At 45.3% G+C, this 143574-nt stretch overlaps 1 protein-coding gene across 7 annotated transcripts; it reads left to right on the top strand.

Annotated features, from left to right (window-relative positions):
• The first annotated feature begins 36624 nt into the window (after positions 1-36624).
• Positions 36625-143281, top strand: SUSD6 (sushi domain containing 6). 7 transcript variants are annotated; one of them, XM_033187597.1, is made up of 6 exons: positions 36625-36876; positions 84133-84333; positions 131584-131781; positions 132785-132923; positions 136850-137277; positions 139123-143281. In XM_033187597.1, exons 2-6 carry the CDS (start codon positions 84213-84215, stop codon positions 139146-139148), a joined length of 912 nt encoding a protein of 303 aa, XP_033043488.1. In that variant the 5' UTR covers positions 36625-36876; positions 84133-84212; the 3' UTR covers positions 139149-143281. The 7 variants fall into 7 exon arrangements, with proteins under 7 accessions (XP_033043488.1, XP_033043492.1, XP_033043489.1 ...); XM_033187601.1 differs by lacking the exon at positions 36625-36876 and adding an exon at positions 37126-37247; XM_033187598.1 differs by lacking the exon at positions 36625-36876 and adding an exon at positions 58431-58549.
• Positions 143282-143574: the final 293 nt, after the last annotated feature.

Raw genomic sequence — 143574 nt, 5'->3', positions numbered from 1 at the left:
GTGAGCTGAGATCTCACCACTGCACTCCAGCCTGGGTGACAGAGCGAGACTCCATCTCAAAAAAATTTTTTAAATTAAAATAAATTTTAAAAAATAACCTTGACATTGTCAGGTAGGCTATGAGGAGAAAGAAAAGGGTTTTAAGTGGGGGAAAGGACATTATTTGGTTTTTATTTTAAGAACATAACTCTGGCAACAATGAAGTGGAGGCTTTACAAAGGCCAGGGCCAAGAGGAGGCAGGAAGCCCAGTTAGCTGAACACTGTGGTCACCCCAGGCAGGAAGGATTGGGGCCAGAGAGGAACAGTGGCAGGAGGAATATGGCACATCGTGATGGGGAGGGCCAGGGAAGGATGGTTTCCTTTTCGGACCTCCTGATTGAAGTGGAGCTGCTTAGCAGGTGACCGGTAAGTTGTGTCAGAGATCTGGACTAGAGCTAGAATTAGGACATCGTGACCATATACCCGGTTCCTAAAGCCAACAGTGTGAGTGAGATCACTCAGGGAGGGCAGGTGGAACAATGAGAGAGGCTGACAGGGCATGGGTGGGGCTGCTAAGGGAAAAGGAATGCACGAAGAACACCAGCAAGGAGTGCAACAAGGACAGACAGCAAAGTGTGGTCTTGTGTGAGCTACCAGTGGGGCACTGTAGAAGGACAGTGCGCCCCTCATGTTAAGGGCTGCGAGCTTTCACCTGGAGTCAAATACTCACTGAAACTGGCAGTTGTGAGTCTTGGGTGACATGGTAAAAACAGCTTAGTATTGCACTGGGGCAGATGCCAAAGTGCAGGAAGCTGAGGTGCAATGGGAGGTGAGAATTACTGATGCATTTGACGTTCGGGTAGTAGTGTTAAGAACACGAAGGCTTTGGAATTTTACCCTACTTACATACCAACAGGTGAGCCTGCCACCATTCTGTAGATGCTGGCAGAAGACAGGAGACTCCTGGGTCAGAAACCACCGACTTTGTTACTCATACAGCAGGCAGCACGAGGTCATGCTTTTGTGGGCTCCCCTTGCTCCACACGTCCCATGGGTCATAGACAGGTGGTGAATTAGGTAGAGATTAGTAAACCCTAAACTTTTCAACAGGGCTACTAGCAAACCTGCTCAATCATTGCCCCAGTGACAGCATTATCTTTATTATTCTGGACTGCAAACAAATCTCCCTTCTTTGCTGGAGGGGTATTCTATCTCTATCATCCTTGAAAAGTAGTCCAGCTGGGCATGGTGGCTCATACCTGCAATCTAGCACTTTGGGAGGCCAAGGTGGGAGGATTGGCTGAGCCCAAGAGTTTGAGATCAGCTTGGGCAACATAGAGAGACCTCATCTTTACAAAAATTAATAAAATTAGCCAGGCATGGTGGTGCACATCTGTAGTCTCAGTTACTCTGGAGGCTGAGGTAGGAGGATTGCTTGAGCCTGGGTGGTGGAGGCTGCAGTGAACTATGATTGCACCAGTGCACTCCAGCCTCTCACTCTAGGGAACAGAGTGAGACTCTGTCAAGAAAGGAAGGATGGCTGGGTGACTCATGGCAGTGACTCATGTCTGTAATCTCAGCACTTTGGGAGGCCAAGTTGGATGGATTTCTTGAGTCCAGGAGTTCAAGACCAGCCTGGCCAACATGGTGAAACCCCGTCTCTACTTAATATACAAAAATGTGCTGGGCATGGTAGCAGACACCTGTAACCCCACCTACTTGGGAGGCTGAGGCAGGAAAATTGCTTCAACCTGGGAGGTGGAGGTTGTAGTGAGCTGAGATCGCGCCACTGAACTCTACCCTGAGTGACAGAGTAAGACTCTGTCTTACAAAAAAAAAAAAAGGAAGGAAGAAAATAGTCCTCTTTATAAGACATTTAGAAATTGGCCGGGCACAGAAGCTCACGCCTGTAATCCCAGCACTTTGGGAGGCCGAGGCGGGTGGATCATTTGAAGTCAGGAGTTTGAGACCAGCCTGGCCAACATAGTAAAACCCCATCTCTGCTAAAAATACAAAAATCGGCTGAGTGTGGTGGCACACACCTGTAATCCCAGCTACTTGGGAGGCTGAGGCAGGAGAATTGCTTGAACCTAGGAGGCGGAGGTTGCAATGAGCTGAGATGGTGCCATTGCACTAAGCCTGGATGACAGAGTGAGACTCCCTTTCGGAAAAAAAAAAAAAAAGGATGTAGAAATGACATGAAAAATTGCTCTCAATAGAGAAAAGAAGCAGTTGGTCACAAAGCTAGTAAGAGGTGGGGCTGGGATTTGGACCTGGCTCTGTCTGATTCTGAAGTGGATCAAATGCACTGTATTAATATTTCCACACCAAACTGAGTGTCTGTAGACATGCAGATTCAGATGGAGATGAGTAGGGTGGGCAAGTTGGCCTCTCCAAACCTCATTTTCCCCCTCTTTGCATAGAATCTTATTAAATTGCCTCCCTCAATGGTTAATCATGGCTGTGGAAAAACTATGTAGACGTTAACTTTATCCTTCGGTTTTCACATTTGTTAAATAGGGACAATAATGCCTACCTACCAAGAGTATTATCAGAACTGGAACAGCTATATGCAAAGTACCTAGGCCAGCACGTTGTCAGTAAGCAGTGATACAGTGGTTACTCTCTCTTTCTTTCTTTCTTCTTTTCTTTCTTTCTTTCTTCTTTTCTTTCTTTCTTTCTGTTTTCTTTCTTTCTATTTTCTTTCTTTCTCCTTCCTTCCTTCCTTCCTCCCTTCCCTTCCCTTCCCCCTTCCTTCCTTCCTTCCTTCTTTCTTTCTTTCTTTCTTTTTCTTCTTCTTCTTTTTTTTTTTTTTTTTTTGAGATGGAGTCTCACTCTGTCATCCAGGCTGGAGTACAGTGGTACGATCTTGGCTCGCTGCGACCTCCACCTCCTGGGTTCAGGTAGTTCTCAGCCTCAGCCTCCTGAGTAGCTGGGACTACAAGCGCACACCACCAAGCCTGGCTAATTTTTGTGTTTTTGGTAGAGATGGGGTTTCACCATGTTGGCCAGGATGGTCTCGATCTCCTGACTTCGTGATCCATGCGCCTCAGCCTCCCAAAGTGCTGAGATTACAGGTGTGAGTGCCACTGCGCCTGGCTGGTTACCATTTATTTTGATAAATCTTATCTTACAGACATGGTGAGAATCAACATCTGCAGTATTTGTAAGTTCTTAAGGGGAAGCCCAACAAATGTTCTACCTCTGATTAAGGAATGATTCTTCATCTGGGAAGGTCATGCAAGGAGAGGGCAGGGGAAGGGGCCCTTGAAATAGGACACCGACCTATGCAGCCACTTTGCTGGAACTGACTTGGCAGTCAGTGCGGTGCCATTGAATTGTCAGGTGTCTCCCACTTCTCATCTTTAAGTGCTTTGGACATTTCAGGTAATGGATTTCATTTCAGGTTGGGAGCTCTAGACTGCCATAGTTTAAGAGCGTTAAATCCAATTTTATTATAGTAGTCCCCAGTAAAGAGAGCAGCCCAATTTGGGAACACTCACCTGCTTCTTATGAATGGGGATAGCGGACATGACGATAAAAAATATGGGCTTGGGAGGCAAACAGATGGGGCTGGGTGCAGTGGCTGGCACCTGTAAACCCAACACTGTGGGAGTCTGAGGTGAGAGGATCACTTGAGCCCAGAAGTTCGAGGCTGTGGTGAGCTAGGATTGCAACCACTGCACTCTAGCCTGGGCAACAGAGTGAGATCCTGTCTCAATAAAAGAAAAAAAAAAAAAAAAGGCGGATAGGTAGTTCTAATTTCAGCTCCTCCAGGCTGTGTGATTTTAGGTGTTTCTTAACCTCTCTGAGCCTCAACTTCCAGTCTTTCAAAAAGGAAGGCACAATATGGACTGTTACTTTGCCTTGCACAGACCCTTACAGATAATAACAATTAGGTACACCATTGGGTTCTTTAATATTACTAGCTCACTAATCTAGACAAATACCCATGCAGTGTAGACATTATCATCTCCATTTAAATTCCTTTTGCACAGCCCCCACCACCCACTTCAGCTGGGTGTACTCAGGCTCATCCATTCGCCTTCCTCTCAGTAGAGTTGAATTTGCAGAACAGAGGTTTTTTCACTCTAAAGTTCTACATCAGGAGTTGATAAACTATGATCTGTGGGCCAGATCCACTGCTTGGTTTTTGTAAATGAAGTTTTACTGGAACACAGTCATGCTTAGTTGTTTGTATCTTATCTATACTGCTTTTGCACCACAATGGCTGACTTGAGTAGTTTGGACAGACACTGTCTGACTCAACAAAGCTTGAAGTATTTACTGTCGGGCTCTGTACAGAAACACTTTGCCAACCCCTGTCCTAATGACTGATAACAGCTTGGGCCAGTTATCAATGTATTGCCTCATAGCTCCAAATTCACCCTACAGTACCTGCCTCGGGGTGATGTCCTGTAAGCGTTTTCTGCCTGAGAGTGAGCCCAATATGAAGGCTTGCCAGTAGGAGGAACCAGGGTGATGTTGCAGGAGGAAGGGGCTGCTCTTCCCGATCCTGCGTGCGGTGCTGTTTGCTTTTTCTTGCCCCTGCTGCGTGGTTAGTGGTACTACAGCTGTGTGGGAACATCTGTGGTACTCTGCTCCAATTGCATCTCCAGATCAACCCCTTGGTGACCTTGTAGCCCTGGCCCAGGCCTGGTGACCACCTTCCAGTGCCTTCCTGAGGTGGACACCAGGTGTTCCAGGCCTCATACCCACAGTGGCGCTCTGGCTCCCTCCCACCAGCCTCAGCTCACCTATAGTTTCCTACTTGCCCAACAGCATTGGAGTGGCTCTGCCCTGGGCAGACTTCTGTGCCACCCAATGGGCTGTAACAATACTTCCTCTAAGGAGGTCTGAATTCCAATCTTTTTTTTTTTTTTTTGTAGAGACGAGGTCTTGAACTCCTGGTCTCTAGTGATCCTCCTGCCTCAGTCTCCCAAAATGCTGGGATTGCTGGCATGAGCCACTGCACCCAGCTCCCCAGTCTTGAGGAGGGAACTCTCCTTCAGCCCTGGGGAACTGTTAGAGTTCTCTTTATATCTTTTTTTTTTTTTTTTTTTTTTTTTTTTTTTTTTTTGAGACGGAGTCTCGCTCTGTCGCCCAGGCTGGAGTGCAGTGGCCGGATCTCAGCTCACTGCAAGCTCCGCCTCCGGGTTCACGCCATTCTCCTGCCTCAGCCTCCGAGTAGCTGGGACTACAGGCGCCCACCACCTCGCCCGACTAGTTTTTTTTTGTATTTTTTAGTAGAGACGGGGTTTCACCGTGTTAGTCAGGATGGTCTCGATCTCCTGACCTCGTGATCCGCCCGTCTCGGCCTCCCAAAGTGCTGGGATTACAGGCTTGAGCCACCGCGCCCGGCCTCTCTTTATATCTTTACATTTACTCTCCTTTCATAGCTTCATACCTCTTTGTGTTAGGCTTCTCTGTGTAAATTGCTAGGTGGTTTCTTATCTTGATTGGACCCAGAACTATATACAGCTTAATGTGTAACCATTCCCAATTTCTGAGACTAAAGCCTTAAGAAGAAATTTAAGACACAAACCAGCAGGTAAAATGTAATAGTTGTTAAAAGTAAAGTGTTTTATTTCATACTTTAATGAAGTAACATATGTTCATCAAAGGAGGAAATTGAAAAGTACAGGAAAAGGAAGGAAAAAAATCACGTGTAGAAAAATCATTGCTGAAAGAACACCACTGTTACATCTTGGTGTGTAGGTGACAGGGACTTGCAAGCTGCAGGAGTACAGGTTCTTGTCTGTTTCTGCTCTCAATTGCTTAGGGTCCAGTACGTGGTAGTCCTCCTGCTGGATGCATCGAGAGGGAATGAGATCTAAGTAGTGCTACTTTGCCCACTGTGTGTACCATAAAACTACCTAAAGTACACTGAGCCATTAAGCTGCTTTGGTGAATCTTCAGAGTTAGGCTTCTTAAGTAGGTGATGCTCATGTTTAAGAACTGTGTCGTGGGACAGGAGAGGCCCAGCCTGCCCTTAACTGTGGAGCTGCATCAGTGAGGAGATCTAGAGGGAGCCTTACGATTAATCCAATGGGCTTTTCTCTCACTCTATGAAGGGCTACAACTCGTTCCATCCACCAGCCTTTTGTATGATACTGCGGAAGCATCCTCATTCCTGAGTATGACCAGGCACCAGGGGTGCTGCCCCACAGGCATCTCCTCTGTGAAATGCTTATGCTTGAAAGAACGGGCTGGTGCTCTGCCTCTCCTGCCGGGCCGTCCGCCTCTGGCATAAGCCACTTCTCTGCTCAGTCCCTTTAGGCCTTTTCCATTTCAGAGAGGCTAAATTGGCATTACAGCCACTGTTCCCACTGGCCTCTCCCCTGTGCCCATGCCTGCCAGCATGCATGTATGCACGCGTGCACACGCACACACACACGTGCACACATGCGTGCTGATGTATTTCTTTTCTTTTTAAATTTTAACTTAACTTTTATTTTATTTTATTTTTTGAGACAGAGTCTTGCTCTATTGCCCAGACTGGAGTGCAGTGGCACGATCATGGCTCACTGTGTCCTTGACACCCCATGGCTCAAGTGATCCTCCCACCTCAGTCTCCCAGTAGCTGGGACTAAAGGCATGCACCACCATGCCCACCTACTTTTTAAATTTTTTGTAGAGATGAGGTCTCACTATGCTGTCCAGGCTGGTCTCAAGCTCCCGGGCTCAAGCAATCCTCCCCGCTTGGCCTCCCAAAGTGTTGGGATTATAGGCATGAGCATTGTGCCTAGCCCCCCTTCCTTTTACTTCTTAATGGACAATTCTAATTTAAACCATTATGCACCATTGCCTTCCATGATGCCTTAGACCAGTCATCCCAATGTATATATTTACACATTCAGAGATGAATCATATTCTACTTCTGGAATATGCATGATCACAGGCAGAATATGTATCCTTTGGGGATCAGGAATTTACCTTTGTGTGTGTGTGCTGGGGATCAGGAATTTACCATCAGGCTCCTTTCAAATTTACTTTTTACTTTTTTTTTTTTTTGAGATGAATTCTTGCTATGTTGCCCAGGCTGGCCTCAAACTCCTGGAATCTAGCAATCCTCCCACCTTAGCCTCCCAAGCAGCTGGGATAACAGGAATGAACCACCATGCCCAACCATCAGGCGCCTTTTTACCAATCCAAATGTGTCAGTCAACCACACAACAACAACAAATGCATCGAAAAGTTATTGTTAAAATGCACCAAGCTTAGCTAGGATATCTGGGAATACTGAGAAGGGGAAGACAGGGCCCCTTACCCTGAGTGCCAGTTGGAGCAATAAGACTCAAACACTCAAGAAGATAAATAAGAGTTAAATCCATTGCAAGAGCTGATAATCAACCTAAGACAGTGGTCACAGGCAGAATGTGATGAATGCATTACTAAGGAGCTATACAGCACTAGGTGAGTCCCTCAACCTTGCTGAGTTTGATTTCCTTTCTTGATTGTATTAGTTTGCTAGGGCTGCTGTAACAAAATGCCCCAGACTAGGTGACTGAAGCAATGAAAATGTATTTTCTCACAGTTCTGGAGGCCAGAAGTCCAAGATGATGATGTCAGCAGCTTGGTTTCTTCTGGTGCCTCTCTCCATGGCTTGCAGATGGCCACCTTCTCACTATGTCTTCACATTTGTCCCTCTGTTTCCTGTGTCCTAATTTCTTATAAGGATAGTAGTCACATTGGATTAGGGCCCACCCTAATGACTCCACTTTAACTTAATTACTTTTTATGTTTTAGAGATGGTATTGCTATGTTGATCAGGCCGGTCTCCAACTCCTGGATGCAAGCCATCCTCCCTTGGTCTCCCAAAGTGCTAGGGTTAGAGGCATAAGCCACCACATCCAGCCTTAATTACTTCTTTAAAGGGATGATATGGTTTGGATCTGTGTCCCTGCCCAAATCTCATGTCAATTGTAATCCCCAGTGTTGGAAATGAGGCCTAGTGGGAGGTGATTGGATCATGGGGATGGTCTTTCATGAATGTTTTGCATCATTCTGGTGCTATTTCTCGTGATAGTGAGTAAGTGAGTGACCATGAGAGCTGGTTGTTTCAAAATGTGTAGCACCTCCCTGCTCTGTCTTTTCTGCCTGCTCCAGCCGTGTAAGACGTGCCTGCTTCCTCTTTGCCTTCCACCATGATTATAAGTTTCCTGAGGCCTCCCCAGAAGCCAAGGAGATGCCAGCATCATGCTTCCTGTACAGCCTGTAGAACCATAAATACAGAACTTCCATAAATACAAAAAAATTAGCTGGGCATAGTGGCAGGTGCCTGTAATCCCAGCTACTCAGGGGGCTGAGGCAGGAAAATCTCGAACCTGGGAGGCGAAGGTTGCGGTGAGCTGAGATCGCACCACTGTACTCCAGCCAGAGTGACAGAGTGAGACTCTCTCTCAAAAAATAAATAAATAAATAAATAAATAAAGAATCACACATGTGCTGGGAAGCAAAGGGACTGCTAGGAGACCCTCTGATCAGGCAAGAGATGGGCATGACCTGAACTAAGGCAGCAGCAGCGAGGATAGAGAGCATAGGGAAAATAATGTGAATTTATGAGAGAGAATCAACAAAATTGTTGAGTGATTAAGTGTGGTATCAAAACTCCTGGGTGAGACGGGCACAGTGGCTCATGCCTGTAATCCCAGCACTTTAGGAGGCTGATGTGGGCGGATCACTTGAGGCCAGGAGTTTGAGACCAGCCTGGCCAACATGGCGAAACCCTGTCTCTACTAAAAATATAAAAAATTAGCCGGGTGTGGTGGCCGGTGCCTGCAACTCCACCTACTTGGGAGACTGAGGTAGGAGAATTGCTTGAACCCGGGAGGTGGAGGTTGTAGTGAGCCAAGATGGTGCCACTGCACTCCAGCCTGGATGACAGAGTGAGACTCCATCTCAAACAAAGACAAAGACAAAAACAAAAACAAAGTCACCTGGGTGTCTGGTTTGGTCAACTGGATAGGTGTGGGGAGGACAGGTCGTGCTGTTTGCTGAGGTGTGAAGTGAAGGAGGAAGAGAAGCAAAGATGATGAGATCCACCTTCACCCTGTTCAATAGCCGTATCTATCAGGTGTCTAACCTAGTGGTTAATAGCATGAGTTTCAGAGTCCACAAACCTGAAGTCAAATCCCAGCTTATCAGGTCCTGGCTGTGTGGTCCTGGGAATTACTCAAACTTTCTGAACTGACATTTGTTCACTATAAAATGGGTATAGTAATATCTCCCTTATAAGGTTGTTGCTGATAATTAAAGGAGATTAAATATGTTCAGCACATAGCACAGCGTACCCATGCATCTGGAACGTAGTATTAATGCAGTAAGTGGAAAGTCATTATTATCATCACTACATTTAGATGAAATGATGAGCAAATCCAAGCTTTCTTTTGGTTGCTTTCCTGTGTATTTATAGATCGTGTCTCTAACTTGGATTTCAGTTCCTCTGCTCCATTTGGAAACACTGCCTTCTACTTTTTATTGCCATTTGTTCCTGGAGATCGGAGTTTTTCCCTGATGCTCAGCTCTTTGATAGGGCTGACTAGAAGGCAGGATTGTTTTGTTTACTGGAGGCAAATTTTGAGAAGGGAACTCAATGCGCACTCCACACTTTTACCACCAGGTGGCTTCCCTCCTCTGGTCATCTCCATGTAGCTCTGGTATGAGAGAATCAACAAAATCAGTGTGTGATTAGGTATGGTATCAAAACTCCTGGCTGAGACAGGCGTGGTGGCTCATGCCTGTAATCCCAGCACTTTGGGAGGCCAAGGTGAGCAGATCATCTGAGGTCAGGAGTTCGAGACCAGCCTGGCCAACATGGCAAAACCCTGCCTCCTAACAACACAAAAAAATTAGCCGAATGTGGTGGTGTGCGCCTGTAATCCCAGCTACTGGGGAGGCTGAGGCAGAATTGCTTGAACCCGGGAGGCAGAGGTTGCAGTGAGCCGAGATTGCGCCCCTGCACTCCAGCCTGGGTGACAGAGCAAGACTCTGTCTCAAAAAACAAAGAAACAAAATACATCCATAAAAAAGAACTTCAAACATAAAAAAGGAATAAATAATAACCCCCTACAACCCCAAACTTACTGAATTGTAATGTTTTATTTTCTTATCCAGTTCACCTACTAGACAGTGACTTCCGTGAAGAGAGGACCTCTATTTTATGACATTTCCTCCCCAGCCTTTGTCTGACATAGATATTCAGTAACAGTTTGATGAATAAATGGAAGTACACTCAGTCCCCCTTCTCTGTTCATACTCTTCTGCTTTCCTCCTTTTTTGGGAGATTCTCCTCATCTACGCCTTCAGTTTTTGAGAGGCAAGCAGGGAGTCAGCCATGGGCACTCCCTGACACCGAGAACTAGTGATGTCTCACCATGACACCCTCTGACACCAAAGCTTGGTATACTACAAACAGCGCGGGCTTGGAACCACATACATGTATCCAAACTTCAGCTCTTTCTTTTTTATTCTTATTTATTTATTTATTTGAGACAGAATCTCACTCACTCCGTTGCCTAGGCTGGAGTGCAGTGGTGGCATCTCACCTCACTGCAACCTCTGCCTCCTAGGTTCAAGCAATTCTTCTGCTTCAGCCTCCAGAGTAGCTAGGACTACAGGCATGAATCACCATGACCGGCTAAGTTTTGTATTTTTAGTAGAGGCTGGGTTCACCATGTTGGCCAGGCTGGTCTCGAACTCCTGACCTCAAGTGATTGTCCTGCCTCAGCCTCCTAAAGTGCTGGGATGACAGGCATGAGCCACCATGCCTGGCCTTTCTTTTTTTAAAAAATGAACATGGCAAATTATTTATTGTCTCTGAGCCTCAGTTGTATTATCTGTAAAAATAAGAATTATAATTGCTTTGCAGAATGGTTGTGAGAATCAAATAAGATACCCAACTGCTTGGCATAGTAGGTGAGCATTCAATGTTTATTTCCTTTCCTGTAGGTTTTATGTTGATTCTGGGAAAATGACTTCATCCTTGGGGAGGAACGGCTGTTATTCATTATGCAGCTGGAACAATGACAATATGGATCTTTGGGAAACACCCGCTTCCCCTGCCCCAGCATAGGAAATGGAATGTCAGCCTCCCCCACTTACCCAAGTCCTCCGTGTCCAACTAGGCCAGGGAAAAATGAGAAGGGGCTGCAGTGCCTCTGCACTGTGTCCTCCCAGTTCTATTTGTCCATTCTTCCATTCATGTATTCATTCATATAACACTCCACATGGCTGAGTGCCTACTGTGTGCAGGCCCAGGGCTGGGTGCTCGGACTCAGTGGTGAACAGACAGACTTGGCCACTGTCATCACAGAGAGTTTGTGGATGGAGGTGAGATACCCGCACACCTTGCGACAGCCTTAACTGTAACTGGTAAGGGCTATGGATAAAAAGTGCAGGCTCTGGGAGGGAATGACACAGGGATCTCACTTGTTCTGAGGCCTGGAGGGCTTCCCTGAGGAATTGGTGCTGAAACTGAGATATGAAGGACACATGGGAGTCAGCCACGCAAAATGGGTGGGGAGAAGAGAACGCCTTCCATCCTTGCACTCCCTATTTACCCCCTTTCCCCCATCAACTTGTGGGGTGCCTCATGTGGGTGCCCATCCCACCGCTCCCTGCCACAAAGTTCTACCTGGGCCTCACCCCCAAAACCTCCTAGCTCAGCCCCTCCCTTCCCCTTCTTAAATGGCTGCAGGAACTAGAGTCTCTTTCTCCTCAAATAAGTTGTCCTAAGATGACAGCAGAGAAACGCGTCCCCTTCACAGAGCACTTGCCTTCTACTCAAGGACGCATACAGATGAAGTCTCTTTAAAGAACAGAATCTAAAAACGGAGATCTCAGGCACTTTCTGGCCAGAGTTTTGGGGAATCTGGCCAGTGTTTTGCTGACTCTACCCTGAGCGTAATCTCCTGCCACATGGGTCCATCTTTCTTCTCTCCCTATGTCACTGCACTCCTCAGCCTCTCCCCACCAGAGCAAACAGGCAACACCCTGAGTCTGTCCTTCCTGCTTTGACACAGACAGAGGCCAGGGTCCAGAGCAGCCCAGGGCACCAGGTGAAGGTACACAAGTGTTCCATCGCTGGGCAAGAGGACCCAGCCCAAGCAAGGAAAAAGATGAACTTGACGTCAGCCCTGGGCGAGGCCGGCCAACGATCGGTGTGTGAGCCTCAAAAGGAAAAGAAGGAATCATGATGAATGGAGTCAGGCTGCTTTCATTTTCTTTTCTTGAGTAGGCTGCAGAGCCGGGCAGTGCTGGCAACAAGAAGCAAGCCCCTGTAGACCCTCTGCGGATGGGATGGGGACGCATACGTCCGATCAGACTATAGCCAGATGGTGGCATCTCTAGTGGCAGTGTTGTCCTGAGTGCTGTGCCATTGAAGGGATATTGATAACTTGGATGTAGATAGAGTGATCAAAGATGACACTAATCTGGGCAGACAGATAATGAAAATCATCATAGTTAGCATTTATATGTCTGGCCCGTTTCACTTTGCCACACACTTTTGTATTGTGTTTAATTCTCATGATGACTCTAAGAAGTGGGAGTGATGTCCCTAGGTGACAGATGAGGAAACAGAGACTTGGCAGGGTAAGCAACATACCCAACGTCGCATAGCTAATATGTGGTGAGTTGGGCTTGGAAAACCGTCTGAGGGTCTCACCAACACTTACAAACTCCACTCCTCTATCCATCGTCCATCCATCCATCCAACAAAGATTTATTGAACTCCTTCCAAGTGTTGGGTGACATGTGAGGTAAGGCAGACAAAGTCCTGCTCTCATGGAGCTTACATCCTAGGAAGGAGACTGAGAATAAAGAAGTCAACCAATTTTTAAGAATTTCACAGAGGCCGGGTGTGGTGGCTCAAGCCTGTAATCCCAGCACTTTGGGAGGCCGAGTCAGGCGGATCACGAGGTCAGGAGATCGAGACCATCCTGGTTAACATGGTGAAACCCCGTCTCTACTAAAAAAATATAAACTAGCCGGGCGAGGTGGCGGGCACCTGTACTCCCAGCTACTCGGGAGGCTGAGGCAGGAGAATGGCGTAAACCCGGGAGGCGGAGCTTGCAGTGAGCTGAGATCCGGCCACTGCACTCCAGCCTGGGTGACAGAGCGAGACTCCGTCTCAACAACAACAACAACAACAAAAAAAAAGAATTTCACAGAAGTGCTATAAAAAATAAAGTCGTGGCCAGGTGTGGTGGCTCACACCTGTAATCCCAGCATGCTGGGAGGCTGAAGTGAGAGGATTCCTTGAGCCCAGGAGTTCAAGATCAGCCTGGACAATGTAGTGAGACCCCGATTATTAAAAAAAAAAAATTAGCTGGGCATGGTGGCATGCGCCTGTAGTACCAGCTGCTTGGGAGGCTGAGATGAAAGGATCGCTTGAGCCCAAGAAGTTGATAAATAAATAAATAAATAAATATGAGGCAATAGGATAGGGCCACTTTACACTGAATGACAGGGGAAGATGTCTCTTCAGAAGTGACATCTGTGGCAAAAAGGAGCCAGGTGGGGAGCATCTGGGGAAGGCCCGTAGGCAGGGGTAGGTTTGGCATCTTTGAGAAACAGCATCAACTTGAATGGATTAAGTGATCTGTGCTTCTAGGCTGAGTTTCAAGAAATTGATTAGGATCAATGTCAGGTCTTGTGCTTGGGCCCAGGGTACTGTGGACTTGCTTAGACTGGGCCTGAGTGAGAGAGGCTGGAGTCTCAGTTGGTCTGGTAAAGTTCACATGATCTTGAGTTGCACTGCGCTGATAAAGTAGTGTCTGGGGTGGAGAAGGGGATGGACTCTCTCCCCTGTGTGCTGGTCGGACCCACCGGGAGATCTGCATGCTCCCAGGCCGCACATGGACAAATTAGACTGTCTGGCCTGGAGAACTGCCACCAGGACGGTGAGCAGGATGGGGCGGGAAAACCACTTACTCCTGGCAGAGGAGATCTGGGGAGACACAAGCACCGCCTCCAGAAAAATCTAGGGTCCGTGGGAAGGAGTTACAAGGAATGAGATTTCTTTTACTTCTTTCTTTTTTTTTTTAATTCATTGATAAAAGAGATATGTGCAATATCTAAAGTAGAAATAAGTATTAGAAAAAGGAAAAGGAATCATTTAAATCCCATATCTACTATAGGCAGTCATTGATGACATCTGGCATAATTTGTTTTCTAGGCTTAAGAAAATATACTGGGGCCAGGTGTGGTGGCTCATGCCTGTAATCCCAGCACTTTGGGAGGCCGAGACTCTGTAAGAAAGAAAGACGGGGCAGGGGGGGCGGTGGGGAAGGGAGGGAGGAGGGAGGGAGGGAGGGAAGGGAGGGAGGGAGGGAGGGAGGGAAGAAAACATGCTGAAATCATACTGTGCATATGCTGATTTTATTGATGTGTCTGTGCTTATATAGATGTTTAGCGAGGCAGTGGAGGAGAGGGGCTAGAGGCGGACTCTGGGTGCTTGGCCTGGGCTTGGATCCCAGCTCTGCCTTTTATTACCTGTATGGTTCTAAGCAAAGGATTCCACCTCCCATCCCTCAGCCTCATCTGAAAAATGAGAGTAATATTAGTGTCTACCACAGAGAGTTACTTGAGGAATAAGTGAGCCAATAGTAGTTATAAACACTAAAAACAGTGCTTGTACGAACCTAAGTTACATATTTAATACATAAGTAATACCATCCTTCTTTTAGCACAATAAGCATTTTACAGTGACGTCAAGAACTGTACGTAAACATCTTTCCATTGTCTGAATAAAATCCCTTCATATATTTTCCCATAGCTTATTGAGACATCGCCCAATGTGAGACATTGTGTATTTCTCATGTTTCACTCCTTATGGGTGGTGCATTTTTGATTGGTTCATTTGGATAGAGTCACAGAAGTAAAATTATTGGGTTAAAGGATGTGGACGTTGTTCTGTATTTTTTTCTTTTTCTTCTTTTCTTTTTTTTTTTTTTTGAGGTGGAATTTCGCTCTTGTGGCCCAGGCTGGAGTGCAATGGCACGGTCTCGGCTCACTGCAGCCTCCGCCTCCCGGGTTCAAGTAATTCTCCTGCCTCCGTCTCCTGAGTAGCTGGGACTACAGGTGCATGCCACCACGCCCATCTAATTTTTGTGGGTTTTTTTTTAGTAGAGACGGGGTTTCACCATGTTGACCAGGATGGTCAGGATGGTCTCTATCTCTTGACCTCATGATCCACCCACCTTGGCCTCCCAAAGTGCTGGGATTACAGGTGTGAGCCACTGCGCCTGCCGCCCCCCGACTTTTCTTTTTTTTTTACATTTTAAAAAAAGTTTATTTTTGGATAGAGAAACCATACAAATGGTAAAACATTCAAACAATACAAAAGGATATACAGTAAGAAGGAAGTCTTCCAGTGACTCCTGTTTCCCAGTTTCCCAACTTAGTGGCACCAAAATCAGGTTCTTGTTTATGCTTCAAATGATAGTTAGTACAAACAGCAGATATATGTATGTATAACCCCCATAAAAAATGATATTAGGATGGGCATGGTGGCTCACACCTGTAATCCCAGCACTTTGGGAGGCTGAGGCAGGTGGATCACCTGAGGTCAGGAGTTCAAGACCAGCCTGGCCAACATGGTGAAACCCCATATCTACTAAAAATACAAAAATTAGCCAGACATGATGGCACACGCCTGTAATCCCAGATACTCGGGAGTCTGAGGCAGCAGAATTGCTTGAACCTGAGAGGTGGAGGTTGCAGTGAGCCAAGATCACACCACTGCACTTCAGCCTGGGCGACAGATCGAGACTCTGTCTAAAAAAAAAAAATAGCTGTTTTGCCTTGTTAAGGACAGACAATAATTTAACTGGGGATTTTAAAGATGTTTGATGCCTATCAATAATTCATTTAGCAGAGGTGAGCACTGGTTTATACCTACCCTCTTTTAGCCCCAGATAATTAGTGGAATCAGGATTGAAATCCAGATCAGCTCATAGAGGTACAAAGACTAGTTAACAATGGTTGTCCCTGGGGAGGGGACCAGTTGCTGGAGAATACCTTCCTCACACCTCCCAGAGAAGATCTGACTAACAATGAGCTGCCTCACTCACCATAAAGCCCTCTGTTTTAAAAATGTTCAGATGTCAGCCAGATAACTGTATCCTCTACAGCAGGTTCTTGTAAACATGTGAGGCATACGGCAGTGCCGAGTGGAGGGAACTATGGCAGGCTGCGAACAAACATGGTTTTCTTAGACATTCACACTCAAACACAGTTACAGACGGTGCTGGGCCAACAGCCAGTTAAGACCTCAAGATAGCAAAGAGATAATCTAAAGAACACACACTTTACATGCAAGTGGCTGTCTTTCTGGGTGGATGGGCATGGCCCCCACTGAACCCCAGATATCTTTTCCAAGGTCTGATCCTTGCAAATCCTCTCATGTGGAATGGAGAGGAAGTAGTGCCTTACCAAAGTGACAATGGGATGGGAAGACCACTCACTGGCATTGAGGGCCCTCTTATGGGGACAGAAGATCCTATCCAGGGCTGGCATCAGGAGCGTGAGACCATTTTTCCATCCAGCAATGCCAGTTTCAGGGAGAGAAAAATGAGGCTTCTAGGGTGCAGGTGCAAGAGCCTGGGAGGTGCTCTCGTCCCCTAGGGAAGCTGCAGAAGGCGACCAGTCAGAGGCAATGGGTTTTCACTGAATCTTGTTCCTGGACCCAGTGAAAGAATCAGTCCTGTACAGGTTGGGGTGGGTTGGGGGTGGGTGTTACTGAGACTCGTGGCTCCAAGGGGCTCTAGGGAGAACTGGACATCAGGAAGGCTAGAGTCAGACCATGTGTGTTGGGGGGAAGTCTGAGAGATCCAAGGATGGATTCCCAAACTGAACATTCGGTGCCTCTAGAAAGGCTACAGATGGGCCTGCTGGAAGAGGGTGTGAGGGTTTTTGGGGTCTGGGACAAGATAGAAGGGTCTGGAGGACTTGCTGCAGGGTTCTGAGGCTAAGGTGACCCATGGGGAACTTGGGTCCTTGAGTTTGTTAAATCTGGGGGGTCTGGGAGTCATTGGATTTTTTGTTTGTTTGTTTTTTGCTGTTCTTTTGAGACAGAGTGTCATTCTTATTGCCCAGGCTGTAGTGCAATGGCATGATCTTGGCTCACTGCAACCTCTGCCTCCCAGGTTCAGGCCGTTCTCCTGCCTCAGCCTTCCAAGTAGCTGGGACTACAGGTGCCCACCACCACACCCGGCTAATTTTGTATTTTTAGTAGAGACAGGGTTTCACCATGTTGGCCAGGCTAGTCTCGAACTCCTGACCTCAGGTGATTCACCCACTTTGGCCTCCCAAATGCGCCTGGCCTGGATTGTTAATTATGTGGTTTTCTCTGCAAAATTTCTGTAACCTTGTCAAACTACTTCTTGTTTTTGAGCATCTGTGTTATCACTTGTCACAAAAGCTGTGTCCTCTTCTGAGGCATATTATACAGCAAGACTTTAGAATAATCTATGAAGCTGAGGCACCCAGAGAGTAGGACTGTAGACATAGTGTCTTTGTTAATATGATCACAAAATATTTAAATGTCTCATAACTAGATGAAAACTAGGTACATTCATAGACATCCCCTAACTCCAAAAGATGCGTTGATAGACATCCCCCTTAACTCCAAATTCCACAGTATACTCCTAGAACTGATAAATATTTCTGCCTGAGGGTTAGTATCAAAGTTGCATTTTAAATGTGTAAATCACACCTGTTGACTCCTCAGGGCTGTAGGGAGCCTTCAGGTGCTGGGCGCAAGGTCTTGAGCCTGAACAAGTGTGTGCAGGCCCTCCTTTCTTCTCTTCTTTGTACCTCCTCCATTCTCAGCCCTTCCCAGCAACACAAAGATCAAAGCTGCCCCCTACACATGCAAAGCTATTGCTGGAAAAGCCACATAAACGCTGCAGCTCTTTGCTGACTAGGGCTGGGAGTGGTGCCAGGCCAGAGATCTTAGAAGGGAAACCTTCCAAACGTGGGATTAAGCCTCTGGAGCAGATGTTGCCTGTGGATCGAGAGCATTCAGAGAGCTAGGCAGGCAGCAGGCAAGGACTGAGATTTGGATAGCTAAAAAAAACCACTGAACAAAGACCCACAGACACTGCGCCAATGGAGAGACCTAGGAAGGGTCAGCTGTCATCAGGGGTTCCTGGAGAGCCCCTGTCAGTCCCCTCAAGAGACTAGAATCACAGTGAGTCATTTCCAAAGTCAAAGAAAGGCACAGAACAAGTGTTCATGTGAACACCTCCCCGACACCTCACCCACGGAGGACTCAGCGGATATTCCTGCCTCTTCCAGCTTCACACTCGGCCTCCCTGTTTTAAAAATGGGAACAACTTCATGCCTGAAGTTTGCAAAGGAGTCAGGATTTGAGAAATTATAGAAATAATGTAGGCACTGTATCCGTTAACCACGTTTTTGCACACAAAGCCCAGGCACTCAGAGCTGATCTTAATGCCTTTTGGAATAGGTGATTTGAGGGACCAGAGAGGTATGCCAATTAGAAGCCATTTTCCCTGGGCCTGCCTGAAATTCTGCCACTTCAGTTTGAAGCACTGGACAGTTGAGTCTGGGCAAAGAAGGGGGCAAAAAGGAGAAGCCAGGGGACCTTAACACACATGATGAAAAATACACTTAGCTGACTACACTGATCTACTTAAGAGCAGCTTTAGGGAAAAGACACGTTATCCCACAGAACAGAGAAAAGAGCACTGGAGGCTGGGCGTGTGGCTCATGCCTGTAATCCCAGCACTTTGGGAGGCCGAGGCAGGCGGATCATGAGGTCAGGAGTTCCAGACCAGCCTGGCCAACATAGTGAAACCTCGTCTCTACTAAAAATACAAAAATTAGCTGGGCATGGTGGCATGTGCCTGGAATCCCAGTTACTAGGGAGGCTGAGGCAGGAGAATTGCTTGAACCCGGGAGGCAGAGGTTGTGGTGAGCCGAGATCGTTTCACTGCACTCCAGCCTGGACAACAACAGAGTGAGACTCTGTCTCAAAAAGAAAAAAAAAAAAAAGAAGAAGAAAAAGAAAAGAAAAGAGCATTGGGCCTGTAATCTCAGCACTTTGGGAGGCCAAGGTGGGCGGATCACCTGAGGTCAGGAGTTCAAGACCAGCTTGGCCAACATGGTGAAACCCAGTCTCTACTAAATACACAAAAATTAGCTGGACACGGTGGTGCGTGCCTGTAGTCTCAGCTACTTGGGAGGCTGAGGCTGGAGAACTGCTTGAACCCAGGAGGCGGAGGTTGCAGTGAGCCAAGATCATGCCACTGCACTCCAGCCTGGGTGACACAGTGAGACTCTGTCTCAAAAAAAAAAAGAGCATTGGATTTGGGTTTGAATCCTGGCTCTGACATTTACTAGCTGGTGACTTTGAACTAGTTACTTGACTTTTCTGAGCCCTCATTTCCTATTGCTAAAGTAAGGCTGATAATCCCTGCCTTATTGGGTAGCTATGAATGTGAAATGCTCTTTTAACTGAGACCTCGAGCACACATGTAATTTATTAGAAGCGGCGCAAGAGTCATCACTGACAATTGCGTATCTGGGGCTGGGATGTTCCATTAGCTAAGCACATTCTCTTTGCTGTCATTGTTCATCTCAGCTCAAGACCTGGGCTTGTTCTTGGGCGGTGACTTCAGAAGCTGGGACGACATTCCCTGAAAGCTGTTGAGAGGCTGGAGGCTTGGATTTCACTGAAGCCTTCAAAAGATACTTGCATTTTGAGGCCCGTTCCCCTTTGTCATGTTTTTCCCATTTATTCTTGGCTGGTGAGAGAAGGGTTTTCATCTCTCTAGTTCCCCTGAAATAAACTTTTCTCTGAAAGTATTTCTTACCACCAAAGAAGATCTGAGCCTGCACCCAGACATTCTGCAAAGGTGAGTGTGCAGGCGCTCTGGAAGAGTTGGCACAAAGAAGGAAAAAGTTGAAGTTGGAGGGAAGTCAGGAAAAGGAATAGATGTGATAGCGGCACATGGAGAAAATGCAGGAAGTTAAGAGGTGATATTAGAAGGCCTTGTAGCTGGTGGGTCGCTCTCTGAATTACTATGAGAAGCAGCAGTCCTTATGAACAGGCTTTTGGCCACAACTGAGCACTCCTGTGCCCTCTGGGATGCCAAGCAGCCAGCCCCACCATGGAGCTGTGCAGAAGGTGCCTCCATGTAGATTCTAAAATTGTCTTGAGTCTTCTGGCTCCCATTTCTATCTGCCCTCCTGCTGCCTCTGGGAGGCCAACGCATTCTCATGGTAACTGGTCTCACTAAGCTTCTCACTAAGCAGCACTGCTCTCACTAAGTATTTTATGGATGTGACAACATTGGAATACTGATAAATTACCCCCAAAATTCTGATAAATTATTTCAAAATATAAATTTCAGTGCATTTAGAGAGCATGATTCTCATGGAACAATTTTTCCAAATTTAATTCTTCATACAAATCAGCATTGCCACATGCATTTTGCATTGAGATGCATCAGCAATCTCATGCACTGCCCATCACTACAAAGTGCAGAGCCAGCTTGGGCATGCGACCTATGCAGCTATACCAGAAGGACCCTGTCTTGGTTTAATCTTCTGCTGTCTCTATCTTGAAATTCTTAATAATTTTATTTCCAAATTTGGGTTTTATAAGTGAAATCCAGTGGGTTGATGCAGGCTGGATGTGAGCAGTGGAGATTAGACACCTGGTGACAGCACACACAGGGCAGGGCAAGCACCAGAAACATGGAACAAAGGGCCAGATGGCCCTGCAAGCACATGCATACCTGAAACAGTCTGGAGCAATGCTAGGCCCCAAGGGGGCCAGAACCTGAGCCCAGACCGGTGGCAGCAACAGTGATGGCATCAGCAATCATAGGAAAGAGAAGGGGCTACATGAGACATCAGTGCTGGAACCCACCATGGGAAGTCTGATTGTCTGTCCCTGGTTGTATAAACAATAACTTGTAGGGCTGGGTGCAGTGGCTCACACCTATAATCCCAGCACTTTGGGAGGCCGAGGCGGGTGGATCACTTGAGGTCAGGAGTTTGAGACCAGCTTGACCAACATGGTGACATCCCGTCTCTACTAAAAATACAAAATTAGCTGTACACCTGTAGTCCCAGCTACTTGGGAGGCTAAGGGAGGAGAATTACTTGAACCTAGGAGGTGAAGGTTGCAGTGAGCTGAGATCTTGCCATTGCACTCCAGCCTGGGCAACAAGAGTGAAACTCTGTCTCAAAAATAATAATAAATAACTCTTAAGTGTAAGTTGCAGGACAAGAACTGTTGGCTCTCAGGCAGTAAACTTTGTAGATGATTAGAAAATAAAAGCATGTATATGGACATCGTAATAAAGCATATCAGGGAATTATTAGAATTCTTTTAAAAATTTTGAATTTTCAGTTTTGAAAAGTGCTGCAAAATTGCAAGCAAATATTCATAGACTTACAGAGGGAAATTAAAGGTCGTTGTACTCAATGGAAAAGAACACTTTGATATGAAGCTTTGGAGAAACCAATTATTAACAAGCAAAACAATTTCATAATTAATTTTTCTTGTAATTGAAGATAAAATGAAAGAATGCATAGTAGGTGTTTTAAATTATACACAAAAGATGAAGCCACTTTTAGTTTGCTATGTGACCTCCACAAATTATGGGATATGTCAGAGGAAATATGAAAAGGCCATTGTGGGGCTGGGTGCAGTGGCTCACGCCTGTAGTCCCAGCACTTTGGGAGGCTGAGGTGGGCAATCAATCACCTGAGGTCAGGAGTTTGAGACCAGCCTGGCCAACATGGCGAAACCCCCGTCTCTACACAAAATACAAAAATTAGCTGAGTGTGATGGCAGGTGCCTGTAATTCCAGCTACTCAGGAGGCTAAGGTGAAACAATCACTTGAAGCAGGGAGGCAGAGGTCGCAGTGAGCCAAGATCGTGCCATTGCACTCCAGCCTAGGTGACAGCACAAGATTCTGTCTCCAAAAAAAAAAAAAAAAAGCCATTGTATAAACTTTCATTTATATTTATTTATTCATTATTTTTTGAGATAGAATCTCACTCTGTCACCCAAGCTGGAGTGCAATGGCATGATCTTGGCTCACTGTGACTTCTCCCTCTCGGGTTCAAGCAATTCTCCTGCCTCAGCCTCTCTTTAGCTGGGATTACAGGCACCTGCCACCACGCCTGGCTAATTTTTTTTTATTTTTAGTAGAGATGGGGTTTCACCATGTTTGCCAGGCTGGTCTTGAACTCCTGACCTCAAGTGTTCTGCCTGCCTTGGCCTCCCAAAGTGCTGGGATTACAGGCGTGAGCCACTGCGCCCGGCCATGTAAACTTACATTTAAAACTAAATTTATGCCACTTCCACAGATGACCTCAAAATAATTCTTTTTTTTTAAAATAAAAAATAGTAATTAAAGTAAATTAATTCAGATCTACATGAAGCTGATTTGTATGAATTAAATTTGTTTGGAAAAATTGTCCCATGAGAATCATCATCTCTAAATGTAGTAAAATTTGGTGGGGTGTGGTGGCTCATGCCTGTAATCCCAGCACTTTGGGAGGCTGAGGCCAGTGAATCACCTGAGGTCAGGTGTTTAAGACCAGCCTGGTCAACATGGTAAAACCCAGTCTCTACTAAAAATACAAAAATTAGCTGGGCAAAAAAAAAAAAGAAAAAAATCTAAGAATTAAATAATCAGAAATTATTTGTTTTGGGGTTTTTGTTTGTTTGTTTTTTGCTTTTTTTGTGTTTTGTAAGACCAAGTCTCTGTCACCCAAGCTGGAGTGCAGTGGCGTGATCTCACGCTCCCTGCAACCTCTGCCTCCTAGGCTCAAGCGATTGTCCTGCCTCAGCCTCCCGGGTAGCTGAGATTACAGGTGCCTGCCACAACGCCCAGCTAATTTTTTTTTTTTTAGATGGAGTCTTGCTCTGTTGCCCAGTCTGGAGTGCAGTGAAGAGATCTCAGCTCACCACAACCTCTGCCTCCCAGGTTCAAGCGGTTCTTCTGCTTCAGCCTCCCAAGTACCGGGGACTACAGGGGCCTGCCACCATGCACGGCTAATTTTTGTATTTTTAGTAGAGATGGGGTTTCACTATATTGGTAAGGCTGGTGTCGAAGTCCTGACCTTGTGATCCACCTGCTTTGGCCTACCAAAGTGCTGGGATTACAGGGGTGAACCACCATACCCGGCCAATGCCCAGGTAATTTTTGTGCAGTACATTTGCTCACAATAATCAGAAATTATTTGTGATCTTGGATTTGCCAATGGCAACTAACATTGCTTTCAATGTTAGTTATATTGATTGAAAATAAAGTTGCTCTGGCCGGGCGCGGTGGCTCAAGCCTGTAATCCCAGCACTTTGGGAGGCTGAGACGGGCGGATCACGAGGTCAGGAGATCAAGAGCATCCTGGCTAACACAGTGAAACCCCGTCTCTACTAAAAAATACAAAAAACTAGCCGGGCGAGGTGGCGGGCACCTGTAGTCCCAGCTACTCCGGAGGTTGAGGCGGGAGAATGGCGTGAACCCGGGAGGCGGAGCTTGCAGTGAGCTGAGATCGCGCCACTGCATTCCAGCCCGGGCGACAGAGCAAGACTCTGTCTCAAAAAAAAAAAAAAGAAAATAAAGTTGCTCAAATTGTAAATTTTGATAACCTGATAAATAAACTTGCAGAAAAGTGAGCCCGGATAATCTGGTCAAGATACTATATTAATAAAGTATTATTGATTATTATTAAAAGTAATAATTATTAAGTAATAATTAATAAAGTATTAACATTTATTGCATTACATGACATATGACACCAAAGTACTTTTTTGTCATTTGTGAGTTTATGTTGTTACTCATGTATCACTATTACCTCATTATGTTTGTAAGTAATAAAAAAAAAATTTTTTTTTTTTTTGGGATGGAGTCTCACTTTGTCGCCCAGGCTGGAATGCAGTGGCACGATCTTGGCTCACTGCAACCTCTGCCTCCTTGGTTCATGCCATTCTCCTGCCTCAGCCTCCTGAGTAGCTGGGACTACAGGTGCCCACCACCACGCCTGGCTAATTTTTTGTATTTTTTTTGTAGAGACGGGGTTTCACTGTGTTAGCCAGGATGGTCTCGATCTCCTGACCTTGTGATCTGCCCGCCTCAGCCTCCCAAAGCGCTGGGATTACAGGCGTGAGCCACCATGCCCGGCCGTAATAAAATATTTTTAAAGGTAAAAGCTTTATGTTTTCTAGTACCTTTAGCAACACCTTTTTCCTGCTCTTCGAATAAGGTCACTGCATCTTTATTTTGTACTGTGCTTTACAAAGTATATGGTCAGCCCTGTCTCAGTGTCTTGGAGTCTCTCTAGATTGCAGAAAAGCCCATAGGCCTTTTTTTTTTTTTTTTTTTTTTAAGAGTTCCAGGCTGGGCTTAGTAGCTGCAACCTGTAATCCCAGCACTTTAGGAGGTCGAGGCAGAAGGATCGCTTGAGCCCAGGAGTTCAAGACCAGACTGGGCAAAATAGGAAGACCTTATCTCTACAAAAAATTTTAAAATTAGATGAGCTTGATGGCATGTGCCTGTAGTCCCAGCTACTTGGGAGGCTGAGGTGGGAGGATCACTTGAGTCCAGAAAGTCAAGATTGCAGTGACTGTGATCACACCACTGCCTGACAGAAGACCTTATATATACACTTAAAAAAAAAGAGTTCCTCTAAAATTTTAACAGAGGGTTTTGCTTCTCTGGTAGGGGAGACCAGGCAGGGCAATGTCTGAAGTCATTTTTTTCTTTTCTTTTCTTTTTTTTTTTTTTTTTTTTTTTTTTGAGGCGGAGTCTCGCTCTGTCGCCCGGACTGGAGTGCAGTGGCCAGATCTCAGCTCACTGCAAGCTCCGCCCCCCGGGTTTACGCCATTCTCCTGCCTCAGCCTCCCGAGTAGCTGGGACTACAGGCGCCCGCCACCTCGCCCAGCTAGTTTTTGTATTTTTAGTAGAGACGGGGTTTCACCGTGTTAGCCAGGATGGTCTCGATCTCCTGACCTCGTGATCCGCCCGTCTCGGCCTCCCAAAGTGCTGGGATTACAGGCTTGAGCCACCACGCCCGGCCTTTCTTTTTTTTTTGAGACAGAGTTTCGCTCTTGTTGCCCAGGCTGGAGTGCAATGGCGCAATTTCAGCCTGCAACCTTCATCTTCCAGGTTCAAGTGATTCTCCTGCCTCAGTCTCCCAAGTAGTTGGGATTACAGGCGTGTGCCACCATGCCCGGCTAACTTCATATATTTTTTAGTAGATACGGGGTTTCACCATGTTGGTCAAGCTGGTCTCAAACTCCTGGCTTCAAGTGATCCACCCGCCTCAGCCTTCCAAAGTGCTGGGATTACAGGTGTGAGTCACCACACCCAGCCCAAAGTCATTTTTTCTTGTTACTACTAGGGGACTGCTGCCGACATCTTGTGGGTAGAGGTCAAAAGTGCTGTTAAACGTCCTACAAGGTACAAGACAGCCCATACAAATGCTTATCCCACACAATAGTGCTGCAGTTGAGAAACCCTGCTCCAGCAACTGTGTAAGTGTGGTCTTTGGACAAACAGCACAGCATCCCTGGTGGGTTGTTTGAAATGAAGACTTTTAGGCTCCACTTCAGAACTACCGCATTTTAACAAGATCCCTAGGTGATTCATGTGCACATAAAAGTTTGAAAGCACCGAGCTAGGGGATGCACATCCCTAATGATATGTTTCAGACGTGAGGGGAGCCCTTTCCTGCCCCTTCACTCACACCACGTTAAGTCAGCCCTGCAGGAACCTAAGGACCAGGCTGTTCCTGCTATTTCCCTCACTCTCTTAGGGCTGTCCCAGGGGCAAGGAGACTGTGAGCATTGTCCCACAGCACCTCAGCCCTGGAACTCACTTTGATTTTGAACTTGTATCTCTGCCAAACAAGTGTGCAGAGCAGGAGAGCAGGCTGGTGTCAGACCTGGGAACTTTAAAGCTCAGGCCTCTTTCTTAGCTCACCCCTGGCCTCCTGCTGTAGTGGGCCTCAGGACTCTGCCAAGTGTCTCCATGAACGAGGGAATGGCCCTTGGGCATGGCACTGCTCTTATAGCGTGGATCTTTGAACATGCCACTCCTTCCACCCAGAAAGCCCTTCCCCACTTTATCTGCCTTGCACTGAGCCTTTGGGACTCTTCTGCCCCTTCTGGAAGTTTTTAGTTGTCCTGAGTTCCCGTAGCTATCAGGAGACGGACCTGTGAGACGGCTCCAAGCCCCAGGGTCTGCCAAGGCTTGGTAGGAAAACTAAATGAAGGTCAGGTGGGGGCTGTGGCAAACACAGGTCTCCTGACCATACACATGCAGGACTGATGTTTACAAAGTGATCGATTTTTCAAGAGAAGCAGGAAATCTTCTCATCTTCAAATACTGGCAACTAAATAAAAAATGAAAGCAATGGTCAGGCACAGTGACTCATGCCTGTAATCCCAGCATTTTGGGAGGCCAAGGCAGGTGGATCACCTGAGGTCAGGAGTTCGAGACCAGTCTGGCCAACATGGTGAAACCTCATCTCTACTAAAAATACAAAAATTAGCTGGGCATGGTGGCGAGCGCCTGTAATCCCAGCTACTCGGGAGGCTGAGGCAGGAGAATCGCTTGAACCCAGGAGGCAGAAGTTGCAATGAGCTGATATTGTGCCACTGCACTCCAGTCTGGGTGAAAGAGCGAGACTCCGTCTCAAAATAAATAAATAAACAAAATAATAATAATAAATGAAAGCAAACCACAAAGTAGATCAAACCCTCTGCAGGGGGCTGGAACCCGACAGAGACAATTTGCTGCCTCTGGGCTATGTAAACACTATCGCATTATGTTGTCATTACTTGTGGAGGCCTTTAGATCTCCGCACTCAGAAACTTGAGGGCAGGAGCTGGACAAAGCAGTCCTCAGCACAGACTGCTTTGTGAGCAAATGAATGAACGAATGAATGGCACTGCTACTTGCTGTACGTACAGTTCATCCAGTAGGTTTAAAGTCATGGTTTTAAAGGGCAGTGTCAACCCTAGAGGCTGTTTGGACATCTGTGGGAGCACTTTTGGTGTTAGGACGATGAAGGCACTATTGACATTTAGTGGGTAGGGCCCAGGATGATACAAATAATATCAAGCACTATTTTGTGCTCGTGTGTGCCAACTGCTGTTCTGAGCACTTTATTGAAGTGAATTCATTTCATTTTCACAACAGCCTTATGAAGCAGGTACTGCTGTCACTCCCATTTCACAGACAAGGGGGCATAGTCAGTCTGCAGTAGATAGCCCTGTACCGCACAGAACCATCCTGTGTGCCTATACAAAATCATAGACCCTTGTATGCCTACCACTAGATGTTTCTGTAGGGAAAACAAACAAATAAACAACAACAAAAACCCTGTTATAATGATCAGAATACAACTACAGGAGCTGGGCGTGGTGGCTCACACCTGTAATCCCAGCACTTTGGGAGGCTGAGGCGGGCAGATCACTTGAGGTCAGGAGTTTGAGACCAGCCTGGCTAACATGGCAAAACCCTGTCTCTACTAAAATACAAAAATTAGCCGGTTGTGGTGGAAGGCACCTGTAATCCCGGCTACTCGGGAGGCTGAGGCAGGAGAATCGCTTGAACTCGGGAGGCAGAGGTTGCAGTGAGCCGAGATGGCGCCACTGCACTGCAGCCTGGGCAACAGAGTGAGGCTCCATCTCAAAAAATAAATAAATAAAAATAAATAGTAATAATAATAATACAACTACAGGAAAAATGTGCTTTATTTTTCAGCATTTTACCAAGAGCTGAACATTTCAGAACATAACAGCAACATTGTTGAAGGCATTTGCATCACTAAAATCCCACACCTACATCTGTCTGCATTTATAATTGCTATGACTTGACTCTAGGTGCAAGCGGCCTTTTCTTTTTTATATTATAGTTAGGGCATTGTATTGATTTTAAGTAAACTTTTTATTGAATAACTACATACTTCAAAAAAGTGAACAGATCTTAAGAGTACAGCTCTATTAATTTTTGCAAAATAAACACACCTTCATAACCAGAACACTCTCAGTATCCTGGAAGTCCAACTCATGGTGCCTCCCAGTCACAACTCCTCTAGGTAACTCCTTACTTCTAACACCTGAAATTAATTTTGCCTACCTTTGAACTTGATATAATGGAATCATACAGTGCATGCTTTTTTCATGTCTGGTTTCTTTCAGCCAAAATCATATTTGTGAGATTCATCCATGTTGTGTGAATTGGAAGTTTGTTTGTTTGTTTGTTTTTGAGACAGAGTCTCACTGTCTCCCAGGCTGGAGTGCAGTGGTGCGATCTTGGCTCCCTGCCACCTCTGCCTCCCAGGTTCAAGCAATTCTCCTGCCTCAGCCTCCCGAGTATCTGGGACTACAGGCACCCGCCACCACGCCCCGCTAATTTTTGTATTTTTAGTAGAGACGGGGTTTCACTATGTTGACCAGGCTGGTCTCAAACTCCTGACCTCAAGTGATCTGCCTGCCTTGGCCTCCCAGAATGCTGGGATTACAGGCACGAGCCACTGTGCCCACCGTGCCTGGCAGAAGTTTGTTTGTTTTCATCATGTGGACATACCATATCCATTTGCGTTGTTTCTAGAGTCTGGCCATTATGAATAATGATGCTGTGAACATTCTTGTACATGTCTTTTGGTGAACCTATGTATGCATTTATTTTTTGCAATTATGTGTGTAGGCAGATTATGCTGATTTTCATTTCATGGTAGTGGGATGGGAGTGTCATAAAATACTATCCAAAGGGGGCATAGATTCTAGGGGGATGGTGGAGACCCTCCTGTTGGAAGCAGATGCTTCTGTCCATCGTCCATTTGTCCCACAAGGATTGTCCCAGCTGTCCTGTGCTCTGTGCTGGGAAATGCCACGATTGTACTCTGTGGAGGGAGAGGGTTTCACCATCTTGACCTAAGGTTGGAGGGCAGAGGCTGCATTCTTACTCCCACCACTAGAGGCCAGGCATTCACAAGGGACTGAGGACCAGCGGCCCCCTTCTTCCAGGCAGGCTCCCTCTTAGGTTCCTCTTCCTCCATCTCCCTTGGTAACTGGCGAACATACTCTATTGGGGATATGGAAAGTAAGAAATCTTTATTTTGTTGCCCACGCTGGAATGCAATGGCACTATCCCAGCTCACCGCAACCTCCGCCTCCTAGGTTCAAGTCATTCTCCTGCCTCAGCCTCCTGAGTAGCTGGAATTATAGGCATGTGCTACCATGCCTGGCTAATTTTGTATTTTTAGCAGAGACGGGGTTTCTCCATATTGGTCAGGTTGGTCTAGAACTCCCGAACTCAGGTGATCCGCCCGCCTCGGCCTCCCAAAGTGCTGGGATTACAGGCATGAGCCACTGTGCCCGGCGGGAATCGACATACTTTTGAGGCATCAAACATTTCTCACCTGGTCTGAGGATTCACCTTCCCTGTAAAATGGAGACTACGTGGTCTGGCTGCCTCCTAGAGATACTCCACATGCACCCTGCACCCACTCACCCTGCTGGCTCTGCTGGTGAGCTCAGCTAGCCCTGGGTTCACCTCCTCTACTACTGCTACAGACCCTCGTGCTGGAAGCTTTCAGTTTTCCAGATGTAAATGTTTCACATTTCAATTGTAAATGTTTAGCAACTTGTTCTATAGGTGGGAGCTGATTTATGTTTGGTAATTTCTGTGGTGTAAATACTTCCACTGTATCTGATTTCAAACTATCAATGTGATGTCACTGAATGTGGAGTTGAGAAGAGATGAGAAGTAGCATAATATGATGTACTTCCACCATATAGATATAAGAGACATAAATAAACTTGAAAGCATAGATAAGAGTATAATGTAAGAGGAGGGAGGCAGAAAAAGTAAAAAAAAATACAATGTAGTAAAATAACTAATAATTAGGAAGTGGTAACTTGAGTATTTATTACTTTAACAACTATAATTTAATTTTACATATATATTATTTATTTATTTATTTATTTATTTATTTTTAAGACAGAGTCTTGCTCTGTCACCTAGGCTGGAGCGTAGAGGCGCAATCACAGCTTACTTTAGTCCTGACCTCCCGGGCTCAAGTAATCCTCCCACCTCAGCCTCCTGAGCAGCTGGGACCACAGGCATGTGCCACCGTGCCTGGCTAATTTTTGTATTTTTTGTAGAGAAGAGGTCTCACTCTGTTGCCCAGGCTGGTCTCAAACTTCTGAGCTCAAGTGATCCTCCTGCTTTGGCCTCCCAAAGTGCTGGGATTACAGGCGTGAGCCACTGCTCCTGGCTATAATTTAATTTTTAACAAAGGCTGTGTTTAACAGCTAGCTTACGAAAATCTTGGACATTTTAGAATTGATTCTTGACAGTTCGAGCATTCTTCAGCACACCACTGCAGGTAACCTGCTTTGGTCCCCCTTTAAAAATCACATTGCTTTTTACAGTGCAAATTACAGCTGTATTCCGTAAGAAGCAGGACATGCTACTAGTAACTGTGGCCTTGGCCTCATCTTTAAACTTTATGTACCTCAGTTTCCTTATATGCAAAATGAAGATAATAGTATTAATACCTATTTCAGAGGCTATTGCAGGGATTAAATGAGATCATATACGTGGAGCCACTAGCAGTGTCTGGCAGACAGTACATAATGTATTGGAGCTTTTTTCAGGGGGTTCATTGACATGCCTGGGGGTAAACCTGCACCTTGGGGTCCATCATCAGCACTTTCAAATTACCCTGATTTTGGAGGTATCAGAATACCCTGATTTTGAAGGTCCCTGGCTAGCAAAAAAGAGGGACTGACCCTACTGATCCAGCCAACAAGTCCTAGAGCCAAGACCTTCTGAGGTGTTGTGTCTGCCAGAGCTTCACAGCTCTGTCTTCTCACCATTAAATCACATGAAAATGAACCATCAGGGAGGGAATACAGTGTCCAATGACCAGGAGCAGTGTGTGTGTGTGTGTGTGTGTGTGTGTGTGTGTGTATGTGGGAGGGGTTTGTGGGCTGGCTGTGTCTAGAAAGGCCTCAGGCCCTAGGCTATCCCCAGTCCCTTCCTTCTTCCCTGCATATTGTCTCCCAGAGTCACTGCCCAGCCCTTGGGCAAAGGGCAAAGAGGAGCAGCACGTCATCAGGCTGGTTGGCACCAGGGGTGGGGGGGATTTGGTATTCATTCATCTTCCACTGGGATACCATCTGGGGACATAGCAGGTAGATGCTCCGTTTCTACCTTGGTTTTTCCTTGTGTGAAAAATGGGTCCAACACTTTTACCAGTTAACCTGATCTATGTCAGGGAAAGAATGTTGTCAAAGACATGCTTCAGAAAAGCAGGTGGGGCTAGGTTGCCCTCTTATATGTACCTGCTAATTGGGCAGCCTCAAGTGCACATTTTCTAGGGCTAGGGTCAGAGTTGGAGTGGATAGGGAATCATAGCTGCTGCTGTGAATAGCCTAGATCTAAGCCCTGAACTATGACCTCTACAAAGCTCCCTCCGACCAGTGGCCGGCAGGGATTGCGTCACCAAGCCTGGCTCTCACAGGCTCCTGACAAGCTCCAAGAAGGGTTGCCCCTGTTGATGGTGCAGGCTCACAAATTCAGATAACCACCTGAGCCCAGATATTCCTCGTCTGGAGTGGGAGTTGCTTCTCAGTTCCTGTTGGCCTAGCCTTGTACAACCCACCCATTTTGGACTCTGACATTCTGCGGTGAGGGTGGGCTGAATACTTCCACCTCCTCTGGGGTCAAATGGGTTTACTTTCACAGGGCTTTGAAGGCTGCCCAAGGAATCTTGAATCAAAACATGAAACTCATGCTAATTTCTATATGAGATCAGACAAGCTAGTGACATTTCCATGCCTCAACTTCCTTATAGGTAAAACTGGGGAAAATAATGTCTCTTCATTTTATGGGGATGTTGTAAAAAAAACTAGCTGGTACGCAAAAAAAGCACTTTTTTAAAAAGCAAGAGATATATGAGGACAATTTCAGTCTTTATTTGCTATTTTTATTGGGGGTGGGAGGAACCACATGGTTTATTTGGAAAAGTGTGACCTTTGGAACAGACAAACAAGAATGAATTCTGGTTTTGCAACATACATACTATGTGGTTTTGATATGTCAAAAAAAAAATCTCCCTAAGCCTTGCTTGTAAAATGGTGTTAATGATAATTAACTTGGAGGACTGTTGCCAAAATTGAGGTTACACATAAAGTCCCTACCAAGCACCTGACACACAGTAGGTGCTTTGTAAATAGTAGCTGTCATAACTACTATTGTAATAACCATAGCAACTGAGATTCCATGTACTTATTCTGAACCTTTTCTCTCACTTTCAGAGAGCCAAACTCCTTTGCCTACAAGCAGTAAAGGCACACACCCCTTGTTAGATTCCTGGGAGATGAAAGGAATACCATGCCTCCTGACTCTTATCATAGGAATGACTACCTCATCCTGATTGGCCCAGGACTGTCCTAATTTTGGCACTGGAAGTCCCACGTGCCAGGAATCCCCTTAGTCCCAGGCAAACCGGGATGGCTGGCTATTCTACTCACCACCAACTGGGACTAATCTAACCCCCATGCCATTTTCCAGCACCTAGATTTAGAGCAGAGTATTAAGATTTGCGCTGGAAATTGGCCGGGTGTGGTGGCTCACGCCTGTAATCCTAGCACTTTGGGAGGCAGAAGCAGGCTGATCACTGAGGTCAGGAGTTTGAGACCAGCCTGGCAACATGGTGAAACCCCATCTCTACTAAAAATACAAAAATTCGCTGGGCGTGGTGGCACGCCCAGCTACTCGGACTACTCCTGAGTAGTCCCAGCTACTCGGGAGACTGAGACAGGAGAATCCCCTGAACCCAGGAGGCAGAGGTTGCAGTGAGCTCAGATCACACCACTGCATTCCAGCCTGGGCTATAGAGCAAGACTCTGTCCAAAAAAACAAAACAAAACAAAACAAAAAAAGATTTATGCTGGAAATCTGGAAGGACCCAGAAATATTAGTTCAAAGAGCCATCTTAAGTCCTTTTAGAATAAGGCAGGGTCCGAATTAAAAAGTGAAAATAAAAAATTAGCTCTGGTTTAAAATTCATTATGTTGGGTGGAAGAAACAAAAAATCAATTATAAAGGCCACATATTTGTATGATTCCATTTATAGGGAGCGCTCAGAATAGGCAAATCTATAGAGACAGAAAGTAGATTGTTGGTTGCCTAGGGAGGGAGGCAGGGAAGGTGGTAGGGAGGGAGGAAATGGGTAGTGACTGCTAATGGGTATGGGAGTTTTTTTAGGGTCATGAAAATGTTCTAAAATATTGTACAACTCTGTAAATATACTAAAAACCATTGAATTGTTCACTCTAAATGTACAATTGTACATGTACAAATTTGTACAATTTGTAAAGTTATACAAAATAAATATACAAATTTAAACTGTAACTTGCTGGTATGTGAATATCTCAATAAAGCTGTTAATTAATTTATTTATTTGAGACATAGTCTCACTCTGAAGCCCAGGCTGGAGTGCAGTGGCGCAATCTTGGCTCATTGCAGCCTCTGCCTCCCAGGTTCAAGCAATTCTTTTGACTAGCCTCCCACATAGCTGGGATTACAGGCATGCACCACCATGTCTGGCTAATTTTTGTATTTTTAGTAGAGATGAGGTTTTGCCATGTTGGTCAGGCTGGTCTTGAACTCCTAGCCTCAAATGATCGGCCTGCCTCAGGTTCCCAAAATGCTGGGATTCCAGGTGTGAGAAAGCTGTTAAATTTTTTAAAAAATCTTAAAAAAATTTTAAACAATTTTATTTGTAAAAATCTATGATCCCTCCCACTTGAGAATGTCTAAGTCTAAATTATTCTTAACCTTCATCTTGTGAGATCTTTTCAATGACAGAAAGATGATATTCACCCCAGACCAGGAAGTACCATTCCATGTTGTGGGTGAGAAGAGCAAGGGCTATGTGTAGAATGTAACAGGGGCTTTTGGTCAGTTCAACAGAGGAGGCCAGTGGAACTTCAGATGGGAGAGGAAGAGCAGACAGGAAAGGCTGGTGAGCTGGCGTTTATAAAGGGAGGAGACTTGACCCTGATTCTGGCAATTCAAAGCAGAAGGAAATGGATGCTAATCCCAGCTGTAATCCCAGCTACTCGGGAGACTGAGGCAGGAGAATCCCTGAACCCAGGAGGCAGAGGTTGCCGTGAACTCAGATCATGCTACTGCACTCCAGCCTGGGCGACAGAGCAAGACTCCGTTAAAATACATACATACATACATACATATTTAAAATGTTTAAAATTTTAAATTTAATACTATTCTGTGGCACTTTGGGGCTCAACCAAAGTGCCACAGAAAAGTAGAAGCAGCAGCTTTGGGAAGATTCTGAAGGGTAAGTGGAGAAGGCCTTCAAGAATGAGGAAACAGCATGGGCACCTGGTTTGTGACTGAGATGTGACAGGAATGGCTTGTTAGACACCAGCACGTGGTATGGGGAGGCTGGAGTGGGGTGTGTGGAGGGATGGAGAGCATTTGGGCCCAATTGTGGAGAGCACAGGATACTACAGTCCTTGCTGATGAGTTTGAGTTCATTCTGTGGACCCTGAAGGTCTGGGAGAGGATTTTTGTTTTTTTGTTTTTTTTGAGACAGTCTCACTCTCTCACCCAGGCTGGAGTGCAATGGCACGATCTAGGCTCACTGCAACCTCTGCTTCCTGAGTTCAAGCGATTCTCTTGCCTCAGACTCTCGAGTAGCTGAGATTACAGGCATGTGCCACCATGCCTGGCTAATTTTTGTATTTTTAGTAGAGAAGGGGTTTCACCATGTTGTCCAGGCTGGTCTCAAACTCCTGACTTCGTGATCCGCCCGCCTTGGCCTCCCAAAGTGTCGGGATTACAGGCATGAGCCACCATGCCTGGCTGAGGATTTTTGGGTAGTGATGGACAGATCTGCATAGGGTCTCATAAGGGATTTTATAAGGTGGCAGTTCTTGCATGAAGTTACTGAGCCTCTTAGTGGCCAAAATGACTTCAGTGCACAGCCAAGGGCTCAGTTACCTCGGCAGTTGATCTGACCTGAACCATCCATGCCTGCTTTCTTCCCTTTCTTCTCTTTTTCTCCTTCTCTCCATTCGTCTTCTCCAATTCTTCCTCCATCCCTTTCCCTTGCTTCCTTCCTTCCCTCCTTGTCCCCTCCCTGAGCCTTGGGTCTGCCTGGCGTGTTCCTGCTGCCCACACTGATTTGGTTGCGCTCTGCTGCAGACCCAGGTAGTTCTGAAGTTTACTTTTCAATCTTCTAGTGGTCTGGGCAGTGTGGCCCCAAATGAGCAGGAAGGGAGGGGTGCCCATCTTCTCTAATGAGTGTGGACCTAAGAAGGCAAGGATGAAAGAAGGCAGAACAAGGATAGGCTTATGAAAAAGGCGTTTTAGCAACAAGCCACAGGTTGCTGTGGGGCCCAGAAGGGAAGGGTTCTTTTGGGGATGGGTCTGTGTGCATGGGGAGGAGCATCCTGTTTATTTGGTTCAAGCTACTTCACAAGGACATGCCCTGTTAATTCACAGCAATTTTCCTGAAAGCCTACTAGAACTAGGCCTGGTGAGAGGCCCTGAGAAGGTGTATCCTTTTGTCCAAGAGCATCTGGGAGAAGAGGCCTGCCTGACCCAAGCTGCAGCAAAGACACAAGTCTGTAGGTCCAGATGTGAACTCTACCACTGATTTACAAGTAGGAGTTCCTTAACATTTATTTAGGACCTCTGAGACCTACACGGTGCAAGGTCCTGGGGCACAAAGATAAAAAGCCAGTCTTCCCCATCAAGGCGCCAGGGGCCCTGTAAACACATAAACCGAGAACACACTGCATGAGAGATCACCAATAAACGATGTAGCCATACAGTGCACAAACTGCCCACTCAGTATGTGCTAGAAAATAGCCCCAGGAGGCAAGGCCCAAGAGGGGAAATACAGTTAGGAATGTGGCAGGCTTCTAACCTGGGCTCTGCCAGTCGTGCCTCTGAACTGCGGTTTTCTCAACCTCGAGATCCCTTGTGTGCTTTTAGCATGCTGAAGGATCACTCACTTCGGAATGCTAGTGAAAATACAGATTCCCAAGTCCGACCCCACTGAACCACAATGGCTGGAGGTGGGGCCCCGAATCTGCATTTTCACCCCCACCCACCCCCCGGGCAGCTTTAATGTTGGCAGGCTATGAACCAGTTTGGAGTACTGCTTAACAGGGAGATAATAACCTGCTTCAGAGATAGGTCAGACGAGCAATTCAACAGCTAACAAGGCAACATGCGTCAAAAGCCTTGTAAACCTGACAGCAGTACAATTCTTTTCAAATAATAGTAATTCAATAATGCAAATAATAATAGTGAACGAACTGGAGAGCGCACTGCAAACGCCGCACAGTCCAGCTGAGTCGGTGCCACCGCCCCATCCACTCCGGCGCAGAGAGACTGTCCCTTTAAGGACCCCCCACTTCCCCAACCGCGTCGCTTCTCCCGTGGGTACCTGGCCCGGCCTGCGGCGCGTGCGTGCGGGGCCTCCCGGGGGGGCGGTCGCGGCGGCGCGACGCCGGCGCGACGCCGTCGCTGTTGCGTGCGCGCCTGGCCCCGCCCCTTCCCCGCCCCGTCCCCTCCGCGGGGCCTCCCCCGCCCGCGCGGTACAGCTGGGTTAGTGACGCGGGCGCTGCAGCCGCCGCTAGCGCCGAGTTCTATTCTCCCAAGCCGGCGACCGCCCCGCCGCCTCCCTCCCTCCCGCCCGCTTCCTCTGCCCACCGCGCCGGCCAGAGCGAGCTAGACAAGGGCACGCGGGGCCTCGCCTAGACCCGAGAAGGCTGCGGGCGCGCGCAAGCGGCGGCGTGGAAGCGGTGAGCGCCCCCATCCCGGAGGTCTCCGCCGGCTCCCGGGTGAGTTGTCACCGCGGGCGGGGGGCGGCGGGGCCGGCATTGTGCCACCGACGCTCCCGGCCGGCTGTCAGGGGCGCGGGACCAGCGCGCACCGCCCAGGAGTGACGCTGGCCGGAGCCCGGGCCGGCTTCGGCGGCTCCCCTCTCTTCTCTGCGCCGGCCCGCTGTCACCCGGCGGCGAACCGCGCCGCTGGGAGTCCCGCGCTGGCGTGGCGCGGCCGGCGGGCCGGCAGTGGGGGCTGCGCGGCCAGGGGGACCGGCGGCTGGTTTGCGGCCGGGAACTTAGTGACCTGCGGTCCGGGGCGCGCCGTCCCGCGTCGCTGCCGGAGCAGCGCTGGCAGAGCCAGACGCCGTGCCGGTGGTGCAGAGGAGGTAGGCAGAGGCCCTCTGTGCCACTGTCATTACTGCCCTCAGCCCAGCAAAGCTGCGGGGCTTACGCTGGGGCAGGCAGGGCTGGGTTAGAGAAGGTGGATTTCCTGAGGAAATCTCAGAGCCAGCCTGTGCGCTCCGCAGCATTCGGGAGTCCCTGCGCCTCGGCTGCTCTTTAATCTCAAAAACGTCTCTTATTAACCAGGCTAAACTCCCCGAAACCAGCTCTTTTCTTTCAAAAAGTAGGCACGTACATAATTTCCTTTTTTACGCTTGGTTTTGAGACCCCAGCTATGAGTGTGGATCTGACTCTCCCTCATGGGAGTCGTGGCTGGGGAGCTGCTGAAGTGGAGAAAAGTTACTCTGGACGAATTTAGGAGCAGGAGGGGGAGGTGGTTATGCGGACAGCAAGACCCAGGAGCAAAGAGGCGTCAAAATAGTCTTGGTCTGGTTAAAGAGAAGTTGGCGTCTGGGCAAAGAGGCCTAAAGCTGTTGTTCCCACAGAATTTTCTTTCGGTGGCAGGCGACATGCTGGGCTTTGTTGCTCTTGCTAACTGGGCTCCTGTGTGCTCTTCCAGAGGTGCAGTAAGATTACTCGGTTCAATTAGGCCTAGGGATTTACCCCCTTTTTTGATCTACAGAGATGGGAAGTGTGGCTTTCCACCCTTCACAGTAGTTAATTCATTTCTTGCTGTTTTCGTTCCTCTCGTGTTAAAAAAATACATAGGAGTTACGCGCACACACCTTTTCTGTTTTGGGAATTCCACACCCAAATTGTCACCATCTAGTGGAGGCTAGTAGAGACATGTGCTTGGCACTGACTTCTGAGTTCTCTGGGCTTTATGTTTTTAGCTAGAAGCATATTCAACCAGAAATTAAAATTTTCCTGGAGTTGGGTGAGGTATTTCTGCATCTCAGGAAAGAAGGTATTTAATTAAGCAGCAATGATATGGAAAGGTTCTTGAGGACTTACTGAGTACCAAGCTTTGTGCTAAGGGCTTTACTTTTTTGAACTTATTTAATAAACAACAGACTTTTGAGGTAGATATTATTATCCCCATTCTTCTAGTTGTAGACCCAAACCAAACAAGTTAAATAACTCGCCTGTGTCAGATAGGTATCTCATGGTGGAGCCCACAGTCTGAACTACTAGATTATACTGCTGGTTTCTGGTTTGTTTACCTTTTGGTAAAATTGAACCTGGAGTCTTTCTAAAACCTTCTGAAAGCACTGCTGCTTCAGGCTGTTTCTCAGATCAGGAGCATTCTAAACTCTTTCTCCAGGGTACACACTTACGGTATGTTTGCATAAGAGTCATTTGTTCATTCTTTCATTCAGTACTCCCAAGTATTTATGGGATACAGAATGTATGCCAGGCACTGTGCTATGTATTGCAGGTACTGCATTGAATAAGTCAGAATCCAGCTCTCATGGACTCACAGCCTTTAAGTCAATTTGTTTTGGTTTATGTTGTTAGTTTTCATTGTTGGCCATTTGCTGCTGAAAGAACTTCTGCCCAGCGAGTTAAACAGGACAGTATTGGTATGAGTCCTGATAGATAGGACTTCCTGTCTATAGAGTAATTTTTTGGATATTGTAGTAGAAATGGCATATGAAACAAATCCTCACTTACACCTAGATAGAGCCAGGTGCCAGGATGCTCACTGTTTCAACACCTGAGAGCAAATCCACTGTCAAATGGCTGAGTTTGACTTCTTTCGCTGAAGCCTGCCTTCTGAAAGCCCAGAATTTGGTGAGATAGAAGAGGAAGAAGGGTGGAATGAGGTGTTACAGATGCAGGCTGGCAGATAAAGAGATCTCAGCACTTTGTCTGTTTTCCTGGCCAGTCTCTGAGGTGTGATGATTGAACTTGTGTTCTTTTTTATTTTTTTGAGATAGAGTCTCACTCTGTCACCCAGGCTGGAGTGCAGTGGTGCAATCTCGGCTCACTGCTACCTTCGCCTCCCAGGTTCAAACGATTCTCTGCCTCAGCCTCCTGAGCAGCTGGGACTACAGGTGCATGCCATCACGCCTGGCTAATTTTTGTATTTTTAGTAGAGACAGGGTTTTACCATGTTGGCCAGAGACAGGGTTTTACCATGTTGGCCAGGCTGGTCTCAAACTCCTGACCTCAGGTGATCCGCCCATCTTGGCCTCCCAAAGTGCTGGGATTACAGGAGTGAACCACCGCGTGCGGCCTGAGCTTGTGTTCTTATGTAATGGTGCATCTCTCAGTAGGGGATATCCTCCTTTGCTCTTTTGCTGGGGCAGCAATTCCTGCGGCAGCCTTCCCTCTACATACACACACACACCCCTTCCAAAAGGTAATAATTCACCTGGTTGCATAACCTGGTTGCTTAAAAGTTAGAACTTCTTTCAAGTTTGTTGCTACAAAGCATTGTTTCACTCCCTCCCTGCTTGTCCGTTTCCCACATAAAAACTTGACTTTTGCTTCAAATATTTATTTTCTTCTGCCCTTTTTTCATATCCTTAGCTCTTCTGACAACCACATTACTACTGGTATCATTTGTGGGCTGGGAGAAATACAGCATCTTTAAAAAAAAAAAAAAGTGAGGTACATACTCTTCCTCATTTCAGTACCAAACAAGTGAACTGTGGAGAATGAAGCAGAACCACTTGCCAGCAGAGAGGGAAGGCCAGAGGGCACACATGGTTGTCTTTCCCCTCTAGTTCCCCATTTACTAAGAGTTCACACTTGCAGGCCCGAACGTCAGCAGATCCACTGGGCCCAGGTTGTATAATTGCCATACATGAAGTGAGTTATTATTAAGCTCCTGAATTGACATGCTGTCTCCTAGTTGAAGCTGACAAGCAGGATTTATTTTCCCTCTTTCTGTCTGGACACTATGGAAGTCTTGTTAGAGGGTGTTCGCTCAAGCAGTAGGAGAAAGATCAGAAGGAGCCAATAGAGGAAGGAACCCCATGTCTTGTCTTTTTTTCAACTTTGAGAGCAAACATTGCTTTGTTGCAGACTTGAATGTTGAGGATTAGGACATTTGGTTAAGGGTAAGCTTTGGGACAAATGCAAAACTAGGGGAAATAGAGACTTTCCCCAGGTTTCTCACGAGCTCCATACTACTCAGGAACCTTTGGGTGGACTGTCCTTGTGCATGAAGCTCTGTTCACTCCACCCCTGGCTTGGATTCAAGGCAACAGCCATTGTGTGTCCCTTGGATGAGTGTAAGTTTGTGTTTCTGTGTAAGAACCTTTTATCTTAAAAAGTACAAGTTCTGGGGAAAGAGGTACCTCTTACAAGGCTTAGGTTTTCGCGGCAGAGCCTGTTAGGCACCTGTGTTCTTCTCGTGCTTGTGTGTCTGCGATGGTGTCCTTTTTCTTGCCTTTTTAGTTTTTTTTTGGCCTAGAAACCAGCAGGGTTCCTCCATTTGCTCTCTCGTCCTCTGGTTCTTACTTGAGTGTGGAAGTCGCTCTGCTGGTGGACCTTGCAGTTGCACTGAGCTGGGTCACTTCAGCCATGAAAGGCCAACTGTGCTACTATCAAGGCTTGGGACAGTTAAGCATCTGTGAAGGTACTGGATACAGCGACAGCAGGAAGTGCAGCAGTGAGAACTGAAACTAATTTCACAGACTGTGGTGTTGCCTGTGATGTAGTCTCCCTCCCTGGCTCTTGTATCTCAAAAAGGGAAAATAACCACCCTTGAAACATCTGAAGGCTGCGTGCCAAGAATTCACACAGTACTCCTGAAACAGGATATTACTGAAGCATTTTTCTCAAACAGAAACAGATGTAGTTCCCTGTTACTGTCGCCAGTGTTAGTAGATCCTTGAAATTACCTGATAGCATTGTGCCCTTAAATGTACTCCCCCCTCCTACACACATACACAAGTGTTTTATTTTATTTTATTTTATTTTAAGTTTTGTTATTTTATTTTATTTTATTTTATTTTTTTTTTTTTGAGACGGAGTCTCGCTCTGTCACCCAAGCTGGAGTGCACTGGCCAGATCTCAGCTCACTGCAAGCTCCGCCTCCTGGGTTCACGCCATTCTCCTGCCTCAGCCTCCTGAGTAGCTGGGACTACAGGCGCCCGCCACCTCGCCCGGCTAGTTTTTTGTATTTTTTAGTAGAGACGGGGTTTCACCGTGTTAGCCAGGATGGTCTCGATCTCCTGACCTCGTGATCCGCCCGCCTCGGCCTCCCAAAGTGCTGGGATTACAGGCTTGAGCCACCGCGCCCGGCCATGTTATTTTATTTTTTGGCAAAGCCTCCTTGCTTGGTTTGAGGCAAGTTGGCCTGGGATTCCTGATGACAGTAATAGATTCTCAGTGGGTTCGCAGACGGCAGAGGTGGTGACTGACAATTCTTTATTACTCAGAAGAGGATTTTCTCTGATGAAAAATGATTCAGGATTCTGCAGTTGGAGATTGGATACAAAATCTCAGAGAAGAGACACAAATAGAGATCTTTCCCAGCCTCCCCTTTCTTGCCACCCTTTGTAGAGTAGAGGGAATGTCTAATCTTTCCAAGTCCAACCTGCTGCTGCCAGCAGTGACTTTCCTTCACCCACAGAAATTTAAGATTAGAGTGTGGAGTTGCCCTTTATGTAAACTGTCCTTGAAATTTTCTTTGGCTAGACTAGGCTTCAGCTTCTGACAAAGACAGTAAAATGAAACTGGCTTCTGGGAATGGCATAAGAGCCTGTTTATCCAATTTTTCCTTTAGATTATTCTTGGTTGAGCTCAACAAACTAAGTGGACGGATGGAGGCTTGTAAAAGGTAACTGCAAAAAGGGAAAAAGGTGATTTTACTTAATTTCCTTTTTAAATTATAGCAGTCTATGCAAACTGTTTGAAGGAAGACAGAGATGTTTTTTGGTAGGGAAGCACAAGATTACAGATAGCTTGGAAAATAAAAGGGGAAAAAAATCAGCATGATTCTACCACCCTAATATAAACATAATGTGTATTCTGTTTTTTCCATCTTCAGCTGGTAGTACCTTCAGCTTTGTATTTTTTTCACTTAGCTTTTTTTTTTAACACGTCATAAAATTCACACATTTAAAGTACAATTCAGTAGTTTTTAGTATATTTACAGAGTTGTACATCTATCACCATAACCTAATTTTGGAACATTTTCATCACCCCAAAAAGTCACTCCCTATTTCTCTACGATCCCATCTAGCCCTACGCAACCATTCATCTTTCTCTCTCTATAGGTTTGCCTATTTGGACATTTCATATAGCTGGAATCATATGATATGTGGTCTTTAATAACTGGCTTCTTTCACTTAGCATAATGTTTTTGAGGCTTATTCATGTTTTAGCATTATCAGTACTTTATTCCATTTTATTGCTGAATGCTTTCTGTTGTATTGATATACCACATTTTGTTTATCCATTCATAACCTGATGGACAGTTGGGTTGTTTCTGTTTTTTGGTTATGAATAATTTTGCAGTATTGCTAAGAACATGTGTGTATAAGTTTTTCTGTGGGTATATGTTTTCATTTCTCAAGGAGATATCTTTAAAGCTGCATCCATCCATATCTCTACTTTGAGGTTAACATTCTACTAGGTTATGCAGTTTGTTTGAGGAAGAACAGTGTTATAGTAAACTCTTGGCCCTACTGTGGTGTTGTGGATATTGCCCTGGATCAAGAAAAGGTGCCACCAAAAAAATTCCAAAACCCAAAAACAAAAAGAGAGAATCCTGTTTTTAAGTTTGAACTCTCCAGTAGCATTGTTTCCAAATATTTGGTGCAAAACTTTAACCATTGGTGAGAGTTGACAGACGCAGTAGTGCCTAAATTCAATGCATATGTACTGCTGCTTTAAAAAAAAATAAAGAGGATTTTCAACGCGAAGCCTCGGCTCTAAATCTCATCTTTGTGTTTTATAGAGAGAACTTTACCATGAACCCCTAAAGCCTTCCTTATCAAATGTGATTTATAGTTCTCAGAAGCTTTTCCTTTTCTTGTGAAAAATTCCATGCCAGGGTTCTGTGCACCAGCTCAGAGGCTTCTGCTAGGTTGGGGAGTGGAATGCTTATTGACTAGAGAGCCAGCCAGCAAGATAGGGAAGAGGGAGAGGGGCTGTGAGTGCCCTGAAAATGTAGATCCAAGAAAGAGTGCTCTTTAGAGCAGCTGCCACAGGGCTTTTCCAGGTGGATCTCAGGTGTAACCTGAGGTTAAAAACAGATCATGCCAGACACAAAAAGGAGCAGATGGTGCTGCTTGGAGTGTCATTTCCTCTACAGGATGTGTCCCTGGGTGGTTTTACATCATGCCAACCATATTAATGAAATAATGCAACAGAATGTCTCCTTTTGCCCTTGTTCTAATTGGAACCACAGGTTGAGTTTCCCTAATCTGAAATATGAAGTGCTCCAAAATCTTAAACTTTTTGAGCACCCACATGATGGAAAATTCCACACCTGACCTCATGTTTTGGGTCACAGTCAAAACTACCTTCAGGCTGTGCGTATTAGGTGTATATGAAATATAAATGGATTTTGTGTTTAGACTGGGGTCCCATCTCTGAGATACCTGATTGTATATATGCAAATATTCCAAAATCTAAAATATTTGTGATCCCAAGCATTTCTGATAAGGGACACTCAGCCTGTACTAGCACTTGTGACCAGCTAGTCTTGCTTTCAATAGCTAGTCTTGCTTTCCCTGTTCCTAGATCCCCAGTAAAAGCTCTTGAAAGTGTGCATATGCAGGCTACCTAGTGATTTAACAGAGGATCAAGATAGTTACACTGCAGAGAAACAGGAGGGATAGGGCACATGCCCTTTGTCCAGCAAGACAGACAAAAACTAGGAACTTGAACTCTCTTCTCTGGTTTCCTGGATCTGGAGCCAAGGCCAAGGATCAGTTCTTCTAGAAAGTTTCCTCCTGTGTATGTGTAAATGTGTGTGAATGCAGCTGTAACTTCTCTGCCAAAATTCATTGCCAAAAATTTTGTGATTTGGAGCAGGACCTACCTGTTAATGCAAATTTGATTCCCAAATCCTAAGAGTTTCCAAAGGTTGAGTGAAGTGAGACGAGACTCGTAGTTGAAGATCCAGATTTTTCACTGTTGGTATCTAGATGCTACCAAAACTCCCTGCACGACAAAGTATATGAAGAGAGACTCTAGGCTCATGAAATGTTAGAGTTGGAAAAATGGGACTTTGGGGTTCTTCTTGTTCTACTTCCTCATTTTAAAGAAATGCAAATGGGAAATGGATGCTCAGAGCTGACTTGCCTGAGAGGTGAAAGGGCTAGTGGAGAAGCCAAGGCCCCTGATTCCTAGTCTAGTGCTTTTCTCTCCCGGTGTGATCACCTGTTTGTTTCTCCCCCTCCTTTGGGCCTGGACCAGGAATGGGGATTGGGAGTCCAGCAGGGTGTCATGGTTCATATTTTTGGGAACAAATTCAAGTTACTTCTGTGATTGTAGTTTTGAATCTAATAGTGAAATTACAAAGGAAATGAGTCTTGAAGTCCAATTCTTCTGAAAGAAAACTGTTCTTAAAATGGGTGCAGAGCCCTCAGGGCTGCTCTGCCTATGGAGTAACCATTCTTTATTCCTTTACTTTCTTAATAAACTTGCTTTCACTTTAAAAAATTGTTGTAGTTGTGTTTAGACTGGGCCTGCTTAACTTTTAAATTTCTGTGCTGTGTATCTTTGCCATTCAAAAATGCCACCTGGCCTGGTACGATGGCTCACACCTGTAATCCCAGCACTTTGGGAGGCTGAGGTGGGACAATTGCTCAAGACCAGTTCAGGACTAGCCTGGGCAACATAATGAGAGTCCACATCTCTACAGAAAAAAAAAAAAAAAAATTAAAAATTAGCTGGGCATGGTGGCACACACCTGTAGTCCCAGCTACTTGGGAAGCTGGAGTTGGGGGATCACTTGAGCTTGGGAAGTCAAAGCTGCAATGAGCTATGATGGTGCCACTGTACTCCAGCCTGGTGACACAGTTGAGACCCTGTCTCAAAAAAAAAAAAAAAAACCCACCTGACCCCAGGCCAATGGGTGTGTTCTCTGTCTGGGAGAACTGATCCTGCCCCCACACCCCATTAACCGACCAAACCCTTCAGAGCTGTGTCTCGACTTCCTTGAACTTATGGTATGTGAAATCAGCTACCCACCTAAATGCAGCGTGACCACACATCTATAACTGTATGACTCTAACCAGGCACGAAGGAAGCAGGTCATATATACTGGCTTTCCCTATCCCAGAAAACCAGTGAACAGAGTCTTGTGTTTAGTGTAGGTGCTGCTGTTTCAGTTGGCTTGCTTGAGGCATTGCTAGGAAATTAATCAGTGGTATATTATCTGGTCTACCCCTTTATCAATCCTCCATCTGCCTCCAGGTAGAAACTCTGCCGTGGGAAGACTGTCTACATCCTTGTTTCTGTCCTGTGGGGATTTTGCTTGTTACACAGCAGAATAGCAAGAAAAACAGGCTCTGAGTTTCATAAGAATTCATCGATCCATCTTTCCTTTACATGTACCCTCAAGTCATAATAATTTGTGAGCTGATAATCTGGTTAGGCTATGATGTCAGGCTGGTGGGAGGCTGGTAGGTGGTTGCTGCAGAAACCAAAGGGAAGTAAGTCTAGTTGTCTGGCAAATAATTAGTGGATGCCTGTTCTAGGCACTAGGTATACAGTTATGAACAAAGAACAAAATGGACATAGTACTTGCTGGCGTGGAGTTAGCATACTGCGGGAATACTCACGAGGTTTTTAATTTGAGAGTAGTGTTGGAGGAGTCTTTTGTGTACAGTAGACCTTCAGCTTGACTGTTTGGGATTTGTCAGTTACTTCTGTGTTCCAAACCACAGTCACCCTGGAAGGGAAAAACTTGAAAAGTATCATTAGAGCGTTCCCCCTAGGCTCCCTATTAAAGAAATGAATTGTCTTTCTCTGCAGTGAGCTAGGTCTAAGAGTTTGGTGTGCTTTGAGGATTCCTGTTTCTTGCTTTATTTAATCAACTAGTTTTTAATCTGGGAATGTTTTCAGTCCTTGACTTATCCTATTTTTAATTAAAAGAAAAAAGGATGTGGGTTCAACTATGAGAAACTGGGAGAAGGGAATAGAGAGGATCAGTGGCATGAATTCCTTAGGGAATCTTTTTTCTTCTTCCATCTCCCTCAAGCCTCAATTTTAGATAGAAATGTGGATTTGTGAGATCTCTTTTCCTGATATATCTGTGGCTTTACAACCTGCTGTGGGCAGTAAAGGACCTAGTTCCCAGTAAACATACGCCCTCCCCCTATATTTTACCTCTTTGGGTGGCCATCTCTGTGTAGGCCCTGGTTCCAGGCTGACGTTGGAAGTTCCCTGAGGTCGGTGACTGTCTCATCCACTTCCTTGTACCCCCTCCTGGATTAATTGGATGATTAATAAATGATTGACCAGGTGTAGGGGATTAAAATAAGTATAGGAGGGCAGGGTGACTTTGAGGTTATGAGCTTTGATGAAAAGGAATCAAAGAGTGGTATTATTGATGAAATTCTAAAAATGGAGTCATTTGGAGGAAGGCCTGGTTTGAGTGAAAAACAAATATAAACAGGGTGTTAAAAAGCTGTTAACATTCACCATGTTCACCCTGTCTGGTGGCAGGAAAAGAAGGCAGCTCAGGAACCATGGCAATGGGAGGTGAAGGAGAGAGACGGTATTGGAGGTTCTCCAGAATGTTTTAGGAAGGCCAGTCAAAAACAAACTATAGGGCCCCCTTAACAATGTTACGGGGCTGAAGACCAGAAAGTCATCCCTGCTAATTTTTAGGTAGCAGGTCTTTGTTTCTAGAATTCTGTTCTTTTAAAAAGCCTCGGGAGGCATCATTTATTCTTGAAAGCCAACTTACACCTTTGCCTCTGTAGTTTGGAGAGAAATATATTTAGTATCCAGTGTGTCAGGTTGCAGGCAAGGAAGTCGTTGCAAGGAAGACTTTTGTCTTTGTTCTCCACAATTGAACTCTTTTTGCGGGGTGGGGGGCAGTTCTACTGCTTCTGGAATTATATAATTGTGTGGGTCATCTCCTTTGAAGGTCTGTCCATGCTTTTTTAAAAGCACATCGTTGAAAGAAGGGTGCTCTGTACAAATGCTGACATGCTTTTTTTCTTGGGTTATATGTGAGCAATGGTAGAATGAACAGACTTTGGGGTTTTGGTGTTGGTATCACTTTCTGTGAATAGTGAAGGTATTAGGAGTCTAATGCTAAAGTAGCAGATGAGATGTTTTTCAAGCAACACATCTGAACTCATTAATTGGTCAAGTATTTATCAGATGCTCTTTCCCATATACTAATTATCTCACCACAGGAATTCTTTGCAGCACAAAAGTTTAACACTTAATGATATATTTTTGAATTGTTCTCTAGTGTTTTTTGGCTTTTTTTTTTTTTTTTTTGAAACAGGATCTTGTTCTGTTGCCCAGGCTAGAGTGTAGTGGTACCATCGCGGCTCACTGCAGCCTTGACCTCCTGGGCTTAAGCTATCCTCCCACCTCAGCCTTCTGAATAGCTGGGACTACAGGCATGCGTCACCATGCCCGGCTAATTTTTTTGTATTTTTTTGTAGAGATGGGATTTTGCCGTGTTGCCCAGGCTTGTCTTGAACTTCCAGATTCAAGTGATCTGCCTGCCTCAGCCTCCCAAAGTGCTAGGATTATAGGCATGAGCTACCACCCCTGTCCCAGTGATTTGGTTAGTCTCTTCTCCTCATAGATTTCAACCCCCTTGAGGATGGTTTACGTTTCTCCATGTTTACTGTGCAGACTGAGCATCCATATTGATAGCAGTAAAGATTTCTTCCTTTTACAAACTGCTTTCTTTTCTTTTTTTTGAGATGGAGTCTCTGTTGCGTAGGCTGGAGTGCAGTAGTGCGATCTCGATTCACCACAACCTCTGCCTCCCAGGTTCAAGAGAATCTCCTGCCTCAGCCTCCTGAGTAGCTGGGATTACAGGCACCCGCCACCACGCCCGGCTAATTTTTATGTTTTTAGAAGAGATGAGGTTTCGCCATGTTGGTCAGGCTGGTCTCGAACTCCTGACCAGAAGTGATCCGCCCACCTTGGCCTCTCAAAGTGTTGGGATTACAGGCATAAGCCCCAGCGCCTAGCCAAACTGCTTTCATGTAAGATATCACATACTGTCAGGAAGATTGTAGTCCCATTTTACAAATGGGAAAGATAAGACCTTTGGCAACCGGTATGCATTTGGCAGCAACTGTACTTGTATGTAGTAATGATGTTAAGTCAGCTGGAGTTCAAACGCTAAATCAGACACTGGTATGATAGCACATGTTGAGAGATGAGAAACCTCCTAGGATTGCAGACTTGATTAACCTGCCAAGGAACAGCAACCAGCAACATGATAGCAATAGCCCCTTTTTGGTTCCTCCATCCCTATCTCGCCACAGGTACCCTAAGGTCAACATGTTTTTGTGTACTAATGGAACAAAAATGTAAACATGTGCATACAGTCATGTGTGGTGTAATGACATTTTGCTGCATATATGATGGTGGCTCCATAAGATTATAATGGAACTGAAAAATTTCTATCACCCAGTGACATTGTAGCCATGGTAAGGTCATAGCACAATGCATTACTCACCTGTTTGTGGCGATGCTGGTGTAAATAAATCTACAGCATGGCCAGTCGTATTAGAGTCTAACACATACAATTATGTATAGTACATAATACTTGATGATAATAACTGTGTTTCTGGTTTTTGTATTTACTATACTATGTTTTTTGTCGTTAATATAGACTGTACTCCTTCTACTTAGAAAAAAAAAAAACCCAAAAAACAGTTAACTGTAAAACAGCCTCAGGCAGGTTTTCCAGGAGGCATTGTTATAGGAGATAACAGTTCTGTTACTGCCCTTGAAGACCTACTAGTGGAATAAGATGCGGAGATGGAAGACAGTGATATAGATGATCCTTACCCTTTGTAGGCCTAGGCTCATATGTGTGTTTGTGTCTTAGTTTTTTTTTAACAAAAAAAGGTTTTTTAAAATAGAAAATAGCTTATACATAAGGATATAAAGAAAGAAAATATTTTGTCACAGCTGTATGTCTTAACCTAAGTGTTATTACAAATGAGTCAAAAAGTTTAAAAAATAATTAAAAAGTTTATAAAGTAAAAAAGTCACAGTAAGCTAAGATTAGTTTATGGAAGAAAAAATTTTAAAGATGTAGTGTAGCCTAAGTGTACAGTGTTTATAAAGTCTACAGTAATGTACACTAATGTCCTAGGCCTTCACACTCACTCTTTATTCACTCACTTACCTAGGGCAATTTTCAGTCATGCAAGCCTCATTCATGGTAAGTGCTCTATACAGATGTACCATTTTTTATCTTTTATACCATATTGTATTTTTTCTATGTTTAAGTATGTTTAGAGACACAATTACCATCATGTTAGAGTTGCCCACAGTATTCAGTAACGTATCTGCTGTACAGGTTTGTAGCCTAGGCCATGCCATGTAGCTGAGGTGTATAGTAGGCTATGCCATTTAGGTTTATGTAAGTTCACTCTGTGATATCCGTACAACAACATTGCCTAATGACACATTTCTCAGAAAGTATCCATGGAATCAGAGTGACCCTGCTTCAGTGTCAGTTCTGCCACGTATCAGCTCTATGACCTTGAGCAAATTTAACCTCTTTGATACTTAGTTGTTTTTTTCTGAGACGGAGTTTCACTCTTGTTGCCCAGGCTGGAGTGCAATGGCGCAATCTTGGCTCACCGCAACCTCCGCCTCCCAGGTTCAAGTGATTCTCCTACTTCAGCCTCCCAAGTAGCTGGGGTTACAGGAATGCGGCACCACACCCGGCTAATTTTTTGTATTTTTAGTAGAGACAGAGTTTCTCCATGTTGTTCAGGCTGGTCTCGATCTCCTGACCTCAGGTGATCTGCCCGCCTTGGCCTCCCAAAGTGCTGGAATTACAGGCGTGAGTCACCGTGCCTGGCCAATACTTAGTTTTATCATTTGTAGGATGGAAATGATATTAACACTACCAATTTATAGAAGGGTGGCTACCAAAGTATTGATGATTGCCTGGTGTGGGGAATTCTGCATGTGAATGGTAAAGGATAAAGGAGACTTTAACTTCTTAAACTTTTTGTTTCATTTGAATTTTTTACTATTGGCGTATATAACTTGAATAATTTATTAAAATTACATTTAAAAGTACTCCCTTGTAGAATTTTATGAAAATCAAATGAAACGGGATATTTAAAACGATGTGTATGTGCCTGACAGCTAAAAGATATTCAGATGGTAGGCTGGGGAAGTATTAGTTAGTGGCTGACCCTTTTGTAGTGTTAGATGTTCTGTCTAGCTGTGTGGCTCTGGGTAACTCTCTTAACTTTGTTAACCTCCAGCTTCTTTAACTGAAATTGGGAGTTAAGAGTAGTGTCTATCCCATGGGGGGTTTTGAGGATTAAATGATTCTAGGCGGTTAAACGGTTAACTCAGTATCTGGCACGTAGTAAGTGCCCAGTAAATATTAGCTGTTATCGGCTGGGCGCAGTGGCTCAAGCCTGTAATCCCAGCACTTTGGGAGGCTGAGACGGGCGGATCACGAGGTCAGGGGATCGAGACCATCCTGGCTAACACGGTGAAACCCCGTCTCTACTAAAAAATACAAAAAAACTAGCCGGGCGACGTGGCGGGCACCTGTAGTCCCAGCTACTCGGGAGGCTGAGGCAGGAGAATGGCGTAAACCCGGGAGGCGGAGCTTGCAGTGAGCTGAGATCCGGCCACTGCACTCCAGCCTGGGCGACAGAGTGAGACTCCGTCTCAAAAAAAAAAAAAATTAGCTGTTATCAGCTTTTATCCTCACAACTATGCTTGAAGAGAGGAGGCAGTTTTACCTACTTTAAAGTTACAGAAAATGAGGCACAGAGTAGTGAGTGACTTGTCCTAAGGCTAGATGTTGGGTTAGCAGCAGAAATGGGGCTAACTCCTGCATGGTCTCCTTCATATTTCAGTGCAGCCCTGTCAGAGTGGGTGGCAGCAAACCACGGAGGCCTCGCGGATGTGCAGACAGGAAGCAATGGCCAGGCCTGTGGAGGTGAAACTCAGCAGAACATGGCCGGTCTGGACAGAGGGGGTTAGCAAGGGTCAATGTGGAGCTGAGTGAGTGAGAGAAGCCAGCTTCAGACCACATCCTTTTCCCACTTTCCAGGGCAGATGGACCACATCCAGAGTGATCAAAGGGAGAGGCTTGTTTCCCCTCTCCTTTCTGCCTCCAGGTCTTGTAGGTGGCACACTCTTTACCACTCCCTTCGTGGTCTCAGTTCTCTGAACTCTGTCACATCTAGAAAATTCAGGTCTGACCTTCTTTGTGAAACCGTCCCTGCTGCTGGAGTCCGCACTGACAGCCACACCACCCGAGTCTGCTCATCCTCTCCTGCTTTAAACCTGGATGGCCTGTGTGAGGACATCTTTGCTTCTCTAAGGAAGGCCTCTTTCCTTATACCACTTTAGCGCTCCCCGTGGTGTTCTACCTGCTCCTGGAACTATCTGCCTGTTGGTGGGACTGAATGGTTGAGTTGAAGCCAGTCTTGGTGGGAAATAGGTTTTGAGCTTCTCTGTGGGCTCCTCTTCTGCATATTTGCATTTTGAGAGGGGGAAAAAAAGCCCTGAGTGATTTCTGCCCAGTACAGTTTCCAGAGAGTGCGAGATTCTCCTCCTCAAACTCAGTCGTGGGACCAGAACTGATTAAGCACCCGGCTTCTCACCTTCCCACCTTGGGTTTTTACAGTACACTTCTTATCCTTGCCCTTTCTGTTTTCTGCTTATCAGACCTTCCCACATGTGCCCTGCTCTCTTCCTGCTGCACAGGGTTCATGAAATACCAATTAGTGAAAAATACAGACAGTGCAGTATCAAATTTTACCAAATCTCAATTGGCACGGTGGACTGGAAGATGGCACGTGCCATCTTCTTGCAGGACTTGATCATTTGTGGGTGTGCATGTGTTTCAAATATTCACTTTTCCAAATATGCATTTAATGGTGGCTGGCAAACCCCCATAGTTCACTTTTCATTTTTCATTGTAGATATTCTTTGAATATCTTCTTGCTGTGAGTATTGGGTTTCCATTTAATAATTCCCCATCAGGATCTGAAAAGTATGAAGGGGCCTACCTATGAAGCACCCATTTTTTCATGCTTAATACCAACTAAGTCACCAGACTTTTTTTTTCTTTTTTTTTTGAGGTAGGGTCTCGTTCTGTTGCCCAGATTACAGTGCAGTGGCTTGATCATAGCTCACTATAGCTTCGAGCTCCTGGACTTAAGTGCTTATCTTCCCAGCTCAGCCTCCTCAGCAGCTCGGATTACAGGCAAGCACCACCACACCGGGCTAATTAAAAAAAAAAAAAAATATATATATATATAATATATATATATATATATATTTTGTCTTGCTGTGTTCCCCAGGTTGGTCTTAAACCCCTGGCCTCAAGTGATCCTCCTGCTTTGGACTCCCAGAGTGCTGGGATTACAGTCATGAGCCACTGCAACTGACCTATCACACTTCTTTAGAGGACTCTGCTCTGACTCCCTTTGGCCTGGCAACAGGTGGATCCTAGAGGATGTTAAAAACCTCATGGAAGGGACCCTGTTAACTTATTGCAAAATAAGAATCTTCATTGGAAAAGAAACCCTCCCACTACCATGGTAAAAGTCCCTATAAAACACAAGTTCTTCAGGACTTTTATTATGTTGCTCTAGTATTTATCTGGTTTTTGAAGATAGTCTTACTTAAATTAATTCTGATTTCAAGAGTGATGACTAAAAGTTTTGGAGGCGGTATTTAGAAAACAATGAAGCTCTGGGTTTATTTCAGGGCTAATCATGAATTTGCAGGAGCAGCTTCAGGACACCAGGGAGAGAGCAGCATGGCACACTGCCTTGGAGCTGTCATTAGGATGCTGCTGCCTTTTAGGGACATACTGTAGGCAGTCCTTGGTCTATGTAAAGTTGTGGCTGCACCTTATCAGAAATTAACCAGATGGTATTTGTAGTAAAAGTGGCAGATATTCTTGCTGTCGGAATTAATTTTAATTTTTTTTACGTGTAAATGTGGGATTATGGGACTCTTTTTTGGGGGGTCTTAGTCTCATATGGAAGTGCTGCTCTTACCTTACAGAGACTTTATTTATCCCTTACTCTTGCCCAAAGTGACTTTTTTTTTTTTTTTTTTAGACAGAGTCTTGCTCTGTCACCCAGTCTGGAGGGCAGTGGCGCAATCTTGGCTCACTGCAACCTCTGCCTCCTGGATTCAAGTGATTGGTCTGCCTCAGCTCCTACATAGCTGGGATTACAGGCACCTGCCACCACGCCCAGCTGATTTTTGTATTTTTAGTAGAGATGGTGTTTCACCACATTGGCCAGGCTGGTCTGGAACTCGTGACCTCAGGTGATCCACCCACCTCTGCCTCCCAGAGTGCTGGGATTACAGGCGTGAGCCACCGCACTCGGCCCTAAAGTGACTCCTAACTCTATTTTCCCATCCCTTCTGATCACTTTCTCTCAGCACATGTGTCATTTGTGGTGGCAAAGTACAAAGTGACCAGCCTTCTCTCTAGTAGAATTTGAAGGTTGCTGATGGGGCTGTGTTGATGATAAGGCTGTGTGCTTGCTACAGAGATACTGCTGGTGATGAAATTATGCAACATTTGAGTCATTCCTTTGGGTTAAGACATCTGTATTTAGCAGGTATTATACCTAGAAAGAGTGTCTATATGAGAGTGTCCTAGAAAAGAAAGAAGAAAAATCCCCCTGGGGAGTAGGACAAGGCAGAAAGTATTGGATGTGTGCCCTATGCGAGGCAGTGTGCTGAGTGCTTTAACTCGCTAGGCTGATCTTCACTGGATAAATCAGGAAACCAAGCTCTGAAACATTAAGTACTGTAATTTACTGTATTGGAACTAGAACCAAGGTTGGAGTGATTCCAAAGCCTGTGGGGTGTGTGTGTGTGTGTGTGTGTGTGTGTGTGTATGTGTGTGTGTTTTTTGGAGACAGAGTATCACTCTGTTGCCCAGGCTGGAGTGCAGTGGGGCTATGTGGGCTCACTGCAGCCTCTGCCTCCCTACCTCAGCCCTCAACCCCAGCAGCTGGGACTACAGGCACACACCACCACAGCCAGCTAATTTTTGTATTTTTTTAAGAGATAGGGTTTTGCCATGTTGCCCAGGCTGGTCTTGAATTCCTGGACTCAAGTAATCTGCCAGCCTTGGCCTCCTAAAGTGCTGGGATTACAAGCATGAGCCACTGAGCTCAGTTCTGCTTGTGGTTATGTTATGGCAGGTAAAGCATATGTGGATTAGAAAGTTGGGTGGGGGATGAGGTGGTGAGGGAGGCAGAGAACAAATGCCTGGAGAGAGGAGGGTAGGGCCAGGTGGGAGCTGCAGTGGAGGAGCACTTGGGAGTGAATGGCCCTGGTGAGGGTGTGGAAAGGAGGGGTTGGTTAGCAAAAACAAGCTGAAATGGAAGAGAGGTTGGGGGTCCCTTGAGGGGGTGTAATGTTGGATGATAGCACTTCTTCCCTGAGGGGTGAGGGATGGACCAGAGGAGCCTGGAGGACCAGATAGCCTTTGTATTTAGGTAGATGGCCGTTGGGCCCCCACAGGAAGCCTTTTAATCCGTGGTATTTATAGACTGGCCTGTACTCTACTGAAGGCAGTTACCATTTCAGTCAGCGAAGGCAACATTATCTGCCTTTGGAACACCACCTCCATGGATTCCCATTTGGCCCAGTGGGAGGGTCTGGATAATGCCCATTATGTTATCCTAATGCCTTGCTACCTCAGAGGTCGTTCAGGGGCACTTTTACTGTTTCTCCCTGAATGACCTCTGGCTGCCCCTCTCTTGCAGATACTCCTTTTCCTCTCAGGGATGAGTTGGAGCTGGGACTAGGAAAGGCAGCCCTCTTGTTTCTGTTCAGATTGGCCAGGAATGCCCAGGAATGATGATTCTGGTTTGCCAGCTTCTTGCCATGAGGCTGGGGTTGCTGTGTTTACAGCACAACCAACCCTAAAGTCAGTGCAATTCACTGTGGATTTATTGAGCACCTGCTAGTACGTGTGTGTGTTGGGGGTGGTATGTGAAAATGATGGAGGCAGGTCTCTGACCTAAATGAGGGAGGATGGGCAAACAGCTCCCACAGTCGGCAGTTGAGCCAGTTCCTTTTCCTTCTCGTAGGAAGTGTCATAAACATTGTCTTGTCTCATTTGCATGGTTGTTGAGAGGTTTGAATATAGTGGTAATGAATTGAGACTGCTTCTAAAGGTATGAAGCTCTCGATTTATGTAAAACTATCTTCAGTATTACTAGGCAGGCTGATAATAAAAGCTAACATATATTGAATGCCTTCTATTTGCCAGGCACTGCTCTAAGTGCTTTCTACATATTAGCTTATTTAATCTTTATAGCAACTTTGAAGTAGATTGCTTGTGTACCCACTTTATAGGTAAAAGAGGATTAAAAAAAAAAACTTGCCGAGGATAGCACAGCAGTAAGTAGCAGAGCTAGGCAGTCTGAATGTTTGGCCAAACACCGGCCACTGTAAAGATCTTGTGGAAGTTGGGGAGTAGAGGTGGTCTCCCCAAGGGAAGGCAGCAGCCAGGACCTACCCTCAGAGACCAGCAAGGAGCAGAGAAAGGTCAGGCTGGTGCCTCAGAAAGCATCAGCATTTCTGCACAACTTAATTAAATTACTGAAACCTTTTCTGAGCTTGGAGCCATCTTTCTTGGAGAGTAATACAATTGAAACAGATAATTTAAGCCAAGGAGGAAGGACCGAATTGGTGAGCTCGCATATGTAGATGGACACTTATTGACTCTGACTAAAACGCAGAGGAAAAACCTTAAAGTGAATCATGTTTATTCAATTTCCAAACAAGTGCAAAGACCCAGGCAGCGTGCTTCGTGTTTGGACTCTTGAAGAACACATATGGAAAAAAAATGAAAAAAACCTCTTCCCCTCTCAACCCTTTTCTAAGTTTTATTAAGAATGTATTAATTTGAGCATTAATATGCATGTATCCATCTTTGGCAGTTATTTTCCAGAAAAAATCAAGCTCATTTTTTGAGGCAGCTTCTAGCCAGGTTGTTTCAATTGTGGAGAACTGGGGGCAAGCATACCTGCTCATCGTGGAAAAGGCAATCTTAAATGCACGTCTGTAAAGAGGACTCTGAGAGTTCATGTTTCGGAATTCTTGTTTTACTCCACTCCAATCTGTCAGCAGCTTTCTTAACATGAGGTGCTTGTGACTTAAAGTGATTATCTGTTTCCTTAGCAATTCAGGGGACTTAACCATGATCTAGTGACCTGTGTCCCCAAAGCTTGCAGCAGCTTCAGAAGTCTCCTAGAATGCCCCAGGGCAGTGTCACTCAAAGTATGCTGTAGCATCACCTGGCCCACCTTAGACTTTCAAAATCAGCTCTCACATGTACATGTTCAACTGGCTTTCTGCTGCTTGCTCAAGTCCAAGTCCCACCCCACCTCAAGAGGGTGCATAGCTGCAAGCTGCAGGGCAACAATCTTCAGAACTTCCCATCTCTTTATACTGATGCCTCCTAGTCCATAATACATCTAGGATAATTTTAACATTTAAAATGAATTATGTTATATAATGTGGAATAAATTTCAGCTCTACCAAGATTGCATGCTTTTGGGTCAGACTGCTTAGTTTGATATCTTGGTCTCATTACTTTCTATCTGTGTAAGCTTGGATAGGTTATTTAGTGTCCCTCTGCTTCTGTTTTTTGTTTTGTTTTGTTTTGCCTAAAAATGGAGATAACAGTACCTACCTTATAAGGTTGTTGCAAGAATTAAATAAGATATTAGATGTAAAATGCTTATATCTGTGCACAGTGAATAAGCACTCAAATGCCAGTTAATGATAATGATTCTGTGATTATCCTGAGGTTTCATGTTCCTGGAGTAGGATTATGACCACGACATTTACAGAATGAAGTCCTGCAGGGTGACAAAACATCCCTGTCCCCATTGACACAGCCAAGTCACAGGCTTATAAAAGAATGATTGCCATCCCCAGGAAGCCTCACACAGGGCACTGGGAAATGCTTGCAAAAACAGATATTCTCAGGTCACATCCTTTTAGTTTTCTGAGGCCCCTGTGTGGAAAGGGTACAGCATGACTGTTCTAGGGTGGTCAGACTCTGTCACAGGTGGGAGGGAAGTACTTGTTTAGAATATGGCAGAGAATCCACCAAGGTGTTATAACCAACAACAATTTCTTCTTCATTCTGGGCTTTTTCCCCCTTATGCTTGTTTAATGGTTAGGAAAGAGGGCTAGGAAAGAGGGCTAAATTGTACTTTTCCTTTGTAAAGGTGCACATCTCAAATTTGTTCCCCATAGTAGCTTGTTTTTTAAAAAGCTTTAAGAAATTACAATTTGTCTTGTTTTGGAAGAAAGATTAGGAAATACAGGTTAATGGCAACCCTTCCAGAGAGCACCGCTGTTCACCCTGCTATTACCCTGCTGCTTCTCTCCCTGGTCTAGGATGTCAGGGATGGCAGAGTGGCCGGTGGAGGGGTCAGGCTTCAGAGGGAGGGGCTGCATTTCTGGGAGCCAGGCTGGCCCTCTTGTTGCTCTCAGGGCTGACACTTCTCTGTCTCATCCCTCCTCCCTCAGTAAATGCAGCTGGAGAGGGTTGCCTAGAAGGGGAAAACTCATTGTGTAAGGAGAACACTTCCCTTCTGTGTTTTAAAACTAATGCTTCCTTCCCCTTTTCGCAGAGTAAGAGCTGCCAGTAAAACTTTAGTGCAGGACTGTTGAGATGTATTTGTCATGATATGATGGACAAAAGAATTGTCAGCTCCTCCTTTCTGTATCATCTCATTGATCCCCCCCTTATCCCCTTGCAAATGAGAATTACAGGAAATCACAACTAGCATTAAAACAAAACAACATAAAACAACAACAACAAAAAAACACTGGGCAGATGGGAAGGACGGAATGTGTAACCCCCATTCTCAGAAATAGGCAGAATGGCTGAACTGACTGACCCTAGCATTTGGTGTTCACTGAGCCAAAGCATTGCCTAAAGATAATGACACCATCTGGAAATCAAAACCTGAATCTTCCTGCTCTCATCCAAAACTCCCCTCTTTTGAACTTCTCCAATCTAGTCAGTGACCCGCCCTGCCAGTTCTTTCTTTCACAGGTTCCTATCTCCACCACTCTAGCCAGACCTTGTCATCCGCTGGCCTTCCAGGCTGTTTTAGTCTCTCTTGCCAGGTTCACCCCCCTAGAACACGGTTCTCCTCTCCGGTGAGACTAGGTAAGAGAAAAAAGCCCTATGTGTATGGGCGGTAGCGTTGCTATCCCTTCCCATGGTAGAGGTGCTCCTTGAGGGTATTCTTGGTCCTCAAATGTAGGAGGCCTTTAGGAAATACTTGTTAAACTGGACTAGGTCAGGTTTCCTACTCAAGAATATTTGTTGACTTCCCACTACTTACCCAAGGCAGAATTTCTCTGCCTGTTTTTCATGGCTATGCAAACTAGCCTTACCTTAAATATTCAGTTGAATACTCAATACTTTGTGGAATAGCCAGAGTCTGCTATGTGACGGATGCTAAGAAAACCAGCAAGAACTGTCTCTTGCCCTGACAGATTTCTGAATGGAGTTTATTTTCTGTTCTTCCCTGATCCTTGGCCTCTCTCCCCGACCTTACCCTGCCACCCCCCATCTAGCATGCTTGCTTCAGCATTCCTGCCCCAGAAGGAATGTTCCCTCTTCCCATCCTCATACTTATTCAGCCCTCAAAGCTTTCAGGTCAGATCTCCTTTCTTTCCTTTTTAAGGCCCTCTTTGATTATCTTAGTTCAGATCAATTTCCTTTTTTCCAATTTTTTCATTATTTTGTTCATAACTCACAAATAGCTACAGCTTATTCTTCCTTATATTCTAATCATTCATATCTCACTGGTTAGCATTTTATTGCACCCATATAGAATACTGAAGTAGATATGCTTGCCTTATTGTGTGTTTTGATTGTTTGCTGTCTGGGTTTGCAGCCTCCTCAACTCCATTGAAGTTCTTGGTAGGCTGGGGATTGTGCCTTCTTTGCATTTTAAAGCTGTGTATAGAAGATTGTCAGGAAATGATGATACATGGAATAAACAAATGTGAACCATAGGAGGTGGAAGGCAGCCTGATAGTACTTTGGGAGTGTGGTTCCCAGTAGTATTTTAGGTGGCCTGGAGCACAGCAGGGGCTGGAGGCTGGGGACCATCCAGTTTTAGGACTCTGGTAACCAAGACCTGAGAGAAACTGGAAAGGTCAGGAAGGGTCAGTCTTGTCTCCCAAGAGTTTGTATTATCATGGGATTCTCATGAAACTCTGGTTCATGTGGAAAATGTGCTTATCCTAGAAGTTGACTAGGGTTCTTGGGGAATGATGGTGAGGCCAGATGCCTCTATTTGATCCAGGTTCTCTGCATGGTGAATCACCCCAGAAGGAGGGTGTGAAAGGTGCCTGGCCACAGGGAAGCTTATAGCTTCAGGGAATGAACTCTTGGGAGCAATGGTAAGCAGACCTGTCAGACTGAGGATTTGATTTATTTGTATTACTGGCATTTGTATTGATTTTTCTGGGGAGTTTGGGGATTTGAATGTATTTTGCAAATACAAACATTTTCTTTGTCATGTCACTGATGTGGTTTATAGGCTTATGTTGCATTTTTTCTTTGAATAATAGCATCTTGCATGAAATTAAAAGCAGTATCCTCCACTTGTGACTTGGTAGGGCTTTAAGCATCATGCTCGCTTTTCCCGTCCATCTCCCTTTCATTTCTTAGATCCACCTGGGACTGTGAAACAGGTTGGTAACATCTGTGGGCTAGGATGGTTTCAGCCAGCTAAATTCCCTGTTACATAGTTTAGATTTATGAGGCACATCTAAATTTACTGGAATTCTAGATAGGAAGTGTGGTTGCAAAGGCAAAACTCATGTGATCGTAGCTTGTATGAAAATAGAAGCAGCTGGAATTTTTTTCTCACAAACTTTATGCAAAACATGTCTTTATATCTTTTATTTTTGGTAAATGGATTTTGGGGTGGCATCCCCACTACTGTTGGGATGAAGGGATATAACAAGCCAGTTTGAGATTTCACAGAATCCTGAGCCTTTGAAAAATGCTGTTGCTTTTGAAAAGTAATAAGTATAGAAGCCAGGCCGCCTTTTTCAGATTTATACCCTCTTCCCATTCTATTCTCAACTAGTAAATACTGTGGCCTCAGTTTGCCTAAAAAGATAATGGCTTAAGTTTATTTAAATGTCGGCAGTAGTTTGGTAATGAATTAAGTCCTTTGATGATGATGATGATGATGGTAATGTTGATGATGATGGAGGACACTCAGTAGCAGTGGACTGAGTTGTGGACTAGTTCTCTCTAAGGCTCCCAGGAAGAAAATTGCTAACTCACTTTATATGTGAAGGCCTTAGTGTCAGGTAGAGGAGGAAGCAGCTGTGGAGTCATCTGGCCAAAGGTACACTTTAGAGAAGGACTTTGGATGAAGTCGTGTGTTTTCTTTTTGGAATAGGGTGTATTGCTTCTTTTGAGAAGGCCTTTTACAATAGTACAATAGTTCCTCTGGAACTCATAGCAGGATTCTTTTTCCACCCTCTTCTATATTTACAGCTGCTTTTCCCCTAGGGGAGCATTCATCTGTTTTAAAAAGCAGAGAGAGAAAACAAGAAGTTCTCTCAAACAGTGAGGTTTGGAAATCAGAACTGTACTTATTTGCCTTTCAGGAGGACATATTCTAAAGGGTTGTTGTTTGGGTGGAAGAGAAGGAAGTCATCTCCTCTGCCCCCACTCCACCCAAGGCACACCACACACACACACACACACACACACACACACACATACATATTCACCTCCACCCAGAGGTTCCTTGTGGCAGATGTGAAGGAGTTTAGAACACAGGATTCCCTTTATAACCCCTTTGTTGTACGAGATCAAACATGGCTTTTCAGCCCCAGAGTAAACTTTTTCTGGCAGGCCACTTTCTTGCCCTTCATATCCATGTCTAGGGCCCTGGGCTGGCATTGGCTCTGAAGGCCAGGGCCAGCCTTTGGGGATTGCGCTTGAGCATGTGGTCAGGGACAGCATCTGAGGGCATTTTGGACAGGAAAGATTTCTGATTATTAGGATGTTTTCATCACACCTATGCTTCAGGGTCATAGAGCTGAGGATTTCCAGGGACTGAGGTGAATTTAGTAAGTTGGTTTAACCCCAGTGCCTCTTAGTCTCTTTCTGCACAGTTTTTGGTCAGCTAGTGGGTGTTGACATGCATCTTTGTTTTACTATGAGAAGAGGAGGAATTGTGCCTTAGCAGTTGAATAACTGTGTCTTCTATTTAGATTCTGTGGAGGGTTACACTCAAAGCTAATGAGTGCTTTCTTCCACCCTGCACACACTCCTGCTGCCTGGAGTGGGCGGCAGGCTGGAGGACTGCAATAGAGCAAGTACTGTTGCTGTTGAAGGCATAGACGGAGGTGACAGTAAGGGCAGCTAAGCCCTGAAATTCCAGTGGCTCAGACCCTGGCTGATGGCTTACCTCCTGAGGTGAGACCAAGAGGAAGGCCTTCAGCTTCCCTGAAATGAGTGCTTCTCACAGCTAAGGTAGTGTGACCAGCCAGGGGTGGGGACGGGCTTCCTGGGGAAGAGGGTGGGAGAGCCTTAATTAAGCCTGCCTGGTTTGGCAGTACCTCAGACTCGCCTCCTGTTTCTGTGTTGGCTGATAATTTCCTTCAGCATTAAGAACAGCTCTTCATTTCCAGGGGGAACCCATTGTTGCCAACACACACTCACAGAGCCTATCCCCAGTACTGCTGTGTGTGCTTTCTGCCTCCTTTCCAGAAGAGGCAGGTAGCCACTCTTTTTTTCTTATGAGCTGTTCCTGCCTCGTTGGAGCTCCTGGAGACTAGTGCTGCTGGACCTCTAATCTGGCAGAGGCCTGGATGAGAGCCATGCCTTAGGTTCTCAGAACAGACCTAGCCTAGTGGAGAACAGTCCTGGGGCTGACACTGTGTCCAAAAGCGCTTGGTCACTGGTCAGATTCTGATTGTGAGATATATGAAGAAACTTCGGTGAGTTAGAATGGGGTTCTGGTTCAGCCATTCTCTCAAGAAGTCATGGTTCTTTGATAGGCCTCAGTTTTCCCCTCCTAAAATGGGTAGATTGGACTTTATAAGATGATCCCAGACTTCCTTTAGACAGTAATGTATTAGGATTCCATGACAAACCCAGGAGTCTGCCCCTGGTATATGTGACCAAGGTTGGCAAAGGCTGGGACAGAAAGCTTGCAGTTCCCAGTTCTCTTTTGCCTCCCAGCTTTTTGATGTTTCTTCTCCTTGGAATGCCCCACACTCCCTGTACCCACCTCTTTCTGCTCTGTCCGGCTAATATCTTCCTAAAGCCAGGTATCAGCTTAGACTACCGCTTGCACCATACTTGTGTGGGTGCCTCTCCTTGGTGCTGCCATTACACCCTGTGCTCAGCACTTACCCCACTGTGTTACTGTTTGTTTCCTTGTTCTTCCTGACCTTACCTGAGCTTCTTGAGGGCAGAAACTGTCTGCCGTCACCACTGTATCCCTCATTACTGGTGCAGCGCCTGGGATGTGGTATATACACAGCAAATCTTGAAGAAATGAATGTCCCCCGCTAACCAGGGTCAGCATACCCCAGTGCACTCTGGGAACTGTTCTCTGACCCTTTCCACCCTTACCCTGCCTAAGGCTCTCTTTTTCTGAACTGTGTGTGGGTGTTAGAGAGCCTTGGATAATGCTGAGTTGTTTTTGAAGTGTGTCTCATTGTGGCAAAGCATTGGGTGATGTTGCCATCCCCACCCCCAGGGTACGCTTGCAAGAATTGCTTCCACCAGGGATGGGCGTTGACTTTGCCCTGCTCCTCCTCATCTCCAGCCCTGGGGGAGGGGCAGGCAAGCATGTGCAGATTGCTGTCCTCTGCCCAGCTGCCCGGGGCTGGGCCATCTGCTGCTTGTACCAGCGGGTGAGGTGAGAAGGGTGAGTGACCTGTGTGGGGTGAGCAGCAGCCTAGTCTCCTTCAGTGCACTGACTGTGTGACAGAGTTCAGCCCCCCTTCTCCCCACGTCCTATCTTCTTTTCCAGTTCTCTGTTGTGCTATGCTTCATCCAGGTCTTGGTTTTGTTCCAGCTGCTGCCCCCCAGCACTCTGCTAGGAGAACTCTTGCTGTGTTTTTAACTCTGTGTGTGTGCTTTGCCCTTTTGCCCATGCCTTCAAGAATCTTTATGTTACATAAGACAGCAGCAGCAAAAAACAGAAACAGAAACAAAAAATGTTAGAAACGAAACTTTGGACCGTTGTTATTCTCTGTTCAGATGCAAATGATGAATCTCTTTCCATCAGAGTTTGTACCTTTGTGCTCACCACCCCGTTTTCTGTCCCTCCTCCTGGGGAGCCTTTGAATGGCAGGGATGGGCTGAATCACTTACTTGGAAGGACTGTAATTTAGCTTGTGCTTCAAACCTTGCCTCTTTCTGACCTTGTATGGACCTAAGAAAGACGCAAAAAGGAAGTAACCTACCCCCATCACTCTTGGTGTGGGTTTGAAGGTTCTGAACCGGGGTGGGGAGGGGAGCGGGAGTGGGAGTGTGTGTGTGTGTGTGTGTGTATAAACTGTGCAAGGAGATGGGATTGGTGGATGAGAATTGTGGACAGTCTTAAAAGCCGCCTTTACCAAATGAAGAGGTGACAAAGCAGGGACTAGAAGGGCAGCATGCCCTAACCAGGACTTCCCAAACTTTAACATGCATGTGAATCACCTGGGGAACCTTACTGAAATGCAGATTCTAATTCAGTAGATCTGGGATGACGGCTGAAATTCCTCATTTCTAACAAGCTCCCAGGTGCTGCCAGTGCTGCCCTTAATGGACCATACTTTGAATAGTAAGGCTTTGTTCCTCCTATTCCACCTTTTAATAGTTGATTTAAAAGATTGACCTGGGGAAGGCAAGACAGGGGCTAGTCAGGACTTGCATATTTTAAACCCAAGGCTCTGGGCTGGCCTCTCAGCCAGTGTCTATAGAGCCTTATAGGCAAGTCCCTCTTATCTAAGCTCCTGGCTTCTCTGAGCTCCTTTGGTCCAGTTTGGTTTCCAAGGTATAAGAGCTACAGCCCTTCAGAAGGTGTGTGTGCATACTCACAACAAGATTGGGTCCTTGCCCCTTTCTCTTTGGATCATTAGAAATAGATAAGGTCAAACCTAGCATTTAAAATAGAAGTTTAGAGCTGAAAGAACTTTTAATCTTTTCCAGTTTATTTTACTGAGGGGAAATGGGCCCAGAAAGCTTTTGTTACATGTCCAGAATCACAGCCAGGGGCAGAGCTGGGATGAAAAATCAGATGTCTTAATTCCCAAGCCCCTCTCTGAGGGAGTGTAAATCTGAGTTAGAGATGAGAGAATCAGAATGTTGGTTTGGGGACATGCTGATTGGACAAAAAAGCTTTCCAGTGGTTTAGGGGAATTTTGTATCACATGAACAATTCAGGTAGATCAGCTGACATCTCGGCAGCCCATCGTTTATTCACCTAGGCCAGGGCTCTTAGCTGCAGCACCCCTGACATTGGATCAAGTGATTCTTTGTTGTATGGGGTTGTCCTGTGCATTGTGGGAAGTTTAGTTGACATCCCTTGCTCTACCCATTAGATACCAGTAGCACCTTGCCCCCAAGTTGTGACAAAAATGCCTCTAGACATTGCCAAATGGGGGAGGTGGCACAAAATTGTTCCCAGTTGAGAAACCACTGCTTCAGGCAACTAGTATTTTGGGGAAGAAATTCCCTGTGGGGCACCTACACTGGGGGTTTTTTTTTTTTTTTTTGGAGTGTATGTTAATCTCCGATTATAAAGGAAGCGTGGGGTCCCAGCCTTCCTGGGAGTTTATTTACAGTTTAGTTTATAGTTTAGTGGGGGAGGGGGGAACCACGAAACTATTATAAACTATAGACTCCCAGGAAAGCTCCCACCTTAATACCTCCTCCAGGATGTGTAGAGACCCAGGCTGGACTCTGAAGAATGTGGTTCAAGCCCAGGGTGCTTAATGAGGAAGAGATTTTGCTGTCCTGGGCTGGATTGCATAGCTAAGAACTGAATAACTATCTTTCACTTACTCCTTAGGAGAATTCTTCCATTTTGAAAAAAATTTATATATATATATATATACACACACACACACACACACACACACACATGATATATAATATATATATTTGGAGACAAGATCTCACTCTGTCACCCGGGTTGGAGTGCAGTGGCACAATCATAGCTTACTGTAACCTTGAACTCCTTAGCTCAAGTGATTTCTCCTGTCTCAGTTTCCTGAGTAGCCAGGACTACAGGTGCACACCACCACACCTGGCTGATTTTCTTTTTGTTTATTGTAGAGACAGGGTCTCGCTGTGTTGCCCAGGTGGTTTCAAACTCCTGACCTTGAGTGATCCCTCCACCTCAGCCTCCCAAAGCACTGGGATTACAGGCATGAACCACTGCACCTGGTGTGAAAAATAAATTTTATCTGAATTTGTAGAGGGCAGTCAGACACATTAACCAACAAATGTCTACCTTTGAATGGAGAGAGACAAACTCAAGCCTGATATTGGTAGACTAACTCCTTATTTTTTATTTCTACTTTGATTTTATTATGATATGGGTTGAATCCTCTGATAGCTTTTCCTGTCTATTTTCTAGTGTGTTAAGAGATTATTACTATAAGACTGGAACTATAGTCTGTAATGTTCTGAGGACATAGGTATAAAACATGGGTAATGCTCTTTTTAGATGTGAGCCTAAGAAAGGGTTTTTATCCATTTTCAGTTTTCAGAGGATGCCGTACTTGCAAATGTTTTTAAGGCCACAGAGTTCCCACCTTGTCCTCAACACTAGGCCTTCCTAAATATTATTCCAGTGCACAAAAAGCATTAGTGATGGAATAGAGCCTCCGTTGCCTCCTGGCTTGCATCATTCCTGACACTGAATCTGCGGTAATTCTTTGCTCCTCTGTCCGCCATGTGTCTAATTTTCCCTGCCCCATGGCTACTTTTAGGACTTTCTTTATCACTGTGTTTTTTTTTTTTTTTTTTAACATTTTGATTATGATGTACCGTGTGTTTTCTTTTTTTTGTTTCTTCTTCTTGGGGTTTGATGAGCTTCTTGTATCTGTTTGTGTATAATTTTCATATAATTTGGAAAATTTGGGGCATTCTTTTCTCAGTATTGTTTCTGTGCCTTGCTACCTCTCTCCAGCCATTACTCCTGTTCTATTAAGCTGCTTGTTATGTTCCACAGTTCACTGATGTTCTGTTCTTTTTTTTTTTTTTAAGTCTTTTTTTCTCAGTATATAATTTTGGATAATTTCTTTTGCAAATTTACTATTTTTTCTTCTGCATTGTCTAATCTGCTGTTAATCCTATCCTGTGTACTTTTTATTTCAGATACTGGTATTTTTCCCTCTAGAAGTTCAATATGAATGTTTGAATCTTTATTTTTTTTGAGACAGGGTCTTGCTCTACTACTCAGGCTGGAGTGCAGTGCCGCTATCATAGCTTGTTGCAGCCTCAACGTCCTGAGCTCCAGCAGTCCTCCCACTTCAGTCTCCTGAGTAGCTGAGCTTACAGGTGCATGTCACCACACCCAGATAATTAAAAAAAATTTTTTTTTTTGTAGAGAGGAGGGGGTCATCCTGTGTTGCCCAGGCTAGTCTCAAACTCCTGGAATCAAGAGATCCTCCTACCTTGGCCTCCCAAAGTGCTGGGATTACAGGCACAAGCCACTGTGCCTAGCCACTTCAAATCTTCTTTATGGCTTTTCTCTCTTCATCATGCTCGTGCCTTGTTCTCTCTTGAACACACGGAGTATATTTATAATAGAGATTTAATATCCTTGTCTACTAGTTCTGTCCTCTCTGTCATTTCTTGATCTGTTGCTGTTGTTCGATTATTCTCCTAGTTTTGGCTCATATCTTTCTGGGCTTTATTTTGCATGCCTGTTAATTTTTTATTGAAAGCCTATCGTAGTTTTACCTTGCTGGGTGCTGGAACTTTTTGTATTTTTTAAAATACTTTTGGGCTTTGTTCTCAGGAGCAGTTCAGTTACTTGGAATTGGTTTGATCCTTTCATGGCTTACTTTTAAGCTTTGTTAGGCTGAGTCCAGAATAGCTAAGATAACTACGCTGGTCCCACTTGGAGGCAAAACCCTTCTGAAGATACACAGTGCCCTGTGTATTAGAAGACTTTCCTGCCTTGGCTGGTGGGAGCATGTATTAGTCTGTTTTCACACTCCTGGTAAAGACATACTCAAAACTGGGAAGAAAAAGAGGTTTGATTGGACTTACAGTTCCACATGGCTGGGGAGGCCTCAGAATCATGGCAGGAGGCGAAAGGCACATCTTACATGGTGGCGGCAAGAGAAAATGAGGAAGAAGCAAAAGTGGAAACCCTTGATAAACCCATCAAATCTTGTGAGAATTATTCACTATCACGAGAATAGCATGGGAAAGACCAGCACCCGTGATTCAATTACCTCCCCCTGGGTCCCTCCCACAACACATGGGAATTCTGGGAGATACAATTCAAGTTGAGATTTGGGTGGGGATACAGCCAAACCATATCAGAGCATGAACTATTTCTGGCTCTGAGTGAGTTCTAGGGGTTGTGCCACCCACTTCTTTGTGATCATTATTTTCCCACCCTTGCTAGTTTCCTCCCAGGCATGCACAGATCAGTACTTAGCCTAAAACTCAAAGGGGTCCATCTGCAGGTGTTTGTTGATTTTGCTCTTTGCAGCTCTCTACTTTTCAATTAATTTGCTCTGCAAATTCTAGCCACCTGGACCTCTCCAAATTTCCAACTGTGTTTTTTTCAACTGAGATTGTTGAACTCTTTCAGGTTTCTCTGCCCTACCCTATGGCCTGGAAACTCTCAAGGGAGTTAAGTGGGGCAGTAGTAGGGCTCACTGCGTTTTTTTCCCCCATATGCCCTGTGCTGCCTGTTGTCCAATGTCTGAAAACCGTTATTTTATCTGGTTTTTCAGTTGTTTAGGGAAGGAGAATAAATTGAGTCCCCATTATTCCATCATGACTAGAGGTAGATATTCCTCAGCTGTCCCTCAAATCAGATATTAGCCTTGGATGTCATTTTGCTTCTGTGTTCACTTATTGAAACATGGATCATTTAGACAAACCTTATGGTAGTTCAGCTAGATTCACATCATGTCAAGTTGCCAAACATTTAGCACCTGCTATGTCCAAAAGAATGGCATGGCCAGTATCTTGCTGAATGTGGTATAATCTGTAACTTTACCTGTATTCTAATGCTGCACCTTCTAGCAGAAGATTCTGTGCATCTAGACATGCATGTGACATAGATACACTTTGAGTCTTCTTCCTGTACCTCCTGATCATGGTCCCATTAAACCTGGGCAAACAACTGAACTAACTAGTCACAATTGGTGAGCAAACAGCAGGTGCTTGGCTGTCTGCCTATTCATGAGTCAGACCCAGACAACTCTGTGCGAGGAGGAAAGAGAGCATTAAGTCTCTGTGTGTGGGTGGTCACCTCCATTTTACCTGGCCTTACTCTGTGCCAGATACTATATTCAATTTCAAAAATGTGTGACTCATTGACTCTGTAATTCCATGAAGTATAGGTCTATTACCTCAATTTTATATGTGACAAACAGAGGCTCACAAGAGTAAAGCAGCATACCTAGGCCCTGTGAGAAGCTAGAGGCAGAGTCAGGATTTGAATCCCCTTTTGTGTGACTCAGAGACTATGTACTATTCACTAGACTACATTGATTGACCCTATAATTTTCTCTGTCACTTCCCTCTTCTGGACTCTAGCTTATCTTCCTGTTTTATCTTTGACATGTTGGCTGTATATCTCCCATGACTTTTCACTTTGTACCTCATGTTATAATTATTTGGGTTTGTGTCTTATATATATACACAATATACAGTAGACTGTAAACTCTTAAGGGCGTAAGCTTCCTTCCCGTCTTTGTACTTCTCAAGGAATCTTGTACCTGTAGGTGCCCAATGTATGTGTTGAATAGTCACTGAGTTCCTTAAGAAAGAAGTGTGTTAGGAATGAGTTCAGAAGCCCTGTCTGGAGGGAAATATCAAATTCCCTCATTAATTTATGATGTTTCTTCTTCTTCTCTGTGTTTATCATAATCCCTTTTACCATATTCCAGAATGTTGCCTGAATTAATTAATTAATTAATTATGTCCGGGCGCAGTGGCTCACACCTGTCATCCCAGCACTTTGGTAGGCTGAGGTGGGTGGATCACAAGGTTAAGAGATCGAGACCATCGTGGTCAGCATGGTGAAACCCTGTCTTTAATAAAAATACAAAAATTAGCTGGGCATGGGGGCGTGTGCCTATAGTCCCAGCTACTCGGGAGGCTGAGGCAGGAGAATTGCTTAAAGCAGGGAGGCAGAGGTTGCAGAGAGCCGAGATTATGCCACTGCACTCCAGCCTTGCGACAGAGTGAGACTCCGTCTCAAAAAAAAAAAAAAAAAAAAAAAATTATTTTCTCAGGATGTGTTCTCATCTGACTTGCCTGGATTTTATAAAGTTATTTGTTTGGTGCCTTTGCCTGAACTTTGACTAATTTGTGATTACTTTTGGAATCTCTATTTGGACATTTGAAGGACTCTCCTTTATGTGAATTAGTTTAAGCAAATTCCTTCTTGATTCCTGATTTAGGGCCCCAGTGCAAGGAACTGGAAGTATGACTAGGACTAGAACTAGAACATACAGGCCTTGGCAGAGGGACTTTGTACAATTAGAAGGTGATGTAAGGGTGGGTATAGGTGGCGGCAGGGGCATGGGGCTAATCAAAGAGAAGGAAGAGTGGGCAAGTTCCTACTTCTCATTTTTGTTTGTACCTCACAGTCTAACCTTGACAGCTTACAGGAAGTTTGGGTAATTTATGATGAAGAGGACAGGAGGAATCATGGTTTGGTTGTAAGTTAGGAGGCTTCCTGGAAGTTACACAAGATGGAGAACATTTGGAGCCAGAAGACAGGATCTTGTTTGGCTTGAGTGTGTGCCTCATTGGGGCTGCTAAGTTTCATTAGATGGAGGTGAAGACTTGTCCCTGGAATCCTAAACCTGAAACTCAGGGAAGAAACTCAGGTTACTTTCTGAGTAGAAAGGAGGGAAATGGCAAAAACTGAGACCATATGTATGGAGAAACTTAAGGCCTCAGATGTATTAGGGAAGGTCACCTCTTTGGCCCTGCCACTAGGCTATTTTTTTCCATTCATGAATCCTATGGAAGAGGTAGCAATTACAGGGGAGGGGATGATGGGGTAGAGAGACTTTGTTGTTGTTGAACACTAAGGAAGCAGGAAACTCTTTAAGCTGTCTGCCCAACTTCTACCTAACTTTTGCTAAATATAGAGTATGGAAGTGTTAGTTCAGAGAGACTTTCCATGGAAGGGGTGGAGGATGTCTCTGAGCTATCTGTACCATTTAGGAAGCCTTAACTCCAATCATTGGGTTAACTGAGAAGTTATACCTTATAAGACACAAACCCCCTCTAGTTATCATCCAGTCTTTCTTCTCCCTTCTTTTTCACCTCCTTCCCCAAATAGTTTTGCCCTTATTGTGTCCACTTTCTCACTGCTTTTTTTGAGACAGCATCTCACTCTGTTGCCCAGGCTGGAGTGCAATGGTGCGATCTCAGCTCACTGCAACCTCTGCCTCCCTGCTTCAAGCGATTTTCCTGCCTCAGCCTCCTGAGTAGCTGGGAGTACAAGTGCGCACCACCACGCCCAGCTAATTTTTGTATTTTTAGTAGAGACGAGGTTTTACTGTGTTGGCCAGGCTGGTCTGGAGCTCCTGACCTCAGGTGATCCGCCTGCATTGGCCTCCCAAAGTTCTGGGATTATAAGCGTGAGCCACTGTGCCCAGCCTCCCACTTTTAATTCATGTTAAATTTGATATAATCTGCCTTCACCACTTTGATAAAACTGTTCTTGATTAGATCACCACTGATCTCCTAGTGGCCAGATCCAGTGGGCCTTTTTCAGTCTTCGTCTTTCTGGGCCTTTGTTGCATCTGCCACTTCTCATGTTTTCCTTGAGTCTCTCTGTCCCTCTCTTGACATCTGTTGCACATGCCCCTGGTTTCCATGTACCTTTTGGAGTATCTTTCATAGGCTTTCCTTCCTCAGTATGCACATTATAGGTTTGCGTTCTCCCTAGGATTCTGTCCTTGACTTTCTTCTCAACCTGCCCTCTTTCCTAGGTGAGCTCATCTATTTTGCATGGTTTCAACCGTCACTTACAGGTTGATCACGCCAGGGCTACATCCGAAGCTCAGAGTGCTCTGTAGGGTTTCACATTCATTTCTAATTTGCCTGCTAGACCTTTCTACCAGTTATCCCTCAGGTACCCCCAGCTCAGTATGTTAAAGAATAATCTGAATGAAAGTCATTATGTTCCCTGACAAAACCTGCTTATTTACCTGTATTATTTTTCTCCTGTGGTAGCTTCTACCGTTTATGCATAAGCCAAAAACTTAGGCATCATCTTTTTTTTTTTTTTTTTTGAGGTGGAGTCTTGCTCTGTCGCCCAGGCTGGAGTGCAGTGGTACGATCTTGGCTCACTGCAAGCTCCGCCTCCCAAGTTCACACCATTCTCCTGCCTCAGCCTCTCAAGTAACTGGGACTACAGGCGCCCACCACTATGTCTGGCTAATTGTTTGTATTTTTATTAGCAATGGAGTTTCACCGTGTTAGCCAGGCTGGTCTTGAATTCCAGACCTCGTGATCCACGACTGCTGGGATTACTGGCATGAGCCACTGCGCCCAGCCTCAGGCATCATCCTTTATTGTTCTCGCTCACCCCATCCTATTAGCTTTTGGTATCTTCGATAGCATTTGGCACATCACAGGCACTGAATGAATGAATGGATGGATGGATGAAAATGTTTATTTCATCCAAATTTAATTACAATTAAGTACCTTGGCCTTGGTGAAGCTGAATGCTCTTGGTTACACTAACTTTTGGGAAGGTCATTTGATTTTTGGCCACATTGAAATTATATCAGGAAGACTCTTTTTAAAGATAAATACTTTGTTGGAAGGATTAGTCATTATTAGAAAGGGGTGGATTGGCCACTCTACTATCTTATAGGGCTCTCTAAGGAACTGCTGAGAAATTTGTTTATGCAGTTAAAGGTGAGGTGGGTGAAGTCAAATTGTGCTGGCTGGTGGAGTGGGGGTGGGGTTGTCCATGGTGCTCATGGGAGTACAGAGAATGTGTTGTTGGTGAACTTGTCACAGTGCTATGGATTTAATGCAAGAGATAGGCAAGGCTCTTCTGTTGGGGGGAGTAATATGCCCCATTTCACTCACTAATGGATTTCCTAATTGTATCCTAGTATTTCTAACATAAAGGCTGATGATGTGTATTTAACCTTATTTTGCCAAGTTTATCTCCCTTTTCTTGTTGTCCAGCCCCCTGGGGGGAAAAAAAAAGGAAAAAAGGAGAAAGTGACTTAAAGAATCAGGATTTGGGCCGGCCTCTGTGACTCACACCTGTAATCCCAGCACTTTGGAAGGCTGAGGCAGGCAGATCACATGAGGCCAGAAGTTTGAGACCAGCCTGGCCAACGTGGTGAAACCTTGTCTCTACTGAAAATACAAAAATTATTCGGGCTTGGTGGTGCACCCCTATAATTCTGGCTAATCAGGTGGCTGAGGCATGAGAATTACTTGAACCCGAGAGGCAAAGGTTGCTGTGAACTGAGATTGCGCCACTGCACCCCAGCCTGGGCAACAGAACATCCAAGGAAAAAAAAAAAAGAAAGAATCAGGATAATCAGGATTTAGAACCAGAGAAACTCTTCAAGTAGAGATGGTCTAGTCCAGCCCTGCATTTTCAGATGATGATGACAATAATAATGATAGATGGTGATGAATATAATAGTAACTACCATTTTTGATGACTTACTAAGTCACAGGCACTATGCTATGTACTTTATATACATTTCCCTGTATAATACTTAAAGTATCCCTGTGAGATAGGAATTACTAGTACCATTTTATAGGAAGGAAATAGAGGTCCTGAAAGGTTGGATAACTACATTGAGGTAAAGAGAATGCTGAAGTAGCTATCATGCAGAGAGATGGAGCATCCTCCTTGTTCAAGATCAAGTTTTCCAGTTAAAGGAGAAACACAAGTGGAATCCAAGTCTCTTGACCTTGAGCTCAGTTGAGCACCTATTTTTTGTTTTGACTTGAGAACTCACTTTCTGTGGTCATTTTTGTCTTATTCTCACTATGCTTTTAATTTCAGTGAAATTGAATGAAATAGGGGGAAGGGTGATTTAGAGTTGGGGTTTTTGGTGAGTTTTTAAAGTTTATTTTTAAATAGGCAGCTTTCCCAGACTGACTGGGAATGTAGCAGAAGGCCTGAGAACCAGGAAGTGACACAGACCTGTTTATACCATCCCACTCTGGAGCCTTTGCAAAAGGATCCACAGAGATGGTAAAAAGTAAACATAACTGCATCAGCCAGTTCTCTAGGGTTTGCTATTTTTGACCTGGAGGAGGTATTTCCTGAATAGCTATAAGTACTCAGAATACCAAAATGTATCTCATAAACATTCCTTGAGTGAAGGTATATTGACAGACAGACATTTTTTTGTTACCAGACAGCAGCATTCAGTGATTCTAGGCAGACAAAATTAACAGTTTTTTTCCCTCCTCTTTCTGCCACACTTTGGGTGAATTGTTCTTCCATTTGTTTATCTTTCTTTGTAAGTATCACTGTGCATGCAAAACACTGTCCTGGGAGCTCTAAATGTGTGCATGGGTTCAAGGTCCAACTCAAAGCTTTCTCTTTCACTTCTCCCTACTCCCATCAGAAGTCTTTGTTCCTGTGTCCTCTGTGTTCTCAGAGCACTTTTTAAAAAACCTTCTTTGGGCCCTAGTAACAATTTGACAGTGTTATATAGATAAACATAATTCCTCTCACGTAAGTTGTGAATTCCTTGAGAGTAAGAACTGTGCCCCAATTCATCTCTATGATCACCCGAGCCTTGCACAGAAGACAGCCAGTAAATATTAGCTGAATTGCGGTATAGTCATTGGAAACACAGAGCCCTAAAAAGTCAGCTTTAGCAAATCGGCTTCCTGGACTTTATTTGCCAACTGAGTATTGAAGCCTGTTCCACTCAGCCCTGATGGGAACCAAGCAGAGAGATGTGATGACACATGAGATATATCTCTAGGGTCTAGGAACCAATTACAGTTGCCTCTGCCAAGCATCTGTTTTGCTACCTGGCCAAAATTTCAGGATTTATATAATCTTTTCCCTCTTGTTTTATACATGCTGCTATTTTGCCATTTTGTATGTTTCTATACAAATTATATCTTGTGAGTTTATCTTTTTTTCTCATTCACTGGAGAAGTATTGTTGAGCACTTTAGGGGCAGAGAATTGGTGGTCTCTGCAGGAGTTTATTACCTGCGGAAATGCAGCATACAAAAGTTAAATAACTGTGAGTGGCCTTTGGGGAGGGATATGATTGACTGTCCTATTCCTGGTCCAGGCAGGGATGCTGAGGGTTTGGAAGAGCCTTCCATGCCTTTGGGCTGAACTGAGAAATTCTTCCAAAACTAAGATAGGAACTAAGCTTGCCCTTTTATTTGGAAAACAAAAGAGCAGGGAGCCCTGTTAGGGAAGCAGGAGGAGGAAAGACTTCCAGGCCCCTTGGATTCCATTTATCTGTAAAATTGGGCTAATACCACCTATTTAATGAGGTAATGAGTGTGTGTATGTGTATATTCCCTAAGTCTGCTAGAAACTAATATTATTTCAGGATAGTCACAAACAATAGCTGTTTAATTTGGAGGGGAGGTAGTGCTAAGTGCTTTAAAAAATTTTTAAGAATTTGATGGGAACGATTGTGGGAGGCTCACTTGTTTAACCTGTTGGCTGTTCTCTTGTCTTAAACTAACATTGTGTTTTGAGCCTAGTCTCAGGCAGTGTTTCCAAACCAGCTGAAACGGTGCCCTTTGGTTGTCTAGTGGGGGTCAGTCACGGCCTGTTAGAACAGGAAGGGGCTTAGCCAGCATGAATTTGAGCACCCACTGTTTCATGCATCATCCTACGTGTCTCACGTTTGTCTTAATTTCACCGCACAACAACCCAATGAAGTGGGTATCGTTTATCCAGTTTACAGATGGCAACTGAAAATAACTTGCCTTAGCCACCCAACTGATAATATCTGCAAAAATGTTTCCATGATACTGGCCTCCCTGAGAGATACGTAGTTCAACTGTTTCATTTTACTGATGAGAAAACAGAAGCATGGAAGCCAAGTGCTTGTCTGAGGTTGGCCCATCAGTCATGTTGAAGCTGGGACTGGAGAAAGGGTTTCCTACCTTCAGGTCAGGAACTTATGACAGGCTTGGTTTCTGCTCACAGGCATTTTGTCTCCTCTCCCCCTTTTTTCTGTCCGGTCTTGTTCTCTCTTGCCTTTCTCTCTTGCATCTTTTCTCCCTTTCTCCCTGGGCCCCTGTAGCTCTGCAGTGTGTGCAGAGGCTGGGTTTTGTTGTTGTGTTGTTAAGACGTGTGTTATTTTTAGAAAGCATTTTAGGAACACTGTGTACAGATAGTCCATACAAATGTGCTGATGGATTGATTAAACCCTAAAGGGAAAGTGAACTGTCCTGGGTTTGCTGCAATGCAGAGGAAGATAGATGCTAGGGATCTGTCTTGGAGATGTAGGGGAATATGCTGTCAGTCAGAACAGTGAGGATAAAGTTAATGTTGCTTCCTTCCAGTCAGAACCTGTGTTGACTTTTTTTTTAGAGGAAATACTTTTGGGCCCCTCCTATTCCCTAGAAGACATTCCAGTTTTCTTAAAACTGAAAGGTCCTTTGGGGATCATCCAGGTTCACCCCCGAGACAGGAAGACTCACTGACTTGCCCAAGGCCAAACCACTTTTCAGTGGCTGGGACCTAGGCTGTCTCTCTTGTCCTGTAATCAGGTCCCTGCTGCAGTCATCCTGCTGTTAGGTGCTAGAAGAGAGGTGTTAGAGACTTGTTAAAGAGAAGAAGACTTAGGTGGGGTGATAGTATGTCGGCTGGCGTTCCTGTTGTCTGAAGCTGGGGAAAGCGTGTTGCCCAGATGATGTGGTGAGCAATTCTGGGGGTGACAGACAAGGGCACAGGGAATATCAAAGCAATTCAGAAAAACCTCTGAGTGGCTTAAGAGGAAAGCTGAGGGTAATGTTTGTGATTTGGAGGGGGTGTGATTTTAACAGGAGTTTGATGTTTGCCTTTTCAGGTAGGAGCTGGAGATTAAAGGAAATGGAGAAATTAAAGTTAATATTCTGGCCTGAAAGGATGTCAGAGTCCAGTAGAATTTGTGGCTGTCAAAGCACTCAAGTGTTAGTGGCACAAAGGAAAGGGGAAGATATACAAGTTAGTAGGACTGGAAGAATCCATTGATCCACAGTGGGAGAAGACAGAAGGCATCTATAAATAACTGAATTTTGGGGGGTAGGAGGCATTAAGTTCCAATAAGTGTTTAGATATCTTTTGATGCTGTAGCCTGGCCATTTCAGGGTGAGTAGGGGTATAGAGGGGAGATGTTGCAGGGAAGAAAGAGAGGTTAAGGAAGGGCCTGGGCAGCTTTGGCTGTATTAGTCATTTCTCTTACTTATCACACCCCTCTGGGGAACTTTGGACTTCAAACTGTTAGGACTTCTTATCATTACAACCTTAAATATAATTAGCTGGTTAAATTCTGTTCATGTTTCTGGAACCGTTCTTTGTCCTTTCTCGTCATGTAGCAGGATCAAGGTTGGTGAACATGGTTAATTAAAGGAATAAACTCTTGTTCTGGGCTCTTACCACTACTACTGTTATCCCCTGTCTAGATTAGTCTGAGGCAAGAAAAGGATTTATGTTGGTTTTGTCATCCCAGTTCCCTCTCTTAACTAATGGACAGAGGAGCCATGGTTTAGGAAACAATTTGTTCTAAAAATTACATGTAGAGGCCGAGGCAGGCAGATCACTTGAGGTCAGGAGTTTGAGACCGGCCTGACCAACATGGCAAAACCCTGTCTCTACTAAAAATACAAAAATTAGCCAGTCATGGTGGTGTGCACCTGTGGTCCCAGCTACTCAGGAGGCTGAGGCAGGGGAATCACTTGAACCCAGGAGGTGAAGGCTGCAGTGACCCAAGATTGTGCCACTCCTGCTGCACTCTGGCCTGGGCAACAGAGCGAGACTCTGTCTCAATAAATAAATAAATAAATAACATGTAAACGGAGTCTGACTTTACCCACGCAGCACCTGGGAGCCACGCTTGACTGAATCAGACCCCTCTTGCCTTCAGGAGAAGAGTTCGATAGTGTAAGATGACCTTGCACCTTCAGCAGGACTATAGCATTCTCAGGAGGGGTGGGCCCCAGGGTAGTCAGACACGTGGACTGAGGAGATCTGGGCCTTGGCCGCCTTGGGAACGGGGGCCCTGGCTGTTTACTGGCTGGCCCCAGCTGCTGCTGATGCTGCCTCCCAAGGCCGGAGCCATTTTTGAAGGTGACTCCAGGGCACTTTTAATCTTATTAGCAGGCTCTTGGGTTAACCTGGAAGCATCTGTGGCAACAACAAGCAAGTAAACCATGTGAACTTTGGGCTTGTGTTGTAGGCCCTTAACACCAGAAACCCACCATGCGTGTCATCATTTCTCAGCCCTCTGCTGTCTTGGCTTCTGGCTAAGACAGTAAACATAAGCCCCAGGTGTTTCTAGTTTACAGAGCATTTCCTCATATTTTGTTCCTTTTGAGCCTCAACAGAGTCTAGGGAGATAGTCAAAGCAAGTAACAGCCCCATTTTACAAATGAGGAAACGGGCAGAGATGAAGTAAGTGACTTCCTCAAGGTCAGAGCTGTGGCTTGAGGGCAGTGTTCTTCCTTATTGGAGGAACTTATGGACAGGAAGTGAGTGTCCACGATATCACATTCAGCAGGGCACAGTCACCCAGCTGTTGATGTTCTAAGTTTACAGAGGTGGGAGAGGCTGCCCTTTTGGGGCTGACAGTCTAGCTGAGGCCTCCTGTTACCACCAGCTGTTGGGGCAGCAGCACTAGTTCCCAAGAAATAAAATCAGAAGGGTGACTCTCCTCACCTGTGTTTTGAAGAGGAACGCTGGCTACTGGGATAAGAGATGGATTACAGCAAGAGAAGGGTAGAAGCAGTGAAGAATTGTGTGGCCTTAGAGCCTTTTTCAGATGTGGAAACAGAAGGCAGAGAGCCTTCATGACCAGCCCTCTGCCTGGTGGCAGAGGTGGGACTGAGTCATTGCAGGCCCTCTCCTCTGTCTCACCTCTAAGTTCAGATGTGATACTCCTTGTGAGGATGGCCGAGTACTGGTTTTGAACTTGTTGCTTAGTTCTAGGTTCCTCTTCAGTGATAATTTTTTTTTTTTATTTTTGTTTTTGAGACTGAGTCTCGCTCTGTCGCCCAGGCTGGAGTGCGGTGGCCGGATCTCAGCTCACTGCAAGCTCCGCCTCCCGGGTTTTTACACCATTCTCCTGCCTCAGCCTCCCAAGTAGCTGGGACTGCAGGCGCCTGCCACCTTGCCCGGCTAGTTTTTTGTATTTTTCAGTAGAGATGGGGTTTCACTGTGTTAGCCAGGATAGTCTCGATCTCCTGACCTCGTGATCCGCCCGTCTCGGCCTCCCAAAGTGCTGGGACTACAGGCTTGAGCCACCGCGCCCGGCCGATAATTTTTTTTAATTAGGAGAAGTAGTCACTAACATGCCTAAGGAATACTGAAGTGAAATGGATTGTTTTTGTTTAAACAAAGTTTTAGTCTCAATATTTCTCTAGGGATAATGAATACCTAGTGAAACGTTTTTGTTTTTGCTTGGTGTACTAAAGCCACCATCCAAGGACAGGTCTTGTTTTTTAAATTCTATATTCAAGGCAGATCATTTCTTAAAATGATTAGATTTATAGTATGGCCTTTTCTCCACAGTAGCTGGGTTCTCCCATTCTGGGTAATACTTTGGAGATTTAGGGGTTAGCTTTCTTCTGTTTTATTTCTGAAGCAGTAACCCTTGACCTAGCCTTACATGTAAACACCCCACTGACTACTTTCCATTTATCTTTTCTTTACAAAGCCCCCATTTCCATCACCCCATCTGTTCTGCACCTGTCCCATCTTAGGCTTCATGGTGGAATTGGTTCCCTGACTCAGGTAGCTACTTAAGCAGTAAGGGAGGAGCCAACTGTTCTTGCAAAACAAAACCAAAACCAAACAAAAAACCTAAAACCGACCAAGGAACTCATACATGTACATCTTGTCTTCTCCAGTTCCATACTGGCTCCTCCCCACAGTATTCACGATTTTGGCAAACCTTTGCTACCTGCCTGTCACATGCCAGTCCTTGTGCTGGCGATTGAAGATTCCGAGTTGAGTAATTCACTGTCCCTGCCTTCAAGGAACTCTCAGCCTGGTGTGATGAGACAGATAAACAAATAGATATAATAACCTGTTAAAGGTAAAGGTACAGTCACAGCAAGGTAAGAAGGGGTCATTTCTGCGTTGGAGGTGGGTGTGGTGTGAAGTGTCAGGAAAGAATTCCTTTAGATGACCCTTGTACTGAGCCCCTAAAATGACTGTATTCCTGGGAGAGGGAGCAATTAGGTCTTTGAGATTTGTTTTAATGGCAGTTTGTTGAGAGAGGAGACAGGTAGTCTATAGGAAGGCCTTGCTACATTAACTTTATATTTTGTTTTTGAGTAGATAATACATGTACAAAGTACAACACTCAAGATAGTAAAAGGGAATATATGCAGTGAAAAATGTTTTTCTCCTTCACCGTTAACCACTCAGTTCCCCTCCCTGAAGGCAATCATTAGCTAACAATTTCTTTTTTTTTCTCTTTTTTTTTGAGACGGAGTCTCACTCTGTCGCCCAGGCTGGAGTGCAGTGGCACAATACTGGCTCACTGCAACCTCTGCCTCCCAGGTTCAAACGATTCTCCTGCCTCAGCCTCCCGAATAGCTGGGATTATAGGTGCCCGCCACCACAACTGGCTAATTTTTGTATATTTAGTAGAGACGGGGTTTCACCATTTTGGCCAGGTTGGTTTTGAACTCGTGACTTTGTGATCCACCCGCCTCGGTCTCCCAAAGTGCTGGGATTACAGGTGTGAGCCACTGTGCCCAGCAGTTATCAATTTCCTATGCTTTATTCCAGGTGAGTTTTTCAGTGCTTATGGGGGGGGGGTGTCTTTTAAGAATACATGCATGTACACAAGTTATTTTTTTCACATACTAATTTTAGAAGTCATTCCATATTAGCACAGGTTGAAGCGCCCTGTTCTTTTTAAACCACTGCACGATATTCCATTATTTTGGGTGTACTATAACTTATTTAAGTACTCCCCTTTCACGAACTTTTAGGTTGCTTCAGTCTTTTGCCTTTACAAACAATATGTGAATATCTTTCATATATGTCATTGCACATGTGATTTCTTAGGACACATTCTAGAACTGATAGGTCAGAGTATAGGTGCATTTTTTTTGGAATAGATATTCACAAGTTGCTCTCTGAAGGGTTCTATATTGATTATAAAATGCTAGCCAGGCAGAATGGCTCATCCCTCTAATTTCAGCCCTTTGGGAGGCTGAGTTAGGAGTATCGCTTGAGGCCAGAAGTTTGAGACCAGCTGGGCAACATAGTGAGTCACCCTCTCTCTTAAAAAAAAAAAAAGGTAGGTGTGGTGGCATGCTCCTGTAGACCCAGCTACTTGGGATGCTGAAGCAGAAGGATTGCTTGAGCCCAGGAGTTCAAGTGAGCTGTGCTCACACCACTGCATTCCAGCCTGGATAACAGAGCAAGACCCTGTCTCTTAGAAAAACAAACCAAAAAACACACCAAAAAACTAAATGTAAGATTCTTTACCATTTGGCCGGCCCCACAGCTCTTCCCCTGCCTGCCCCCTCGCTCCCCACCAAAATCCTCTAAAATCCCTGCCAGTGTGATCTTCCTAAATGAGTTTCGTCTTTTAATTTCGCTGTTTAGAATCCTTGTAAGGGTAAAGTTTAAACCCCTCTGCTTAGCCCCTGCCTCCAGCCTCTGCCAGTAGTAATGTGCTCCCATAGTACTCTCATCCACTTGTTATTTGGTGCTTCCTTTTTTTTTCCTTTTCCTTCTTCGTTTTCTCCTTCCTTCCTTCCTTCCTTCCTTCCTTCCTTCCTTCCTCCCTCCCTCCCTCCCTCTCTCTCCCTCCCTCCCTCTCTCTCCCTCTCTCTCCCTCTCTCTCTCTCTCTCTCTCCCCCTCCCCTCCCTCTCTCTCTCTCTATCCCTCCCTCTCTCTCTCTCTCTCCCTCTTCCTCCATTCTTCCCTCCCTCCCTCCCTCTCACATCCTTTAGGACTCAGCTTAGCATCACCTCCTCTAGGTAGTCTTTCCTGACTACCACCACTTATGCACAGAACACCTAAGCATTACCTTATGTGGCTTCATTTATTCACTGCTTAAATGTTTTTTATGCACATGCAGGTATCATTCTTGATGATCTACTGGTTATTGCCTCGAGGGGATGACAACTGCCCAGTAGGGTTACCTGGTGTGGCTGCACCTAAAACAGCAATACCAAAGGGCCCATTGCCAACTCTGTCAGTGACCAGCTGAGGCCTCTGTGCATATCCCTTAACTCCTTTGGACCTTGATTTGGCATCTGTCAAATGAGATGGTGAAACTTGAGGAAGTCTAAGGCCCCTGCTGTACAGGTCTTATTAATGATTAAAACAGCAGCAGCAGCCAGTGTTTACTGAGGACTTACAAAGTACCAAGCACTTTGCCAGCCACTTTGTCTATCGTAATTCTTACATCAACCCTACAAAGTTAGTATGGTTACTATGCCCATTTTACAGATGAGGAAACTAAGGCTAAGAGAGTTTATACAACTTGACCACAAGGTCATAATAAGGAAACAGATTTGAACCCAGGCACTCTGACTTTACTGTTCTTAGCCACATAAATGGGCACACATTCCACATACAGTTTTGTGTACTGTTTGGTGGTCACTCACAGACTCCACCCCAGACCTCTACATGAACCGTCCCTGTTCTACAGTTTTAAAGGCTCAAACTGGAGTCTGGGTGAAAGCTGGGGACAGAAGACTGCTATAGTCACAGTTATTAGAGGGAAATGGGTGAGGATCAGTGGCCAGCTCTGTTCCTGAACCTTTGACAACTCTCAGAGTCTTGTTTTGGACAGAGACAACTTACATTGCTGTTTTCAGTTACCCTCTTTAGGAGGGGAGAGTAGGCCTGAGTCAGGCTTCAGACACAGATTACAATCAGATCTCGTACCAGGTGCAGTGGTTCATACCTGTAATCCCAGCACTTTGGGAGGCCGAGATGGTGGATCACTTAAGGTCAGGAGTTTGAGACCAGTCTGGCCAACATGGGGAAACCCCATCTCTACTAAAAATACAAAAATTAGTTGGGTGTGGTGGTGGGCACCTGTAATCCCAGCTACTTGGGAGGCTGAGGCAGGAGAATCACTTGAACCTGGGAGGTGAAGGTTACAGTGAGCCAAGATCATGCCATTGCACTCCAGCCTGGGCAACAGAGCAGGACTCTGTCTCAAAAAAAAAAAAAAAACCAAAATCAGATCTTGGTAGTATTCCTGGCAGAGTCCCGGGGCATCCTTTATTAGGGTTATAGATGGCAGACTCCCTAATCTGTGCATATAAAGCCTTATTAATGGAGAAGGGTGTGTGTGTGTGTGTAACTTTAAAAAAGGAGGTATAATATTATATGGAATACCTGTTATAAACTAAAATAACTGGCAAATGAAATTAAACAAGTTAACTGAAATATAATAGGCCCACATCATAATGTATTGTAATGTATATGTATTGTCAACCCAGTTGCCTCCTTAAAGGCTTATAGAAAATAATCTTTAAAGTCTTGACCGCTGATAAACACACACTCTCACACACACACACACACACACACTCTCTCTCTCTCTCTCTCTCTCTCTCTCTCTCCCCCCCCCCCCTCCCCCTCTCCACCTCTCCCCCCCACCCCTCCCCCCTCCCACCCCCCCACTGGTTCCTACTTTTCTGAAGTCTTTGTCTGAACTAGAGTGGGTAGGTGGTAGGACTATTTAGCAATTACAGCCCATTCTCCATGCCTCCCCCCGCCCCGTCTTTTTCAGGGACAGCCAGCAGAGTGTGGTCACAGGTGTGTTGGGTGAGCCTTGATTAATTAGTCAATTTTTGAGATTCACGGCTGTCGAGTCAGATCCTCCGGCTCATCAGCCTTTGGCAGTTTAGCCAGCAGGCTGGGGCCCTCAGCTCCCACTGCTGCATTCCTTCTCTAGGCGGTGTATTCTCTCTTTACGACACGTGTTCTCTCTCTCTTTTTTTCCTTTTGGTTAGTTGAACTTGTTCTGAATCCAGGTGGCAAAGGCAAAGCCTAACTTGGGTGTAGCAGCTCTGTGTCAATAGCCGCCTCTCTGCTGGAGCCTCCAGGCAGGCGGTGGGGCAGAACTGGGCAATTTCTGAAAGCCCTGCTGTGCCTGACCGACATCCAGGTGAGACAGAGCTCACCTTCTGGCTTCTGCACGCTGCAGGCCTTGTTTCCCCAGGGAGGAGTTGAAAAGCCACTTCTGTGCTTACCTCTCCTGGCAGCAGGGATTTAGTTGCTAGAATTCTTTCAACTTTGTGTGTGATTATGACTTCCTTACCAAAGTGGCTGCTTTTGACTAACTTATGGTTGAAGTTTTCAGTTTATCTATATCCTTGTTTGTTTGTTACAGGTGAATCGGCTCCCGGCCAACTTTAGGATTCTTCTGGATTTTAAATTTTTTCTTTTTAAAAAAACTTGGACGGATAAAAGATGTGCCATGGCAGGATAGCACCAAAGAGCACCTCAGTGTTTGCCGTGGCCTCCGTGGGACATGGAGTGTTCCTTCCTCTGGTGATCCTTTGCACCCTGCTTGGAGACGGACTTGCTTCCGGTAAGTCCTGACCTGCCTTCTGTGTGTGGGTGGGAAAATATTTAATACCATTGTTTCTCTCAAAGACTAGGACAGGGGACTCTCCTCCTGGCAGGCAGTTTCAGGGAGAGCAGAGGGTGGAGGGCTTTTGTGCTGTGGTAAATATAGCAGGGAGCCAGTCCTTCTGGGGCCTAATGAGTCAGCTGGAGGAGGGATGTGTGGCAGCCTGCTGGTGGTAACTTTGTCAACCCTCCCCCCCAGCCATAATCATCATCAGGAGGACAAAGGTGTAGGGTTCAGAGCATGATATGCAGGTTAAGGGGGCAGACTTTGGAATCAGACTGCCTGTGTTCAGTGCTCATTCTCACTACTTGCTTGCCCTGTGACTCTGAACAAGTTATTTTACTGCTGCAAGCCTCTGTTTCCTCAGCTGCAGAATGGGATAATAATAGTACCTACCTCATTGGGTGGATGTGAAGATTGAGGTAATAAGTATGTAATGGTTGTTAGCTCTCTTTTGTTCGTTCGTCATTCTGTGCTTTTTCTCAGAATTAGTTGAAGTATTACAGTTTAGTGAAAATAAGACCTGGTCCCTGACACTACAAATGTTGTGATCTTGGGCAAGTGAATTAACCATCCTGGGGCTCAGTTTTTCCTTCTGTCAGATGAATGGGTCTACCTGGAATAACATTTAAAGTCACTTCCTTGACCTTCAGTAAATGCTTTCATGATTCTAAGGACTTTACGATTGAAGATGGTGAGCTGGACGGGCCCTAGCAGGGACTAGAAATGCACCATTGAGCCTGTTTGTTTGTTTGTTTTGAGACAGAGTCTCACCGTCGCCCAGGCTGGAGTACAGTGGCACGATCTTGGCTCACTGCAACCTCTGCCTCCCGGCTTCCAGTGATTCTCCTGCCCCAGCCTCCTGAGTAGCTGGGACTACAGGCACGTGCCACCACACCCAGCTAATATTTTTAATATTTAGTAAAGATGGGGTTTCACCATGTTGGCCAGGCTGGTCTTGAATTCCTGACCTCAGGTGACCCACCCGTACCCACCTTGGCCTCCCAGAGTGTTGGGATTACAGATGTGAGCCACGTGCTCGGCCCGTTGAACCTTTTTGTGTTTGTACAGCCCTTGTTGCCTTCAACAGTGCTCCAGAGACCCTTCTAGGCAGTCTTTGTGTGGTCTTCTACACAAAATGTTCTTTTAGAAAGGCTGTATTTGGGTGTGTACAATAGGCCTCTGGGTGGTGTGCTACAACCTACCTCTGTGTCTGTGAGTTCCAGAATCATCATTGAACTCACCAGTACTGGTGTTCCTACTGGACTTTATTAGAAGCACATACATGGCAGTTTCCTTGGCCAGTGCTTCCTGGAGAGGGATCTCAGAACTAGATCCTGGAAGGGGACTTTGGTGGGAACAGTAGGGGAGTGGTATATTGTGGCTATAGAGCCTCCACAGTTTAGTGCTGCTTCTTTCATTCTCTGTCAGCTCCCACCACCCACTTACCCAACGTAAACAGATAATGGCACGGTCTCAGCTAATCTTATTTTTTTTTTTCCTGAATTGTTGGAAGAAACAATTACAGATTTTTTGTTCCATTGTAGCCTTCTCCACTACCAACATATAGATTTGCCTTTCCTTCCACCCCATTCTGACACTTAACCCAAATCTTTTCTCCCTAGTTATGAGGAACTCCTGGCACAACCCGGGGGACCATAATGATTGGGACCCCACAATGTGGCCATCAAGGTTATATGAGGTTTCAAAGGAAGAGAAGACCAGGCTGCACCAATGTGCAACAAAATGAAGCACAACTTCCTTTCATAGGGTCACCCCAAAACCAGAGGAAGCCTCTAGAAGTGCTAGTTGCAGAACCGCGGAGTGTGGTGACTCTTTTATTCACCAGTGTGTCTTTAGAGCAGAAGTTGGCATACTGGCCCACAGGCCAAATCCTACCTGCCATTGCTTTTGTAGAGCCTTGTAGTTAACTGTTTATATTTTTAAATGGTTGGAAAAATCAGAAAGATATTTCATGACTTGTAAAAATGTATATGAAACTTAAATTTCAATGTCTATAAAGTTTTATTGGAACACAGCAGTGCTCATTCATGTATGTATTGTCTATAGCTGCTTTTATGCTACAGTGGCAGAGTTGAGTAGTTGTGACAAAGACCATGTGATCTGAAAAGCCTAAAATGTTGGGGCTTTAGAATATTTAGGTCTTTGTAAAAGAGGTTCTCCCCCAGCCCAGAACAAATGGTGCTCAACAAGTATGCACGTGAATGGAATGACTGTCAGAGCAGGAAGTAAAGGAAGGACTAGTCAGAACCAGCTTGGGCCTCAGAGAACTGTGCCCTTGCTGTCCAGAGTCTCACAGCTAATGGTAGGGCCAAGACCTAACCTGGTGCCTGGCGTACCACTGTGACCTGCTTCTTCCAAGGCTCCTCTAAGGAAACTGCCCTGGCATATGGTATTAGTGGCAGAACATCTGCCTTAAGTGTCTGAAGCCTCTTGAGTGTCATTAAGCTATCCTACTTACCCCTACCCTCCCTTTTGTTGGCTGCATCCCTCCCATTCCCCACCTCATTTTCCAACTACCCACACCTTCCCAACTTCCCACTCCAGGTCCGAAATCAATTATCAGGTTCCATACTGGCTGGATAAAGGGATTATTATTTTCCACTGTGGAAAAATGTGTCTGTTTATAGTGTGGGCTCAGACCAGGATGGGAAAGTTGGCTCTGTTGTTTTCTTTCCCCTCCCCCACCTGCAAAGAATGCTCCCTCCCTGCCACCCCAACCTCCAAGTCTTTTCTATCCCCCATAAAACATGTGTACTGGCAGGGGAAAGGGGTTCACCTTTGCTTAGATCCAGTGTACCAAGTTGCTACCAATGTTTTTCCCTTTCTTTGGAGTGGCTTCTAGGGGAGGAGGTACCCTTTCTAGGCCTGAAACCCAAAGCACACCTGTATGGCCGTGCCTGCCATAAGGAGCATGCCAAGCAGGCTTGTCCAGAAACCAGGATCTCAGATACTCTGAAGTCGAGGAAATGCAGTTTAGTTCAGGAAAAGCCTCTTTTCCTCTTCTTGTGTTTCTTTTTTCTTTTTCTTTTTATTTATTTGTTATAGAGATGAGGTCTTACTCTGTTGCTAGGCTGGAGTGCAGTGGTACAATCATAGCTCACTGCAGCCTTGATCTCCCAGACTCAAGCAGTCCTTCCACCTCAGCCTCCTGAGCAGCTGGGACATAGGCGTGCACCACCATGCCCAGCTAATAAAAAAAATGTTTTTTTTTAATGTTGCCCGGGCTGATCTCAAACTCCTGGGCTGAAGTGATCCTCTCCCCTCTACCTTCCAAAGTGCTAGGATTATAGGTGTGAACCACTGTGCCTGGCCTTCTTCTTGCATTTCTTACCTGTTCTTATAGCTGCTCCTGAACACCCACCTCAGAGACGTTTTTAAATGGGTGCTTGTAAAATATACAGCCTTGCTATCCAGTGGGCTGTAGTAGACCCTGGCTATATGCGTGTGTACATGCACATTCACGACTCTGAGAATCCCACAAGACATAGATAAGTGGGCATCCTCTGGAGACAATTTGTCTGCATCATCTCTGGTTGTAGATACCACAGTCATCATAATCTATATCATCTCATCAAGTATCACAGTTTTGATCACAATCTAAGGTAGAAAGAATCATGTATGAAGAGATACTTCAGAGTTCTGGAGTAAAATTACATCGTGTTTAAAGTTCAGTTTCCATACTGGTTTCTTTCATCCACAGCTCGAGATTTGCAGTTATAGCAGAAAAGGTGTTAGAGAGGGATTGGGTCCAGCTTTCACTTGGCCATTCCTTTAAATGGGGAGAATTACTGAAAAGTTTCCTTTTTAAGAGTGGCAAAAGGAAGCATATCTTATTCTTCACACCTAGTCACACCATGCAGTGGATAGACCAGAATTAAAATCTATGCACATGCTACCCAATTTGCCTTTCTTGGACTAGGTAGAATTAAGATCTCTTCTCTGTAGCAGCCTTTCTCAGGTCTCCAAGTCTTTCATTTTACCTGTAGTCTTTTTTTTTTTTTTTTTTTTTTTGAGGCGGAGTCTCGCTCTGTTGCCCGGGCTGGAGTGCAGTGGCCGGATCTCAGCTCACTGCAAGCTCCGCCTCCCGGGTTTACGCCATTCTCCTGCCTCAGCCTCCCGAGAAGCTGGGACTACAGGCGCCCGCCACCTCGCCCGGCTAGTTTTTGTATTTTTAGTAGAGACGGGGTTTCACTGTGTTAGCCAGGATGGTCTCCATCTCTTGACCTCGTGATCCGCCCGTCTCGGCCTCCCAAAGTGCTGGGATTACAGGCCTGAGCCACCGCGCCCGGCCTTACCTGTAGTCTTAAGAAACCTGCTGTATGACCTGAGGCAAATCACATGACCTCTTTGTGTCTTTTGCAAAACAGAAACAATAATCCTTAAGAATGTTAAGTTGATGTTGTGTAGACTAATAAAAATGATTGGAAGGCTCTTGGCATATTAAATGAAGTGTGTGATGTAATTCCCAAATAACAACAGAATTGGTATGTGACCTACTGTTGAGTCACGAGATGCAGTAGACTTTTTATGCAGATGATATTATTTACTGTCATTGAAACACAAAACTTAAGGTGCAAAGTACTGTTTGAGTTGGGGATAAGAGATTTTTGGAGCAGTTATCAAATTTGACCAGTGAGGGAGGGATTAATTTACTTCAGGAATCCCCACTGCCTTCAGAAAGCTCATATTTGCATAGCTTGATCTCAATCCAACTGGCTTGCTGACTCATAAAAAGTTTTTGTTTGCATTCTCTTTCTTTCCTGAGCTTATTTACTAAACAAAGTCAGTATTTTACTTGTTTCTGATTTTTTTCCCCTTAAAATGTTGCCATGACATGTTAGGCCATGTTAAACATCACACAATCACCTAAAACAATTTTAGAATAGCAAGGAAAACAGCCATCTGCATTTGTACATGACAGAAAGCCAGGCAGTTAGTTTTCGTTGAAAATGGAAAATGTTGAGAGCTAGGTTCTCTGGGAGATGACTTGACTTTGGCCTGTAGCAGAGAGATGTTGGCAGGTGGCCCTGGCTCACCTCATCTCGGAAGGACCCAGGAGTCAGAGATAATGTACACTGAGTTGAGAGGAGAAGACAAATGGGAAACTAATGTGTATAGAGCATCAGTTATGTGTCAGGCTCTGTTATCATTCCAGGCAGATGTGCAATCATTTAATAAAAGAGAAACTGAGCCAGAGAGAGGTTCGATAACTTGTTCAGAGACTGATGATTTTAAGTGGTGAGGCTGACTGGGATTTGTGCTCAGTATGTCTGACTCTTGCCCATGGTCTTTTCTGGGAGCCCCACTACCTGTGCTGAGTGACAGGCTTCACTGAGACCTGTTTTTTGTATTTCCTGATTGAAGTGCTGAGATCAGCCTCCAGAAAATTATTCTGATGGAGGAAGAAAGAGACCATGTTTTCTCCTGATGGATAAAAAGGATACAGGAGTCATCTCTGGGTTACCATGTTTCCCTCTGTGGTTGTTTCTTTTTGACTCCGTTGCCCAGGCTGGAGTGAAGTGGCGCCATCTCGGCTCACTGCAAGCTCCGCCTCCCGGGTTCACATCATCCTCCTGCCTCAGCTTCCCGAGTAGCTGAGACCACAGGCGCCCACCACCACACCCAGCTAATTTTTTTGTGTTTTTCAGTGGAGATGGGGTTTCACCGTGTTAGCCAGAATGGTCTCAATCTCCTGACCTCGTGATCTGCCTGCCTCAGCCTCCCAAAGTGCTGGGATTACAGGCGTGAGGCACCGCACCCGGCCCTCTGTGATTGATTGTTTCTGTTCTCATCTACTGTGGCTCTTGGTTGTTTGGTTCCAGTTTAGGCACAAGGTTTGCCAAGGTGGTTCTATTCTTGGAAAGGAACAATAGGGACCATAGCAAACAGTTCCCAAAACATCCGCAAAGCATCTTCCTGTCAGCTGCAAACCCTGTTGATGGAAAGGATGTAATCTCTCCATGGTGTAATTACCTGTGACTATAAAAAAACTTAGGGATTGTGGTGGGAGGCTGGATGGATCATTATAGTTCTTGTTGATCCCTAGTGTCATGAAAAGGCATTGATAAATTACCCTCTGCACACTAATTGTTGTGCCATGTTGACAATACATGGTACCACCCTTGCATTGTAACTTTCTAATAAAAGAAACCGAGAGTCCACATAACTGGGTTTCTGTTGGGTTAAAGCCCTCATTAAACACAGATTCCATCTGCTGAGCAATGGTACCCCACTACCCTGCTAACTTGCTAGCTTAGAGGTTATTCTTCTTACTTACCTGACTTTCTGCAAAAGAGGGGCACAGGGTGCTAATAAAACAATTAGGGTTAGCACTCGGAGTCTTCAGTGATTCTCGGTAGGTTTCCAGATGAACACCTCTCACCGCTTCTTACCCACTGGAAGAGTCCAGTGCATCACTTGGGAGTGGGAGCCTGCAGAGGGTGTGAGGAGCCCTTCCATTCCAGGTGGCCTGTGCTGGTGTGCCTGGCTGCCTGGACTGGGGTCAGATCAGGAGAGACCTTGGTCTGCCTCAGATTTAGCTTTGGGGCCCAGAGGGACAGAAACGTTTAGAGACAACCTTTCCGTGTGCAATGTGGATGAAGAGTGCCCTGGCTGCTGACTTCTTTCCAGCTCTCTTCATTGACCTCATCTTAAGCTAATTTAACACATGAAAATCCGAATTCACTGGAAGATGAGGGTGTGACTTTAACTTTTTTTTTTCTGAGACAGGGTTTCGCTCAATTGCCCAGGCTGGAGTGCAGTGGCACTGTCACAGCTCACTGCAGCCTCTGCCTCCTGGGTTCAAGTGATCCTCCCACCTCACCGCCTCAGCCTGAGTAGCTGGGACTATAGGCGTGCATCACCACACCTGGCTAATTTTTTTAAAAGTATTTTTTGTAGAGATGGGTTTTGCTGGGTTTGCCCAGGCTGGTCTTGAACTCCTGGGCTCAAGCGATCCACCCGCTTTGGCCTCCCAAAGTGCTGAGATTACAGGCATTAGCCACTGCACCAGACTGACTATAACTTTTAGGATTGTCGCTAGGATTTCTTCGCATAGCTGTCTCTTATGAGGTGGAGGGGGATTCAATTCATGTACACCCCTCAAAATAGTAAATACCACCTGCAGCTCTCATGGAGCCACTGAGGTCATGAGTATAGCTCAGTATTATATCTAGCTACCATTATGCTTCAACTCTTCACCTTGTTTTTTGGAATGACTGCATAGTCTGATGAAAAGCATGTACTCTAGAGTCAGATTGTCTGGGTTGAATACTGCCTTTGCTACTTTTGTTGCCTTGTATAATTTTTGTGACCTCACTGTCTGTGTTTCACCAGAAAGGGGATGATAATGTCTACTTTATAAGATTGTAGGTGGGGATCAAATAAGATAGTGTATGTAAGGCATTTGGAACATTGCTGGGTACACAGATAAATATTCCCATATTGGAAGATCAGATCCTAGCACCAATTGATATCATTCCACACTTCTGGTTTTATGACGCCACAGCTGCTTGGGTGGCAGACTCAGGGTTGGAACGTGCTCCCCGTTTCTTCCGTATCTCTTGGATTCTGTTTGATTCAATTCAGTGCTTACTGAGTAGAGTTAGATCCTTGATAATTCATGAGGTTTTCTGAGTCCCTAAATTCTCAAGTAACACATGTTGGTTTTCCATACATGAAGACGAGTAGCAAAGAGTGGTAAATGCCCTTCTGAGATGTTGGTGCTGGAGTGAGATCAGCTAAGTGATCTCACTGTGAACTGTTTGTTCTCTTCAGGGAGGCGGCCTTGTTGGTATTTCAGAGCTGATGTTCCTCAGGGATGCTATTTGTTAGGAACATTTGGAGTCACTTTTGAAACCTTACATATTAAATATGAGAATGCCAAGGTTCTGTTCTTTTAAAGACATTTTTTATTTAATCAGCACAGTGATGTGATTGAAAGGTTGCATTTTACATGATTCCAAAACACAAATGGGAGAATATAACATTAGAATTAAAAAATAAGAAATATCTTTCCCATTTGGTAGTCCTTTTGCCTCCTCTTGCTTTTCTTAGCTCTATTGGTATTTCTTTTAGGAGGCCCTTTCTACCTAGATTTATTGGCATCCCTGGTGATGGAGATTTTTTTCTTGTTTAACTTCTTTGACTTATTAGCTTTGCCAGTAACCAAATCTCTTAAAGGAGAATTGTTTAGTCATCCAAAATTCTGGGAAGTAGTGCAGGGAAGGTAAACAGATTCTCTTCAAGATTTCTTGGCCAAGTTTTTTTTCTTTTTTTTCATTCTTTTTAAATCACAAAAGTATTTTTGGTATTTCTGTGGGGAGGGGGCACAAAATGTGTTTCAGGAAGTTATGACCAAGTAAAAACAGGTCTGTAAAATAATTCTGCTTCATCCTTTGTTATTCTGAGTAACAAGTGACACTCTATGAAATACAAAGGGCTTGATCAATTCTTCCCATGTAGTAGACACATGTCTCCTTGGGAGAGGGTGGGACCTTTGTGTTTATTGTCACTGGCTTGGGTTCTGATGGTTCAGCCTTGTTGACACTGGCTATGGTAAGAGGCACCAGAGAATGTCATTGGGATTGTTGCACACTAGACTATGACTGAGTGGATGTGAGGATCAGCCTGTCAGTGTTTCCTGAGCACCGGTCTAGGCACAGAGAGGTTTGGTGGCAGATGGGAGAGAAGTCTTGGATTTCTCTTCTTCCCAGTTAATCTGATTATGATCCAGAGGCTGGACTGCAAAGGACCCAGTGGAGTCTTGAGCCAGTGCAGCCCCACTAAGGCTCCTTGATAACTATGCATGGTTGCTCATGATTTCTTTTCTTTTTTTTTTTTTTAGACGGAGTCTCGCTATTATCACCCAGGCTGGAGTGCAGTGGTGTGATCTCAGCTTACTGCAAGCTCCGCCTCCTGGGTTCACACCATTCTCCTGCCTCAGCCTCCGGAGTAGCTGGGACTTCAGGCGCTTGCCTCCATGCCTGGCTAATTTTTTTTTGTATTTTTAGTAGAGATGGGATTTCACCGTGTTAGCCCGGATGGTCTCGATCTCCTGACCTCTTGATCTGCCCACCTCAGCCTCCGAAAGTGCTGGGATTATAGGCATGAGCCACTGTGCCCAGCGGTTGCTCACAGTTTATGATTAGCGGCCCATGAAGTTAGCTGGAGTCCTTCAGTAGGCTGTGTGGCTATCTGCTTTATACCTCTCACACACCTCTCTGAGCTTTGATATCTATACTCACTGCTTTCAGTTTTATTTCTTCGTTTTTGCTCTTTGTTCATGATTCTTGTACTTTGTTCTTGATTCCGGATGTGTTTGCATATAAGCTCATTGAACACAGAGACAAAATCTTTTGTATGTTGCTCCTTTGCTACAACCAGGCCAGTGATCATCCCAGTAGATCCAACACACACATCGTGGGAAAGGTACTCCATAGGTGGGTTTACCCCATAGGACGATCCAGAATCATGGCTTGTCCTCCATGTGAGGAAAGCAGGAGCAAGTCCAGGGATCTGTGAGCAGTAGCAGTGTGTGGGGGCTCCCCACTGAGTGATGATTCCTCATAGTCCCCAGCCATCTGGGGGAGGAAGTGGAGAAGCATGTGAAAGTGTCTTCATGCCTCAGGGATGCAGGTGATGGGGCTCTTCTGTGGAGAAGAGAGGGCCCAAGCAACTGCCTAGAAGATACATTGCAGAGTATGCTACCTTATAGCTTGGGTGAGGATTTTGAACCCAGTGTGGATCCTGTTAGGTGATGAAGAGTTACATAGTTTGAAAATATGTCCCGAGCCGGGCGCAGTGGCTCACTCCTGTAATCCCAGCAGCACTATGGGAGGCCGAGGCGGGTGTATCATTTGAGGTCAGGAGTTCGAGACCAGCCCAGCCAACGTGGTGAAACCCCATCTTCACTAAAAACACAAAAATCATCCGGGTGTGATGATGCACACCTGTAATCCCAACTACTTGGGAGGCTGAGGCAAGAGAATCGCTTGAACCTGGGAGGTGGAGGTTGCAGTGAGCCAAGATCGTGCCACTGCACTCCAGCCTGGGCAACAAGAGCAAGAATTTATCTCAAAAAAAAGGAAAAGAAAGAAAGTATACCCCTGCCAAATCTCATGCTAAATTGTAATCGCCAGTGTTGGAGGTGGGGCTTGGTGGGAGGTATTTGGATCATGGGAGCAGGTTCCTCATGAATGGCTTGGGCCATCCCCTTGATGGTGAGCTCTCACTCTGAGTTCACATGAGATCTGGTGGTTTAAAAATATGTGACACCCCCTCCCTACCCCACTTTTTCCCTTTCGTTCTCATTCTCACCATGTGATGTGCCTGTTCCCCCTTTGCCTTCCACCACGATTGAAAGCTTCTTGAGGCCACCCCAGAAGCACTTGCCACTCTGCTTCCTGTACAGCTTGCAGAACCATGAGCCAGTTAAAAAATATATATCTTTTTAAATAAATTACCCAGTCTCAAGTATTTTTCTTTTCTTTTTTGAGATAGAGTCTCGCTTTGTCGCCAGGCTGGAGTACAGTGGTGCGATCTTGGCTCACTGCAACCTCCATCTCCGGGTTCAAATGATTCTCCTGCCTCAACCCCGCAAGTAGCTGGGATTACAGGCGTATGCCACCATGCCTGGCTAATTTTTGTGTTTTTAATAGAGATGGAGTTTCACCATGTTGGCCAGGATGGTCTCAATCTCTTGACCTTGTGATCCAACTGCCTTGGCCTCCCGAAGTGCTGGGATTACAGACCTCAGCCAGCGCTCCCGGCCTCAAGTATTTCTTTATAGCAGAGTAAGAATTGCCTAGTTGAAGGAGGGAGGAAAGGCAGACTTTGATTACCAGTGGGAAGTGAAGATAAGGAGGAATGTATATGAAAATCTTGCTGGCTCTAAACATATCCTGACATTAGAGAGGGGCTCGGGAAGTGCCACTTGGGTGGGTTTGGCTTCACTTTCTTACCTACTGCCTTTGCAGCCACAGCTTTCTCTACCTCTACGTCTGTTTCAAAAGATCAAGGATAAGGGACAGCTCCTTCTCCTCGAAACATTAGCACCTTCAAGCTTATTCTCACCCTGTTCTTCCTGTGGCTAGAATTCTACCTCCTGCCTTTTCCTCCCATACTCCTCTTTATCCTTCAAGGTCCTACTCAGCTTTTTCTGTGGAACATCACCCATCTCTCTTACCACTAGAATTAATAGGGTCTGAAGGAAGGAGAGTGGGCTTTGAGTGTATTTATTGAATGGAATTAACAAGAGCTCCTTGTCTTAGTTCTTTCTTTGGGAGGATGTCAGACAGGTTTTCCTAGGAGCAGGATTCCAAGTCTTAGAATCTTGACTGACTTTGATTTGATGGGATTGGCCAGCTTGTTATGACCTCTGGGAATTGCAGCTTTGGGAAACTTGAACCCTTTGTTCTGTACATTATGGTACATGAACGCTATAGACTTGCTCCAAACCCTAACGACCCTGGGTTTGTAGGGTTGCTGTGGGGTCGATTGGGTTTCGTCTTTTCATGACTGTTAACTCCTTTAGCAAGTATGTGTTGACATAAGGTGGGCAGGAGCTGTGTAATGCCACAGAGGGCTTTCTGGGGACGAGGTACTAGGCTGGATCTTGACAGAAGTTAATCATATGTAGTAAGCCTGTGAGAGGAGGGCAGCAGCAGCCAGGAACTGTGCTCTGCACTGGAGGAATGCAGAGCTTGTGGTTTAGCACTCTGATTTATTCCACCAGTACTCGTTGAGCTCCTGCTGAATGCCAAGACTGTGCCAGCCACTGGAAATAGAACAATTCCATGTGATACATGCTATAATCAGGGAAGTCACTGCACTACACAGGAATACTCATTAGGGGGTCTCCTGACTCAGTTTGAGTTGGTCATGGAAGGCTTTTCTGAGGGAGAGAAGTCTGCACTGGGATCTAAAGGCAAGTAGGAGTTAATAGGTAGGGGAAGACAAGGTGGCATAGTCAGGTGAAGAAGACAGTCTCTTGGGCCAGACACGCTGGTTTGAATCCTAGTTCTGCCAGTAGTGTGTCATTTTAAGCAAGTTTCTTGAACTCTACGTCCCTCAGTTCTTCATATCTGTAAAATTGGGATGATAACATACATACCATATAGGGTTGTGGTGAAGATGAAATGTTGCTGTTATCATCATCATGGTTGTTAAAATGTGGCACTTGCCAGTGGCAGGTACAGCCTGCTGTTGCGGGGAGTCTGGAGGCAGGAGAGGAAGAGAGTCTGCTCTGTTCATCTCAGCACTTCCTTTCCTTGGAACTTCCCAAGGTTTGAATCCAATATACTGTATTCCCTAAACTGATTTGTTTCTTGCCCTGTGGATGAAAGAGTGGTCTCTTTTCACTCTGGTGGAGTGTGTTCAGTAGCTGTAGTTTCAAAAAAGAAAAAGTCTAACCTTAGCCTGAGAATTTGGGGATTTAGGTTGAGCACACCAAAAGCACAGTTTGAGGAAGCACCCAGAGAGGACTGAGATGCTGCTAGTGGAGGCAGGTGCCTGTCCTGGTTGAATTGTCAGAATTGTGGAGGAAGAGAAGGAGGAAGAGAAACAAGCTCTCCTGGAGTATCCTAGGGATCAAAGAGTTAAAGAAAAAACAAACACTAGTTAATGAATCAAGAAGTTGAATGAGTCTAAACAGGAAAGGAAAGAGGGTTGGAAGGAGGATGTTAATTTTAGGTACAACTTGTGGGAGAGGATTGGGGATGAGAAGAATAGCAGTGGGCACCTAGTTGCCCATGAGACAGGAAGTGATGGGCTAGGTGAGGCTGCCCTTCTGGTCTGAGGGGAGAGGTCACTCAGGACAGGCCACAGGAGATGCTTCTTGACCCTCGTCACCTGGCCTCAGCTCAGCCAACTCGTAGGAGGCATGTCTGACAAAGGCTCCTTATTTCAGCAAGTCTGATGCACCGTGTGGGGTCCCATGTGGGTCTTAACTGGCGTCACAAGTTCCATGGGGAGGCTGGAGGGTGTCAGAGGTTCTTAATTGCTTGGGGAAGGGAGAAGAGTGGAGGAGCAGCTGGTGTCTGGGCCCTTCAGATGTATTCCAGGATTTGTCATCTTGGATCAGGCTGGGGTAATTGGAGAAGTTGGGGTGAGGACTGTCTGTGATTTGATGTGTTCGAGGGTGCAGAGAACTATTGTGACTTCCAGCAGAGATGTGTCTCAGGTTTCTTAGACTGGCTTTCAACAAAGGAACCCTTTCTTGGTGCTATTGTTCTCAATACCTTGTTGTTAGGCAGTTTAGAGGCTTTGCCATTCAACTGACTCCTCTCCTTGGCATTCAGAAAATCTGTCACCAGTAACGCAGACCCTGGCCTTGTAGAAATAGTTAAGATTGTGAATAATAGGATTAAGTGAGATAATATATGTAAAAGTCCTGGGTAAACAATAAAAGTCTATTCCAATGGAAAGGATTATTATAATACTATTTTTTCAGTCAGCATCTCTCTTCTGAATTGCTCAGAACACTGCGTTAACGCTACCTGGTTAATCCACCATCCATCCCTGGTTGGAGGCTGCCATTTAATAGCCCCCCTTTGTATGCGAGATCAAACACAAGTTTCCAACAAACCCCCACATCTTGAGCTTGAAGCCCAAACCTGTGGAATCTAAATCTAAAGCTTGGCCTTCTAAATGTGATAGTGCGTCATTCCTGGGAATAAAGAAGGTGAAAAGAGAAAGGAGGGATCATTACAAATTTTTTTTTTTCGTGAATAACTGGTCATGTCAGACAAGGCTGTCATAGTCAGGATTTTGAGTGACCTAGAAGTCAGTCATTCATTTTCCTCTGAGAAGCCAGAGTTCCTGCTGGAAATGAAACTTGATAGGAGCTGGAGAAGCAGAAGGCTAAGAAGAGCAGCTTTGGGGCAAAGAACAGGGAAGCAGAGAGGGGGCTGGCAGATTTCTTAATTCTGTTCTATTAGACTGTGGTGGAAGTACTTGAGATGCCAGGTTCTGCATCACAGTGCTGACTGCCTGCCACATGCCAGTGGAAACACATTCTCTCCTCTGGTGTGTACCAGGAAGTGTCAGGGGGACCGACAACAGGTGCTTGGTGTATTCTGCAGGTCTTATGTTGAAACTTCACAGACCCACCTGAGTGTCCTGCTCAGACCAGTTTTGCTGCAGACCAAGTATTGCAGTCCAGTTTGTCAGGGTGGGATCTGGGCAGATCAGCCTTAGGCCAATTCTTCAGTCAAGGAAAGGCCTAGGTGCATTGGTCCACCTGTGTCCCTTCCAAAGGCTGGTCTCACCAGCCTAGAACTGGTGTGGAAAGGTCCTGTTTTGTTCATAGTACTAGGTGAGGCCATTCAGAGTCATCAGGACCTTTTTCCAAGCTTGTGCTTCCCTGCCTCTGGTCAAGGCTTAAAGGACAGTTCCATCCTCACCTTTTGTACTCTCATGCACAAAGTCTTGAACCCTGGGAGCAGGAGAAGGATATACTGAGTTGGGAAGCCCCTCCTTCCTCCAGTGGCAGATGTGTGGGCTCCCAAGTTTGAAACTCTAGAGGTCATTCAGGTGTGCCAGTGAAGAGGCACATACTCATGAGAGAACCAACAGGCTGGACCTTGGAGGTTATTTGCACTAGTGAGTTTCAAATTTGAGCTAGCGTCAGATTCCTCTAGAGGGCTTGTTCAACAGAGATTGCTGGGTCCCATCCCCAGAGTTTCTGGTTCAGTCGGTCTGGGATGTGGTTTTAAAAGTTCTCTAAAGAAGAACTTGGTAGACATGGAGCAGCAGCTGCTGCTGGTCTGAAGACCACACTTTGAGAACCACCAGTTTATACTTGGACTGAAAAAACCTGTCTGACTCTTTTCGGAGCAAATTTTGCTGAGGTGAGGACAGAGGGGTGGAGAAATCTTGAACCCACTAGGGAGACAAGTGGCCCCCTCAGAAATAGGCTACTACAGGTGGGCCAACCTATAAAACTGAGAAGAGGTTAAGGGAGGATGCCTTCAGATGTATCTCTTCTCCAGGCTGGTCTGGTCCTTGCATACTACCCTATGGAAAGGAGCCAGACCTGGTGAACCCCGGGGCTGGGTCACTTTCATTTCCTATTCTGCCCCCTGAGGCAGCAGTGAGTTCTAAAAGTCTGCAGTTTCGGATGCCTTTCCTCAGTCTGGGCTCTGCGGTATGAAGAATGGGACTCTGAGCTGGGGTCCTGGGCATTGGCCCTAGCACCGCCTCTCATGAACAGTAACTGAAGGCACCTCATGTTACTCAAGGGTAATGTGAGTGTGGACTAGCTCTCTGGTGCCTTTTGTGCTCTGATAACTGGATTCTCTAATGCTTTACCCTGACAGCTTCCTCCTCAGGGTCAGGAACTTCTGCTGGCTTGTTAACCTGTTTTTTATTTTTCTGTGTACGAGAACTTCTGTTGATCGGAATCCCATCCAGAGACTGGCTCACCAAAAGTGAAACTAGAGACAAGTTTAGGAATTGGAGAGAATAACTTTTCTTTTTGGAGTCATTGTCACCTGCACTTGTGCTGCTGCCATAACACCTACCTGCAGAGAGAGTGACTTAGCATCACTGTTGTGCCTGCTCATTTCACCCCACTGCCAGCTTCACAGGGCTGTCTGATCAGCTCTGGTTTCCAGGGTGCTCAGGATTGTTATTTGACATTCCCCATTTCCTGGCACAGTGTGTGGCTCATCGTAGGCCTGTGTGTATGCTTATTGGATGTATGGAATAAGGGGTTGTATCCAGCTACCTCTTCTTTTCTTAATTTTCTTCCTTCTTCTTGACTTGGTACAGTTGTCTTCCTTTGCCCTCCTCCCTTCCATCCTTCCTCCCTGCTTCCTTTGTACCCATTTTTACTCCTCAGCACTCTGGCAGAGCTAGCATGTACGTTGAGTGCTTTGGGGGTTAAAGGATACACAAGACAATCATAAAAGACCCTATGCAAGCCATCTGTGTGAGGGGTTCCTCCAGAGCTCCCCGCTCTTCCTCCCTCCTTCTGTCTTCTGCCCACTTTGTCTAGGGTAGCTGTGAGTGTTTTCACTGTCCTAGGGGAATTTGCTGTTCTTCAGATTGAGTTTGACCCGGTTTTCAGCCTTTATTTCCCACTGGAGCCTGATAGTGTTTGTATTGGCAAGCCAGAAGACTCCTGCCTTGGAGAGAATTAGTACAGCCTGCCTCAGAACCATTGTCTGGCCCTGTCTTTTCAGCCTCTATCTGAAGGGGCAAAACAAATATTTTTCAGCCTTGGTTAATTGTTACTTAGTCCTTCTGATCCAGCCTGGGCAACTTTCAGGTAGCTCAGGCACTGACTAGCCTGAAGTCTCTGTTGAAACAGGGACAGATTAAAGTTGATTTGATTCATTTGAAGTAAAATCAGCAGGCTTTTGATGATTTCATTAATTTCCTCCCTTCTGAACACCCTCCTGTTAGCAGTAATTGGAAACCCTGACTCTGTTTCTCATTTCCCCCCACCACTCTGCTTTAATCTGAGACAGCTGGAGACTACACTCAGCTTTTTCATTTACTGGAAGAATGGTTTGAAGATGGTTTTAATGACTGGCTTTGACACTATTTCCAGAAGCTAAGACTGTTGCTCTGCTTAAGTTCACACCCACCTGGGGGCCTCAGTTTTGCTCACCTTGCTCCTATAAAGCTGCTTAGTTCTTGGTGTGCAGGTGGAAGAGGGTCCCCTTGAGAATTCTTTTTATCCCAGGCAGTATATATGCAAGCTTTTCATTACTCATTTTCATCACTCAACATTTACAGACTGCCTGGGGTGTGTGCCAGGCACTGTCCTAGTAACTGAGTGTGTTCCCAGCACCTCCTCCTGGCCCTGGTGGAAGTCCAGAGGCCTAGGTAGGTGAGATTCCAGCAGGGTGGTGGCTAAACTCAAACCTTGGGAACTGTGGTCTCTGGGGCTTTTTTTCTGTATGTGTTTTTATAGTTGCAACTCCAGTTTCTGTGTTTTTTTTTTTCTTGGCCCTAAAGAGGAATAAATAATATGGACCACCTCTTGATATCAGAGAAATAACAGATAGCAATAGCTGTAAAACAGCTAATCACTAGTGGAAGTTGACAAGATGTACAAACACTTCCTTGTATATCATGTCATATTGTTATCCTCACAGTAAACCTATCACAGCCAGTGAAGGACAAAGCCGGGATTCAACCTAGGTCTTCCCATTACAAATCAAATACTTTTTTTTTATCATTGTTATTTTTAGAGATGGGGTTTCACTGTGTTGTCCAGACTGGTCTCGAACTCCTGGCATGATGCCATTCTCCCACCTGAGTGGCTGGGATTACAAGTGGGAGGCACCATGCCTGGCTCTGCTTTTTGTACTGTGTTGTTTTATTTGATGGTTTGGTTTTGTTTTTAATGCTGACTTCCCGTGCCATTGTCTTTAGTATGACTTAAACCACTTAAGTGTTAAGAACCATTATGTATGCATTGGGTCTTGTGCAAGGAAATCAGGGTCTCACAATCTAATTGGGGGAAAAAAGATAAGACAAGAATTCATCTTAGTTCCCCTTGAATGATTCAGGTACTGAATGCTTTTAGAAAGAAGAGAATTAACCCTGATGTCTGCCTAGGGAGGCTTCCAGAAGAGCCAAGACTTGAATTGGGCATGGGGGAAAGGCAATACTCAAACCAGGGGAGAGCTGAGAAGGAGTTTTGGTTCCTATCTGACTACCTCAGACTCTGGGATACCAAGAAGGTGGTGAGGTGTGTTTCCTTCTTCAGACTCAGAAAACCAGTATCCTCTGGGATGATGCTCCTCCAACTTTACTGTGCTTTTTCTTTGTTTTATTTTTTTTTTTTCTTTTTGAGACAGGGTCTTGCTCTGTTTCCCAGATTGGAGTGTGGTGGGCAATCACGGCTCATTGCAGCCTCCACCTCCTGGGCTAAAGCAGTCTCCCCACCGCAGCCTTCTGAGTAGCTGGGACTACAGGTGCATGCCACCATGCCTGGCTAATGTTTTAATTTTTTTTTAATTGTTTTTTTAGAGATGACATCTTACTATGTTGCCCAGGTCGGTCTTGAACTCCTAGGTTCAAGCAATCCTCATGCCTCGGCCTCCCAGAGTGCTGGGATTATAGGCGTGAGCCACTGCCCACGGCCTTTACTGTGCTTTTAAAATGAGATTCCCATATATTTTGCCCACAAAGAACCATTCAGTAGAACTCTGGACAGCCCAGCAATCTGCATTCTTTAAAAGTTTGCTAATAATGTAAAACAGTTTCCCAGCCTCTCAATTCTCCTGCCTGAAGAGAAGAACCCAAAGGTATAGATTTCATGTGTTCCTTTCCGGAGGCAGAAACTGTTTGGTCAATCAGCTGCCCCCATCGTTGTGTTGCAGGTGGTGAGGTGGCTCAGGCTTTGAGAAACACCGTAACCCAAGGGTGTTCTGGTGCCCTTAGTGTTGCAGAAAGCATTAGGAACCAAGGACCTAGGTTTTGATACCATAGAGGTCCTACTTGATGAGAAGGGGACTTAGAGCGTTTAGGATAAAACCAAGGAGGAATGGGGACAGTGGATAATAAATGGTGTAAGTTAAGTTGACTCTGACAGCACCTGGGTCAGTCTGTCTGTCAGCTTGATTTGAACGCAGGTGGGGACACCCACTGAGTCTGAGTACCTTTGAAACAAAGTTCTGGCCTTGTTCAGAGTTGCTCATGTTACTTTGTTAAGAAAAGTGTTTTTACAGATCCTGTTTGGTAGCTTAGCTTTCAGATGACTATTTTGCAGAGGGGAGTGGGTGGGGTGGGTGGCGGCAGCAGAGACAGCTGCATGGTCAATCAGTGGGTGAGTAGAAACAGGTCTGCCAGAAGATTTAGCAGTCTTGGTGAATCTAATTATTTATTTCTGTAGTTTATGACCATGTGGTACCTAGGATGGTTGCAAAGATTAGAAAACAATCACAAAGTTACCAAATACCCTATTAAGAAGTGATATGCCTTAGGTTGGAGGCATTATAAAAATACTATAGGTGAAAAGAATTAACATTTATAAACATGTCATGTGTTCCACTGTAAACTTAAAAAAATAGAGACAAGTGTAATCACACATGGATACTTGCCTCCCAAACTTAATATTTTGCCATACTTGCTTCAGACCTTTTCCTTGAGATGACCAGTATCCTAAGTTGATGTGCATCATTCCCACCATTTCTGTTTTTAGATACTTAAACATGTATTCGTAAGCAATACATAATATTGTTTTATGTGTTTAAAAATGTGCAGCGCATTTGGTGTTCCTGCTTCAATGGTGTTTGGATGGAACAGATCCAGGGATTCTCTTGGGGAAAAAAAAAAGTATGTAACCTTCCATAGCATACTTTTTTCACTCAACATTGCTTTTGACATTTGGCTATGTTAGTACATTTTCTTTACCTGCAGTATAGCATTCCATTGTGTTAATGTAAGTGTATATTACATATTGTAACATTACAATAATTTATAATTATGTATAATTATATAAATGTAACTATTGATTACAAATTATAGTTGTAAATTATAAGTTGCAGTTATTTACAATGATGATATGTAACAGTATAATTGTATTAATAATAAAATATTTATAACCATTCTCTCACTGATGGATCTATGGGCGGCTCCAGTTTTTCACTGTTAAAAACAATGCTGCGGCTGGGCATGATGGCTCACACCTGTAATCCCAGCACTTTGGGAGGCTGAGGTGGGCAGATCTCTTGGGCCCAGGAGTGAGACCAGCCTGGCCAACATGGTGAAACCCTGTCTCTACAAAAAATACAAAAATTAGCAAGGTGTAGTGGCACATGCCTTTAATCCCAGCTCTTCAGGAGGGTGAGGTGAGAGGGTCACTTGAGTCCCAGAGGCCCAGGTTGCAGTGAGCCATGAACGCACCACTGCACTCCAGCCTGGGCAACAGAGCAAGACCCTATCTCAGAAAAAGAAAAAGAGTTAATAGAAGAAAAAAAGTTGTTTAAAAAAACAATGCTGCAAGGAACATCCTTGTACATGTGTCCTAAGCGTGTGTGCGGAATTTCTCTGGTACCTACACCTGGCAGAAGAGTTGCCGGGTTGTTGGAAATGTACAACTTCAACTTTCTGCATATTGTTCTTCACAGTAGTTGTACCAGTTTACACCACTACTGATGTATAAGAAAATTCTTGCTGGGCGCGGTGGCTCAAGCCTGTAATCCCAGCACTTTGGGAGGCCGAGACGGGTGGATCACGAGGTCAGGAGATCGAGACCATCCTGGCTAACACCGTGAAACCCCGTCTCTACTAAAAAATACAAAAAAAACTAGATGGGCCATGTGGCGGGCGCCTGTAGTCCCAGCTACTCGGGAGCCTGAGGCAGGAGAATGGCGTAAACCCGGGAGGCGGAGCTTGCAGTGAGCTGAGATCCGGCCACTGCACTCCAGCCCGGGCGACAGAGCGAGACTCCGTCTCAAAAAAAAAAAAAAAGAAAATTCTTGTATCTCCATATGCTTTACAACAACTGGTATTGTTAGGTGTTAGTTTTTACCAGTTTGATGGACATGAAATGGAATCTCCTTATGGCTTTAATTTTGCATTTCCTTGATTATCTTCTCCCAATTTGTAGATTTTTAAAACTTTTCTTATGGCAGTGGTTCTCAAGGACCTTTGAGATCCTTTTAGGGGATTGACAGGGTTGAAACTAATTTCATATTAAGATGCTATATTACATACTAAGATCTTGTTTGCCTTTTTTGCACTCATTGTTTCATGAGTGAATAATTGAGTTTACAAAAGCTATGTGGCATGTGTTGTGATCATCGATGCTAACATCTGTGGCTTTATTGTTATTTTAAAATGAATTATAAATATTTAAATTTTTTAGTTCTATTTTCAAATATGGTAATATTGATAGATGTAACACAAAAATTCTTTGGGCATTCTCAATAAGTTTTAGTAGTGTAAAGCAAGCTTGTTCAACCCACAGGCCATGGGCTGCATGCGGCCAAACACAAATTCATAAACTTTCTTAAAATATTATGAGTTTATTTTGCTTTTTTTTTTTTAAGCTCATCAACTATTGTTAGTGTATTTCATGTGTGGCCCAAGACAATTCTTCTCTCAGTGTGGCCCAGGGAAGCCGAAAGATTGAACACCCCTGGTGTAAAGGAACCTGAAAGCAAAGAGTTTGAGAACCACTATTACTTTACATGTCGATTAAAAAAAATTTTTTTTTCCTTTCTGGTATGTTTCTTGTTTAAGAAATTATTTTCTGTCCAAATTCATAAAGATGGGCTTTTGTATTTTCTTGTAGAAGTTTTGGAATGTATTTTTATGGGCAGTGTCTGCCAATTCCCAGGCCCTTCAGCCACTAGGAATAGTTTTTAATTTTATGCCTTCTCTGAAACACTTATATGGCCTGAATGGAACATCTTCCCTATCTGAATATAATTTTTTGGGAAGGCAGTATGTGGGGATAGGGATTTAGCCGCCTTCTGCACATCCCTTTTGTTCAAGAGCGCCTCCTAGCATTTTGCAGAGTACAGCAGTCTCTCCTTGAGAATGGTGTACACTCTCATTTTGGATCCTTGGGTTCACTGATTTTGCAGTTGGCTGTTCAGAGGCCCAGAACCCACAAGTGACAGGGATTCTGGAAGCAAAATCCCTCTCTGCACTCCCTAACCTCCATGCCCCAGTTTCCACTGGATACTTGAGTTTCTGTCGAGGCACCAGTGCCCTTACTCCTGGTTGTGTTTGTGCTGGGGTGGGAAGGTGTGTCGGCAGCTAGCTGGTTAACTGTAGTCAAGAATATAAACAATGGCCTCCTCTAAGAAAAAAAAATTACATTGCTGACATCCAGGGCTCCATCATCTCTCACCAGGCTCTTACTGGTTTTCCTGTCTCCAGTGTCTTTCTCACCCCTCTCCCCACAAATCTGTCTTCTACACTGCCAGAGTAACTCACAGAATCTCATACTTGGCATGATGCTACTTCTCCTCTTAAAAGAAAACAAACTCAGGGACCCATAAGACTTATGGTAAGGTCCATTCTTCTAGCAATGTAACCCTCATCTGTGCTTTCAGCTTTCTTGCCAGCCGCTTCTGTATCCTATCCTCTGTCCTGGAATCTCACCAGGCATCTCATTTTTATTCATTTTCCTAGCATGCTGTGGTATGTGTCCCCAAAGCCTTGCTTATGCTGTTCCCTCCAACTCAAGTGTTCCCCCTTTGTCTGCTGGGGGAGATCTTTTTTGTCTCTCAGACCCTACAAAACTCAACAAGTATGAATTCTGAGAAGATGATTCCTTTAGTCTTCCCACTGATAGCCTTTCAGTCAAAATGAAGACTCAGCAAAATTATCTTGGTCTTTGTTGCACTTGTCGCTTTATTAGGAGAAGGCTGATACATCTCCATCCCTTCCCCAAAAGTTTCTTACCCATAAATTTTGTTTACAGAGTTGGCCCCAGTGGTTTTGCAGCCTGATTCTTCAGTAGCTGCAAAAAAGGAAGATGCCTTTTTTGTGCTTAAGAGCTGATGTTGATATCCTAATAAATTGTCTTCTAGTATGCCTTGCCTACAGGGAGGGAATACACTGAACAGTCTGATGGCAACACCTAGTCTCTCACCCTTCGCTACCACCAATTCACTTATTGTACATTTTGAAAAAGTAGTACATTGACATCTGTCATTTTTAAAATGGTACATGAAATACATGTATGCATTAATGCTGTCTGCAGAAAGGTCCTGCTCAGGAAAAGAATTCTGGATGGTACTCTGTTTTTCCCATTTAGCCACACCTAGCCTCCTGCCTCCCCTTTAGCAGCCTAAAAAAATAAAACGTTAGACATGCAAATTAAGCAGATTAACATTTATTTTCTGAAAGAGCTTTATAGCAGAAATCCACATGGATGTGGAGACAAGGGGGCTCCTGCTTGGAAGACTGCTGACATAAGTGGCCTGCAATAAGAGGGTTGAGGTGGGCCAGAGAAGGGGAGGGCCCCATAGAGGGATCTGAAGTGGGAGACTTTGATTGCAAATCTTCATGTCATTGTTAACATCTGAAAGAGTTGACTTTCTTTGGCAACTTTTTTATAGCCCTTTCATTAGTTATTGAGAATGATTGCTATAAAGGTAGGGAAAGTAAGATAATAAAATGGGGGAAAAATTATTTCCCTGGCTCACATTGCTGTGATCAGTGCAAAGGTAGGATTGGATCTGTTGCATGCTGCCTTTTAGTCTGTTGCAAACAGGCTAGGTGGGTGTGAATTCTCAAGTTCATGAAAAAGGCTTACAGCTAAAGAAGTGAGGTCTGAGCACTCACAAATGCTGGGTTACTGTGTTAAACACTGTGTTAAATGTTATTGAAAAATATGTTTTCATATGGACATGGATCAGAGAGAAGTTTCCTTTGTGGGTGATGCTTGTCTTGTTACTTGAAGAGTACTGCTAATGTTGCTGTAATGTTTGATTAGTAGTAGTTTGAGAAATGAGGCCGGGCGCGGTGGCTCAAGCCTGTAATCCCAGCACTTTGGGAGGCCGAGACGGGCGGATCACGAGTTCAGGAGGTCGAGACCATCCTGGCTAACACGGTGAAACCCCGTCTCTACTAAAAAAATACAAAAAATTAGCCGGGCGAGATGGCGGCGCCTGTAGTCCCAGCTACTCGGGAGGCTGAGGCAGGAGAATGGCGTGAACCCGGGAGGCGGAGCTTGCAGTGAGCTGAGATCCGGCCACTGCACTCCAGCCTGGGTGACAGAGCGAGACTCCGTCTCAAAAAAAAAAAAAAAAAAAAAAAGAGAAATGAAATATGGCCTGGTGGGGTGGTTCACACTTTACTCCTAGCGCTTTGAGGGGCCAAGGTGGGAAGATCACTTGAGGCCAGGAATTCAAGACCAGCCTGGGCAATACAGCGAGGCTCCATCTCTACAAAAAAAAAAATTATAAAATTTAGCTGTGCATAGTAATGCACGCCTGGAATCCCAGCTACTCAGGAGGCTGAGGCAGGAGGATCATTTGAGCCCAGGAATTTGAGGCTGTGGTGAGCTATGATTATGCCACTGCAGTCAAGTCTGGGTGACAGAGTGAAACCTTGTCTCAGAAAAAGAAAGAAGTGGTAAAATATGAGGAGTAATTAGGTAAGCCTTGCATATCAAGCAGAATGGTACCAATTTTCTCATTCTGCCCTACTTTGCCCGTGTCTCTTCCCCTGGAACCCAGGCCCTCTGGAACATATGAGAAAAATAATCCTTGTAATCAAACCAAATGTATGAAATACAAATTTAACACTCTCCCCAATTAAAAACAAAACAAAACAAAACAAAAAACAGAGTATACTTATTGCGAAAAGATTTTACCATCCACTGAAGGAGTCACTGTGCAATTGTTTTAAATAGCAAGTGCTCTGGTTTATCTATAATAAGATTACATTTTCCTCTAGTTTTTTATAATCACATTTGTTGTTTAAGGCGTCTAAGAGAAAGAGAAGGTAGGAGGGTGCAGTCCCAGTGGCACCTTGGGCAATATCAGATGAAGTGTTTGGCTGAGCCTGCAACTCTGAAACCTATGCTGAGTTCCACATCTGGTCATAAGAAGTTGCCTCCCTTTTTTCCCCTGCAGCCTTGCTCTCCTAGAACAGGCTTTGCCAAGGATGAAAAGCCTGGATGTCAAATCCTTTCTCTCTGCCCTGACAGGGAAGCTGTTCTGTTTTCCAAGAAGCTTTTTTTTTTTTTCACTTGGGGAATTTTTACTTTCCTCTTATGGGAAGTTGCTTCATCATTTCCCAAAAATATACTGTACCTCTTGTTTAAACAGGGTGCCCTTGAAGAGCTCTGGAGCCTGAAGGGGGGTGGGGGTGTTGTGAAGTCCTTTGTTTCATGCTTTGATGTGAGCTGAAATGCAGGCTGTCTACAGGCAGAAGTCTCAGAGTTTGCCAGGACTGGGTTCTGGAATGGGGTGTAGGAGGAGAGACTCCCTGGGAAGCAAGAGCTGGGATCTTTCTTTTTTTTTTTTTTTTTTTTGAGACGGAGTCTCGCTCTGTCGCCCAGGCTAGAGTGCAGTGGCCGGATCTCAGCTCACTGCAAGCTCCGCCTCCCGGGTTTACGCCATTCTCCTGCCTCAGCCTCCCGAGTAGCTGGGACTACATTAGCTGGGACTACAGGCACCCGCCACCTCGCCCGGCTAGTTTTTTGTATTTTTTAGTAGAGACGGGGTTTCACTGTGTTAGCCAGGATGGTCTTGATCTCCTGACCTCATGATCCGCCCGTCTCGGCCTCCCAAAGTGCTGGGATTACAGGCTTGAGCCACCGCGCCCGGCCAAGCTGGGATCTTTTTAAGCATTTAGTTTATACATGTTGTGAGAGGTAACAGCCCTTCCAGACACAGACACCATCAGGTATTTGTCCAGTGCCTTAAATATGCCCAGGATGGTAAAGGTGGGCGCTCTGCCCTTTTGAGGAATTCATGAAGAGGACCATGTCACATTTAGAAATGGTGAACAAAATGGTATTTAACTACTAGATTGTGTAGACATAGATGCTTTTGTTTAGAGAGGAAGGATATTCCTGTAAAAGAGAGCACTAAGATTGAGCCTTGCATTATGGGTTGGGTCTGAGTTGATGGAGGAAAAACTAGAGGATGTTGAGGGAGAAAGGAGAAAGAACTGAGAGGAGCCAGAAGGCTGACCTGAGGCCATGATTACGGGTGAGTGAGGCCAGTGGGGGCTGCCTAGTTGGACTTGATGTTGGAGAAATGGAACACCAAAGTGTGGAGACATGCATAGCCAGCAGAAGCATTTAGACTTGTAGAAAGAAATTGGCAGCCTTTGGAAGATTCTGAAAATCATCATGAGGAAAAATGTGTTTTGGGGGAAGATTTGCATATGAGGGTAAATTATAGTATGCCTCCTGGTGGGCTGCAGGAAGGAGCCCCAACTCTGTCCGTGGGTTTTGGGAGGAGATCATGCTGTAAGATAGTGGGAGGGGAAAATGGCCTGGTAGAAGTCTCCTTCTTTTGTCTTGGGTGAGTGTGGTCCCATAGTGGTGCCTGTGGCCCAGTGGCCTTCTGCAGTCCCCCGGCAGGGCACAGCAGTTGGAGCCATCAGGTTGTTGCTGGCTGAGTAGGATCAGTTCTCAGGCACCATCCTGAATAAAGCTTTGATCAGGCCCTGCTGCAGGTGGAAGTGATGTCCCCTGGCAGGCCCAGTGGGGTCAAGTATAATGTGTAGCAGGTTTCAAGCCTCTGCTGGTCACTGGGGAATGAGATTGGCCAGGGGATGTCCATGTCCAGGTGACACCAGTCACTTCATGCCTAATCAGCAATGAAAGTGCTGTTTCCTGAGACCCTTGCTGATATTGGGTGTTACTACCTTCCTTTGTGCCTTGGACCCCCTTAAAGATTTTAAATAAGAAATTTGATATGTGAAATAAAGGAGGATCAGTCAAAAAGTGTTCTTAGTAGAATATGTATCTAGCAGTGACTCTTTGTGAAAAATGGAAATTGGGAAAATATTTTGAGTCAGATTCTATCAGTGGGGACAAACAAGCATAAACATGTTATTTATGCTTATCCCAAGATCTGTTAATTTCCAGTAGAAGTAGGGAGAGTAAATTATTGCCAAGGGAGATACTGCCCAGTTTTCTTAATAGTCAGAAAATGAATGACAGTTTCAATTTCAGCTGCTGTCCCTGGGCCGCGCCTGCCACTGCCAGCTGACTTGCCCCAAGTGCCCTGGCACAGACTGTAGTGTGGCCAGTGGAAACATCATGTCTGTAGCCCCGTGAATGAGCAGTTCCTCTTTGGGAGTCAGCTCAGCCTGTTGCCAGGCCAAGGGGCAGGTCAGGCCGAGGCGCCACTGTTAGCCTTGACTCACCCTGCCAAGAGATGTGGGGCCATTATGGCAGAAGAGCTAAGGAGAAACACTTAGCTTGGAGCCCTGAGTCTTCAACTTTCACCTCAAGTTACTACCCTTAAAGACCAGCACTTTCTTTCCCACTTTTCTTGAAAGCCTCTAGGTTCCTGATCCTCTGTTTCAAACTACTGGTAGATAAACTGTTCATACCATTCTGAGTTATCACTTTGTTAGGGCTGAGTAGTAGGGTGCCCCTAAACAGGCCTGACTTTCAGTGGCTCTGCCCACGTTTGCAGAAGTCACAGTGGGAAATTTTAACATTTTTCTCTGTCCTTCTAAGATGAGACCGTTGAGAGGACTCAGAAAGGGTTGAGAGAGAGCAGCAAGCCCAGAGTTCAGAATCGGTTGCCTTACAGCTTGTCTTTTTGTCGTGGGTGATTTCATTTGGTTTTTCAAGGGAAGGGCTGCAAGTACAAATGGACTAGCCCTAAAGGACATTACCCACATGCATAGAGTGCATGAGGCACTGTTTCCCATAGGCCATGTTGCTCCCCGTTGAGGAAGAAACCATTGTGCTACTAATATAATTCCACTGCAAGGTCTGGCTGGAGGCATCTGCAAAGACTTCAGGGCCCTGATTGCACATTTGACAAGTCTTTTCCATCAACAAGGCATAGAGTTCGGGGAAACCCAGGATGAGCTGTCATTCTGAGTAACAGGCTTGTGCAGGTGCTGACTAGCTTGACTTCCCTTGATTCAGTGCAAACCTTGGGGCCCTGTATGCAGTCCTGGTCTCTTTGTAAAATGCAGGTGTGTGTGTGTGTTGCTGAGTGCCCGAGATTTTGGAGCCTAGATACTTTCCTCATTTGTATGTGGGCCTACCTAAGAATATGTTTTCTCTGGGTTCACCAAAGTGATTCTGGGCTTTTAGGGCCAGGAGAGTGAAGGGGCAAGAAATCTAAATTTTATAAACCTGTGGTCGGGGGTGAGCGGGTAGAGGTAGTGGGGATTCTGAAGCAGCTCCAAGCAGTCTGCTTTTAAACATTTGTCGTAGGAACAGCCTGTACTCTGGTACGTTGTAAATCGACACCCCGATTGCCTTTGTGTAGTGAATTTGGACTTTTGTGCAGCAGCTGAGAAAAAACCTCTTGAGCTGTCGTGAGGTGTGGCTGCCTGCCAGTCAGCAGCACACTCTGAGCAGCCTCGCCAGCTCCCTCTGTGCAGCTGCGTGTGCTGGAGCGGTAACTTGCATTATTGGACCTTGGTTTTGTAAGGATGAGTTGAAAATGGAAAAATGAAATTACTAATGGTGGTTGTAAGGGTAGGTCTTCTAAAGTTGATAGAATTGAAAGATTTTTAAATTCAATGAATGTGCCAAAAGTGAGAAATCTTCAGTGTCAGTTGAACACTCTTTGTAAGTCAACAGCCCTGCTCAATTGTGAAGAGGAAAAAACACACATAGCCAAAGAATAATGTCTAAAATGCCCGGGTTGTGTTGTCCAAAATTGTTTCTAAAAGGCAGGTATAATTAGGTATTTTATGATATTTGTTGGCTTTCTGAGTTGACTTTCTTATAATATGTAAACCTATTGTTTGACTATGAGGTTCCTTGCTAGGGAAGTAGGGGGACTACCTGCAACAGGTTCTGGTGTAAGAGTCGTGCAAAAACAAAACCCTTTTTGTAAGTGTAAAAGGCCCTTCCAGAGCCACGAGTATACATTATGTGTTGACGATTAGTTTGTTTTCACACTGCTGATAAAGACATACCCGAGACTGGGCAATTTACAAAAGAAAGAGATTTAATTGGACTTACATTTCCGTGTGGTGGGGGAAGCCCTCCCACTCATGGTGGAAGGCAAGGAAAAGCAAGTTACATCTTACATGGATGACAGCAGGCAAAAACAGAGCTTGTGCAGAGAAACTCCCGTTTTTAAAACCGTCAAATCTTGTGAGACCCATTCACTATCATGAGAACAACACGGGAAAGACGCACACCCATGATTCAGTCATCTCCCACCAGGTTCCTCCGACAACATGTGGGAATTATGGGAGCTACAAGATGTGATTTGGGTGGGGACACAGAGTCAAACCATATCATTGACCTAGTCTGTTCGCGTATTAATTAGTACTTTTCCCCACATATTGTACTCATTTATATGCTAATTTCTGCCATCTTTATTCTATTTAGATACATTTAGCCTATGATTTTGTTTTATTTTATTTTGAGTCAGAGTCTTGCTCTGTTGCCCAGGCTGGAATGCAGTGGCATGATCCTGTCTGACTGCAACCTCTACCTCCCAGGTTCAAGTGATTCTCCTGCCTTAGCTTCCTGAGTAGCTGGAGTTACAAGCACTGCCACCATGCCCAGCTAATTTTTTTTCTTTCCCTTTTTTTTTTTTGAGACAGAGTTTCGCTCTTGTCACCCAGGCTGGAGTGCAATGGCACACTCTTGGCTTACTGCAACCTCTGCCTCCTGGGTTCAGGCGATTCTCCTGCCTCAGCCTCCTGAGTAGCTGGATTACAGGCACCTGCCACCATGCCTGGCTAATTTTTGTATTTTTAGTAGAGACGGGTACGGTATTGGCCAGGCTGGTCTCGAACTCCTGACTTCAGGTAATTTGCCCGCCTTGGTCTCCCAAAATGCTGGGATTACAGGTGTGAGCCACTGCACCCGGCTTAATTTTTGTATTTTTAGTAGAGTCAGGTTTTCGCCATGTTGGCCAGACTGTTCTTGAACTCCTGACCTCAGGTGATCTGCCTGCTTTGGCCTCCCAAAGTGCTGGGATTACAGGCGTGAGCCACCGTGCCTAGCCTATGATTTTAAGCCGTCACATGGGCTTTTATTTAAAAGGCTGGCCTGCTCAAACATTGCTAGCCTTTTGTAATTTAAAACCCCAGGTTTGGGGAGTTAAGAGAAAACAACCAAAAAGTAAACCTGCTCTTAGACTGTGAACTTTCTCATACTCTCTAGTCTTAATCCCTAACTGGGTAAACTTGTTATGTATGTGCTTTAAACGACAAAGTTTTTAAGAAAAACTAACCAACATTCCACATTCTGGGGTACTATTATAATAGAAAAGAGAAAAATCTCTCTAATTATAGCAGTAGTGCGGGCTTCTCCCATGCCTAGCTGGCCATGACATGGAGCTGATAAGCATACAGTGTCTTTCATACTTGCCATTACAACATGTTAATTAAGAGAATTCAGCTGTGGCACCAGCTGGGGATGTCTGGCTTTGTGGAAGATTGCAATTACATGATTTTTTTTCTTTTTTTTTTTTTTTTCCCTTTTCAACTTTGGTGGAATGCCTTTGAGTAGGGGCTTTTAGTCTCAGCAGTATAAATACTTTATAATGTGCCTAATTATGTAATTATACAGTTATACTCTTCTGTGTACACACACATTGTTTTATGAATTTGTATCCCCTTTTCTAATACATGAAACATCTAGCCTGCTTTTTGGTTGTTGTGGTAGAGCCAGACTCCATTCTGCGTTGGGCAGAAAGAGGAGGACTAGATGTATTCACTGATTAGCCTCTGATTGTGATCTGTCCTACTTCTTTTCCTCTTCCACCCCCTCTTGACCCTCTATCTCCCACATAATTAGCATCTTAGTAGTTACCTAGCAAAGTCAAGGTAATTTAAATAAAATTGGATTGTATAGTACTCTATCTTTCCATTAATTTGCAAATGTAATCCTTCAAAGTGTGTAGTGTTATTTTTCCCAGTCCTCTGTTCTAGGCAGTTATAGAGCTTGAGCCTGGACGTGAGAGCTCATGCATGCATGCAGGCACATTGATTTCTGGCATTCAGCTTATGCATAGAGGACCTGTGACCCCAGCTGTTAGAACCAGGACCCTGGGAGCAGCTGCTTTCTGGATCCAGTCCTCCAGGGATAGGCCATCTGCTGCCATGTGAGAGAGATGAGAGAACCCTGGGAAAGAAACTGACCACAAGATATCTTTGTATTCCTTTTCTGTGTGCTCCAACCCCTTTAGTTCTTTCCTGTCCTCTCTCACCTAGGCAAACTTGAGAAGCATGATCAATCTGCACTGGAAAACTCGCAGTGGATTTTCCGTTTTCTTCCCCTTTCCCCACTCCACCCTGTCAGTACATCCAGCTCATTGAAAAATAGTTTCCAGGGGATGTAGGCAGATTTATATGGGCAACTTCTTCAGTGGGATTGGTACTATTTAGCAGGCTTTCATTTTATTATGAATTACATGGCTTTGCATTATAGGCCTAGAAAGGTCCTTAAAATCTCATCTCATGGAAGAGGAACCCAAGATTCCACATTCTTTAGCCTTGCATTCAGGGCCTACCCTCTTCTGGCACCAGCCTGATTTTCTAAATCTTCAGTTATCTCCTGCTAAACCTGGAAACATTTGCTAACTTCTCCATACACATACCATCTCTTCTTGCTTCTCTGCCTTTGTTTGTGCCTGTATCTCTCCCACCAGATTCTTCCCACTCTACTTTATCCCCATCATAATCCTTTATCCCGTGCTCACGATCCTACTTCCCTTGAAGTTGAAGCTCTAATAGCATTTCTACAATCTTCTTTGGTCTCTTCCCCATTGGATTAATCCTTCTTCAGAACTTTCTGTAGTCCATATTGATTTCTAACATATGTCCATTATAGTCATTTATTAGAAAGCTCCTAGAGTGTAGGACCAACATCTTTTTATCTTTCCACTTGCCTACCTTCATTGCCTGCCACAGTGCTTTTTGTACTTAGTAAAAACTTGTTGAAAAAATGAATGGTAGAATTAAGCTGAGGGAAGAGAAAAAAAAAAGAATGAATAGATAAATATAATCCTTACATGGATTCTGGAAGAGAAACAGTAGATATTACTATTATTTTAATCTTGTTGGGGCACCTTATCTGTATTCCCGAAGAGACTGAAATCTCCTCAAGGGCATACCATGTGTATTATTTGCTCTTGAATTTCTAGCACCAGCCTAACACATAGTGCTTAATAGAAATTCATTAAATGAGTGAAGGAATTTGTTAGGAAAGTGAAACCCGGCGAGAATAAGAATCAACACTCGTAAATGCTTTTTAAAATTTATTTAATTTGGCCGGGCGCGGTGGCTCAAGCCTGTAATCCCAGCACTTTGGGAGGCCGAGACGGGCGGATCACGAGGTCAGGAGATCGAGACCATCCTGGCTAACACGGTGAAACCCCGTCTCTACTAAAAATACAAAAAAAAACTAGCTGGGCGAGGTGGCGGGCGCCTGTAGTCCCAGCTGCTCGGGAGGCTGAGGCAGGAGAATGGCGTGAACCCGGGAGGCGGAGCTTGCAGTGAGCTGAGATCCGGCCACTGCACTCCAGTCCGGGCGACAGAGCGAGACACTGCCTCAAAAAAAAAAAAAAAAAAAAAAAAAATTTATTTAATTTTTTAAGATGGAGTCATCCAGGCTGGAGTGCAGTGGCACGATCTCTGCTTACTGAAGCCTCCGCCTCCTGGGTTCAAGCGATTCTCGTGCCAAGCCTCCTGAGTAGCTGGAATTACAGGCATGTGCCACATCGCCTGGCTAATTTTTGTATTTTTGGTGGAGACAAGGTTTTACCATGTTGGCCAGGCTGGTCTCGATCTCCTGGTCTCGAGTGATCCACCTGCCTTGGTCTCCCAAAGTGCTGGGATTACAGGCCTAAGCCACCATGCCCATGTTTTTTTACTCTCTTTTGAGTGAAAGTTATTAAACCTGCTGTCTGGAGGACAAGAGATTAAAGGTATTTTCTGTACATCAATGGGGCATTTAGACATAGTTATCTACCAACATGCAGTGTGTGTGAAGCTGTCTGAGGCATTGTCTTCTGACCAGGCATCTCAGACTGGTCAGTCAAAAGTGGCTTGCGAGAGTCTAGGGTCCAAAGAGCCAGACAGGCCATGACAGGTGACAGGGACATGGTCTTCACCCTGATAAATAAACGTAGTTGAGACTCTACTCCTGACTGTTAGCTAGTTTAGGCCCAAGTTTCACTATTTTGAGGTTACTTTGTTTTACTAGAGCCAGACCAGTATGTACACAGGCTAACATCAAACGCAAGTCCTAGACCTTCAGGGCCACGCATCCATCCTTCTTTGGACTTTGCAGCAGGCTTGAATGCATTCCTGTTGTTTTTGAAGATCCTTAAAGAGGCTAAGTGTGGCTTCCTCAGAGAAAAGCATGTGGGAAGGATTCACAGAGAAAGCTTGTAGGAGGAGCAGAGGAATCTTCCAGGAGCACTGTATGCTGAGCAAGATGCAAAAGTTCAAAGTAGTGAAGAAGAGAACTCCTAGGGGGATTTGACTCCTCACTGTCCAGAATCAGTTGGTGAAAGTTCCCCTCTAGGGAAGTGCAAAGGAAACCAAGAAGGCATGGCAAACTGCTTTTCCTGTGGTGGTCATTTGGGAGAAGGTGATTTAAAATTTTGTGGTTTAAGATTGTTCAAAACAGAGAATCTCATCCCGCACAAGATGGAGGAGGAAGAATATCTAGGTCAATGGACTTGGTAACTTCTGCTCCACCTGCGTGTGCACAGCGAGTCCAGGATTCCTTAGGCTTGTTGTTTCAGAGGCAATAGAGATAAGACTTGTGGCTTCGTCCAGCCTCCTCCCCCCACACCAAAAAACCACACACCTTTTATTGTCTCTTTTGTATTTGTAGTCCCTGTCTCATGGTGGGACCCCACCCCCTAGAATGCACAGGGCTCACTTCATGGCATGCCTTAGACCCAATCACATCTCCTTCTTCAGAAAACACCATTCAGAGCTGGGCGTAGTGGCTCACATCTGTAATCCTAGCTAGCACTTTGGGAGGTCGAAGCAGGTGGATCACCTGAGGTCAGGAGTTCAAGACCAGCCCGGGCAACATGGCAAAACCTGTCCTTACTAAAAATACAAAAAATTAGCTAGACTTGGTGGTATGCACCTATAATCGCAGCTACTCAAGAGGCTGAGGCATGAGAATTGCTTGAACCTGGGAGGAGACAGAGGTTGCAGTGAGCCAAGACAAGATCGTGCCACTGCACACCAGCAAGGCAACAGAGCAAGACTTTATCTCAAAACAACAACAATGACAAAAAAAACCATTTAGACCTCTACCCCTCAACTGCTAGTGGGTGTTTCTCAGAGACCTGTGGTGTTTGCTGCTTTTGGGCCATTGCATCCTCAATGGATTTCTGTTACCATCCATAACTAGAGTTTACTGGTGTTTCCTTTCTTTCTTTGCAGTTGTCTAGGCCTTTGTGAATAGCAGTGGCCTGTTGAGTGCCTAAGAGAATCAGCACACTGCCTGACCCCCTGTTTGGGGGTATGTGGCAGAGGCTGTTTATTTCAGGCTTTGGCAGTGATAATCCAGTGGCCTCGTGTGCTCTGAACAGTGGCAGAAAGGCAGCCCTCTAATTCCAGGTCACATCCCCATTCTGCATTTAGTGACAACCTTCCTTTCACATATCCCTTTTAGAAGTCTTGTGTTCTCAGCTGGGCATGTTGGCTTACGCCTGTAATCCCAGTACTTCAGGAGGCTGAGGTGGGTGGATTACCTGAGGTCAGGAGTTCAAGACCAGCCTGGTCAACGTGGTGAAACCCTGTCTCTACTGAAAATACAAAAATTAGCCCAGTGTGATGGCACGTGCCTGTAGTCCCAGCTACTCAGGAGCTGAGGCAGGAGAATCGCTTGAACCCGGGAGGCGGAGGTTGCAGTGAGCTGAGATTGTGCCAGTGCACTCCAGCCTGGGTGACAGAGTGAGACTCCGTCTCAAAAAAAAAAAAAAAAGAAGTCAGTTCTCAGCTGAAAATGCCTGCGTATCTTCTCCCACTTGCAGCTGTGGTGTCTGTGATCCTTAAATAGCTCCATTGTGTGTAGTACACAGAAATTAGTAAGGAAACTGTCTTGCTTTTTCCCTCCACTTCTCTGGAAAAATGTGGCCCCAATTGAGATGTGAACTGAGTCATCTGGGTACAACTAAACTTACCAGGCCATATTCTTCTCCAGAGATGAATTATAGCAGCTTTTGTCCATATGCATCCCACCCCATGTTATACTTTGTAGGTCTTGGGGTAAATTTTTTCTGGTGGTATCAGAAAAAATCAAGAAGCTTCCTTATAATAGGTAGACGGGCCAACCAGAGTTTGAATCCAGACTCTAGTATTTAGTATCCAGGTGACCTCAGTCCATCACTTAATTTTTCAGAGCCTCAGTTTTTTCTGAACAAATCAAGTTTTATACCACCTTCTTCCTAGGGTGGAAGAATTTAATAGGATAATGCTTTTAAAGTACCAGTGCAGTGCCTGGTGATAAATGGTAATTCTCTTCCTTACTTGTATCCTTTCAGCAACATAGATCATTAAATTTGTTTTAAATTTGACTGTGTGTTTCTTGCGGCCCTGCTGTGTATGCCTGGCACTGTACTTGGCATTAGGAGTTACCATTAGATGGTAGAATTGGAAACAAAACCACAATTTTGGCCTTTGTACCCAAGAGTCCAACCCTGTTTTAAATTCTAAGCCAGACTCCTAAGTCAGTTATCACCTGCTCATCAGCTTTCCTTCTGAGCTGCCCTAAGCAGCCATCTGGGCCTTTCTTGAGAGGACCACCCACCTCCTCTGGGAGATGAGGAATTCTGAGAGGGGAGAGCAAACACATCCTTTAGCTCAGGTAGGTAATATGGTAAAGGAGATGAGAACAAGAAGTGACAGTTGCTGATGAGGGAACAATAAGCATTCTCTGCTTTTTCTTAAGCCTTTAACTGCCACTGTCAAGGGAAACAGTAACACTTGCTAATACAGGTGGAATAGCCTGGCTCCCTATCTCCAGTATCATCCCACCATCCTGGGGGAGGAGGTAGGAGACAGCTATGGGCTCTGCTCTGTAGGTCACTGTACTGACCTATAGCAGTGGTAGTGGCTTTGGGCACTGAGTGGCCTAGCCCTGTACCTAGAGCAACAGGATAAAGGAGAGTGGTCCTCCTGCCCCTCCTTGTAGCAGTCGTAACAGTGAGAGGAGGAGGGGTGCCCAACCCCAGCTGGCAGCCTGTTTCCCTGGGTCCCTGAGCTGCAAGAACAAGAGGAGGTGAAAGGGTAACAGGCCATATGGAGTCCATTTGTCAGCCAAGAGCAGCCTGGGCTGTGTTGTCGAGAAGGGGAAGTGAAAAAGGAGTTGGCTTATTACCGAGCTGGAACAAGGAGAGAGCAAACAGCATCCCCTAAAGTGCTTACCCTGCTCTGTTTTCTGCCTGCCCCCTCTCCAAATATCCAGAAATTTCTGAAATAATCATTTTTCTTTTTACCAAAGTCTTTGCCCATTCCAAAAATCAGAGATAAGGGTTAACTACATGAAAATCTATCGGTGCCTGATAATGTGCCACAGGCATGGTACAAGACCTTTTCAAGTATGCAGTTTTGTTAGTCCACTAAAAAAACCTATGGAATTGGATATTGGCTGCTAAGGACTGAGGCTCAGAGGAGTTATGGCAGTTGACAAGGCTGCAGAGCAGGCCCCTGGGTCAAACCCAGATTCATCAGTCTGACCCCCAAGACCATGCTAGTACTCCATGTGGCTCTGGTCCTGTTAGGTAGGCATTGTGGCTGATTGCAGTTGAAAACAAGACTGTCTTCAAATGACAAAATTTTGCAAGTCACGTTGGTTTTCTACTAAGCATCTATCTGCTGGATTCTTTGTCAGGTACTAGGGATACAAAAATGGGCAGAACAAGTCTCTGCCCTATGGCTTAGGTGTGCGAATTGGTGGTTAGTGGAGAAATGGAGGAAGGACCAACCTGTGAGAAAACCTGCAGAGACTGCAACATGGTGATAGGTTACAAATAGGAGTGAAGACAATGTAATGGGAACCCAGAGGAGGAATAATAAAGCTGCTGTTATTGAACACTTAGTGTGTGACAGACTCATTACCAGGTACTTTACCTGCATAGTTGTGATTAACCTTTTGAATCCCCATGTTACAAATGAGGAAACTGAGGAACAGGAAGATCTCCCCAGGACTACCCAGTGGGTAACTGTTGGAGCTGTGTGCAACCCCAGGCAGTGTAAGTCTCAGCCCAAGCTGATAAGCTCCACCCTGTGCTGCTTGTTGTTTCTCTCTGGCCATGCCTGGGAAGGTGGCCTTGGAACCTTGGAGATGGGTGGGATTCCAGCTGACTGCATGTGCTTTCAGGTCAGGGTTTCTAGGCTGGGAGAGAAACAGTACTTTTTACTGAATGACTAAGGACTTCAGAGGCTTAGGTGCCAAAAGCACTTTCTTTTATTGAACCCTGTGCCTCAAACATGAAAACTCCAGGTGACAGGGAGGAACTGAGGGGCCCAGACCTGAAACAAGATGGACAGGTCCGAGGCCTGTCCCACCTGTCAGTTGCTGATCTTCCGAGGAGGGCTTAGGCTGAGCCTCTTTTAGGAAGGCAGTGGGGGGGGCCCAGGAAGAGCCACAGGAGGTAGCCTGAGCCATGGGTGGTTTCTCCCTGTGTTCTCCCACCCCAGCTCTGGTACCATACCCTGAAAAAGGCTTGAGCTACTGCAGGCTGGCTCTCCCCCAGTGAGTGGGAAGTTCTCATGAGAAAAGGGATCCTGGCTGGACAATAGGCTTCCTGTCTGACTGCTGGGAAGATTTGTCTCATAGGAGAGGAAGGTTGCAAATGGCATGAGAAACCATCTCACTTCCCTCTCACTGCAGCCTGTTTTAAACTTCACTATTTGCGGGTCAGGAAGCCAGAAGGCTGGGCAGAGCCATGGACCAGAGCAGCTCCAGGTATCTCTTAAGTAATGGGACTCCTGCCTGTGTTCCGGCTCTCACCACAAATCCACAGCAGGAATCTGTCCCGATGCAGGAGTTTCTGCATGGACAGGATGATCTCTAGCCCCTAACACCTTGTGTAGTATCCAAAACCACAATGGTTGTGGGACTTTTGCGAAGGAAACTTGGGGAGGTAGTGAGGCCCGCCAACTTGAGACAAATTTGTAAATGTCAGAAGAGATCTCAGAGGTGATCTGGTTCAGGGCCTTCGTGGATTGAAACTGAGGCCCAGAGTCTACGGACAGTACCTAGATTGTCCTTGTCACTGGACTGTGCTGTCTGACTCCGTTGACAGATTATGGGTGTGACAGCCGGGCACGGTGGCTCAAGCCTGTAATCCCAGCACTTTGGGAGGCCGAGACGGGCGGATCACGAGGTCAGGAGATCGAGACCATCCTGGCTAACACGGTGAAACCCCGTCTCTACTAAAAATACAAAAAACTAGCCGGGCGAGGTGGCGGCGCCTGTAGTCCCAGCTACTTGGGAGGCTGAGGCAGGAGAATGGCGTAAACCTGGGAGGCGGAGCTTGCAGTGAGCTGAGATCTGGCCACTGCACTCCAGTCCGGGCGACAGAGCGAGACTCCGCCTCAAAAAAAAAAAAAAAAAAAAAGATTATGGGTGTGACAGAAGCCTGGCTCTGAGACCCTCTGATACTGCCCAGTGCTGTGGAGTGGGAATACAGCCTTCTGGGGTTCAAATCCTAACTGTGCCACCCACCTGTTGGGTGAAATTGAGCAAGTATCTCAACCCCTGGCTCAATTTGCTTATCTGTGTAATGCAGTGTTCTGTTTCTAGAGGGTTTTTTGTGAAGCTTAAATGAGTTAACACATGTAAAGTGCTCAGATAGTGCCTGGCCTATAGTCAGTGAATGGGAGCTGTTATTATTAGGAGGCTTCAGGAGAAACCTTTTGACTGTATCAGATGTGATCACTTGTTTTTTCTTCTTTGTATTTGTCTGGAATGCTCCAATTCCAATTTGCCTGGGAGGCTTTCTTTAGGGGAATCACCTTCCCTTGGAAAAAGGCTGTTCATACTAGGGTATAACTCTTTCTTTTTTATGCTGTACACAGTAGCTGAATGTCTCCAAAGCTGTAGGCTGAGCACATCAAATGGGGAAATGAGCCACAGAACAGAACCTGGCAGGTTTCCTGATGCCCTGCCCCCCTCAGCAGGCCCTGCTTAACTTAGTGGTCAGGCTTGCAGCTTATAAACCAGAGTTTCTGATGAATCCAGCCCTGCCAATTACAAATGTGTGGCTTGAGGCAGATCACTCAACTCAGTTAAGCCTTATTGTCCTTATCTGTAAAGCAGAGAAAACATAGTACCTGCTTCATGTAGAGAGAGAACTCAGAAGAGTACTTGGCACAGGTAATAAACTATCTGTTCGCAATAATTACTGTTTTCCTTATCTTATGTCCCAAACAAACAAAAGTATACATTTAAACACCTTTGTTCTCTGTATTGACCTTGCTTTTTCTCTGGATCTCTTTGCTTCTACAAACCATTGAAGATTAGAAGTAGAAATATAACCTTTATATATAAGAAAGGGTTTTGAGAGCAAGCACATAAACAGTGCTTTTCTAAACTTTAAGAGACCCTCCAGGAGGCTGAGGCAGGAGAATGGCGTGAACCCAGGAGACAGAGCTTACAGTGAGCCGAGATTGTGCCACTGCACTCCAGCCTGGGCGACAGAGCAAGACTCCGTCTCAAAAAAAAAAAAAAAAAAAGAGACCCTCAGCGCTAAATGCTTCCTTCTTTCCACATCTTCAGCCTCACATTTCATGCCCTGTGGTGTGGTTCTGAACCTTTTCCACTGTTTTCAGATCCCCAGACCTATCCTCTTGACTGTTGGCCAAAGACTCCTTCACTGAGACTCTGCTGTCCACTGCAGGCAGTGGACTACTACGCAGCCACATGTGGTGACTGAGAACTTGAAATGTGTTTAGTCTGAGTTGAGATGTGCTATAAGTGTAACCGGAAAGGGGTCCAGATTCAGACCCCAAGAGAGGGTCCTTGGATCTCCCACAAGAAAGAATTCAGGGCGAGTCCACAGAGTAAAGTGAAAGCAAGTTTATGAAGAAAGTAAAGGAATGAAAGAATGGCTACTGTATAGACAGAGCAGTGTGGCATGGGCTGCTCGACTGACTATATTTATGGTTATTTCTTGATTATATGCTAAACAAGGGGTGGATTATGCGTTAGTTTTCCAGGAAAGGGGCGGGAATTCCTGGAACTGAGGGTTCCTCCCCTTTTCAGACCATATAGGATAACTTCCTGTGTTGCCATGGCATTTGTAAACTGTCATGGCTATGGTGGGGGAGTGTCTTTTAGCATGCTACTGCATTATAATTAGCATATAATGAGCAGTGAGGACACTGGAGGTCACTTTCATCACCATCTTGGTTTTGATGGATTTTGGCCAACTTCTCTGCCCAACCTGTTTTATCGGTGTGGTCTTTGTGACCTGTATCTTGTGTCTCATCCTGTGATTTAGAATGCCTAACTTCTTGGGAATGCAGCCCAGTGGGTCTCAGCCTCATTTTACCCAGCCCCTATTCAAGATGGAGTCGCTTTCATTCAGATGCCTCTTATGTGAGTGTACAGACTACTATAAGAAAAAGAATATAAAGTATCTCATTAGTGAATTTTTATGTTGACTACATGTTGAGATGTAATCAGTCATGTATTTTTTCATATGTTGGGTTAAATACAATATTAAGATTAATTTCACCTGTTTCCATTTATGTTCCTAATTGGCTACTAGAACATTTTAAATTACATCTGTAGCCGTGTTATATTTCTTTTGGACAGCTTTGTGCTAGGTTTGTGATTTCCTTCCATTCCTTCCTCCTCTCCTTAGTTTCTACTTTTTCTTCTTTGCCTCAGGCTCTTACCCTCCCTGGGTGCAGATGAATGATCATCTGGCCAGAAAGACACCCCAGGCTATTAGAAAAGCTCATATTTGAGCAGCTTGTGTCACATCTAACACTTACTTTTCATTGGTTTAAGGTAGACTTGGCTGTGACCATGTCTGTCTTCTCTAGGTTGTAGGCTTTTGGCAGGGCATGGTTCTGTTACCACAAAGAGGTCCAGATCCAGACCCCAAGAGAGGATTCTTGGATCTCACACAAGAGATAATTTAGGGAAGTCCATAGAGTAAAGTGAAAACAAGTTGATTAGGAAAGTAAAGGGGCCGGGTGCAGTGGCTCACGCCTGTAATCTCAATACTTTGGGAGGCCGAGGCAGGCAGATCACTTGAGGTTAGGAGTTTGAGACCAGCCTGGTCAACATGGTGAAACTCTGTCTCTACTGAAAATACAAAAAGTAGCCGGGTGTGGTGGCACATGCCTGTAGTTCCAACTACTCAGGAGGCTGAAGCAGGAGAATTGCTTGAACCCGTGAGGCAGACGTTGCAGTGAGCCCAGATCTTGCAGTGAGCCCAGATCGGCACTGCACTCCAGCCTTGGCAACAGGGCCAGACTCATCACAGACAAACAAAAAATGCACTATAGATAATTTAAATGTAACCTTCCCCAACTCAACCCTAATCCCTTTGAGGCTGCACGCATGTCACATTGATCTTTGTATTCCCTACTTTCCACACCTTATTTCGTAGGAGCTCAGGTATTTGTTCTGTTTGTTAAATCGAATGCTTTGACCTCATTTTGTTCTGTTTGTTAAATTAAATGCTTTGACCCCGGTGGCCTTTCTTGGAGGTTATTTTGCTTTGCTTGTTTTGGAATGTTGTAAAAGTTTATTTTGTTTTAATTTGCCTCCTCCTTCTGAAAGGCTGGCCTGCAAAACCAACAAAAGCAGGGAACCTTTAAAAGGCCTGGTGAGGGTCCTCAACATTTAGTTTCTGCTGAGGGTGTCAGGCTGAGGTGATGGAGGTGATGGAAGCATCAACTAGATCATTTTGCGTCTCATCTGAATTGTTACCAGGGTGGACTTTGACTGAATGCCTACCGTGTGCACTCCCTGTGCTCACTGAAAGCCTAAGTGGCTGTGAGACAGAATGGAAAGCAGAGGAAGCTAAAGATAATTCGTTGACTTTTTTTCCACCTGTAAAATTGTCTGGCTTTCTCCTTTTCTTTTTAAAATTATGTGACACTGCCACATCAGTTGAGTTCATTGCCTTCCCAGAGTTAAGTATGGAGCTTCCTTCTGCCGGCCTGGAATTGTCAGAGAATGATCCTGGTGCACAGATGAAGACGGTTTCTTGCCTAGACTGTGACTTCTGGAAGCCTTTGGGCAATTTCTTTGCCATGTGGGTTTTGGTTTCTTTTTTTAGTGTTCTTCCCAGGCATCACTGAGAGGGTCTTCTTCAACACCTGCCGTTGGCCAGGACTCTGCTCTTGGTCAAGAGGATCAGGATCATATTTTTTCACGTGTTCTTTTTCTTTTCTTTCTTTTTTTTTTTTTTCAAACAGAGTCTCACCCTATCGCCCAGGCTGGAGTGCAGTGGTGTAATCTCAGCTCACTGCAACCTCTGCCTCATGGGTTCAAGCAATTCTTGTGCCTCAGTCTCCTGAGTAGCTGGGTCTAGAGGTGTGCATCACCACACCTGGCTAATTTTTGTATTTTTAGTAGAGATGGGGATTCACCATATTGACCAGGCTGGTCTCGAACTCCTGACCTCAAGTGATCTGCCCACCTTGACCTCCCAAAGCGCTGGGATTGCAGGTGTGAGCCACGGTACCCGGCCTTTTCACATGTTCTTAGGTCTTAAAATGACTTGCCGTTTTTGAGGGGGGGGACCCTTTCTTCTTAGGCCTCTTTATTTCTTCTTTGAACCTGGAGCAGCATCTTATGACATACTTCAACTTATTTCTTTTCTATGACCTTCATAGATGGGCATAAAAGAATTTTTGTACTGAGTTTATTTTGCCATATTGAAGTGGTGTTGTCTGAACCTGTGGTTCATTGCCCCACAGCCATGGAAAATTAGGATGCAGACACATCAGAGTGAGGTTAAGAGTGGAAGTTTTATAAGCAAAAGAAAGAGAAGAGCTCTCTGCATAGAGAGGGATCCCAGAGAAAATGGATTGCCACTTCTGCAGTAAAATGAAGGTTTTATAGATGAATTTGAGGAGACCATTTACATAGGGGACGAAAGATTGGTTGGACCAGGTGTGCCATTTGCATAGTTGTGGAATAGCGGGCTGTCCCACCCTAATCTTTTATTATGCAGATAGGTTCTCTACCTGGTGGGCACCCTGTTGCCTGGTCCTTACTGTACACGTGGTGACAAAGAAAAGGGAAGATGGAGCTTCCACGTTGAACATACCTGGCTTCCAGGTAGCCCTTTCTATTGGCACAGCTGCTAGCATTCACCTGTGCAAGCTTCCAGCTTGCTTATCTATGCAGCTCGATTTTTCAGGCCGCTCTTTGTTAGAAAAGAAATGATTTTGAGGCTGCTTTTCCTTAAAAGGGAAACCTTGCTGAGGACTCTTTTGCCCTCACTATCTACCTAAATAATTTCTTTCTAGCTCGTGTATCAATACTAGGGTTGCTATAATGTTGACATAATCTAAGGGATCTCTCTTAACCTCTAGTCTCTCTTACATCAAATTATAAATTTACTTTTCTTATAATGCTACCCTTCTCAAGAGCCTTCAGTGGCTTCCCCTTTTCTTTGACTATAATTATAAATATCTCCTTTTGCAAGGAAGGTCCTCTACAAGATGGTTTCATCACTCTTCATGTGTTTTTTTTTTTTTTGGACTTTTAAAAAATTATTCAACCCAGCCAAACTGGGCTACTTGCCGTTCCCTGAACTTAACCTACATTTTCCCACTTCAGTGCATTTACTTCAAACTATCAGCTCCCTTCCTGATGAAGTGAAGCCCCATCTGAAATGCTCCTTCCTCGGAAATCCTTTCCTAGGCTCCCCTATTCCTGCTTTGAACTTCATCTCTTGTGGCACAAATCACATTATTTGACATGTGTTAGAATAAATTTGTATATAGAGTATCTTTGGAAGAATATGGTAAAAACTGGTGCAGTGCCTTTGGAGAGAGGAACCAAGTGACCAGGGGACAGGAGAAAGGCTTGCTTTTCACTGTGTACTCTTTGAATTTTATACCGTGTATATTTCCCATGAGTCTGTTTTCTTTGTTTTGTTTTGTTTTTTGTTTTTTATTTTTGTTTTTTGGTTTTGTATTAGTATTTTAAATAACAAAACCCTGATCCCTAAAACATTACAAGAAAATACTAGAGAGTATGTTTATAACCTCAGAGTAGAGAAAATGTCCTTAAACCAGAAGCCATAAAGAGAATGATTTTTTAAATATATGTGTGCACTTAATGATCATATCCCTATTTGGCAAGAAGGACCTGAGGTGCTTATGTTTTTATCCTTTTACAGAGCATAGCACAGTGACCCCCTACTCAGAATCAATAAGTATTAGTTGAATTGAAATTAAACTGAATTGCAAGTTATTTCTTTGCAGGCCTCAGTTTTTTTTTTTTGGACTTATCATGAGTGTTAGGTGAACTCCAGGGTCCCACTCAAAGATTCTGTGGGCTGGGCACGGTGGCTCAAGCCTGTAATCCCAGCACTTTGGGAGGCCGAGACGGGCGGATCATGAAGTCAGGAGATCAAGACCATCCTGGCTAACACGGTGAAACCCCGTCTCTACTAAAAAAAAAATACAAAAAACTAGCCGGGCGTGGTGGCGGGCGCCTGTAGTACCAGCTACTCGGGAGGCTGAGGCAGGAGAATGGCGTAAACGCGGGAGGCAGAGCTTGCAGTGAGCTGAGATCCGGCCACTGCACTCCAGCCTGGGCGACAGAGCGAGACTCCGTCTCAAAAAAAAAAAAAAAAAAAAGATTCTGTGGAGATGTGCGTTTTATGGAAAGGAGATACCCAGCGAAGCAGGAGTGGCTTTAGAATCAGCAGCTCTTCCCCTGAGACTATCCTTCCCAGCACATTTTACTTGTGCGTGGATCCTGCCTGCTTTCAGGAGCTGCCCTGGGGTGCTCAGCACTAATTATGCCGAGGAAATGAACCAATTAGACACAGTCCAAGGAGAGCCAGGGAGCAAGTCAGGGAGATCTGTGGCAGGCCTGCTGCCCTGAACAAAAGAGGGAAAGTGTAAAGGCTAAAGCAGTTTGTGGAGGTTTCTTTGGAAATCTAGCTGGCCAGCGCTCTGAACTACTTAGCCAAAGTTAAAGAGCACCAGAAGGAGTGTTTGTGTTTGTCTTCCTCCTGTTCAAGACCCTGGTGGTGGAGTAGAATAGGGACAAGTTGGGTCTTTAGAGGGGACTCGGGGGAGCTTACTGGGGCTCATCTCCTAGTTTCAGAGAAGCTGCCAGACTTCTCTGGATCCCTGTGGCACCTACCCAGCTTTGTTTTGTTAATAGCTTTTTTAAAATGGCATTTTTTTTAGTGGCATCACCTAAAAAAAGAAAAGAAAAAGTGTCTTTTCTCCCCATCTCAAGTGATAAGCAAGTTGAGGGTAGGGAACCATCATCTCTTTTTCATTTGGTGTCTGCTCCCTAACCTGGCTGGCAGTCAGCTGGCTTAACAGCCATTTGTAGATTGGAAAGAAGTGGCATGGATGAGAGAGGCTGTGAGCGCACAGCCGCAGGGTGGTGTGGTCTGCCCATCTTGTGGATGAGAAACTGCCTTATCTTGGACAGTCAGGCACTGCGGTGTGACTCCCAGTCACTCCAGCCTGTTAGAGGAAGTGAGAAAAAGAAAACGACTGTTCTTATTCTCATACAGATGTCCTTGTGATATTCAGGATGGGGGCAGGGTGTTCGTCAGCAAAATTGAATTTCCTTTAGAAAACTTTTGGTCTTTATTGGCCGGGGGCGGTGGCTCACGCCTGTAATCCCAGCACTTTGGGAGGCCGAGATGGGCGGATCACGAGGTCAGGAGATCGAGACCATCCTGGCTAACACGGTGAAACCCCGTCTCTACTAAAAAAAAATACAAAAAACTAGCCGGGCGTGGTGGCGGGCACCTGTAGTCCCAGCTACTCGGGAGGCTGAGGCAGGAGAATGGCGTAAACCTGGGAGGCGGAGCTTGCAGTGAGCTGAGATCCGGCCACTGCACTCCAGCCTGGGTGACAGAGCAAGACTCCATCTCAAAAAAAAAAAAAAAAAACTTTTGGTCTTTATTGCATTCATGGTTTCCTGGCCATTCTACCTCGCCCAACATTCCAAACAGTGATTCTTTAGTGCCCCCACTTTTACTGTTTTGGCTGGTAATGCCCAGCAGTCCACCACCTGGGGACTTCAGTTTTGCAGTGTATATCCAGAGTGGAATCAGAGGCTGTCCTTTTCCTCCTCAAGGTCACTCAGACCTTCCAGATCCTCTGACTTATCATTCCTGCAACTCATCAGCGTTCCCACCACACCTAGGCACTGCCTGCCATCTCCCTAACCAGTTTCAAGAGGGCAAAGGGGAGGTAACCTTGACACCCATACCCCTTAAAGGCCATGCCCCTCATGGGGTAGAAGCAGTGTCTGCTAGTGGAAAGAGCAGAAGTTTAGGATCAAAAGATTTGAATGTGACCCCAAGCCTGATATTTACCCTGCTATAAGCTTGGCTAAAAGTCACTTAACTTTTGTGGCCCTCAGTGTCTTCATCTTCAAAGGAGAGTAACGATAGCTGTCTCACAGAGTTGTCAGGACAAATAAGATAGGAGGTGAAGGTGCTTTTGAAACTAGGCAGTCCTGTATATCAGTGGAAAATGTGGGATTTATTACGGGATAGAGACAGGTGGTGGCGCCGGCCGGGCGCGGTGGCTCAAGCCTGTAATCCCAGCACTTTGGGAGGCCGAGACGGGCGGATCACGAGGTCAGGAGATCGAGACCATCCTGGCTAACATGGTGAAACCCCGTCTCTACTAAAAAATACAAAAAACTAGCCGGGCGACATGGCGGGCGCCTGTAGTCCCAGCTACTTGGGAGGCTGAGGCAGGAGAATGGCGTAAACCCAGGAGGCGGAGCTTGCAGTGAGCTGAGATCCGGCCACTGCACTCCAGCCTGGGCGGCAGAGCGAGACTCCGTCTCAAAAAAAAAAAAAAAAAAAAAAAAAAAGAGACAGGTGGTGCCATTGACTACTATAGTCAGAGAATGGAAGATGCACAGGGGGTTGGGAAGCCTCCCAGGGAATCCATCAGAAATCCCCTCTCAGGCCAAGAGTGCACGTTTTTATTATATTACGGAGTCTTTTCTGACATTGATAGTGGAAACAAGGCCAACATTTTACCTCCTTTCACTCTGATTTATTGTGTGTGTTACAAGCTTTATTATATAATACAGGCTTTATTAAAACATATTATGTCTAGATCTCTATAGGTTCAAGACTTTATATAGAGTTGGCCGTTAATTTATGGATGGAATTCTCTTAAGGCATGGTGGGGAGGGAGGGGAAATGTTGCAAGCAACCACACTTCCCCTGTTGCCAGTGTACTTCCCCTCTGTCCGTGGCAGCCTGAGTTTCCAGGGTTTGGTTAACAACTCCTCCAAGGAAAGGGTTCTTTGCTCCTCTTGTGTTTCCTGTGGAGGCCTTCAGAGCTGTGTCACTGAGAGCAGACTCCTACTGTATACCTCACCACTGTACCCCTGCGCTCTCCCTGTCTTTGCAGTGTGCCCCCTACCACCGGAGCCAGAGAATGGTGGCTACATCTGCCATCCCCGGCCCTGCAGAGACCCCCTGACAGCGGGCAGTGTCATCGAATACCTGTGTGCTGAAGGCTACATGTTAAAGGGCGATTACAAATACCTGACGTGTAAGAATGGCGAGTGGAAACCAGCCATGGAGATTAGCTGCCGTCTCAACGAGGGTCAGTCTGGCAGTTGAAAAAGGGGTGCTGCTGGGGTTCTGCTTTCTGTTAACTCACAGGACACAATGCATGCTTCCTCCAGAGCACCCTTTGCTGTGGTGCAGCCCAGCCCCATTTGATGCTCTGCAGCCTCCCTTCCTTGGGTCTTCATGTCTTTATGGAAGATACTTGAGGTTGCTGGTGCATGTCCTATTGCATTTCATTGAGCCATCTGCCCTGCTCTGTAAAGCCCCTTTGATGTTCAAGATCTCTCATTCGCCTGACCAAGTGCTGGTGATCCTTGACCATATTCTGCTCTCACAGTGAGCACAATGCTAATACCTTCTCTAGTGTCTCTTCCATTTCATTTTTCCTTGAATGGAGCTACAGACCAGCTGGACAAAAGACTTCCCACCCTTCCTGCTTCCTCCTGTCTTGCATGACAGGAAAATCCAACTGCAGGAAAGTGTGTCACATGACCATCTTTGTGCTTCCCACTCAGGCTTCAAGACCAGAGCATGTTTAACCCATGACACCCCAGAAGTGGGTGGGAACCAACCTGAGAGTTACAATTAAAGCTGTGGATCTTAAGACAAGGTTTTATTACAGCCCAGTTTCTGTAAATTAATCCTGCCACTTGGGGAGAACATAGGTAGAACTTAAGATGGTGGAAGGATGTGCCCAGTTAAATGGTTGATGTTTACAAACTTGCTTTTGAGGATGGGATCAAAGTGGTTTATAAAGGTAAAATCTCTAGGGTTAAGTGAGTTTATGTATCAGATGGACCTCAAAGATTGGAAGTGAAGGGAATTTTTATTCAGGAAACAGGATAGGGAAATGGTCCTTTTCCAGGAGAACTGTGTATACATAGGTCATTGTAAGCTGTTATTCCTGAAATGACCCTGTCCATAGGATGTCTGTATTGCCTCATTCAGGAGGCATTTGACAAGATCAGCTGTGGGGCCCGTCAGCTGTTTTGTGTATTTGGGTACAAAACCCTTCTGATGATGGCTTGTTTTTATAGATAAAGACACCCACACATCACTTGGGGTCCCCACGCTGTCCATAGTGGCTTCTACTGCCAGCTCCGTGGCGCTCATTCTCCTCCTCGTGGTGCTGTTTGTGCTGCTGCAGCCAAAGCTGAAGTCTTTCCATCATAGCAGGTGAGCCCAGTGGCAGAGCTGCTGTGAGACAGGCAGGTGCAAGCATCACTGTGGGGGCCAGTCTTTGGTGGAGGGTTGCTGGTGGCCTGCCAATCTCTGTGGGTCTGTGTGTGTCCAGGGAGTGGGGAGGACCCTGCCGTGTGTTAAACTCCTAGATGTGCCTAGCGTTGTGCTTATTGCTTTGCATACATTATCTTAATCCTCATAGGAACATTGCAGATGAGGAAATTGAGGCTCAGAGAGGTTAAGTTATTCACTCAGGGTTATACCTCTAGATGACAGCAGAGCTCAGAACTGAAGCTGGGTGCAGTGGCTCACGCCTGTAATCCCAGCACTTAGGGAGGCCAGGGTGGGCGGATCACCTGAGGTCAGGAGTTCGAGACCAGCTTGACTACCATGGTGAAACCCTGTCTTACTAAAAATACAAAACAATTAGCTGGGTGTGGTGGCACGCACCTGTAGTCCCAGCTACTCGGGAGGCTGAGGCAGGAGAATCGCTTGAACCCATGAGGCAGAGGTTGCAGTGAGCCAAGATCGCACCACTGCGCTCCAGCCTGGGAGACAGAGTAAGACTCTGTCCCATAAAAAACTGAAATCTGTTCAATTCCAAAGCCATGTCATTTCCCCTACACCAGTGGTTCTCAAAGCGTGGTTCCAGCAGCATCGGGATCATGGAACTTGTTAGGATCAACCAAATGAGAAGTTCTAGGAGTGAGGCCCAGTGATACTGTTTAACAAGCTGTCCAGGTGATTTTGATCCACACTTAAGTTTGTGAGCCACTGTCCTGTACTCTTGGTTCCCAGTCCTGGCTGCAATATAGAGGCACTTGGGGGAGTTTAAAAACAAATATCAACACTTGGGCCTCCATTCCCATTCTGATTTATTTGGTTTGGAATGGAACCCTGGCATTCACTTTTTATAAAAAAGCTTCTCAGTTTTTCTGTGCAGCTAGGATTGAGAAGCACTGCACCAACTGAGGAGAAACAGAGGAAGTGGATTTTCTTGCCTGCCTTTATCAGTTTCCTTTTCCAGTCTAATGCTTTAGCCACAAGTTGTCTAGGGGTGAGGAGCATGAAGGGTGGGGCTGATGGTTCTGGCCCTGCGTGGATTCCCAATGATGGACTTTTCTTCCAGGCCATTGTGGCTTCTGCAGTTGCTTGGCCCTTCCTGGCAGTTCCTCATTCCCTCTTGAGGAGTAACATTTTTTATATATCTTCACAGCCCTCCATCAGTCACTGTTATAACTCACAAACATAAAAGGCCAAACTAAACTGCAGTCAGTAAAATGTTCTAAGTTTGGATTTACAGAAAAGGACCAGGCTGGATTTGATCTGTGTGTACTATGTGTGATTTTCTTTCTTTTGCTTTGTTTTTGGGAAGAGGCTAGCAGTTATTTTTAAAGGCTATTAATTAATAGGATGAAGAGAATTTGAAGGGGATTGTTTACTTGAAATAATCAGCTATTTCCACCTAAAGTCAAACTGATCAGTTCTGCATCTCATCTAAATTAGGGAGTTTTCCCCCCCACTATAGTTAACTTTTGTAAGTTTGTTAAAAGTAACTGGCTAGTTTTGCTTGATTTGAGGGGAGATTTGGTTTTCATTATAGACCCCATTTAAATTTTGTGCTATGTACATATATTACTTTTTAAGCCAAACACTATTTTGAGTAATAAACATCAAGTGCATACCCGTGTACACACTGCTTTCTCTTTTAGTCTTTTTCTGAGACAGGGTCTCACTCATGTTGCCCAGGCTGGAGTGCAGTGGCGTGATCACAGCCTACTGCAGCCTCAACTTCCCTGGGCTCAGGTGAGCCTCCCACCTCAGCCTCCCTAGTAACTGCGACCACAGGCATGTGCCACCATACCCAGCTAATTTTTTTGTATTTTTTGTAGATACAGGTTTCAACACGTTGCCAGGCTGGTCTTGAATCCTGGTCTCAAGCAGTCTGCCCACCTCAGCTTCCTAAAGTGCTCCCATCAAATTTTCCCTTCCTTCCAAAACTCTCTGCCACTTCTCTCCTCTCAGAGTGTAGGTAGCACAGATTTTACTTCCAAGAGCAGGTGAGGAAATTGAGAACTACTAACAGCAATCTAGCAACAATAATATGGTCCAGCAACAGACCATCTGTATTTCTTGAAGTGATGAGCTGAAAGGACACCAGCATCACCTAGGATTGGCCTGAATCCAGTCCTGAGGAAACTATTAGACAAGTCCAGATTGTGGGACATTCTTTGAGACAGCTGGCCTGGACTCTTAAAAAAAAAAAGTCAATGTAATGAAAGAAAAACTAGTGGACTGTTTAACAGATTAAATGAGATGAAAGAGATAGGACAATTAAATGCAATACATGATACTTAACTGGGTCCTGGATGAAAACAAAGAAGACTGCAGCTGAAGTAGATATATTTTTGGATAGTTAGGAAAATGTGTGTTATTGTATTACACCAAGGTTGAATTTCTGGGATCTGATAATGTAGTTATATCAGAAAGGATACTCTTAGGAAGTATATGTTAAGTAACGTCTTCACCTTACTTTTAGATGGTTCAGGGAAAAAAAGGCATATTTATGTGTATAACAAAAGTGATCCCCAAAAAAGGTATCTGCATTACACGTATGATGTTGAATAAAAGAAGCCAGAAACAGATATATACTCTCACAAATTTACTTTGTTATCCCATTCAAGTAAAGATTAAAAATATGCAAAACTGTCTGGGTGCCATGGCTCATGCCTGTAATCCTTTGGGAGGAGGAGGTGGGAGGATTGCCTGAGCCCAGGAGTTCAAGACCAGCCTGGGCAACATGGAAAAACTCCGTCTCTACAAAAAATTGGCCAGGCATGGTGGTGCATGCGTTAGTCCCAGCTACTTGGGAGGCTGAGGTGGGAGGATCACCTGAGCCCAGGACATTAAGGCTGCAGTGGGTTGTGATCACGCCACTGCACTCCAGCCTGGGCAACAGTAAGACCCTTTCTCAAAAGAAAAACAATTTTTTTTATTTAAAAAAATATGCAAAACTAAACCATAGTGTTAAAGGATTCATGTTTAGGTAGTAGAACTGTTAAAATAAAAAGCAAAGAAATGATTTTCATGAAAGTCTGGATAGTGGTTATTTTTTGTGGTGAGGCAATGGGAGTGATTTTGGGACAGGTGCAAAGGGTCTAGGGTCTGGGCAGTGTTCTTTTTCTTGATCTGTGTAGGAGTTTAATACCAGTGTTACTTTTGGAGTAAATCAGCTAGCTGTACATAGATTTTTCTTGTGTTCTCTTTTCTGTATTTGTGTTCTAATTTTTTTAAAAGTTTACAAAGTTAAAAAAAAAATCAAGCAGTATGGCTGAGTCAGAACAAAATTATTGTGATTTCTAGTCCAGTATCCCACTTTAAGGCCATAGTGCTTCCCTGTTTTTTTAACGGCTTTATTGAGATATATTCCACATACCATACAATGTACCTATTTAATGTGTACAGTGAAGTGGTTTTTAGTATATTCACAGATATATGCCACCATCATTCTCTCACTTTCTTATCTTAGCCATGCTCAATGAATGCTTTTATTTCTGGGTCTCTAGGCTCCTAGTTTTTCCACAGGGCAAAAGGGCCAGGTGCCTGTGTACCCAGAGGTTAAGAACACAGCTTTTGGAGGCTGATGGAACTGGATTCAAATCCTAGCTCCATCCTTTACCAGCTGTGTGATCGTGGGCAAGTTAATTAACTTCTCTGAGCCTCATTTGCATTCTTGGCAAATCCCTACCTGAAAGGGCTGAGGTGAGAATCCAGCATGATAAGATGTTTAAAATTCTTAGTGCTTTGCCTGTTACATAGTAAGTGCTCGAAACTGGTGACTGCTGCTGTTATTATTATTGTACTTGTTTATCTGTGTGTTTATTCTAATTCATCCTTTGTCTTTTCCTCCTCCATTCCAGGCGTGACCAGGGAGTATCTGGGGACCAGGTCTCCATCATGGTGGATGGAGTCCAGGTTGCACTACCATCATATGAGGAGGCTGTATATGGCAGTTCTGGTCACTGTGTGCCACCCGCTGACCCCAGAGTACAGATTGTGCTGTCAGAAGGGTCTGGGCCCAGTGGGAGGAGTGTGTCAAGGGAGCAACAGCCGCCGGACCAGGGGGCCTGCTCCTCTGCAGGTGGAGAGGATGAGGCCCCAGGCCAGTCTGGACTATGTGAAGTCTGGGGCCCTCGGGGCTCAGAGACTGTGATGGTGCATCAGGCAACCACCTCTTCCTGGGTGGCCGGCTCAGGGAACCGCCAACTGGCACACAAAGAAGCTGCAGATTCAGAGAACAGTGACATACAAAGCCTTTTATCCCTCACGTCAGAGGAGTACACAGATGGTGAGTGGTCTGAGCTGAACATGAATTATTAGCTGCTTAGGGTCCTTGCTGGGAGTGAGGAAGGAGTGTGAGCCTCTCTAATAATTGGTATATTTTTAGCAAAAAAAGATAGTACCTGGGGTATTTGCCTGCAAAATAGAATTTCACCCTCAGAGTACTGAGTAGGGCTTTGGGCTCTCTATAGTGAGACTTTTCACTTGCCCGTGAATTCTGATCGTTTGGAGTCTCTGAGGCCATTCATGGTCACAGAGCCTTGCTAAATCAAAAGATAGACAGCTTGTTGGAGTTGTGGATGGGGTCTGTCCTCTTGTTATAAATGTTATGTTCCTGAAAGGTCGGGAATGGCAAGGAGGCATAGGTTATTTTACAGAAAAATGAGAGCCTATCCAGAGCAGACAGCTGCTGCTTTCTAAACAGGAATGTTCCTGGTACTATGCTAGTTCGTTTGCTTGCACTATCTCAGTTAAACATCACAATGATCCTAAGACATAGGTGTTTATTGACATCCCCATTTTATAGCTGAGGAAACTATGGCTCAAAGAAAGTAAGTCACTTGGCCCACTGGTAAATGGCTGAGCTGGGATTTGAAGCCAGATGCTGCCTTCCAGGTGGCTCTAGCACCTTTGTGGCAAACAATCATAGAATGAAATTATTGCCTCCTGATGTTTCTGCCTTTGCCAGAGCCCAGTTTACCTTGGGCTTGAGTCTGTCACTTTGAAAGCTATCTTTAAGGTAAATCCCAGTGTGGTTCAGGATGAGACTAAGCCTAGATGCCCCTTTCTGTAGTGAAGACTTGTACACTCAGAAAGCTTCCCTAAAAGAGCCTTAGAGGAAACTTTATGCTTCCTGGGTATCCTGGGCGTAGTAAATGTCTAAGGTTTAGAATATATGAAAGCAAAGAAGTTGGAAATTGTTGAAGGCAGATCATGTTTATGGAGCTTCCTGGTTATCAACAGCTTGCCTTCCTTTTTCTTGGTTGGCCATTAAAATAGTTGACCCAGGTTTGAATCTGGAAGCCAGTAATCCCACAGTCAGCCACATATATTGTGAGATATGTCTAAGTATATATCATAGCCCTTATCCTCCCAAGGAGCCAAGGTGGGGCCCTCCTCTTCCTCCTCTTCCATGCTACCTAACTTTGTTTTTTGTATTTAACAAGCATTTTGAGAGGCCATCTTGTGCCTAACACTGGACTAGGTTTCAGGGGTGATACAGAGAAAATATGAAATGTGCTATCTTCTTGCATGGAGTATCAGCCATTTGGGAAGATGGTAGGGCCTATACTCAAGAAATAATAGAACCAGGAATTATAGCATCTATGTCAAAATGAGGGGTTCAGAAAACAAGACACAGAAGTCAGTGAGTTCTTTGCAGGCCATGCCTGAGCTGTTTGGGACTGATAATATCCTAGGGAGTTGGGAGCTTGAGGCCCACAGCATATGAAGAAGCTGAAACCAAAAGAGGGGAAATGATTTATCCAAAGTCACACGACTGGCAGATCGCTTTAGGAGGCAGTGGGACTTCACAGGGCTTTGTAGCCTCATAGGGTGGAATTAGGAGAGAAAGGGAAGTGACTAGACCAGCAGAACTAAGGCAGAGAGGAGGGTGGTTTGAATACCAGGCTGAACATTCAGTTTTGTTTCACATAGACAGTGAGAAAGATAAGCTAGAAAGTCATAAAAAGGAAGTAGGGAGTTTTTGCCTACCTAGAAGTGTATGAGTGGGACATTTACTTTCTTTAAATTAGGGGCTATGTGGGATAGCCCCTAATTCGCAGAGGGGTCGAGAGTGCTCTGGAGACCCACACGAGATAACCACTGTGCTTTTCTTCTGGTCTTCCTGCAGATATTCCACTGTTGAAAGAAGCATGAGGGCAGCGGCCAGCCTTTCCTCTCTGCGAGGTTCTCTCAGCCCTTCCTCCCTCTCCCTGTGGGATTGAGCACCCTGTACTCTCCAGCCACCTTACCTGGATACCTGAGCTGCCACCTGTGTATCTATGTATCTCTGAGGGCCCTATAGGCCCACTTTGCTGGAAACTCAAGGAAGATTCTCACCATCTGCCTGTTGGACAGCTAGAGGAATTGGCTCTTTGCCTGGCCCAGCCTTCCCGTCTGTTGGAGACATATTTGAATGTGCTGGATCGAACCCTCCCTTTTCCTAAGCCTCTGGGTCCCCTCCAGCCAGCTCTTTGGCGGCAGCCCCCACAAGCTCCTGTGGGCCTGAGTGCTGCTGTGTTTACTTGTGCCTTTCCCCCGCCCTGTCCAGTTTCCCTGTCATGCAGGCTTGTTGCTGTCCACAAGCCTTAGTGGCTGCACTGCTGCCCCCTGCCACATAGGGGGCCAGGCCTGGATCTATCCTGTTTCCTTTGAGGGCTGCCCCTGCTGCCCTTTGCAGGAGCTGATCCAGGTGTGAGAGCTCTTGAGTCAGGAGTGGCAGAAGTGGCTCTAACTGGGGTGAGAGTGTAGTCCCTGGGCTTGCCCTGGGTTGACCCTGGTGGCACATTTCCTTGGCCGAGGATGGAAGATCTGGAAAATCATGCCTAAGCTGGCCCAGGACCCAGCCATCTGGCCCAAAGGCGCAAGCTCCTGGACTTGTTGAGTTGAGAGTTTCCAAGAAGCATCCAGAAGATCCCAAGGGAGAGAAGGAAAATGGCTGATAATGATTGTCTTCCTAATATGCAAGTTCTCACTTCCTACTTCCAGCGTCGGCCTTCCTGGCCTTGTCTTTTTTCTGTTTCCCTGGAGTATAAGGGGAAGTTGCATGCTGCCTCCTGGGTTTTATCCCAGATAGCTCTGGCTTTCTTGCTACCCACAGGGGCCTTGGGCAGGAAGGAGAGTTGCTGAGATGCCATGGAGTGCCCATCTGGTCACTGGCAATCTAGGCAGGTTGCCCCTTTCTGGGTTTGTGGTGATGGAGGGGAGGCCGAGGGGCACAGACTTGAGTCCCTGGGTGGCTGCAGGCAGCTCTAGCCCAGTCCTGAGGATCCTTCTCACCATAGTCACGTGCCTTAGTAACTGTGCCCAGGAAGTGGCCTGCTGCTTGCTGTGCTGCTGCTTTTCCTACTTCTGCCCTTCCCTGCCACCACTCACATGTCACGGCTGACAAACGATTCCTTGTCTTCCCTGGCCCCCTGGGGGAAGGGCTGAGAAACAGTCCATGTGCACCCTGACCTTACTGGCCTGAGGTGGGCAGAGGGGTGTGGAGTAGCCTGGAGTACAGAGCCCTGGGGGAGGAACCCGCTGATGAGGGACACTCTCCCATAGCCATGTGCTGAATGCTAACTAGGCTGGGTGGACGAACTCTGCCAGCTGCTATCATCTTCAGAAGATAGACGCAGCAGTAAGGAATGTTTGTTTCGCTTTTTTCTGAAATTTTCTGAAGCACTGTGGCTGGGAAACTTCAAAGCGGACCCTGTGCTGCATGTCTGCTCCTCCCCTGAGCCTCTCTGATTGGGGGTGGTAAAAATAATAAAAATCCCAGTATATTTTTCAGTACCTACCTAACAGGGTTGGCTTCAGGCGTGGGTGGCCTAGAAGATGAGGGGAGTGGTCTTCTCCCAGCCTGTTACCCTCTTGCCTCTTGCCTCTTGCCTCCGCGCTTACACACGCACTTTACCACCCAGTCATTCCCTGGCCTCTTACTGCCACTTGTAGTCTTCCTTCCTTCCTCTCAGGGTAAGGGCAGTGCCTGCTGTGCCTGTTGGCCACTCCCACACTTCGCCTCCCCCAGAAGCCCTCATCTGCTGTGCTGAGTCCAAGAAAGCATAGTTAGGTAGGGAGCTGGTTGGAGAAGGTGCTAGAACCAGAAGGCAGATGAGACTAGCATTGGCCCACCTGGAGAGGTGTCCCTAATGGCCCCAGTCGCCTTACCACACCCACAGCAGTGCCCTTGTCTTCTTCCAAAAAAGAAAGCAGGGACAAATGGGGGAGGGGTGGTAGTCCGAAGACTCACTACTGAGCCTTCAGCTTTTATTTTTCACTGCTTCAAAACCTGAATTCTATTCTAGAATGGTTTTTAAAATGGAAGATCTTACCTTTTTCTATCTTGTTACTCTGGGGTTTTTCCCCACTAAGAGATTGCACTTTTTGTTTGGGGTTTATTCAGCTGCATAGATGACCAGCTTGATCCCTGGTGAAATGAAAAGCCTTCCTTCTCCTGAAACCTGCCCTCCACTTAACAACACTGAGGAGCGCAAGCCCAGGCTTGCCCACCTGGTAGGAAAGGAAATCAGAACAATGGGAGCCTTGACTCCTCTCTTGGCTCCTCCCCTCCTTCTTGTCACTGGCTTTGATGAGGCCCACTTCCCAGAGGCTCCTGGGCCTGTGAGTACAGGAGCTCATTCTCCCCTCGCTGCTGAAGTCTGTGACAGCTTCTTCCCCCAGTTATTTCTCTTTCTTCCAAAGCAATTTCTTCTTAACCATCAGCCATGTGCTGCTATTTCTAGGGCTTCTGGGCTTTGTCCCTTACTGAGGGATTAGGGACTCCACAGCTGCCTTGAGGTGGGGCCTGGCTGAGAGACAAGGGCAGCAGCAGGTGGCAGGCTGTTAGAAGAGAGGCTGCCTAAGGAGCCCGGAGCTGGTGGAAACAGGTGGTAGAAACCGGCCACAGCCCTGCTTTCCCGGGCTCACCTCTAGGGCATTCCAGCAGAAGGCTGATGCAGGAGAATGGCCAGCACCAAAGGACATTTAAAAGAGTTTTTGGGTTTGTTTTTGTTTGTTTTGTTTTGCACACTTGAGCTGATGGTTTAATATCCTGGTGACTTGCAGTCACATTCTAATGACTTTCAAGGGCCAGAATATGGTGAAAATCACTTAAAAAAATCCGTCCCTTCCATGCCTTCGTTTAGCGGGTAGGCTCTATCTTTTGCCATTTCTGTATTTTATGTGCTGTGTTCCCGTTTCACTGGGTATGAACTGTGAAATGGACTGAATCCTGGCCACTTTATGAGTTTGGTTTTATAAGGCATTTCAATGTACATTCTATAAATACAAGCACTCCATTTACAAACAGATCTTAAGCTAATATTTTCTTTCCCATTCATCTTGCCCTCCTCCTCCTCCCGCCAGCTTTAAAGTTCAGTGGAGAAGCCAGATGGCAATTCAGACAAAGGTATACTCTTCCTGCTTCATGGGTGGTGGCACGGGAATAGATAGCCCTTGGCCCTTTGCCTCCCAGTCCCAGCCCAGCACTCAAACCACTTGGTTCCCACATAACGTTGTCGCCTCCATTTCTGAGGAACATCCTTGCATAGAGAACGAAATATGCTGCAAACATTTCTGCATCCTTACTCCTCGCCCCCAAAGAAAAAAAAAAGGCCTAGCAGGGAAGCAGCATGCAGGCTTCACAGCTTAATGCCAAGGACAGCGAGTGAGGCTGGGAGCTTCTTTTAGGCTTGCTGGGTCTCTAGGCTCTTGGAATAGGGACAGTCATTATTGGTGCCCCAGGGTGGGACTTGGAGAATATTTTGCTTGGCATATGTTTGGTCTGAATGATATAGTTGCTGGTTCCCTAGAAAGGAAAAGGTGGCAGGCCCAGCTTTGCTGGGAAATAGCTCTTAATTTCCCGTTGAAACCCTAGTAGAATTGTGAATGAAAACCCCAACGTTGAGCCCCTCTGCCAAGCAGCAGAGCTAACAGAAGGGGATGCAGGGGCAAAGCACTCAATTGCCAAGCAAGGAGGAGAGATGTACGTGGGCTGTGTGGCAGTCCCCACACCCTGCTCTGGCTTCTTCAGGTCATCGCACCACTATGGCATCCTTTGTAGAATGGTACTCATATAATGGTTTAAAACAACACATTCATAATCGGCTCTGTGCAGGATTTCACTCAATCAGTTTGGGTTTGCTTTATTTTATTTTATATATATATATTTTTTGGTATCCTGTACATTGCAGTGGGTGTGAAGATAGTATTTTAATATTTGTACAAAGTTTAATTTAATTTTAATTGTTCTATGTATATAACTGCATTTCTAAATAATTAAAAAAAAGTTCTTATGAAGGCAATTATGGGAAATGTAATCCTTCCTGAAAGCTTTTGCAGAAACCTTAGATTGAAAGAGGATATGTGGGCCAGAGGTCATGGAAGGATGAGGCACTAGCTCTGTAGGGAGGGTGCCTGGCAAGAGGTGGAAGAGCCGGGATGGAGAGCATTTTGTGAGGCCAAGGTGGTTGGATCACTTGAGGCTAGGAGTTTGAGACCAGCCTGGCCCATCAAGGCTGGTCTCAGGATGGACCAGCAAAAGTCCATCTCTACTAAAAATACAAAAGTTAGCTGGGTGCAGTGGTGCATGCTTGTA

This window comes from Trachypithecus francoisi, unplaced genomic scaffold (genome assembly GCF_009764315.1).
Source record: "Trachypithecus francoisi isolate TF-2019V2 unplaced genomic scaffold, Tfra_2.0 Lachesis_group3, whole genome shotgun sequence".
NCBI lineage: Eukaryota > Metazoa > Chordata > Mammalia > Primates > Cercopithecidae > Trachypithecus > Trachypithecus francoisi.
Note: the sequence above shows the minus strand (reverse complement) of the source record. Positions and strands in the feature narration are given on the sequence as shown.

Excerpts from the sequence above, each read along its gene's own strand:
- SUSD6 (XM_033187597.1), top strand. The coding sequence starts at position 84,213 with ATGTGCCATGGCAGGATAGCACCAAAGAGCACCTCAGTGTTTGCCGTG. Across the intron at positions 132,924-136,849 it reads AAGTCTTTCCATCATAGCAG|GCGTGACCAGGGAGTATCTG; the intron begins GTGAGCCCAGTG and ends CCTCCATTCCAG. Across the intron at positions 137,278-139,122 it reads GTCAGAGGAGTACACAGATG|ATATTCCACTGTTGAAAGAA; the intron begins GTGAGTGGTCTG and ends GTCTTCCTGCAG.